We start from the raw sequence: 144,179 nt of genomic DNA, 5'->3' as shown, positions 1-144,179 counted from the left end.
AATGGGAAGGAAAAACAAAATTGGGTAAATCCTTCCACATTGTTAACGTCTGTAGCTGAAAAAAGAATCTCAATACTTGACAGTACGACCGAAATTGACCTCAACGGTAAATTGATTGGTATTTCTTGAAACTCAAGTATTTTTATAATTGTGTTATTTTTTACGAACAACTATCACATGCACTTATTATGAGCCTCTGATCGTAGTTTGACGCTTGCTATAAGCTTACTTCTTTATGAAATTCTGAAGTGTAAAAAAAAACTTACGCATGCACATTGTTATTTCGATAAAACTCGAAAAGCGTAAACACTACGTTTGGTTCATCTATCATTTTCAAAGTTCATTTTGGATGCTTTCCGAAAGTCTAAGGCCTGTTATAGGAGTACATGTCTAAATATGAGAAGTGTACTTAAGTTTTTGGAAAAATTAGAGCTTCATGCCGGATAAATCACTCTTGCCACCTCGAATATGTGACTATATATAAGAGTGACCTTTAATACAATTACATAGTACTGAAAACCTAAAACTTATAATGTTCTAAAACTTAAAATTTTTTGAAAATTTTTAATCTAGAAGACCAATTTTGTATTTTCTCAAAATGTATATTCACTTAAATCTATTTTCGATTTATGAAATATCTACTCCTTAACTTTCCTGCACAACTGTTTAATACTAGACTCAACTCAAAAGTGCCCTTTCAGCCTTATGAATACCTTCCTGTCAGTAAATTTATAAATTCAGCTTTTCAAAGCATAACAAAATGACAGCTAAAATGATAGAACATTGGCTTATTTCACCTACGCCAAAAACAAAAAAAAAAGTGATTGAACGTTGAAATGGGTAAAAGAAACAACAGCACTGCTGTATCCGCAAGACCTTGCCAATCTACACGACTATCAAGATGTATGTAGTTCAGTACCTGCCGATGCCGAGTTGATGAAATCTCTAAATGGTTTTGTTACCTCTATTGTCACTTTCGTAGGCTTAAGCTAAATGGGTAGTTTGCGTACCTTGAAAATGACACACTTAAGGCCAAAAATGCCACGCCATAACCTTTTACCCAAAAATATCTCTCCCACTCCCACCTTCCTGCCCAATGCCATCAGTCCCCATCCACATCCCCGTCCTCATCAGTAACCAGTCCCTGAACCACCATCGATGTAACATAATGAGAGTGTTCTGGATACAGCACACTCTCTTTCCTTCCCTCTTGAACGTGGAAACCAAAAAAGCTGAGGTAAAAATTGTAATAGAAAACTTTTCCATAAAAGTCATTTTCTTCTTCCGGAAAACTGACTATGCTCCTACTTATGCCTACTAAAGGTTGTGTTTTTTTTTTTGGTTTTTCGTTTGGTGTAGGCATTTTACCTTAGATGGTACTCGTGTAAGGGAACAAAATAGGGAAAAAAAACAAAGTTCTTCAGAGGTAAATTGCTTGGAAATTAGCCCCAGAAGATTCCATTCCAAACCATTTAGGCTGATGAAAGTAGTTTGGGGAGGTTAAGCCTCATAGCATTTTTGATTTTATTAAATTCTTACCAACTCCATGGAAGTATAAAGTGGGCTTCTTTAAATGAGCCAAAAGATGTGATAATTAATTTTCTCGGTCTTTTTTCTCCAGTTTTGTGTTTTAATTGAAAGAATTTTGTAATTAAATAAATACATGTCTTTTCCATTGTCCATTTACAAAGGTACCTTCGAGCTTCGATATATATTTATAAGTGCTGAATATTTCTGTTACGAGCTTATGGTTAGTATATAAGAAGTGATGGAAAGAAACAAAACTGTATGCAAGGCTACAGATTCTGAAAACATTTAGAATTCAAAATTTAAGACGGATTTGTAAACGAATGCAATCTTTTGTGAATGCGATTTTTATATATCGCATTCTGAATTCAACTGAATTCAACTTGAAGATTTTATTTTTTGCATTCACGTTGAAGCAGAAACTTTTGCAAATTTTTCAAATCAATATTTGCAGTAGTTTTAGTTATTGTTGAAGGAGTTTCATACGTTCTGGGGTTGTCGCCGATAAAGTTTCCGCAGAGCTTCGGCAATTAGTCATCTAGTAAATGAGTTGTTTGCATAGAAAATTTGGCTTTCTTGAACATCAGCTCAGTTCAGCTTGTCAGAAAAGTATATTTCAATGTTTTTGGTTGTAAATTTGTATGCTTCTTGGATGTTGTCATAGAGCTCCAATTTGGTAGAACCATGCGCTATTTATTCTCTTGGCAGTGTTTTCTGTTGAAGAAGATATTAAGGTAGATCCTACGGGCTACTTTTTTGTTCCAAGTATTGAATATCAGAAGGCCAAGTTCATATACCTGCAGCACTCCAGAGCAGATTCTTCTGGTTGATGATTCTTGATTTGCTATTTTTGTTCTATTAAAAGTCAAAGCTCTGCCAACTTGAACAAAGATGTTTTCATCCAAACATTGTCAAAAGAATTTCCCTTCTTTTTTTTAATTTTTTTGGAACGTCACCTTAAAGTTGCTGTGAAAAAGGATTGTCGGCTAGTAATATCTAATCGTCAGCATAGAGCAAAACTTTGATGAGAGTTCCCGCAAAGATAACGCCACCTGGTAGAATATCATCAATAAACAGAGTGAATATCAGAGGGCTCAAAATGCAGCCTTGTGGAACGCCTGCCGTTGTTTCGAACCACTCTGACAGTTTAGATCCATCCCATACAGCTACGTTTGAAGATTTCAGAAATTATTTGAGAGCTTATAAAGCAAAGCCTGTCTGATTACTGTGTCGAATGCAGCTTTGAAATCAACGTAACAGACATAAAGCTTTTCTGATTTCTGATTTCTAGCTAAGCTAGTCAATGCAAATATGTGATTCATAGTGGTGAACCCAGAGCGGAAGCCAGCTTGAAATATGCTGTTCTTTTAGTCCAGCTAGATAATCTTTCATAAAGAAGTCTAGCAAATATCTTTCTAAGCGAGTTAAGAATGGATATTTTCTTGTAGTTCTCAGGATGATTGGGATTTCCTTTCATAAATATTGTGAAAATGAGGGCTTTAGTAAAATTTGAAGGAACATAAACATTCTCATAGGGGCGGTTGAAGAAATCCAGTTTGTAGGTCTTTAAGCTATTGTTCGAATTTTTGAAAAACTCTACTGGTATTCCATCGCTTCCAGGTGCTTTGTTTTTTTTTCATTTTCGTGAGAGTTATTTCCAATTCTCTTAATGATATTGAGCAGTCTAGGTCGGAAACATACGTGTTCTATAACGCAAAGCTGAAAGTATGAAGATTCTCTTCAGCCAACAACAGAGGTTTAAAATGAGCTCCTAGAGTCTGAGCTTCGAGAGTTATATTCATATTTTTCCGCCACCCGCTAACTTCACGAACGTTTTGCCAAAATTCCTTTGAATTTTTACTAAGCTGTAGCTGATGTGCAAGGTTTATGTTGTAGCTTATTTTCTTATTAGCGCAAAGCTGTTTTAAATCTTAGGTACATATTTTTATAATACTCGGAATTCGTTGCTTTAAAGAGCTTTAAATATTTAAATGAGAGTTTGCGTAATTTTTTGCAATCGCTATTATACCATTTGTTTTTAGGTATAAAATGAACAAAAGTGTGGTTCCCTGCTGTTACCGAAGCATATACTAGTCTTATTATATTGTTTTCAATTTCTTCTATTGTGGCTGTTGACTGTTGTGAAAGATGAATAAAGTTGTGATTTAGAAGAGCTTTGTACCCGTCAGCTTTGTTCTGCATCCATTTTAGTTTCCGGAAATTGTCTGAAACACTTTGTTGTTCTAAATTTTCGAATTCAGTTTCAGTTTGGCAAGTGAGCCGAGAAATTGGCCAATAGCACCTTAAAATCTCTTTTTACATTGCCCCATTCTCCAAACTTTGCACATAGCTCAATAACTGATTTTCCTTGACCGCTGATAAATGTAAATTCACCAATTCATCCCCTTTTGTCACCCAAAGTTTTCGAAAAATTCAGATAGTAGTTTGCCGTTCCTATTAAGCGTTTCATCTTTGGATTTTCTGGTACTTTCGAAAATAAGTTGATTTTGTAAGAAGTGAACAGATGAATTCTGATAGTCACCAATTCGAGCATTGAAATCTTCAATTAGCATAGTGTTTTCCAAGAAAGAAATTGTCATGAAGTTACACAAGTTATCAAAATCATTTTGCCAATTATTGCAGTTTAAATATATCGGAATAATATGGTAGTTTAAATTGGTACGTAATTTCCGTCGCTGATTTGACAATAATCCTCGAGAAATTTTATAAACGAAGAGATGATTATTTATTTGTAGTTTATCACCTTTTAGGTTGGTTTTAGCTTGAGGATTAATTTGTAGAAGTTTGTTTTTCACTTTCATTTAGTATTTGCCTTTTCTTTCGGTACATCAAAGATTGTTCCCTTTGAGCTGACTAGTGTCAGCTAGAATTTCATCCGCAACTTCTAATGAGTGAAGTTTATGATTTCTCGAGTTTTATTAAAATTAACTTCTTCACCTTCTTTTAACTTGAGAATCTCTTTACAAGTTTATTGTTTATTTTGCTAGATCAACAGCACTGTCTATAGGAAGTTGTACCACCAAGCAGTTTTCGTTGTGTTTCCATGAAATTATTTCAAGTTGATACTCCAGCAAGTGACTGATGCGTTTAATATGCTTCTTTGTATACAATGGGGCATTAAAGCCCGTTTAGAGTTTAATGCTTCAAAAACTTAATGCTGTCTTCTCTCATTAAAACATAAACCACCACTGATGCCGCTATCCATAAGCAGCACTTACATGTACATCTAGGAAACTAATCAACTTTCAGTACTCGGTACATAATCGATATTGCTAGGTGCTTATGATTTCTCTGACGGTGCCAGAAATGTGTCACCCCTTCTGATCTGGCTGTAATTTACAAATCTTCATTCGTCCAAAACTTGAATATAACAAGAATATTTGATCAGATGCCACTAAAACAAATTTAAGTATTTTGGACAGGATCCAAAAAAGAGCTTTAAAAACTATAGGAAATAGAACTATAACCCAAACCATTACGTCACTCAAACACCGCCACAATGTTTCATGACTTTTGTTGTTCTACCAATATTTTACTAAACAGTTTTCTATCGAATTAGCCAGTTGCATCCCCCCTCAAACAATTGAGCCGTAATACTTGTATTTCTGGAAATCCACATCAGTTTTACCTTGAGCTCAATTTCGGACGTACTGTCACGTACAGAAATTCTTTTTTAAACCGCACATTAGGAATGTGAAATGATTTACCCAACTATCTTTTTCGTTATCATTTTGATATTCTAAATTTAATCCTTCCCTATTTTCCTAAGGATCAAACTGTGTTTAAACTTTAAACATGTTAAGGGAATTAATAATCGCTTGAGTGCCCGTTAATTATAAAAAAAAGAAAAAAAAAGATGAAGTCATTGGAGACGAGCAATGACGGTATTGGTGGCAACAGATATGTCGTCAAAGCGTAAGTCCGTAAAATGTATTTGAGATCGGTCTTCCTCAATATGTCATTTCCTTAATATGATTATTTAAAAATCATCATTCTCCATTCCAGTATCGAGTTCGCCTTTGCACAATCATGTTGATTTTTCTTAAAGGTATCACGGCCGATATTATCCGGGAACGTCTTGGAACTACATTAAAAACTAGAAAAATCAAAAAGGGGGTAACTTTATGCACTCGATTTCAAAATGTGTACATATTTACAAAGTTCAAATTTATGTTATTCCAAAGCAACCCCCGTTTACTTTACCCTGTTATTTTTGCAAGCCACAAGTTTTTATTGTTCCTAATTAGCTTTTTAAGAATATATTTAAACTAAATACAAGACTAAGAGCATTTAAAACAATGTCTCTCTAGTAGTCAGACGTGATTTTTTCTTTCATTCCCTATCTTCGTGTTGAAATCTTATAACTTACTTCGAATTCAGCAATATACAAAGGTTCAAAATGCGTACCCTTTGGGTATGCGTTTCTTACTGCTAAACTAGACCCTCAGCCTCAGTCTCAGCCACAAAGTACAACCAACTTGACTCTTTTATAAGAGCCAGGGACTTATCTTGTTTCTTTGCAAATATAACTAATTCCACAATTGCCAAGAATAACTACAACTTCCGCCTGGTTACGTTCATTGTCGAGCCCTTTGTGTGACAATCGTTTCGTTACGCACATTTACCTGGAACAACAAGAAAATTTAAAGACGTTTTTTTTCTGTTTTTTTAATTTATATTTTATTTTTCTTGTTCGGTTTATCTTTGTTGCAAGAAAAAATGAATGTTGCAATCGGTAAAATGGCAACATCATGGTAAGAAAGCAAGAGAAATTTTTCCACTGCTCCTATCTCCGATTACATTGGCATGGAATAATCCCTTCTTAGTGGTGATACTGATGGTAAGGCAGGGCTGGCGGCGTGGAGGTACGGTGGTGGTGGTGGTGGTGTGGGTCGTCGTTCGGTCGTTCCGTTCGGGTTCGGTATGGAAGGGCGAGAGAGCTGCAAGTCGTGCGCAATATCCATTTACCTGCAACACAGCTCCACCAAAGCCATCGATCTTGGTCGGTCTTCCATCGTCATCGTCGTCGTCGTCGTCTTCGTTTTCTTGGTCTTCGTCGTAGTCGTTGGTTTAGTTGGTAATACAAAAGGCCTCCTCCTTCCGCGAGCTTCTTCTACAGCTAGGTGCCACCTAGGTATTTCGGATACAGGTAGACGTATAAAGGTACACACAAAACACAACCTTATATTTGTTGCTTCAAGTGATTTTGATTTTAGTTTTTTGTGTTGCTGTTTAACTAACAATGTTGCGTTGGAAGCACAGGGATGTAATACTCTGACGTTTAGACTTCAAAGTAAAATTTACAAAATTATTTTATGTTTTTGTTCAAAAAGCTTGAAGTTAGTGCATAAACTTCTTAAAATCTTTTAAACTCGAAAGTATAGGGCATTTTTTTAGAGGCTTGAAATCTTGTTTTGTTCCCATTCAATGCATTCAGGCCCTGTTGGACCTTAATTCGTGAAATGCCAAACCATACCTTAAATAAACCAATTAAAAGCTGACAAGCTGGCCACCAGTTAAAATTGTGTTTCCAACTTAAAGTTCTTTTGAAAAACACCAGTTCATTGTTTTATGATGGTATAACAACGCTGCTTTGGGAAAATATTGGTTTTCAGACCAAACAAGCGCTCCGGTTGAGCTAGTGCTGGACGCTTTAAGGTTCCACACCACAATATGCCCAGGCTACCACGACCAGGCCTAGTGATATCCACGTACCTACAATGTAGTACCTATGTAGCTTAGGCTAGGTACACAATATGTATAGGTATGTTTTTTATGGTGTTTGGCTTTGTCCCTTATTCTTCTTCTTTTTCTTTGGTGTGATGTGTTGTTTCTTTTTTTGTTTTCATATAAATTTTTCTGTTTTCTTTCTCTAATATTATCATGACATTAAAATCATTAAATATTTACTCATTGTGTCGTTTGTTAGGAAGGACTGTGCTATGACGATGAACGACGACGAATAGATGGACAGCTAAATGATGATGACGACGAAACGAAGTCTTAAAACTACTAAAACTATCACGGAGGACAACAACAACTGCTACTATGCAGTGTAGAGCTGTGGTTGCAGTGTTGGACGTGGCCATACCTATAGGCCAGACGAGCAGTTAGCTCTGAAGACGCGGGGGAGTAAAGTGCAGAGTTATATTTGTTTTAACATTACCTTCATGGGCTCCTATAAAATGGATATGGATACAAGCCTTATGGGAAAGCTACTATATACCCACCTTACCGACTGATGTGTGTGTGCCTTTTGCAATGGCTAGGCTAAGGTCTGGAGAGCTAGAAGGCTTAGCTGTTTCGTTCGTTAGATTTACTGGCTGCATTTTCCTCTATCGCTGGTAAATAATCTCAAAAAGTTGATGTTTACATAGAGTACCTGGTTTGTTGGCGATAATAATAAACGAAATAAAAGAAAAACGAATATAGAAACGAACGAAGATTTAAAAGATTGTCATGGACTTAAAATAGGCCTATGGCACAACAAAGCTGACTCTAATAGTTTGTTAATTATCTTGCATTGAGTGTGTTTTGTGTTGACATAATAAACTTAAGAAAAAATTAATTAAAAGAAATAAGCCTTTAAAAAGTAAAATTTAACTATGTTTATAGATTGTTTTGGTAAAAACCCGTATGCCGCCAATTTGTTGATTATTTTTCTTACCCTCAAAAACAAGCAATAATTGTCATACTTACATCACATTTAATTTCATACGAACATAAGTTTCGCATCTCAGCAAATCTAATCCAAGCCTAGTGGAACTTATATTTACAATGTGGTGGGGGCTCAATTCTGCACCAAGTTTACGCAAAATTTATTTCAAATGTTTAAATTGAAACTGTTCACAAAATTGATTATTTTTTCTTCGACATTTTCTTCCAGTTGCACCCCGAATATAGACAAAGAAAACTAAAAACCCGTTAAAGAAAGCTAAAAACTCGTTAAGACTAAAGTTGTGTAAAAAGTTACATTAAATTTCTTTTTATCTTCTTTTCCATAGGTCGAATTATGTCAATATAAATAATTGAAATAGCCTTAAACGACAATCAACCACTTTCTCTATACTTTCAAAGGTTCCAGGGATAATTTGGAGAAAGTGTACAGCGCTCAGAAATTTCTTGAGAATAAATAGATTTTGAAAAAATAATTGAGACTTATTTTTGTTTAAGAATAGGTTTTTGTCTGCTAAACAAAAAAATGGGGTGGCGCAACAGTCCGTTGTGAACCAAGGCCTTACAACTCTCAACCATTCCTGTGTGCGATTACTGTTGTCAGGAATGGAAGGGACCTAAAATAGTAGGCCGAATCCGATACAGCACTTTTTCATGACAAGAATCTACTAAACAGTCCGTAGAAAACTAGGGCCTAGTGGCTTACGATTCTAAACCATTCCTTTGAGCGAGTAATATTGTCAAGGATGGAGTGGGCCTACAGATTTTAATCCCAACGGCTAACTTGACAAAGCACTTTTAATGACAAGCATTACTCTTGAAGGATTTGTCAATGCCTCGCAAGAGGCAATACACGTGAAAAAACTTTAGATGACACAGGAGGGATTGACCCCACGACCTCCTACTCACTAACGATTACAACACGGGTACTTAAAAAATAAATTAGGTTGTGCAACAGTCAGTTGAGAACTAGGGCCTATAGTGACTTACAACTTTGAACCATCACAGTGTACGAGTACTGTTATCATCAATGGAGGGGACCCACAGTTTTAAAACGAATCCGAAGTTCTGATTTAAGAAAGCAATTTTCACGAAAAGAATTACTCCTGGAGAATTTGTCAATTCCTTGCAAGAGGCAATTACCATCATTCCACGGGTACTGCGTTTACTGCGTAACAAAAGAAATAAGGCATGGAAAACGTATCTCAAAACTCTGTCTCCAATTAACTTCTCTTTTTATATAGAACTCCTTAACCAATTTAAGTCTTTTTCTAATTTTGTATATGCTTATTATGTACTGATATGGGCACCTCTTTGAAAGAGAACCCTTAGAAATTTTGGAATTTTGTAAACTCAAAGAAAAAATCAGATTGTTTCCAGTTAACTTTACTTACAAGAACCTTTCATTAAATAAAACTGTTGATATCTGTAACGCTTTCGCAACAAATTTGCGTGAGTCCTTTGTTAATAGCCCTGAAGAAGTTTATGAAGTATATTTTCATAATCGTCACTCCTTTTCGCAAACTAGTTGTCGTCACATACCTGTGCTACAGAGTACGGTCCTTGATCTTTTATCTGCGTTGAAACATGACTGTTCAGACGGTCCCGATTGTATTCTCCCGATAGTAACAAGTCGGATATAAGCAATAAAGGCCCATTGCAAAGCTTTCTTGCATTCATAAAGTGTTTGAACAAGTTGTTTGTGAAAGTGTAGCATTTTTTAGTAAGAATCTTATTTGCGAACAGCAACATGGTTTTGTGAAACAAAGATTAACCGTTACAGATCTCCTTACATTCTCAAACATATGTTCAAACGCTTTAGAACAAGGTTATGAAGTTGACTGTATACACTGACTTTTCTAAAGCTTTTGAAGTACTTAGGCACGAAATTATTTTATTTAAACTTGAAGCTCTTGGTGGTTTAACACCATTTTTCTTATCTTGGATTAAATCATACTCAGAAATTGTCATTATGAACCTTTTGTTGCTCAATCTGGTGTTTCCCAGGGAAGCAATCTTGGCCCTTTTCTGTTCATCCTGTCTATTAACGGTGTATCTTCATGTCTACGCCCAAGAGAACTTCTCATTTTTGCTGACGACATGAAGATTTTTAAAATAATGAAGTCCACCCATGGTAGTATTCTTTTACAAACCGACATTGATAGTTTCACATTTTGGTGTGGGAAAAATAGCCTTTCACTCAACCCTTTAAAATGCCAGACGATAACGTTTACTTAAAAACTAATCAGTATCGTATTTGACTACTGTATATCACAGCAAAATCTCTGTCGTCTCCAATTTTAAAGATTTAGGTGTTCATTTCTGTTCCAACTAAGAGTTTACACATCACATTAATTTTATTGTTAATAAGGCAAGTTCTATGCTTGGTTTTATAAAATGCTGGGCAAAGAAGTTCGATGAACCCTATGTTACTCTTTCTTGGTATAATTGCCATCATGTTCGTCCTCATCTTAAATATGCTTCGAAGGTCAAAACCTCTACCGTTTCTTGAGATATATCGATTATAATTGTTCATTAAATAATAGTTTTTAATAAAGCGGAACTTTTTATTCAAAATACTTCAAGCAATAAAACAACAATAGGTGAAACTAAACAAAGTTGCTGAAAACCCAATAAAACCTGAAGAGCTATTAAAATCTCAAAACCTCAAATGTCCCAATAATCCTATAAACAGTAGCTGAACAAAATTAAATGCAAGAAGGAAAAAAAACACACACCAATGATTGTTAATTCAAATAAATGTTTATGTCCTCGTGCTTCGCCAAATCTCCCGTTAAAGGCTATCTATAAAAAGCTTAAGAAAAAATTTACAACACAAAGATACAATCTTGAAGGTAAAAAAAGAAACATAAACACATAAACTGACATTGTATCTGCTACTTTTTTATTCGTTATTTCAACGATGATCATCAATATTGGCAATGCCAGAGCGTACGAGTAAGAGTACAGTGTTCGTACGAGTACAAGTCTAAATGCATTTCTCTTCAATGCCTATATCTACCTCCTAGGGATAAGTTTCCAAAGAACCGTAAAACAAATTACCATCTTGCCAGAAACCAAGAGATGATCATCCAACCAACCAACCAACCGACCATCGAAACAGCCATCCAACCAACCAACCAGGCAACCGACCATTTATTGCCCTATTAAGTGAAAACCAGAAGCAATTTTCTAACTTCCAAGCTTCGATCCGATCCGAACTCCGAGAGCTCTCTCAAAACGACACTGCTGTCATTAATTTCCACACAATACCCCTTTAGCGTCGTCGTCGATCGAGACAATCTATGCTTACGATCTACCAAAACAATAAAGTAAAAAAACAACAATGGAAGCAGAAAAAAACGGATCGTTCACCAGGTAGCAGGGAGAGCAGCACTCGCGCGCTACTTACCACAAAGATATGGACCAGATCAGCCGAAACAACTTTGAGGTGAAAATCTTTAAGAGGGCTCTTGCTTAAGCTATGTTTTTTTGGCCTGGCATGATGCTGATAGGTTCCCCTCTTGGTATTAATGAAAAGGTAATAATCATTTATTACCTCTTGCTGAGCTTGGTTCCGATCCTCATCGAACTAAAACAAAAAACTCTAAATCCAATGGCTATCATCTGAATTCTGAAGCTTCAAAATGTGACCAAAATCTGCACTGAGCCTTTCATCCGAATTAACCAAAAACATTACCTTTTCGGTCGCTCTACGTCTACGTCGTACGAGCTTGGCCGCAAGTGGCATATAAGTTTTCTTAACCTATTTGATGAGATGGCTTTGCCATCAGAGTCTCCCGCAGTTGAAGTTAAAGTCAGAGTCGTATTCGTACTCAGATTTGTTATCGTCATCGGCATCATTGTTTTTGTCTTCGTCTTTGTCGACAGCTTTGCCAACGTTTGGTGGGGCATAATTGTGTTGTTTTGGTAAAGGTACGATTATGGCCCAAAGCGTTTTGTGGTTTAAAGTTGAACTTTGTACACTCTTTCGAAAACCTAGGCCCAAGAATGGAAATAGACACGAGAGGAAGTTTATTATGGACGTACGCGATCAATAAACCCGCAACTAAAAACAACTTTTTAGAAATAGAGGTATAAGAAATAAAACACCATTTTGATGAATCGTCTCATGTCAATGTAAAACATTAGATTAATTAGTTTCGAAAATCACCTCAAGCTATGGAAATTTTAATTCGTTTTTGCCTTTTTTGTCGAGTCGAGAGTTTGGGATTAAATGGATTAGCAAATTCGTTTTAAAGGTGAATTCGTTACACGACTTTAACAACAATCACCTTTTGTTAGTTTCAGGGTCAGCGCGGTGATTGAAAATAATTTAAATTGTAACTCAAGAACTGAAGTCTTAGGGAATAAAATTCATTATAAAGCTTTTTAATAATAAGTGAACATTTAAGGGGATTTTAGTAGCCATTTTATGGCAAATACAAATTATTTTCCAGTAGTATTAGATTTAGTTACTTCTGCACAGTTCTTAGACATTGAAACTCTTTGTATGTTGCAAAGTTTGGCCATTTTGATTTTAATTACTTAAATTATCGCTTGCATTTTGCAATTTTTGTCTCCCCTCCGTAAAGGATTTATTTCTTACGAATATTGCAGTATCATCAGCAAATGTGGCTATGATAGTGTTATTAAGTCCACTGAAATATCTCTTACTTATAAAAGATACAATATTAGCCCTATGACACTTCCTTGTGTTACACCAACTTCAATTTTCTTTAGATCCGAGTAATACTGGTCGTTCGTCGTTCCCTACTCTCCAGGGTAGATCCTTTAGAATAGTCCGTTCAAAACTATAGTCTAGTGACTTAAAACTTTCAACCATTAATGTGTGCGAGTAATGTTGTCAGGAATCGAGAGGACCTACAGTTTTATGCTGAATCCGAACAACTATTGTGAGAAAGCACTTTTCTAGACAAAAGGCAGTACATATACAAACAAAACTTTAGATAGCACAGGCAGGCTTTGAACTAAAGACCTTGGCATGACAGTTCTACGCACAAACTATTACGTCACGGGTATACTATTACCGTAAAAATAATGATGGCTTGAGCAAAAGTAAATCTGAGCATTTGCCATTTCCATCAAATCTAAAGCTAAACCGAAGGTTGGGAATCTAGTCTTCTTTCTCCTATTATTTTGCTGAGTCTATTTAGTAGCAATTTTTCAAAAGCTTTTTGCTGATTAGTAATAGCAGTGTTGTTTTGGTAGATGACTTTTTTGTGGTGGTCTACCTTGATTAGGTAAACAAATTGCTATGCTGTGATTTCATTGACGGATTTTGTGTCTGCGGTAGTTGCTTCTCGATATTCAAACTTTTCTTTTAAAACTCACTGATTCTTTCTTCGTTTCGGTGTTAAGACAGTTATTAACTGCCTTATCATTTGGGAATCTCTTAGCTTGTGAATAATCTTCTTTCTTAACGATATTTCTATTCTGATTCCCTCTAGTTCGAAAAAGCACTTTGCCCGCAGCCTGTTGCATTAGTAATAAATTTACTTCAAGATCATGATTTTAATCATAAAATTCTACGATTTCATTATTTACATCTTCTTGTTGAATATTGAATATTATTTTTAAACTATTACGTTTCAAACTGTAAGGGTTCAGAAATAAAAGATAAAAATGTTCAATGCATCGATGTTGAATGCTATTCCCATCCTTCAATACATTTGAAAGAAAAATGAAAAATCCTCTTGAAAGATATAGTTGGACATAAAAACAAATGTATTAAGAAAATACGGAACTTTTAACCTGCATAATTGGCTTTTTCAGTAATTTAAGGCGCATAACAAAATGTATTCTTACCATAAGCAGAAATATTCTTGCAAGATTGTCAAGCTTTTAAAACTCGCTTTAAAGTATTGTTGTTGATATTGGTACGCCACGAGATACACAAAACTTGGTTCATCATTCTGTTTTTATCAATCTTCAAATTTGATGTCAAACAGTTAAAGATTGACAAATGCCAAAGCATTCTCCCTGATTCATTCTCTTCCCATTTCCAAAAAATCATATCTTTTTTTTACATTTTCACCATTACTTAAGTATGTGCCTTCTTCCTTATAAAAAGACTTAAAACAAATCATCATCAAATATCTATACATGTTCAAAGTATCTGTCACTGTCTCGTCCTCATCGAAAAAGTCAATCCAAAAAACCCTCAGGTGAAAGTCAGTCAAGCATCAAAAAAGAAGCAAAGAATAAAAACAAAAAACTCTGTCTCATTCTACACTTTTGGAAAATAATCCAATATCCTTAAGATATGTGTGTGCAGAAAATCGAACACCACTCAACGGTAATTATCCTTTTTGCTTCCACACACAAAAAGCTCATCATCCACACATAACACTTCCTGTCAATATAAAGTCTCCTTTTTATACCTTCTACCTTCTGTCTTTTCTGCACTTTACATTTTACAAGACTACGGTAAGGTAGAGTGGATTTTACAAAATATATGCACGTGTAAAGTTAAACGGATGGCACTACCTCGCTCCGCGTTTTGCTTGCGTTTTATACATTATAGTTCTGTGTGTCTGACGTTAAATACGCTAAATCAATTGATTTAAAATGCTCGAAGGATAACACACAACTCCCATTTCATTGCATTTCCTTGTTTTTTCTCGGGTATGTCTGTGTATCTACCCGAGAGCTTACATTCCGGCACTCATTACTTGGAGCTGAAATTCGAATAATGTATGTAGATGTAGAACCAGAACAAAAGTCTACACCTATACCTATAGGTAGTTAGATTCAGACAAAAAAGGTAGAGACAGCAAAAGGAGCCAATTTTAAGCCTGCTCTTGTTTTCTTCTTCGACTTTTTTTTTAAAGGAGCGTGTATTGTTTTTGGAGCAAAATTTTTAAAGTAAGAAAATACACAAATTAATGTTCGAAGCTTTCCTCTCAAATATAAGGATTATTATTCAATACAGCGATGTGTAACTCATGCAGTTTAGTAACGCAAGCACGTTATTAATACTCCAACATCACAAAAAATGATATTTTTCTGTTCCCTTAAGTTATATTGACTACAATCTAGCGGTTGAATTACAAAAGGATTTATATAAGTCTTCTATAATTTGATCGAAACATTGACTTGGCTTTCACTATATACTCACTATCACAATGTTTATCTTTATGTTATTTTTTATTAAAAAACGGAAATCGAAAACAATATTTTCTGTGAAATAAAATAAGTTTGAAGCCAATATTTTTAATTTTTGAAAAGCTATTTGAGTCGAAATTAAATAATTACCAAGTTTTAGTATTGTTTTTCTTAGAGTTTAATTTTTTGTAAAAAAAAACTTTCAATTCGATTTTTTTTTTAAATTTTACTGAATGTTGAAAACAATATTTCTTATAAGATAAAATTAGTTTGAAGCCAATATTTCAAATTTTTGAAAATATATTTGAGTCGAAAATCAATTTTGATCAACTTTTATTGATTTTTTTTATGTTTTTTTTTTTTTTTTTGTAAAAAAACTGTCAATTCGATTTTTCTCAAAATTTTAGTGAATGTTAAAAACAATATTTCTTATAACATAAAATAAGATTTAAGCCCAAATTTCAAGTTTTTGAAAAGATATTTGAATCGATATTTAATTTTTACCAATTTTCAGTAATGTTTTTTTTTTATTTTTATTTTTTTATAAAAAAACTGTCTATTCGATTTTTCTCAAAATTTTATCAGATGTCAAAAACATTATTCTTCGTTGCACAAAAATTGTTTTGGCGATGAAATCATATTTTAGTCTTAAATTTTTGGAGGACACATTTTTTTTTCGATTTATAAAAAAACAGTTAAATGGAATTTTTCCAAAAAATATATTTGTTTGGTATCACATTACAGTTTATTATAAAAAATTTAGCTCTAGCGTTTTTGGTTCGTAAGATATTTAAGGTAAACCAAAAAACCACCCACGCAATTGTTCTGAGAGCCCTTTCTGCATCTTTCTGCCTTATTATCTGTATAAAAAAATTTATTTGAAATCGATCTCTTCTGGTTCTTGAGCTATGGAGGACGAAAAAAACGTCGCGAACGTACGGACGTACGGACGTAAGGACGTACGGACATACGTACGTACACACCCAAGCACAGACATCTTTCTAAAAATCTTTTATTTCGACTCTAGGGACCTTGAAACGTCGAGAAATGTTAAAATTTTCAATTTGACATCTATCACATCATCCAAAAACATAACAAATATGCTAGGACCCAGAGTGCACCGCAGTCTTACACCAGAAGTAGTTTGAAACAAATTCGACAACTCCGTTGCTGTCCATGGTGTTATTCTTCGGTGTTTTTGGGTTACATAATTCAAGTGGTAGAATGTCAATGGAACTTTGTTTCTCAAATTGACATTGTTTTTTATGAACCTTCTGTCTTCCATGGACTTAATATCTGTATACACAGATTGTAAATGGGTAAGTGGGGGTGAAAAGGTAGTCTTGGGGTGTTGATACGGTAACACATATTGTATTAACCGATAAAATGTCTATTGAAACTTATTTCCTTTTCAATATAAAATATGACCAAAAGACCAAATTTTAATTTTCGTATAAATAAGGACCTTTCCAATCTTTAGTAAAAATAACCAAATGATTTATTTATTCATATGAAAATGCTTAAAACTGTCACTAGTTGACAAGAATGAAAAGTTAAACCTTATATGTACTTAATAGGTAATCAATATCTTATTCTAATTCGAAAAAACATACATATATATATACACGTACAGTGGTGGACAAGAATTTAGAACACTTGTTAAAGAGAATAAAAATCATTTAATTTTCAATTTGTTTTCTTATTATGATATGAGTTATATTTTATTTACGTTACATATACATAGCACTATGTTTTCATAGTACTTCATCAAATATGTTTAACATCTGTTAGCAGAAAAAAGTATGGAATGTAGAAACATCAATTTTTCGCCTGGACACGAATTTACCGCATTCAACAGTTTCTTGATAACATTTTGCTTACCATTATCAATTCAAAGTTTCTCTTAGTATTTGGTAGGGAACCCTTTATTTTCCAGTACAGAGGCAATTCTTCTTGGCAAACTTTCAACCAAAGCCTCACATCCTGACTTTGGAATTGCATACCAAGCACTTTGAATCTCCTGCCACAATTGTGTTAAATTGCTCAATGTGATGTTCAACATCATTTCACAAATTCTCGATCGGGTTAAGATCGGGTGATTGTGCTGGCCACTTCAAAACGTCGATTTTATTCACCACAAAGGCACACTTCAATAATTTTGAAGTGTGGTCAAGGTCGTTGTGGTGCATGAAGCGCCATAATAACGGTAAATTGTCTTCTGCGTAGGGTATAAAATGATCCAATAGGATATCTCTGCACACGTTCTGGTACATTTTGGTGTCAATTTTTACGATGAGGCCAACGACGCCGTGCCATGAAAAAGCAGCTGAGACCATAACTTTGCCTCCACCGTGTTAATGGTGTACCCACTATCATATTCCATGTTCTTTGGACGCCATACATATTTTTTCCCCTCCGATCCGAACCGGAAGAATTTGGATTCATCGCTCCAGAACACGTTTTTCCAAAAAATAATTGGTTTGTCTAGATGAGTTTTTGCATTTTTTTTGATACAAGCGGTTTTCTCTGAGCAACGTACCCACGTAGATTGTTTTCATTTAATCGAAGCCGTATGGTCCTTGAATAAACATTTACTCCATAGATCGTTGAAAGTTCGATTCGAATGGCACTGAAGGTCTTAAACGAATCCTTGGTCGATAACCTATAAATAATTCTATCTTTATTTGTAGTTGTTTTTCTGGCCCGGGGTTTAGTTTAACGTTTTCAATTACTCCAAACTTTTTAAAATACCGAAGGGTATTATAAACCAGCTTACAACATCTTAGAAATGTATGTTGCCGTCCGCCCTTTTGGACTTCATTTTCAAGATCAGATTTCTTTTTTCCTTTGAGCACCATTTTCTTTTTGCCATGACTAATTAATTGTTTTTAATATAGATCATTAAAGAAATTTTTGATTACCTCAAAAATTATTACTTTCTTTTTCAAAAAACACAAAAATTAAAAATACACTCTTTGATTGCAAAACGGACTAAATTAATGTCCAGCTAAAAACAACGCGAATCACAAACAAGCAATCATTTACACATTTTTATTACCATAGAAGGTAGTCATAGTAACAACATACAAATTAACCGTTACTTGCGAGTAATAAAGAATTGAAAGTAGAAAAATACTAGTACTCTTTTCAATGCGCTAAATTCGTGTCCAACACTGTATATAGCAATAGGTTACTCATGATTACAAATAACATCTTTTAACATGTTTACAAAAGTGATATTTATTAATTTCATTAAATGAATTATAATGGCAAAGCTCTATAAGACATTGAAAAAAAAAACGTTAGGCAATCCCTAAAAATCTCTTTCAGAAACCTTCTAGTTTATTAATATAGACTAGAATAATGAATGGTCCACATAATGCAACCATCACGCCACAGGTAAGTTCTTTTTTGTAGAAATAATGTGGGGCTAAATTTTGAGGTCTGAAAATATAGAAAGTCTTATTTCTTCAAATTTATCGTTTAACTCTTGTCAATGTTAAATAATCTTTTAATTTTAGACAACTGTCATAGTTTTTTAAAGTTGTTTTGAAGTAGTTTACAGTCAGTTAAGGATGTTATTTGTACGTAATCATAAACTGATGTAAAATGAAGGGTAGGTCACTTATAAATAAAAAAAATAACAGTGGGCCAAGATGGATTCCCTGTGGAACACCAGAATTGACTTCAATAACTCTTGAACATTTTTTTTCGTCAATTCATTAAAACGAAAAAATATTTCCTAAAAGTCAAGTCATAGATGTAAAATCATTTCTAGAGGGTCTAATAAACCGAAGTTCTGTCCCAAACTGAAGTCTTAATCAGAGTTATAATTTTTCAATAAACCGAGTTTCAGAGATTAGAAGTTTGCCAAGAAATTATTTCTAGACTAATTACGCAAACTAAAATTTCTTTAGTGATATTTAATTTTTAGCAAACAAACATCCAAAAAAAATTTGATATTCAGAAATTTGTAATCGTTTCAAACAAGTGAACCTTGATTTTGTAACTCAACTTTAATTTTAAGTTCAGTATTCCTGAACAAACCGATGTGTAAAGGTACAAATTTTCTTTTTTTTTTTCTTTTCCAGTAATTGTAACTTTTGTATAAATGGTATCCTATGAAATCGATGGAGCCCATAAACAAAATTTTTAAAAAAGTGCTCTTTTAAAAAAGGATTTTTCAAGTAAAAAACTAGATCACTTTTTCTCAATTCACATTTTAACCTACAAAAACACATAGCAGCACTATAGACCGTGAAAATAAAGGCTAAATAGAAGTAAGGCAAATAAGTTATTTCTTAAATCCATGAATTGAGAAAAGTTTTTAGATAATTTTAAATTTGCATACAACCGGATTTATTTGTTTGAGCAAACTTAAGCAACTCCTCCATCCCTTGGTGTTATTTTTTTTTCTGAACCGAAAACTTGAAGGACTTGATCCGAGAAAAAGGTGAAGTAAGTACCAACAAAAAATTGTCAGTATTTTGTAGTTACCAGATCGATTTACATTCAAGAAAAACTTCCATGCAAAATACCATTCAGCTTTCTGGGGAGGCAAAGGGAAAAAAAGGTACATCGCATGAATGAGGAGCCAAACAGGTACCCCAACCCTAACCCCAACTCCGCATACCCTTGTATGACACATGCAATATATTAAGGACTAGTGTTGGGGGCACCCATATACATTTATAATATAAAGCGAGCTATTATCGATGTTGAATGAACAGAACAAGAAGTAAAGAAAAAACGAACGAACGAACGAACGACAAATGAACATTCACTTTGAATTTTCTCTCTTTTAATTAAAATCAAAATGAATGACAAGGAAATGTAACAATTTGTTTTAATGATTATTGAAGTCCTTTTCATCGACATCAATGTATAGTATAGTGTAGTATAAAGAGGGTGGTTGGTTGGGTATGAATCTGAACATCAGAACATCAGAACAGCCTTGGCAGGCAGGAGTATATACGAATGGGCTATCTACTACCCAGACTTTGTACGTATATATATTATACAGGGTAAAGTTGATGGCTAAAATACACCTCCACCCATCATCCTTGTCTTCCTTTTGTGTTGTCGTTGTGTTACCTTTTGCATTATCGATCGTCGTCGACGTCGGTCATCCTATGACTTGTATACCGTTATATATAACAAGGGGCCTATGTATGTATAGGAGATGTAACATTTTCAGTGATAACATGTATACAAATGACATTCACGTACGCATTTGGGTTTGGCCGAACGCCACTGCCACTGCCGCTGTTGCCGCCGCCCGTCGTCGGTCGAAGGCTGAAGGCCGAAATGGGAAATGTATTCTTTACACATGGTTTGATTGTGTACAAATGTATATATGTATGTATTTATATAAAAGGGAGTTGAAGGAAGTAGTGGCAGGGCAGTAGAGCACAGAGTAATATAAGTATAGTCGGTTAGTTGGAAATCGGATGAAATTGTATGTAAATTACATTGGCTCGATGTAAATTGAATGACCTAGCCATTGCTTGATATTCATTTATATAGTTCCATTGTCACAATAACAACAACACAATACAAAACGACAACGAAAACCAAACCATCAGCATACAGAAATGGAAATGGTTGATGGTAGATGGTAAATGGTAGAGTAGCACAAAAACAGGAAAAAGGAGAAAAATATGTGAAATTAATTTGAATATCAGTTTAATGTAGATGAGTTCGAAAGGACCCTTTTTCAACCGGCCAGCTATGGCAACGGCAACCATACCTATAACCGAAACGAACTTAACCAACCTACCTATCTCACCAGCAAACCACCCACCAACTCACTAAAGCCATCGCCTCTCTACTTTCTGTTGAGTTTGCTATAAAAGTTAAAATTGGGTTTTATATTCTAGAATTAATTTAAGCTTTGAATATCGTCGTAGAGGTAGAGGCACTCGTACCTACCGTAATTATAAAAAATGTATAATATAATAACCTAAATTTTCTTGCGTTGATAAACTTGTTGTCACCAGTAGTAAAATGGACTTTAACACCAAAAGAAAGACATCGGGCGAACTAGAAGCTTTTCTGAAGAGTTTTGCTCAAAAATAAAAATTCATGGAATTTTTTAGGGGTACGAAGAGACAAAAAGTTTAATCTAAATATTCTTTAATGGTATTAATTTAAATATTATTATATTAAACTCATTTCTTTTATAGCAGTATTCAAATATTTTCTTATTACAAAACTATGTTTAAATTTCTACCTAATTAAGCATTATGGGCTCTCGAAAGAATGACTAATCTATTTTCCTTAAATGATTTACATAAAAGCAAAAAGAGAATTTAAATTGTCATTTATTATTTCATTTAAATTTATTCTATTTTAATTTATTTTATTATATTGTAATTTATAAAAAAAATCTTTAGATACATTTTATTAAATTTCTTTTGATAAAAGGGTTTAATTTAATAATTTAATTCCAACGTTTGTATCCATCTAAAAAGGACTATTCACATAAGAAATAATCGGCTTCCATCGACGTTAAAAGTCAAACATCAATGTGCTTTTATAGCAGGAAAATTGGGACCATCTCAAAACTTCCGTGTGCTGTTGTCAATTGCTGTTTCTAAATAAATAAATAGAGTGGCTCAACAGTCCGTTGAGAACTAGGGCCTAGTGACTTAAAACTTTCAACCATCCCTGTGTGCCAGTACTGTTGTTAAGAATAGAGGGCACCTACAGTTTTAAGCCGAACCATAAGGACTTATTTAAGAATGAACGTTTCATGACATGAATAAGTTTTGGAAAATTTGTCGTTTCCCCGAAAGAGGCAGTACCCGTGAAAACTCTTATAGTCCAAGTCGCTAAGTCGCATGTAACGTTTTCTTTTCATTTGTGTGCATTATATAATAAAATGTAATGTAGTTTTTAACCAATACACCATTGAAGTCTCTTACAAACAAACAAATTACTGCTAAAACTACTTAGAACTTCAAGGATTCCATTCAAAAAGGGACCTTCATATAAAAGCTAACACACTTTAAAGGTCAAACCTATGGTTCATACATACATATTGTTAGCAGTTACTGCTGCCCTGACAGACATTGATTTGATCTTTCATTTTAATTGCGATCAACGTCACAAGCGCAAGGATAAAAGAAAAGTTAACTAAAATTGAAAGTTAGAAAAAAAGAAAAAAACTACGTATACGCCGGAGTGACCCAAAATAAAACTTTTTATTATTTTGGGTGTTAAACTGGTTTTTATTAGAATCTGAAATTTCGTGCCACGAACTTAAGTTTATGCTAAGCAAACCCTTTTGAGACTTTTCGTTCCGTAAAAAAGTTTGATTTTGTGACGGCAAGTTTTGGTTTCTTGCTTCATTCGAAAAACCGAACAATGGAGCGCTTCGACAGTTCAAAAAAGTTGACAGAGAATATTTTAAGTGAAACAACTTGTCTTGATTAGTATCCAAGCGGCTTCTAGGACTACCGTGCTCCTGATAAATGACTAAAAACTTTATAAAAAAGCAGGTGTCCTTCAAACCATTGCCAACGGATTGGAAATAATTAAAAAAACAGTGAACTTCGATACCTTACATAAGAGATGTCTAGCCTTCGCTTTTTTGACAAGTATGTAGCTGCTCCAAAGGAAAGTTTTTTTTCATCACAAAGTGACTAAAAATGGATTCGTTAGAACAAAGCAGAGGTGACTTTACAGTCAGTCTTCCTGTAGTCAGCTGGGTCAAATACTCAAGGTTATGCTATGTATTTGGTATGTACAGGGGTTTTCAATAGGGACGCTACAAAAGAAGAGCGATAGGAACAGCAAAGGACTTCATATTTCTTGTCGCTCTTTTGACATTTCTCTTCAGAAAAGTTTGGTATTTAATGATTGCTACTGAAATTTGCAGTCAGTATCCTCAAAGTTAAGAGCGCTACGTCTAATTTATGGTCGTCATAATAATCTTAGCAGATCAACAATTGAGCATCTAGAGGAAAAATTTTAATCCACAACATATTACAGAATGTTACTGTGCCCGTAGTTTCAAGAATATTGTTGAATTACAAGTTTAAATCGACGCAAGCACTGAAGCCACTTGACCACCAGAAGCGTCGTAAGTGTGTAAACTGGGCTGAGCAACAATTTGAAAATGATTCGAATTTTCATTGAAAAATCATTTTCAGCGGTTAGGCTCATTTCTGGCTGAATGGCTTCGTCAATAAACAAAATATGCGGTATTGGTCAGGCACGTACTCCACGAGTCATCATTGCATCCTGGAAAAATAACGGTTTGATGTGGTTTATGGGCCAGATGCATCATTGGGCCGTTCTTCTTCCGAGACGATCTGTGACTATGAATTGGGATCGCTACCGTTCAATGGTAACCGAATATTTTTGGCCCCAATTGGATGCTAAGGACTTGAAGGACATCTGATTCCAACAGGACGGTGCTAAAAGCCAGACAGCAAATGTCAAACCAAGTTTGAAGTTTGGTCCAGTCGCTTGGCCCCCTCTATTAACTATTTTCTGTATTACGTCAAGTCAAAGGTTGATGCCAACAAACCAGATACGATTGATGAACTTCTAACGAATATCGAACGTGAAATTGCAGCAATATGGACCGATTTATGCATGAAAACTGTCGAAAATTGGGTTCAGCGTCTAGACTTCTGCAATCGTGCCCGAGGTGGCCATGAAAAACAAATCGAGTTCCATACATAATGGCATCGAACGTACTTTCAGAAGGATAAACAATTTCATTGATATCCAAAACCATTTTTGTTTTATTTAAAGAAGAAATTAAAGCCCTCTTAGTAAAAAACCCGATACCATTTGTCGTTATTATTTATTTATTATTACCTGAAAGCATCTTAGAGCACTATTGCGAATTTCTCAGATTTTGTGCCTTTGTCAGAATATTGATTGTTGATGTCACAATGTTTTTCTCATTACCAGATACATTAATATGAGGTTCTCAACAAATGGTTTCGTGGCTTGTGTCAAAAGATGAACATTTTTTACTAAAACGTGTTAAGCTTACGATGTGCTATATTTGTTACCATTTTTCATTTCAGATATAATTTTTATAGACGATTTCAATTCCTTCACCCTATTTTAACCCCCAAATATTGTGTTTTTTGAAAATTTTCAATACCAAAACTTGTTGAACTTTTTGTACCGTTTTTTTTTTTTACGGTACAAGAATCAGTGAATCAGCCATAATACTCGCGCTAGTATAAATACATATCAGTTTACCATCAACCTCAGCTTTTATCATGCTATGAAGTTCTGGGATTAGTTCTGTAGCCGTACTTAGCGAATGCTCAACTCGCTCTATCTTTCTCTGTCAGTGCAATTAAAAGCCAAAGTGAGCTGTCACCGTCCCAACACTTTCTTCGAATACTTTCACTGTGTCTTTGGAATATAAAAGGTTTAGAAAATAAATGTACTATGCTGAGTGTATTTTTTCAAAACCCCTTATGATATTCTTCACCCTGTGAAATCGTATGTTTAAGGTTTTTAGATGTCTATTCTATCGTATTGAATTAACCTACTCTAAGTATATATTTAGACTTAAATTAAAACTAAAACATGTCATTACGATTACGCATTCTGTTTTCATTCACTATGTTATTCGAATGTTTTTTATTTTTCAGAATGTATGCAAATCTGATAAATAGAATTTAATTTCGAAAACAAAAACACAAACACTTTTTTTTGAAACACGTGTGATTTATCACAACAATGTTCGCTTGATTTTGTTTTTCAAAATAAAATTCTTTTCCTTGAATTAAATGGAAATGGAAATCAATGTGGATGTGGATGTGTGTGCATATAATTCATTTGAAAATACAATTTAGAAAAAAACAATCTGAAAGATTCCTCCTCTCCTCATTGAACAAACATAAGCGTTTCATTATTCTCGTCACTTGACGTTTCTATTTGAAACTGATGGTGGATGACTAAAACGAGATAATTTCCGGTTCGGCTCGTTAGCGAAAATACAAAAAATACAAAAATAAAAACGATACGACACAACAGCTTCGCTTCATATGACTCGGGTTCGGGTATTCCTAGCCAAGCCCCCTTGTTTTTATATTATGTTGTTTTTTTGTTTTTGTGTTTCGAGTACTGACATATCGCTTTTGGTAGGCTTGGTTGTTGTTTGCGACACAATCTTTGAATACAAAAAATAAAAATAAGCTTTATAGATACGACTAAAAAGCATATACATAGATACTAATGTATCTGTAGTTCATATGCAGCGAGATTATTAAGCGAATTACGAAATCTATTAAATGCCAATTAGCAATTCGGTTCTGCAAATGCCAGTGGCTTGACTGTTTAGCTGTGGCAGACGCAGAGTGGCAGAGTGGCAGACGCAAAATGGCAGAAGGCAAAGTGGATTGTGATGTGATTAGCATAAAATGCATAAATAGTGCGCAGAATTTTTTCACATAGCTGACTGAGCCGTTGCCGTTTCGTTTGGTGCGAGATATGTATCTCGTTCTCGATGGATTTTAGTGGATGTGCCTTATCTTGCCACAAACAGTAATGGAAGAGTGCATAGAGCCAGAGCTAGAGCCCATTGCCAAGCCATAACTGCGAGAATATAAAAACATAAAAAAAAATAATTGTATTATACTTGACCCGAAGAACGAGGTGCAGAATAAATTAAATTTTATTACTGAATCTTATTAACGGCTTTGAGCACCACCAACCTCATCGTCATCATCAACAGGGAATGAAGGTGTTTCATTCACCTCTCACTCGTATATTGATGGTCTAGATGATGATGGTTTTTGCTGTTGTTGTTGTTGTTACTTTGTGAGATGCTTCTGGGTTTTCGCCTTTATTTTCTTTTATATTTTTTTGTGTAAGATAGGGGTCTTATGGGAAACGTGATTCGGCGTAATTTAGTGTATTTTCTCCTCTGTATTCAAGGAGATTGTGGGATGATGCCTTGAAACACACTTAACACTTCATTATATGACTTGTCATATGCATAGCTTGCTCTGTTCTTGGTCAAGTAATATTCAATGGTTTTATTATAGTTTTATTTTTGTTAACACTTTTTTTTGTAGATCCTTGTATCCATAAATTACCTTAAGCCATTGGGGTATGATATAAGCATGGTTGGTCTGCCATATTTTATAGCCATCGGAGTCTTTTGAGATCGTGTAAAACACACTGAAGGTGAATATGGGTATTGTTGTTAGTCAGTTTACCTTTTGCAAGAAAAGAATACGCCGTAAAAACTATCCATCCGTCGAAATAACACGTTTTTTAGTAATAATTTCTGTAATAACGCAAGGTTTAATGGTAATTCATTTGTCTGAAATGAAAATATAGTAAGCTTCATGAGATATACGTGGTTAGGTAAGTCAAATTGTAATAATACTTTTAAATGATAGCAAAGAGGGGATGTTTTGAATTAGTAAAATGTATTTGCGTCTTTATAAAAATTTTACTATAAGACTGGTTTTGAGGAGATTCAATAGGGGTACTTTTTCTTCAAGAATCGTCAGTTTTTGTGACTTGGTTTGTGTACGTATCATTAAACTGAACAACAAATATTATTTTATTCGATTTTCAATGCAAGAAGATCCTTTTTTTACTCCTATTTCTATACCAGTTCCTTCTTTCTGTATTGTGGTGGGATATTTTTGATAGAAAATAAACTGTTCTTTCCAAAATTCGACGGCTTCCACAATGGCGAATTCTTCAACCTCTTCTTTTTTCGCTCTGCATCAAAGAGCTTCTGCAGCAATATTTAAATATTTAAAAGTTGTCTCTAATATAATAATCAGATTAGGAGCAATTAATTGATGAGCCCAAATTTTGTAGCTGAGCCAAAAGCCTTGGTTTAAAAGTTACAACTCCATTTATTATTCGATAAAGTTAAGGTAAACCACAGAGAAGAGACATAATGAATTAATGTTCACTTCAAGAATATCATTCATAAATAAAAGTAGTGGTCATAAATGTCTCCCTTGAGGAACCCGAAATAATTTTAATGAAAAGCAACGCATTGACAAAATTATAATCTGTTTAAAAACTAGACTTGTTATTATTGTTTTTGTACTTAATAATCAACAAGAAATTATAGCTGCCTTAGAATGACCGACTGAAAAGCATTTTGGTATATATGTAGAAATTTAATTCTTATTTGAAACGAATTTATATTTCAAATAATTGAAAAATATAGATCTATAGTTAAAAATATCCCGATTTGATTTTGATATTATCAAAGACAATATATAACTCTCTATAAACACACCTAAAGAAAGTGACGAGCGAGGTTTTAAAATGTTAGGACTTTTATTTTTATTTGAATCTAAATTCAGCACAGCTGGCTTAAGTTCTGAAACCTGTACTGGTATTGAACCTACATATTAACAGATTCAAGATTTTTAGGATGGTTAAACGAATACACTGACTGAAAGTAGGTAGTTAATGAATCAGAAAGAAAAAAAATCAATATAACAATAAATTGAGATGAAGATGACAATATACCACGAAGTTGATGCAGCAACAAAGATAAAGCTTGTTAGACTACGGTGAGCACGATTGAGTGAAGAAGAGCGCTTCTGGGAAGTCCTTGGAGGTATGATTTATGGAAGAAGACATTGAGGAACACCAGAAATCCACGGCTTGATCGAATGCGTAGACCAGGATGCCCGTAGCCTTATGGTGCGCAAGTAAGTGAAATAGCTTTAATGCTTTATTTGTTTGAATTAATTTATTTAATTTAAATAATCTTTTACTAAACTTAGCTGGATTTGAACAAAACTCCATTTTTTTGAATAATTATGATTTAAAAGTTGTTTAATTTGTCTATAGGTTTTTAAAAGGAAAAGGTTTAAATGTATTAACTAGACAGAAAGAAAACAGCCATCCTATTTACTATTTTGGTAGTCACATTGATCGTTAAATAGTCAAAATCACAATTTTCGGTTGTCAATTTTGGGATCCGAAATTTGCTTACAACTTGGTAGTCAATGTGAGAACAAAAAAAAAAAAATGGGGTGGCGCAACAGTCCGTTGTGAACCAGGGCCTAGTGACTTACAACTCTCAACCATTCCTGTGTCCGAGTACTGTTTTTCAGGAATGGAAGGGACCTACAATTTTGGGCCGAATCCGAAAGGCTAGTTTGAGAAAGCACTTTTTCATGATAAGAATTACTCTTGAAGGATTTGTCAATTCCTCGCAAGAGGCAGTACCCGCGAAAATTATTTTTTTTTTTTAAATTAAGGTGGCACAGGCAGGGATTGAACCCAAGACCCCTTGCATGACAGTCCAACGCACTAACCATCATGCTACGGGTACTACAGTCAATGTGACAACTTTGGCTAAAAAAATTGAAACTGTAGGGTAGTCAATTCGACAACTGTGTAGTCAATTTGACATCTTATAGACTTTTTTTTAACAGAAATCCAATTTGCCTACCGGATTGTCAATATTACAATCCAGTATAATCCATTTTGGTAGTAAATATGACACATGACCAAATTGTAATATGGACTACCAAAGTTGTTCAATCGACTTCTTTTGTTTTCATATTAACTATATACCCGAAATGGACAATTGAACATTTTTTTACTGAGTATCCATTAGTAAATTTTTTTTAAATTAGGTTACCATATTGACTATTTTAGTACTACAAATTTAAAGTCGAATATCGACGATATTTTTTAATAATTTACGGGCAATCAAGGGGTTATAAATACCCTTAAGATGTTTAAAGTTTAAACGCAAAGAAAGTGGTAAAAAAATAGTTAAGGAATAAAAAGGAGATACCGATGACACTGTTCTTAAAGTTTTGAATTTAAAAATGATAGAGAAAAATAGAGTTGAGTAAAACATTCTACATTCCCGATGTGCAGTTAAAAAAAGAATCTCTATACTTGACAGTACGTCGGAAATTGAGTTCAAGGTTAAACAGATGTGCATTACTAGCCTTTAATTGTGTTATTGTCTTGCTAACAACTAACAAATACGCTTATGATGAGCCTCTGATCGTGGTTTGAAGCTTGCTATAAGATAACTACTTTTTGAAATTCTGAAGTGTATAAAAAAGAACGAGTATTACGGCTGAATTATTTAAGGGGGGGTAATGAATTCAAATAAACACTGTTTATAAAAATATCTCTAGAACAACGAAAGGCATGAAATATTGCGGCCGTGTTCGAGTGACGTAATTGTCTCGGTTATAGTTCTATCGTCTATCATTTTCAAAGCTCTGTTTTGGATCCTGTACAAAATACTTAAACTTGATTAAGGGGCACCCAAATATGCGAGTTAAGTTCAAGTTTTGGACGAATGAAGGCTTTGTAAATTACAGTTAGATCAGAAGGGGTGACAAATTTCTTGCACTGTGCGTTGGAGGAATCCTAAGCCCAAAGCAGCATTTTTGGCAATATGGAATATGTAATCATTCTATAAGATAAGATCTGTGATACACATAACGAGTACTGACAGTTGATTAGTATCCTGGATGCAAGTGTCGCTCATGGATAGTGGCGTCGGGGTTGGGTTACGCTCCAACGACGGAAGACAGCATTGAGTTTTTGAAGCATTAAATTCTACACGGTTCTTAATTCCCCATTGTACAATTCTGTCGAGATCAGATTTTAATGAGCTTATCATACGCTGCCGTTGAAGATTTACACCTGAAGAACAAGAATGTGAACCTAGGAAGAAAAATATAAACACTGAGTCTACTGTCATCAGTGAAACAGTTCAATGGATAAGAAGTGGTAGACAAGAGATCGTTTATGAATATAAGGAAGAGAGTCGGACACAAAACGGAGCTATGGGATACACTAGCATTTATTTTATGACTTTCAGACTTGAAACCATTTAATAAAACTTGTATTGAACGGTTAGGTAAGGTTAACGTGGCTGCGGATTAAAAATCCACACAAGAGAAGGCCAAGAGAAAGGCCCATTGTGATACGACATGATCTAGAGAATTACTTCTTACTAGTCGAACCATTTTGAGCTTTTTATAAAGCGAAGAAGATATTTGATATCCTTTTTAGCTAGTTCACTGGTATTATCAAAAGAGTAGTCCCCCATATGAAATTTGCGTCTGAGTGAAAGAGTAGGGCAAGTGCATAGGCGATGAGAGATTGTTTCCTCTTCTTCTTCGTCCATACAGCTCCTACAAAAGTCATTTGAGGCTACACCAAGTCGCATTTCGTGTCTGCCTATAAGACAGTGTCCCGTAAGGACACCTATTAGGGAGCTAATATGAAGTCTCCTTTGAGATAACAAGTCCTTAGAGCGCTTTAGGTCCAGTGAAGGCCATATGAATTTTGTGGCTGCGCATGTTGTTTGCTATCGCAAAAGCTGTTTCTTTTAGCATAAGTTTACATGTAGCTATCGGTATACCTATCTTCTCCTTTTCAGGTGAAATAGGTATGACGGTTCCATTTTTAGCGAGTTCATAGGCTTTACAATTACCTGTGATATCTCTTTGGCCCAGCACCCAACAGATCCAACATCTCCATAAGAGACGATCGACAATCGAGGGCCGTTAAAGATTTGGTAGAAACACCGTCAAGGGATTTGATAGCAGCCTGACTGTCAGAGAAGATGCGGATATCAGAAATTAAACAGTTAGAAAGGTAATTTCTAATCCAAAACAGAAGAGATTCATCAATACCGAAAGAAGAATTTTCGATAAGAGAGCTTGGAGCCAAACTCTATCAAATGCCTTTGAGATATCAATAATCTTACTTTTGTAAATTGTTAATATGACAACTTATTTTGTTTATCAATTGATATTTGACACGTCATGCATTTTCTGCTGCCTCCTTCTTTCCTTTTCTCAGTCTTCGAGATAAAAGAAACATCTTTATGAACCTATTTAAGTAAATATGAACTAAAACGCTATCATATTATCACCCAAAACTGATTTTTGACTCTTCTTAGACAACACTCAACTATAAGCTTTTGACGTATTGCCATAAATTTATAACTTGTGTTCTAGTTTCAACCTTAATCATAACTCATATATTTATGTAGCTTCGTACCTTCCTTATGCTCTTTGATCAGTGTATAATGTTTGCCTTGTAAATTTCTGATAAGATTATTACCCGAAATACAATGTGTGGTATCTTCAAGTTCAAACTGCATGCCCTTTTATATGATATCACAACTAGTTGGGCATCCGTAACCATTCGTTACTTTGTGTTTGATTTTAAGCGGAGATAAGAAAGGTAAATTTCGTTAGCATTCAATGTTATTTAACCCTTTTTCTAGCTTATAGCTTTGATTACAAAAGATCAATAGAAATTAGCCGCCAACTTTGAATAACACAACCTAACATCCAAAACCAACCCATTTTGTGCTGATTTCACTTTAGGTTACGTATACGCCCGAGTGTACCCCAGTTGACTCACAGCAAACAACCAAAGAGAGTGCAGCAACAGCAACAGCAACAGCAACAGCAGCAGAACACTGGTTCAAGCTATCGTTTACGTTTACTTGATGGTAGCCCCGTCTTGAAACAAAACCCAGCTTCAGCGATATTATAGGTAAAGGTGATGATTCATCAGTTCAATAGACCAGAACCAGTAATACAAAACAAATTAGAAAAAAAAGAATAATAGTTGTTCCAGCAGAACCGGCAAGTAAGCAATAAAACAAACAGAACTACTAACAGCACCAAACGTATATAAACTATACTCGCATACGTATACGTAAGTACAAGCTTATACGAGTGTATGTATGTAGGTATAGAGCAACTGAATTGATGGAGGTGGCCTCGTTCGATGCGGGCGGTTATCGACTTTTTCACCTGATTATTGTGTTTGAATGCATTTGGTTCTGCACACCTCACACCTTGCACCTGAACAACTGAGCAGCAACTGAAAACCCCATCACTCCTCATGCATATACTGCTTCGGTGTTAGCGTCAACTTAAGCTTCAGCTGCAATGCAACTTACTTCGATGCTTCGTTCATTACCTTGATCGATGGAATCGATTGATTTACTCACCTGTGCTGTTTTCTTGTTGCTGTTTTTTTCTTTTGTTTTAACTTTTCTCCATGTTTTTCTTAGTCAACCCCCCTTCCCCCCTTTCCATACTCCTTACTGCACAAACATTCTGCCATTTGATGGTCATAGCTATAAAATCATTTCGACATATGAAGGTATAGACAGCGTTAAGGGGATAGGGGTACTATCGGCAATCTTGCTACAGTTTTCTATAAAAATGTCGGCCATCACATAAACATCGGGTGATATCTATTGGACCACGTTTTTCGTCGTCGTTGTCTTCGTCTTCTACTTTTTCGTCGGTCACCGTCTTCGTTATTGACGTAGTTGTATTTATTTATTATTATGATTTTATGAAATATAAAAATAGATATGAAAAGTTGTAAAAAGGGGGTTGGTATTATTTTAATTGGCATCAGTGGCTTCACTTGCTATGTTATCAGGTAGGGAAGGTCTTTTATTGTATTTTTTCCGTTGTTGAAGTAGGTGGTGTGATTTAAAAATATATTTGCACGCTATACTACTTGTTTATGATTTATTAGATAGGTTAGTACAAGTACTTGACTTGGATTATTTTTATTTCGTTTTGTTTAAAGCAGTAGTTCCCATGAATAGAATGAAAAATTAATTAAGTTTTAGGTACTTACAAATGTGAAGATATCAATGATGATGTAACTTTAAGAGAAATATTATATTAATTTGACATTTCATTTAAATATTCTAGATATTGATGTCAAATGTAAAGTTGAAGCCAATAATTTGTGTATAAAATTTGGAAATTTAGGTAAAACAGTTAAATTTTTATTTTTTCCTGTCAAAATTTTTTGGATAATTAGTTGCAGTAAACGAGGTCCAACATTTATAACCCAAGTAGTAAAATGTTTAAACAACTTTTTTATAAATAAATTAACTTATTTATGGTACAGAGACTTTGCTTGAAACCTGTTCGTCCTCATCCAAGTTTCTGACTTCCAACGCCTAATGTTAGATGGATAAAAAGGAAAATCTCGAAATTGTTTGCGTTTTGTAATGTTTTGACAAGAGTTACAGTATTGGAAAAAATAATAGAATCAAGTGTCTTCGTCATTTTCGATGGACAATATTTTTTTAAGAAATTTAAGATATTAGGTCTTTTGTCGTTAGCCTTTCTATATTTTAATCGTACCTTTAATGCTATCAAAAAGCAAAATTGTTTTGAGGAAACAACTGTTTGTTTTCATTTAACATTAAAGAGTTTGAGGCCAATGATTATTTCGCCTAGATAGACTAATAGAAAGGACAAACTTAAACTTTTATTCTAACGTAAATTTTATTTTTTTTTGTTGTATGCATGAGTTTTTTTAAAGTTTGTCAGATGTTTTATATTCGATACCGAACAAAATTTTTAAAAGTCATCTATAATTTTTATAAACATGGGTCGTTGATTGCATTATACTTCCATTGAACGCGAAGTGATAAAAAAAAGTGGTTGATAATTGCAAAAACCTTAAACCTTAAACTATTCGAAAAAAAACAGTATTTAAACTTTACATTTACGCCTGAAGAAGAAAAAGATAAACTTCTTCGCGTTTTGACACACTATTGGTAACAAGAAACCATTTCTTTGTTTACAGGACTCAAAAATGAATTAAACGTATTGGGGACAGTTAGAACAATAAGAAACCAACTAATAGAAGCAAGTCTTTCTGGTAAAAGTTCACGAAAAGTGCTCTTCTTTAAGAAAGAATATAAAGACTTGCCTTTGCAAACAAACGCTTACACCGTTCTTATTAGAATAAAATTTTGTGGTCGTATAAAACGAATATCAATTTCAACTTTCGATGAAAAAATTTATATATTTGTATGAAGGCCAAAAAAACAAGAAGTTTAACTCAAAATACACAAAAAAGACAGTAAAACACGGTGGTGGTGCAAATACAATGATTTCAGGATACTTTTCAGCATCTGGTGTTGATCCAATATTTTGGATCAAGGACAAGACCTGCAATGTGAATTATGTCCACATCTTAAATTCAGTTATTCTTCCATTATTTGACGAGTAGGTGTCTATCAAATGGGAGTTCATGCACGATAATAACCCGAAGCATCCCTCAAAATTGGCCAAAAAATACATTCAACAAAACAAAATCAATGTTATGGAAATGGGAATGGCCATCACAATCCTCCAACCTAAACCCAATTGGGCATTCTAAAGCATAGGATCGGAGATTGTAAAATCACAGAGAAAGACGAGTTGTGGTCAAAAGTTCAAAGGAACGGTACTACATACCCGTGAAGACATGTGCCAAATTTGTGATTTCGATGGGGCGAGCAGTGGAAGTCGTTATTAATAAAAAAGATGCCACTACAAAATACTCAAATAATTTGAAATAATTTTCACGTTGAATTATTTTCTCGTTACTAATTTTTATTTTGTTTCTATTGTTTTTTCCAGGATGAAACATAACAATGATCACAACTCTTGTTCTTGTTATATTATTTCCCATTATTATATTTAAAAAAAATTGTTGTATTTAAGCAATAAATTATTAAAAATCTATCTACATATGTAGTTTTTATATTCTACTCTTTACAAATTACTTTTAATGTGTTATAAAGAATGAATACGAAGGTTGTTCCTATAATTTTTTTTTAATTGTATATGTTCTATAATTGTAAAGGCCAATTTCTTTAATATTCAAATTGGTAGGAACTTATTTCTTAACACAAGTATAAGAACCTTTAGTCCTATCAATTTGGGACGAAAAATTTGATAGGACTCGGTTCTAAGCAACAAGCTTGGACCTAGTTATTATACCAATTCTTAGTAATCGAAACGATACCAATTGATTTCTTTTTTGAAGTACTAAGCTATAGTTCTCTCAAATAAGCCGGACGTACCCAGTTAGATCTGGGTAATATCTGGTACATTAAAATACTGAAATCAAAGCAATAAATTTACCTATTTTGTTACTGTGGTTTTTTTTCGAAATACGTTCTCAATTTTTGTTAATTGTAATTCGGAGGTATTTGCTGTCCACTTCTGTTAAAAATATCGATTTTTCTACCAAAAAACTGGTAAAAATTACTAAAAAGTTTTAAAAATATCATGAACTATGAAGAAAAGGGGCTATTTGGTAGGGTTGTTCGTCGTGAAACAAAACCATGAGCTTTGAAAGCTCTACGTTATCGATTTAAAATGTACGTTTACAATTAGTTTTTGATTTAGTAGCTGATGAAATACAACTATAACAGACCTGATACTAATGGTACTACTTGAGAATAATAATAATATTATAAATCTTTCAATAAGTAGTGGAAACGTTAAGAAAAAGTTATATAGACGTAACCATAATAATAGATGATAATTGTTGAAATGGAATTTTCCGTATTTTGGCAATTTTTTTATTTAAAGTAAATGAAAGAGTTTACAATTGAAAATTTAAGTTTAATTTGTTATCGGGATATAAGCTAAAATTGTAAAGTTAAATCAATATTATAGCATTATTTTCGACTTTTAGGAACAATATAGCAAGTTTTGCATCCGTAAAAATTTGTGAACTCGGGATTTTTACCAAACATGACATTACGATGGTAAAGTGGGTCCTCCGATTCCTTCCGTCTTGCTGTCTGTCTGTGTATTTGTTTTCGACCAAACCCTTAGAACGATTGAGTTCAAACTTGTAAATAAAGTTTTTTAGCGGATTCATTTAGCGTTTTTTTTTCATTATTTTTTAAATGAAAAATTATCCCATACAAATTAAAATAAATAAATCAGGTGGTTCAACAGTCTTTTGAGAACTAGGCCAAAGTAACTTAAAATTTTCATCTATTCCTGTGTGCGGGTAATGTTGTCAGGAATGAAGGGTACCTACAATTTTTAAACCAAATCCGAACTTTTCCTGAAGAGAATTACTCTTGGAGAATTTGTCAACTCTTAGCAATAGGCAGTACCCGTGTCTGTTTCACAATATTTCCAGTATTTGAAGATTTAAAAATGTACCTGCAAAACAAGTTTGTTTCCTAAAATTGAAATAACATTTGATTTCTAACAAAAACCTTAAACTTTTTCAAAACTTTTTTTTGAAAGTCGTTAGAGAAATGACTCATCGTATTATTTACAGGATATCGAATTTCGAACAAAGAATATTGAAATCGGTTGATTAGTTCCTGAGAAAACTTAAAAACAAGAGAACAGTTCTATGGGGGGTACCCTCCTGGAGCAATAAAAACTTTTTGTTTTATATTGAAAGAAGCCACATTACAAAAAGAAATTTTTGCGAAAATAAAAAAAATTATCGGATTGGTTTTGATAAATTTCTAATTTTCGATTTTTGACCAACAATTTAGTAAGGTGACTACTGTTTTTTTAAGCTTAAAAATGTTTTTAAAAAAAATCGGCTCAAAACCTTAATTTTCGAATTCTAAGTCAATCAACCCAATGGTTTGGTCTGTAGAGGCCATGACAGACAGACGGACGTAATCGGGGGACCCACTTGTTTCGACGTCTCTACCAATGTCATTTTTTATTTCAATCTTACGAAAGCAAAACTTGCCAAGTTTTCGAATCCACACAGGAGTGCGCAGTAGAGGAAGACCGCGGATCAGGTGCCGTGCACAAATGGATAGCGACCTCACCCAACTTATACGGCAAAACTGTAAAAAAATTTGCAAGGGTCCAGGCTAGATGAAGAAGTATGTTGGGTGAGGCCCTAGTTTACACAGGACTGTAGCATCACCTTAAGTATGTAAGTAAAACTTGTCATATTAATTCCTAAGACCTCTGGCATGACAGCCCAGTTATAGAAAAATTAATGTTTTTTTGAGAAATCAAATGGCATTTAAATTTTTGAAGGCAAGCTATATTTTTAAATCTTAAGTTATAGGTACTAATTTTAAATCAGACAGGAGCAAGTTTGTGGGATCTAGGCGTGCATTTTATTTAAAAGTCCTTTCTGCATCAAAAAGAAATGTATTAAAAGTCTACAGCTTTTCATGTCCTCACCCACGCACAGAATTATCTCAAGGACTCATTCATTTTAATTTTAATTAACTTCGGGAAATACATATGAATAATGTCTTTATCCTTAAGTTTTACTTTGTACAAGTATTGAATTTTAAAAACATAATAAATATTTTTACATCTACCTGTCTTTCTGTAGTTAAATAACATAAACAAACCTAATAGACAGTGTACAGCCCACTATTAGTCACGGTAGCCCGTAAAACAAAGTTCAAACCCAATACGGCCTCCAGGACGAACAAATCCTTGTTTTGAATTGGAAAGATTATATAGATAAACAACCAAAAGGATGGAAAGGCTGCAGGCTCCGAGAAATAGGAAACTATTTGCATTCTTCGTTGATTTCAAAGCTGCTTTCGACACCGTGGATCGCAATGCCCTATTTTACAATCTTTACCAGTGTGGAAATCCATAATACTTATCAGAGTGGTTCCAAACGAAATCAGGAGTTAGACAGGGCTATGCACTCAGTGCAAGCTTGTTTGCACTCTTCATTGATGATATCGTCCAAGCATTACCAACAGGAATCGAGTACGCAAGTGTTAATTTTAAAGCTCTTCTTTTCGCTGACATTGTTCTACTCAGGTATACACCGCAGTCCTTTCAGCTAATGATAAAAAAGCTTGCTGATTATTGTAAAAGTAGGAACCTAGTGGTAAATTTAAGTGAATCCAAAGTGATGGTTTTTAATAATGGCGGAGGAAGATCGGGTGCAATGGCACTATAATGGTGAAAGAGTAGAATTGGTGAACGAATACAAATATCTAGGAGTCTGCTTTACTAAGAACTTGAGCATAGCAAAACATCTCACTGACAAACTTGTTAAGGCATAAACAGCTCTAAACGTACAATGGAATCAATGTTTTAATAATAAGGAAATTATGTATTCCAGTAAATTCAAGGTCTTCGAAGCTGTATCGGAATCAGTTATGTTTTGTGAGGTCGGAAATATGAACAAGTGGAAACATTGCTTAGATTTTACATTAAACGGACTTTACACCTTACTTCGAGTATGCCAAACTACATGATCATGTTGGAATCAGGTCTAACGCTTTTATTTATAAAAATACTCAAGCTGCAGGTCGATTACATCCTCAAAGCCCTGGATATGCCAAGTTATTGCCTCCCAAAAAAATACTTCTTTAAACAATCCAATCCCGAAGTGGATGGTTTAAAGACTGGTTAGAACTTTGCCGAGCAGGTGGATGTTGACTGAAACTACAGTAACCTCTCCTCTTGGAAACCAACTTTATACCGCCTAATAGCTCGTTTGGATGAAGCCTAGACTACGATCTCCGGGAAAGAAACTACTTTCACGACCATCGACCAAATTTCGTGCATGTTCCGGCTTAGGGGAGAACTCCTTAATCTTAACTACATTCATCACCGCGATGATGACTTATCGATTTTATGCAACCTGTGCAACTTGAATGAGCGCTAGGCTGTTTTTCATTTTGTTGGGGGATGTCCGATACTGAGAGAAATAAGAAGGCTTATCCTAAGCAGTGACTTTCTTTCAAATACTGAAATCATATGCTTCTCAGGAAATGGAAGCCACAAAGCTTCAAGCTACATACAAACTGCGCTTTATTTTTTTAATCTATATAAAGCTATACTTTTAGTTGTCAATCAGTCAGACGGTAATGCCCTCCATCATATTGTATTATTATATTGTTTTAACCAAATTATTGTTAAAAATTTATGTTCAAATAAAATCAATCTAAGCTAAATTTAAAAAATTGGGAAGATACACTTTATGCAAACATACGATAAAAACACTTTACGATTTTACGCTAATTTAATTTTTCAAGAAGCACTAAAATTTCCAAAAAAAATTTTCGCGTTATAGAGTATGTTTGTGTTGGTAGCAAAAACACCGTTATCCTAACCTTATTCCAAACTTATTTATATCTTTTTATGTAGGTATTTTAAAACACGACTTGCGTGGATTTTTAAGACACCCTTCATCGAATACGATTTTCGAGTCTGCAGTACCGTTTTTTCTGGGATTTTCAGAGTAATTAAAATCGATCAACTACAAATATCTAAGGGGAGTTTTTCTGTGTGGCCAACATTAATAAAGGTCATTTTATTCAAAAGTTAAAATTTAAACAATTAAATTTTAAGGTGGGGATTTTTTAAATATGACATGCAGTTAGTTAAATAATAAACTAACCATAATTTGTGATTAACAAATTGATAATTGCATTATAAACCAGTTCAAAAAGAAATCACTGATTCATCACTTATTCTTTGCTTGATGTATCAAGGCATCAAGAAGAGGGGTAGATGGTTGGTAATAAAGTTTAATTAAACGAGCTCTATAAAACACAGCTGATTAAATAATTTAAATATAAATAAAATAAATACAATATGTTTCTTATGGGAGCAAGTTTTTTTGTGGTGTGTTTTTGTTTCTTATTGTTTTTTTTTAATTATTTTTTAAAACAAGTCTGTCGATGAATCATGAATCTAAAACCAAGGATACTGAAGTAAGTTAACCGTAAGAGAATTAAGATTACTCAAGCAAACAATAAAAGAAATGAGTCATTATTTTGTTTGCAAAGTCATGGTTCAGCAAAAATGTATTTATTTAATTTGTTTATTTATAATAAAGATACAGGTTAAGAAGATTTATATAAAGGTTTGTAGTCTGATACCATTTAGTTATGAAACCGAATTTGACATCTTTCGTATGATTAAAAAAATACATATTCATGAACAAAGCTTGAATTATATGCAAAAAAGTTGAAGGTACTAATCAATGTTTTTAAAAATTTAACTTTTCTTTTGATTTCAATCTTTTGATCTGAAATGCATTCGTTCTCCTTTCGAACTCGATCTTCGAACTCATTCTTTTGAATATTGGTTATTTGTATGTACAATTTACAGCATATATGTACAAACTTCAAAACTGTCTCCATCCCCATACAGTTTTTTTGTTATTTTACAACTAGTTTACGGTGTTGGTTTTCTGGTTTAGTTGTACAAAAACAGGCTTTCAGTCAAGAAGAACAAGAAAACAAAATAAAAAAATGACTATGAAAAGAAAACTCCAAAAGAAAACTCCGTCTCAGTGAATTCTTGACAACTTTTCATGCTGGTTTTTAACAATACCAACTTCCTTAGCCCAACATCACCACCAGCACCACTATCATCCGTACCATCCTTTCCACCCACCACCCATTACCGCACCGGTCCCATTCTACTTCCGTGTTTTGTTTGTTGTTCAGCTTACGTCAGAATGTACCTAAGAAAGGAAAAAGGCCAAAGGTCTCTTGCTTCAATGTCCACCCACCAGAGCCACTGGCTGAGGCTGGCGCTGCTATACCATACCATACTCTATATATACCGTTGTAGGATATATTGAAAATGATTTACGACCTTAAAGCCAATTTGAGTTGCATTCCAAGGAAGCTGAGTGTATCCGTTTCCCTTTGACATCGAAAGTTATTAGGTAAGTAAAGTCTTTCGGTTCGTATATATTTAGATATTTTTATAACAAGTAATAAATTTATCTCTCGAATAACTAGATTCTAATGTTGTTTTTTTAAGGGTTGTTTTTTTTATTTTATTTTGAAAACCATTCAACAAGATATCTTTCACCACCGTTAGTGATGAAGAAGAAAACTCATCAGCATATCATCAAAGCAAAATGGCAATTTACTCGAACTCACGGTCCTTCGGCGTTTGCGTTAGCGTTTACATTCGGCATATCCCCAGAGACAAACTGTGGAAGTTTTCGATTTTGGAAAACGTTATAAGATGGCAAAAACGCTTACGTTAACGCTCCTGCAAACTAATTTGAAATTATTTCACTCCATGTTATCGTTTTTTACTTTGTATTTAGAAACAACAACAAAAAAGTCAGAGAGTTTGGCATGGGCAGTGCTGGTGCAAAGGAACCGTTTCACGCTTTTATTTATTTTTATACACGCGTTATAGAGTTCCGTTTTTTTTGGAAGTGCGTGTTTTAAATTGATTTCGGGTATCTTTTTCGCATGTTTATTGGGGAGAAAATGGGATAAACTTGCGAGTTGTTGTTTTTTTTTTTGTTTATAAGTCGAGAAATGAGAAGAAAAATAAGGACTCTGGCATTTAATTTAGCATACTTTCGGGGTTATTGAGGAGAGCGGATGAGATGATATTAAAAATGAATTTTTCGTTTTCATTTTAAATTTAACTTTTCTGAAGTGGAAAAAGTGGATATAAAAGTCGTTAAATGGAATTCGAAAAAGATGTGCCTTTAAGAACTTCAATGGGGCTTGCAAATGGTTATTTCTTGTAAATGTCCTAGAAAGCGACAACAAGGGATGTTAAACCGAAGAAGATGTCATTCAAACGAATCGTTATTTTCTCAAAGATGAAAATCCATGTTTAGAGGAAACTGTCAAAATGTCTTTAAAACCTCTGGGAAATGTTTAAAAGTTCTTGGCACGTTTAAAAGTCTTTTGAATGAAAAACAGGATTTGACGAATGAAAATATATTTATAACTATGATAGACTATAATGAAGCTGTGTTTTTAAGTATAAAATCTTAGCTGGTTTTTTGAGGGCAAAACTCAGTAAAATCAGTAAACTTTTGAATCTACGATTAAGCTTACAATATTAACATTTTTGTGCATTTAATTAATTTATGTTTTTACTCCCAACGTCTTAAATGTGTTGGGCTATAAAATGGAATTAAACCCAAAGAATTTTGTATTATAATTGACATTAAACTGGCATTTTTTGAACTAGAAGCGTGATTTGATGATGTCCATTAAAGAGCTCTAATGTTCGATCATTTCTTTCGGAATTTTGTACTTATGGTGAATTTTGTTATAATTCTTTAAAAAAAATTCAAAAAAAGTTATTTAATTTCTCAAAAAAAACTCTATTTATGTATAAATTCACTATCGGTAAGATTTTTTATAATTAATTTGTTTAAAAATAGAAAGAGAATAGGCAACATTTTGCGAGATTTATTTAGGTGTTATGGAGTGTACGAGCCTAATCAATAATTTTATAAATTCATATGTGCTGATATATTATTCAAGTATGGGAATTTAAAAAGAAGTAAAATATTGAATAGATCAAAACTTCCAAAACAAAGTCTTTTGTGGACTAATAAATAATGTACCTTGGAAAATGTATAAGAAATAGTGATCTACATTGTGACCGTCAAATTGAAATTGTTAAAAAATAGTCATAAAACTCCAAAATTAAGACCTTCTCAAATGTAAGAGGCATTGTTTGAAGTTTAAGAAGAACTAAGAGTCATGAGCGTTTAGTCTAAAAGCTATGAAAAAGTATTATAACTTACAATTCTTCTAAAACCAATTATAAATTTAATAAGAAAATCAATTGTCAATCTTGCATAGATTGGTCTTGATTATTTTGTGGTCGAAGTGCGGGAAGTCCCCAAACCACTCTGGATCGTCCAGAAACCCAATTTTTTTGAAAGTTGGTTAATATGTCTTATTACTCTTGACACCCAAGAATATAAAGAAGTGTTTTTGATTTAAATTGTTAAAGGGTATTATTTTGAAAAACTTCCACACAGGGCTGGATTTATAGGTCCAGAGGCCTTGGGCAAATAAAGAAAAGGGGGCCCTCGCCCCAAATTATTTTAAAAATCAAGTAAACCATTTTTTCCGCTCGAGTTTTTCAATAAATTATTTATTTTGAAAACAAGTAGATTCCTTTAGTATTAAACAAACACATATAAATACAAACGGAAAAAAGAATTATTTAAAATTAAATTTTAGGGTTAACGAACGGAACCTTTCGATCTCTTTTCGACGAAAAATCGTAGATGATTTCTATTTGATTTATGCTGATTTATAATTTTCATTTCTGAAAATGAGCGCTCTGCAGTGCAATTTGTTACCATCAAAACCATACACATTCTCAAAGCAATTTCGAGGTTTCGGAATGTAGTTCTGAAATTTTGATTTTCGAGAATTTGGTAGTAAAATAGTTCCGGTGATTGATCTGTTCCATAGTCCTTGTCCTTTTTGTATGAGTCAATCAAAGACACAAATTTAACCAACTCATTACCAAGACAAGGCTCTAAATTATCCGGATTAACTTTCACCAATGCCTCTGTTGCAGCGTGCAAATTTTCAGCATCCATCTCCTCGATGTGATTCAGAAATCCAATTCTCGAACGTACAGCTTCATAAGCTTGCAATCTTTCGGATTCAACCTAACATTTCTCGTTCTGTTGCGGGTGCGTGATTGTACATATTCATCAGTATGGGATTTTGTTTTTTGGCTGCTTCCTTGTATTTATCAAAATCATTTCGTTTAGATTCCACGAATAATTTGAATGATTCTAGTACACGCACTGCCGATTCAGGAATCATTTTCAGCTCTTGCAATATCTTATTTGTAGCGTTGAATCGCTCCAAGATATCGTTCAACAAAGCGGTTTCGAGACCACTCATCTTCTGTAGAAGGTGCTTTGCTTCATTCCTCACGATATCTTTTTGCTTTTTGTTGAAAGATATGCTGGTTAGAGCTTTTTAGATTTGCGAATAGCAGTTGACTAAGGCTTTCGTAGCTTCAGCTCGACAAGACCAACGAGTGTCGCTGAGCTTTTGCAAGACTAAAAACTGCCCGCTTTTCTTCACCGATAATTTCTCAATCAGAATTCTATGCCGCTCTGTACTGGCTCTGAAAAACGTGTACAAATTCTAAACGAAATCAAAGAATTAAACAGCCGATGGACAAATTACCAATTAGTCAATAATAATTGATTTTTCCAAGAATTGAAGAACACCGATTTTTCTTATTAAGCGATTGGGGTACTCCCTCAAGATGGTTAGTGAATTGGAAGTGCTTCCATTTGAGATTTTGATATTTCACTGATTGCCTGGTTGGAGTGAACAATTATAGATCAGCGATTTCTTTTATTTAAGAATAATATAATTAAATAATCATGTAGGTACAAAGTACTATCGGCTGTAGGTAAAGGTAAAAGACCAAAAAAAAAGATATCAAAGGAAAAGATGTTTACTAGTGTTTATTAGTTTCAATTTGAACCAACAATTATTCCAAGCCTCTATTATGGGACAAACAGTTCGTGGGCCCCGGGGCTTTTGCCCCGTTTGACCTCCACTAAATCCGGCTCTGCTTCCACAATTTAAAAACTTTGTGTTGTCGTCAAATGATCCATGATAAATTGTCAAACCATACACAACAATCATCAAAACTTCTCATACAGTAAAAAAAAACACCCTTTTGCTTTTGGATGTATTTTGAATAGTACTGTCAGTTACGCAAAACGAGACTAAAAAAATTGTCTAAGTTCAAATAAGTTTAAAGTCCTTCTTTGTGCTCAAGATTCTTAAGTCCAAAATCAATATTTACAGTTTATAGTTGTTTTTTCGTAAATTGTCAAACATTTTGCATATGATAATTGCAATATCATTTTTTGTCAATGAGATTTCTGTTAAATCAGTTCTTACCAATTTGTTGTAGAATTTTTTGAATACTTTTTATTAAAAAAGCGACTATTTTTTTAAAAATAATTACGTAGTGTTGATAACAATGTTTTATTCAAAATTCAATCTTAGTGGAATTGGGTAAGGGTCACGCTTTAATCATTAAATTCTACACGATTTTTGATACCCAAGATATGAATTTTATGAGCTGCCGTCAGTAGTCCATATCCGAAGTACAAGAATAAGAATCTAAAAACCAACATGAAAAGTAGGAAGTATTATCATCAGCGAAACAATTTAGTCTATTAGAAGTTTCAGTCAAAGATCATTGATGAAAATAAAGAAAAGCCTCGGAGACAAAACGGAGCCTTGGGGCACACCAGCGTTTATTTTGTAGATAACTGATTTGGACCTGGCCAATACACTTGAATTGAATGGTTCGAAACGTAATTTCTTACCCAACAAAGAAGAAATTCATCGCTACCAAAAACACGCATTTTCAATAAAAGAGCTTGATGACAAGCTCTATCAAATGTCTTTAAAATATCAAATGCAATTTGTTCCACTATTCGGTGAGATAAACCACAAGATCACCAGTGGACGTATTTCTACGAAATCCATACTGCCGGGCATTACAAAGCCCTCTTCAAGTTTTTTCTTAAGCCTTGAAAAGAAGTGACGTAAGTCCAATTGGACGATGGTTAGAGATAGGGGAGAATTCGTTTTTTTTAGGGACAGACCAAACTGTTTTCCATCAAATCGGAAAGAGGCCTGTAGAACAGGGCAGGTGGAAAAGCTGATGCATTGGTTTTGTCAGCGTTGCCAACTACCTCTTCAGAACAAACTTTGCTGAAAGCAAATTGACTTTTTAAATGGAGTTTAAAAAAGGAGTGTTATCTTAAACGATCGTACAAATAGACGATGACTTAGAGTTGCGTACGATTTTTACAAATGACCAGCCGTATTTTCCGGTTCTTCAAAAATTGAATGCACCGAATAAGTCCGTTTTAGGCCTTACTAGCTTGTCTCATTTTTATTGCGGTATTACTTAGTGGGGTTGGCTTTAAAAAACAGAATCTCATATCTCTGATCCTAATAACTTCTTTACAGCTTCTTTTGTTTTGAAAGACTTTACCCTATTCAGGATAAAAACTTGCATTACACAAAGAAATAAGTGTGTAACCATATCTGCGCTGGAATCTACGTCATTGTTGAGGGAGGACAGTGACCAATTATAGTTCCTGAAGAAATCGTTGAGATCGTCTTAGTTGGCTTTCTCATATTGCCAAACGGTTCAGGAATCCGTGTTGGCGCGTCAACTAACTGAGTTTGGTGATTTAACTCACCATGTTTGAAACTTATAATTTCCTTTCATAAGTGCGTTAGAGGTTGCTTAATTTTTTAAGCTGAAACCATCAGTTTACTTAAAAAAAGTTTTGAAATGATCGGAATTGCCAAATTTACCAAATTTAGTGAAAAACCTCTGAGAACTGACTGATACATTTTTTTTTTCTTGTGGCATATAGCCAACAATATGTTTTTCTACTCCTCTAACCAAATTGTTTTTAAGTATAAGATTAATGATTTAAAACAGTCAAAACAAAATGACGCCCTTTTTCCCATGCCTTCTGTGTTGAAAAATGAATTGTCTATTTAAATCGAAAAGAAAAGCCATTTCACTGAACCAATTTGACATACTTTGGTTCGTAATTGTTATTGATACGTACGAATACCTATATCTATAACCAAATAGTCCTTTTTTAAAATTTTTAATTATCATTTTCTTCTCATTGCCATTAATTGGCCTGCCATCCTACCACCACTCGTAGGTACACGTATAATTGCCCCATGCAGCGCACATTGCCACAAAACGAAACATTACTCAAAGCATTAATGACTTAAAATATATTTCTAAATTGATCGACGAGATTGAGTGTGTCAATTGCAATTGCCATACAGTGGACAAAAGTGACAAATGCTCACACATCCAATTAATTATCTTTTTCCATGTCCTGCTGATGCACAATTTCATCCTCTTCTCTTACTCTTGTTTGCTGTGCAAAATACTCGTACTTCAACATGCTTATAGTTCTTGTTGTTATTCTCATCGTCGTCGTCGTTGTCGTCGTCATCGTTGTTCAATTGATGCATCTTTCTCTTCTCGTTCCCGTAGCGCGCACTCAAATGTCCAATTTAAAAACCGAACTAACCATTTCTATAGATTGCATTATGATGAAGCATTATATTCCCAGCTAAGCTACATACACGAAATACGAGTATGGCTGTTGCTGTCCTGGCTGCCTGCAGCAGCAGGATTCAGATATAATATAGGACTCCCCATTGACACTCTGTCACAACTCTATCTGAACTACAGTTTGCGTTTTGTATCACTTTTTTTCCACACCCATTTTGACAAATTTATGGTGAAGTCTTCTTTTATGAAATTTATAGTCGATATTCTTTTTTTTATTTTTTCTAAGGTGTTTTTCTTTGCTCCTTCCATGTGGATTTCAAAAAGGAGACAAGAGACAACACATAGAAAATGCGAAGGCAAAGAGTAAAAGATACACAAACCCAAAACTAACCAAACAACAACAACAACAGCAACAAAAAACAAGCATGACACCACAAAGGTCCTTATAAGTCCAAAAAGATTATCATTCAAAGCAATCAATTTAATTTGATGATGTTAACTTCGGAATAAAAATATGTCAATCAAATTGATTAATGGTTATTTTTCGTCTCTCCAATGGTTCTTTCTTCCTTCTACTTCCCTATATACTTAGATACCCTCGTTTTCTTGTAGTCGTTTTGGTCTTCGACTCGACAGTCGACATTCGACGTTTCTGCTTCTTGCGCCTTGCTCCTTTTTCCAACTTCTACTTCTGCTTCTGCTGCTTATCTCGTTGTTGTCATTCGTCGTAAACGTAAAAAGAGAAGAGGGAACAAACTTTAAAATTGAACACGAAAAAGCAAAGATACATTAACATTGAAACAGATAGAAATCTCATCGATTCGAGTGCCTGAGTTTCCTTCCAAACATTTTCAATCCTTTCACTCTTTTTATTTTCTTCGATACCCATACCCACATAAGAAAAGGAAACATAACACACATAATGATATTGCTGTTCATCGAACTGAAAATAGAAGGAAAAAAAATATTCCAAAAGAAAATTCGGTGAATGGAAAACAAATATTTTAGCAGAAAAATGGAAATATCAAATAATACACAATACCGAGAATAGAGACACAACTTACACAAATGAAGGTGGATTGGGTATGTTCTGTAAGGATATTCAAGGAAAATTAGAATGACATAAAAAATAACAGCCCAAGGAAGGCTGATAAAAATATATTTGGAAAAACACTGAAATTATAAAATAGAAAACGAATTGAAAAGCTTCAATCTCAATCTGTCCAAATGGGAGAGGGTGGGCTTTGCGATACGATAACCTATCTAATTTTAACCCTACACCCTGAAGGGCAAAGTATCCTTAAAATAACAGACAGGAGAGTTCAACTTTTCTGTTTTTTTTTTTTTTTTGGTATCTTCTTATACTTTTTGTTGAAGGGTGAGAAGGGTTTTTATTTTGATCGACGGAAATTAAGTATTGAGTAAATAAGGCTTAAGGTAAAAAAATCAATAGGTATTTTAAAAAAAAAGTATAAAAATCACCTTTTTGACTTAATCTTTTGTTTTATTCTTTCACCTAGTTACCTAATTCCTTTTATAGAGCTTACACAATCAATTTTAATGCAAACATTTTTATAAGAAGGGTACCTTTTTATTTAAAGCGCACGCTTCGTAACACCTGGATACGTCAAAATTGATAACGTCAAAACTGTGACAGTTTGGATTTAGAAAACTACTAAAAGCTAAAGTGGAAAGTCTTCCCCTTTTGTAGAGTTGTTGCTGTTTTTTTTTTTTTGGTTAAATGCTCAAAACTTGATTTTGAAAATTGTTGTGTTTCGTTAAAATATTTTGACTCTATTCAAAAACTAGCCTAGTTTCGTTTTTAAACTTAAAATTTTCAATTTTGTTCAGATTTTTAAAAGGGTTCGCTGTTAGAAAAAAAAGTCGTGAAATGTAAAAACAAATGTGCAAACAAAATATTGTGTCAAAAAACTACTCTTTACGCTGATAATCGAAATTCTAAAATGCACCACAAAGGTGTTGAGATTTTTAACTTCCCATAGGAAGTTATTGTAATGGGTCCGATTTGTCAAATTGAAAATTTTGACATTTCTCGACGTTTCAAGGTCCCTAGAGTCGAAATAAAAGATTTTTAGAAAGATGTCTGTGCGTGCGTGTGTACGTACGTTCGTACGTCCGTACGTCCGTACGTCTGTACGTCCGTACGTCCGTACGTTCGCGACGTTTTTTTCGTCGTCCATAGCTCAAGAACCAGAAGAGATATCGACTTCAAATAAATTTTGTTATACAGATAATAAGGCAGAAAGATGCAGAAAGGGCTCTCAAGGAAATTGCGTGGGTGGTTTTTTTACCATAGCAGTTTAAAAAAAAGGTGAAAATTTTGGTTAACCCTTAATATCTTATGAACCAAAAACGCTAGAGACTTGAATTAAATTTTATATAATAGACTGTAGCGTGATCTCAAAGAAGTATATTTTTTGAAAAAAATCTATTTAACGGTTTCTTTTCTAAATCAAAAAAACTGAAAAAAAAATTTGTCACCTCCTAAATTTAACGACTAACATACGATTTCATCTCCAAAACAATTTTGAACAACGGAGAATAATGTTTTAAAAATGTGATAAAATTTTGAGAAAAATCGAATTGACAGTTTTTTTTATAAAAAATAAAAATCTAAAAAAAACATTACTCAAAGTTCGTAAAAATTAAATATCGATTCAAATATCTTTTCAAAAACTTGAAATTAAGGCTTCAAGCTTATTTTATTTTATAAGAAATATTGTTTTAAGCATTCTGAAAGATGTTGAGAAAAATCGAATTGACAGTTTTTTTACAAAAAATAAAAACCTTAAAAAAAATTTATAAAAGTTCGTAAAAATTGATTTTCGACTCAAATATCTTTTCAAAAATTGTAGATATTGGCTTTTAACTACTTTTATCTTTCAAAAAATATTGTTGTTAACATTTAGTAAAATTTTGAAAAAAAGCGAATTAATAGTTTTTGTACAAAAAATTAAATACCTAAAAAAAATTTAACAAAAGTTGGTAAAAATTGATTTTCGACTCAAATATCTTTTCAAATCTATAAAATATTGGCTTCAAATTAATTTTATCTTATAGAAAATATTGTTTGCAACATTCGATAGAATTTTGAAGAAAATCGAATTGACGGTTTTTTTACAAAAAATAAAACTCTAAAAAAAACAATACTAAAACTTGGTAAAAATTTACTTTCGACTCAAATAGCTTTTCAAAAATTCAAAATATTGGTTTTAAACTTATTTTATTTTACAGAAAATATTGTTTTCAATATTCAGTGATTTTTATATAAAAACCCAACAGTCCGTTTTTTCATAAAAAAATAAAATCTATAAAAAATAGTACGCAAATTTGGTAAAATCGATACTAGCACATAAAGACAAACTTTTAAGCAAGACAAATCGACAGACGGGATGGGAAGTTATCAGTGTGGGTCGCATCCCAGCCTCTTTTTTAAAATTGTTTTGGATCCGTTTTTCACAAGTCAAAACTGCAAAAGCTATTCCAATTTAACCCATACATAATTTTAATCATGGCCAGGTTTAAGGTCTTGGATGTGATCCTCAATGATACCTTATTAACGTATCATGTCAGAGTTTTGAGGTTTAAACTTTTAAAAGATTATTTTATTCATCCATATTCCTTCTAAATATTTTAAGTACCTTATTAAGTCCTTAAAAAATCAGTATCATTTTTTGCTTATAAAATTAAGTTTCCATTTTAAAGATGATGCATATCGCAATTTTTAACAATTTTTGGTAGGTTCGTTTTCTTCAAGGTTTTAATTGTTAATTAAAAAAAACTTAATTTGAATTTTAAAATATTATCAGATGAAGTCTATATCTCTACATACTGTTAAGATAACGGATTAAACTTTGATCTTTGAGTAAGCAAGACTTTTTAAGACGTGGCCTAACGCCTAAACAACAACGCTTTCAAATTGTGCAAATTTACCTTAAAAATCATGGTTGTGTTCGAAATACGTATCGAGGGAATTTTATTTAACGATGAAGGTCACTTTTCCTTGAGTGGATATGTGCCAAAACGAAACGTTTGGTTTCCGCATAGTTTCACGTTACGGGCCTGTGAATTCGCCTTAAAGATCGTATACTTTACTATTTTCAATGAAGATATGCAAAGTCGATAAAGTCCACGCTGCGGACGATAAGTCCGAAACGATTGACCACTTGATTAAAGTCTAACAATTTGTATCTTTGTTAAATAAACTTAACAACTATTACATTTTTTTCTTTTAAATAATTTATACGTGACATAGAGTTCTCAAGAACGATTTATTTATCGATTTCTGGTATACAAATGTATTAATATTTCATTTTAGTACAATCAATTATTATTTACATTCATAATGTTGTAAACTGTGTCTATGTTTTTTTTCATATAAACAAAATAGGATCTAAAAAAGCCTCTTGAAACTTAGTTCTTAAAAATACTTAAAAAGTAACTAACAGAGAAAGTGTCCTGGTATATGATCCCTAACCTAACGAGATATAAGCACGATCGACAATTGTTTTTATCTATCTAGCTTGCGTTCTCGACGGATTAGAAACCATATATCAGAAAGTAATTGTAAAAAGAATTACGCGTTTGCAACGGCCCAGTCAAGCCACCAATACGTTTTGCGATTATAACGATCGAAATTTTGTTCATCTCTTTAAGGTATGCTTCCGCAGTATCTAATGTCCGTATTTCCACTTACTAATTCAGAGGTTCACAGTATTCTTTTATCTTTAGCTCTTCTTTCCATACGGTATATTATCGGTACGTTCATTGAGTCCGAAAAATAGCTATGTGCATCCAGAAACAAGAAAGCCTTTGAAGGTATAAATCCACTAGTAAGTGTGTTTTTAAAGTATCTGGGGTTAAAATAAAAAAAAAAGATCGTTCTCAACAACGTTTTCCGATCTTTCAAAATGATTCCTCCCAAGGTTCAGAATGAAATTGTCAATTGTGGACACAGCGGAATCATTCAATAGTTTCTTGTTCGAAACGTTATGCCCAAAGTCAGAATGTGAGCTTCTTCTAGTTCTAATACATTTTCTCAAATAGTTGGAGAAGAAAAGGCGTTTAAGCGATATACAGTCTTCAGAAAAGTCTCTGATTCGATGGGGAAACCATCCGAATTTATTATTTGCAGGTTTTTCCAATTTCGTCTCAAACCTGAATTTCCGCATTTAAGTAGGCTGCGGAACAGTAGGGTTCTATACTTAGTGTTATTTTTTTTTAGCTCCCAGCAGAATGATTGCAGCTTATCAAATTTTCTTTGCAGTTCTATTTGAATATGTGCAATGGTCCATTTGCACACAAAGTGGTATCGTCAGCAAACGCCTTCGAGTCATCGATTTTAATTAATCTCAGAAATAATATCTCAGAAACCAAAAAAATAAACAAGTCAGGTGGGGACACAATGCCCTGTGGCAGACCATTGGTGATACTAGACACCTTGGTTGTAGTGTTTTGTCTATCGGTTACAACAAATTTCTTATGTTTCACCGTAGATGAAATATCTTTCACAAGATGGGGTGGAAATTCTTGCCATATGAGTTTAAATAAAAACCCGTTGATCCAAACCGTGTCGAAGACGTTTTTGATATCAACTAATCAAGCAGCTGTACCTATCTTTGCGTTCAGATTCCAATTTACATCTGAAATGAGTTTTGAAACTGCGTGATCTGCTGAGTGATTTCTATTGAACCCAAATTGGTTTTTACTCCTTTTCTCCGCACACGAACTGGATGGACTTATACAAATAACTATTTTAAAAATCTTCCCAATATTAGACACGAGACTTATTGGCTTATAGCTAGAAAGATCAGAAGGATCCTTTTTCTTTTTTACTATTGGAAGTACCTTCGAAGTTTTCCAACAACTCGGGAAGTAACAGTTATTTAGGAAGTTATTAAATATAACGCAATATTGGCGTATGATTTCGTTTGGAATATGTTTCTAGACAATGTTTGGAATGTTATCGAAACCGCTTGATTTTGTATTGTTAAGTTTACGAAATATTTGTGTAAGTTCGTCTGTGTTATGAAGAGGTGCATGGTCCGTTCAAATGTAAGTTCATTTGCCTTAAGATTATCAGTCAATCTTAGAACTGTCGGTATTTCGCTACTGTAAGATCTTAATAATTCGGTATTTACCTTGTCAGCTTTGAGGCTAGAAAGTTCTAGCATGAATTAACTCAACGTATAACAATGGAATTTAGAGGTTATTTGTTTTAACATGATTACTTTGTTTGTAACTCTGTTTTATTTTTGGAAGCATGTTTCTTCAATAAAATTTTAAAACACTTTCGGCACGTTGGTTCCAATTAATTCTATTTTCGAACTGTTGGCGTAAGAAAACTTTAACATTTCTCAAGAGGGATTTTAATCTTACTAGCTCTGCACATTGGAGATTCTTTTGAAACTGGCGACGTATTACGTACTTAAAAGCTTGTACTTTCTTTCATTAAACTTTTGGAACTGACGACCCCATAGCTTGTAATACTACCGTATTAAGATTTCCGATACAGAAATCACACTCCTTGTTCGTTGCATTCCTATTGCTAGGAATGTTAAAAGTGCAAATCCTATATTTTGTGGCCTACCTAAAATAGAATTTAGAGACTTCGTGTCGTGTTGGGAAGCCAGAAATCAAGATTTCAGCAAATCGTAATAGCATAACTATTGCCTTATGATCGCTATCATACAGCAATCGGACATTTGATTGTCGTGGACCGTTTGTATTTGCAATCGTGCGTCCGCGATGCAAAGATCTAAGGGTAACTTAGTGTTACAAGGCTATAAAGCTTCAATTTGTAATTTATTTGGTTTTCTTCAAGGAAGTTGTGTAGAAAGTTTAACTACGCTAATCAGCCCAATTTCGTATGTGTCTAGCTTTTAAAACACCGTCCTATGGCAATTGAGTAAGATGACAATTTTCAATGTCCCTAATTACATATCTGTCATTTGACTTTATGAACTTTATATGGCCCATAAATGAATTTATCAATTTTTTGAACGGAACTTAGATCTGGGTTAGTGTTACACTTTTCGGTATCATTTTCAGATACATCAATGGCATAAATATCAGGTCTTAGTGGAAATTGCCAACTCCACTAAGACCAGATCTCTGAATGGGTCCAAACTAAACTGCTTTGGGAACAGCGGAACTTTTAATCAAACTGATGGACAACTGGTATCGAAAAGAGAGACAAATGTACTACCGTGTGCAACAGAACTCTTCAGCATAAAACTTACACTTACGTTTTATTATTTCATCAATGTGAGTAGTTTCTTCGGAACTTTAAGTGTATATAAATACATTTGGCATTAGGACCAAATTCGAAATTCATCTGTTATTGCCACTTGTCGGCTTGTTGATGGTTGTTTTGGGCAATTGTTGATTACATATTGTAAGGAGCCACACCAAAAACATGATCCTCGTTCTCTTTTTCGCTCGAGACAAGATGATAAAAAATGTCCAACACCAGAATAATTGCAGTGAAGAGTCGGTTTAGGATACATATTAACATTTTGTCGAAAATTCTTTCCAATTATTGAAGACGAAGTCGCAGGTTTTAAATCATTTGAACGAGATTCATTTACGTGAGCGGAATTATTATGACCAACATTTTTAAGAAATTTGACACGGAATTCTTTATAAGTCTTGGAGTTATCGATACGAGGGAATAATTCTGCAGCGGAACCTTGTTTCATAAGACGACAGATACATTTTAATCAGAATGTAGAATCTCGATTAACTGATTCACAAGTTTGTCCAAAAACATCCAACCACATTTTAGCATCATATGAGTCATCCCCAGAATATTATGAAATAGAATATTATATGCTTTTGAAAGAAAATTGTGAAATGTTGAAATTATTTTTTTTTTTTAAAAGCGCACACTCAAAGGAATATATTACCCTTATTATGTAGACACAGTGTGAGTACTAGGAAAGGGAGAGAGGGGTTGAAAGGAGATGTCGGTGCACATTGGTTTTGAATTCCTGAATATTGCAATAGCTGGAAAAGACAGAGTGTGTCAAGGCATTCCACATTCGCATAGTACGGCTTAGAAACGAATCTCTGTACTTGACAGTACGACCGAAGTTGGGCTCGAGGGTATATTAATCAGCATTCCTAGAAGCGTGAGTATTACGGTTGAACTGTTTAAGGGGAGAAATGCAACTAGCTATTTCTCTAGCGCAAAACCATTAAAATAACGGTAAAAGAGGGTGAGACAAGAAACATTTCGACCATGTTCAAGTGACGTAAATGATCTTATGATGATAGTATCACCAATCAATCTTAATGCTCTACGTTCAATACTATCCAAGAGGCTATAGTAAGTTGCAGGAGCACCAGCCCAGATATGGGAATTATACTCAAGCTTTGGACGAATATAAGTCTTGTAAATAACAGCCAGATCAGAGGGGGAGAAAAACTTCTTGCATCGCCTTAGAAAACCCAAATATCTTGCGGCATTTTTGGCGACATCGCGTATGTGATTATTCCACAAAAAGTGGTTGGTGATACACATACTAAGAATATCGAGATGTTCAGTTTCCTAGATGCAAGTGCCATTAATGGATAATGGCTAGGGGGGTATATGTCACTTTAACAATACAAGACAGCATTGCGTTTTCGAAGCATGAAATTCCACGCGAGGTCGTAATTTAATGAGCTTATCATATTTTGTTGTTGCAGTTCCACATCCGAAGAAGAGGGTTGTGAATTTGAAAACGAATAATAAAAGCTAAGAGTACTATCGTCAGCGAAACAATGTATTAAATTAGAATTTGCAGAGATCATTAATAAAAATGAGAAGGAGTGTTGTAGATAAAACAGAGCCCTGGGGCACACCAGCATTTATTTTGATGAGCTAGCTTCTTCTTACAATCTTAATTCGATGCGTAGTGTTAGCAATTTGTTTCGTTTTTCTAATAAACGAATTTAATTCAAAACAGAAGCCTCTTCGTCATCCAATTGCGTGGTGTTACTAGGAATCAATTTATTAGGCTGAACGTCTTTTGCTCGGAATGTCTATTTCACTATTTGCAGTCCTTTCATCCTGTTCGGAAGTTGTTGACAACTCAGGAACAACCCAAGTTTTGTAATAAAGGTTTGGCACCTTAGCTATGGTTGCACTTAACGGAACTTCCACATTCTTGGCATAGACGATCGCTTTTATTCATTCTTTACATATCCGGAGAATGGTATTTTTTTTTATAACTGCAACTAATCCCACTTCTGATGTTGTAAGGGCTTCTTTATTTAAATAATAATTAAGTAACACCGTCCGTTTTAGCTCAAGAATAATAATAATAATTGAAAACATCAAAATAACAATTTCTATAAAATGGCGTTCTAAGGTTTTTCAGATTATAAGTAAGTAAGAAGTGAAGTACCTATAGATGTTCTGAATTAAGTTCTCCTGCTGAGACAAAATAATCATCCAAACTATCTTGTCTTAGTTTTTCGAATAGCTGGTGCTGCCGGAGCATATGCTGATATCAAGTAGAGTCGACCATTACCGCTTAAAGGCAGAGAGATAATGAACCTCCCCATAAGACTATGTCCGAGTCAGCAGTGGCGGCAATATGTCAGAAATCATATTTCAATTGCAATGATAGAACATTATCTCTCAAACAAAGTAAATTTTAAGTCAATTTATATGATCTTTGATTTATTCCATTTCAAAGTTATATACCTCTAAAAAACAAAGCACCCTTAAGTTACTTCTATATAAAACCCAAAACACGTATTTGTGTCCAATTGTCAGCCATCTAATATAACTCATTTTATTATATAGAAATAAAGACATCTAAGACTTGCTTAACAAATCTTTTAGGACACAATCAAGTTATAATATTTCACTTAACCAAGTCATAAAATATAATCAAAAAAATCGAGGGTTATTTCTATTTCCCAACATTTCACAAAAACAAAACAAAAATACAAAAACTCAATTTATTATGTTTCTTTTGTGAAGAACTCACAGTTGGTTTGAATTTGAATGAGTGCTTTATTAAGGACATCACTTGAACAACAAAACTCATTCACTTTACGAGATATCCTTTCTAAACAAAAAAATATAGAAAAAGTAACCAAAGTGATTAAAATCTTGAATAAAAAAGAAAGACAAATCTCCTCAAAACCATAGCAACCTACTTTTACCACTCTCTATGGTCTTTATTTTGTATAGCTTGTCCTTTTTCCACTACATACATACATACATATACATAAAACACAAACAAATAATAAATATCTAATAAAGAATAAGAATATCCTGAGGCATTGCACAGAGTAATTAATTTTCTTTTCTTGTTTTTCTGTGCTGTGTCTTTGATTGTAAAATTGTATTTAAATCACGCACAGATAACTAACTACACTCCAAGGCAACCAAACCGAAATCAACCAAAGCCAAAGAAGAACAAGGACCAAACCAGCAGAAGATCCTTTATGTTTTAGTTATGTATTTTTTTCTTCTCTTAATCTTTTCATCTTTCTCTGAAGGAAACACACTGGCAAAGGAAGAAGGCAAAGGCAACTTCAAGAAATAGAACTCGGGGTCGGAATTGGGACTGGGATTGGCATTGGATACAAAATCTACAGAGGAAAATGTATTCCAGGGCAATTTGTGAGCTGGGCACGTTTCAATCCAAGAGGGAGCCTTCACAGGCCCTACACGTGGGCTATTCGAAGATGGACTTGTTTTTCATTTTTTTTTGTTGTTTTTTCTTCCCATCTTTTTCTGTCTTTGCTTTTGCTTATGACTAGCGATTGAGGTGAAAAACTAAACAAAAGAAAAAACACCCTCAATCGTATCAGATATCCTTTTATAGTAGGTACAAGGATTTCATTGCCCTCAACAAACATCAATCGGATGAGAAACAGGACTAAAGTGAGACAGAGAGAGAGAAGGAGATGAAAATTCAAGAAAAATAGGAACCTCGTCTCCAGCCGATCAGGACAAATATACGACTGATAGCCCAATGAGCATACAAAAATGAAAGGTACCACCGATGACGATATTATGATGACGACAACGCACCGTAAACTCGTCCTGGTACTGGGAATATGGACATGGGCTGGGCTGGGCAGGGCAGGACAATAGACAAACAAACAATGGCAAGGAAAATCCTAATTAAAGTTTCAACTTCGGCCTCAATTCCACTTGGCAATATCGGTTGGTTTTTTCTTTGGTTTAAGGTTGTTGTTGTTTTTATTGTGTGTTTCCATCCAAGACAACAACAACAACATAGTGTAGTGGAGGTGCTGTACATCGGAGTATGATATCCTTGGATAAGGAAATCGTCTATTGAATTGAGATTTCCATTGAAGAAAAATCTCCTTAATTTTTTCTTCTTCCTTACAATAGAATTGCACGTGTTCTGTTATCGGTCGGAGGGGGTGGGGGAATTCTGTGTTTTATATTTTTGAAGCAAATTCTATTGTTTATTTGTGATATGAGAATTTTATAGCGATTAAGCAAACAGCAAAATGGTCAGAAGGATAAATATAAAAATAGCAAAATTACATCACAACAACAAAAAGTAAGAAAACAACAATTTAGTAGGTACTTAGAGGGATTGTTATTGCTTTCAAGATGTACCTTTAACGTTTATATATTTTCGAAAGAAATCGTTAAATTAATTCTATATCACGTTTCGGTTTCAAGTAACCTCTCTTTGACCCAAGATTATTCGAGAAAAACATGTTGTTTTTATACCTACGACCGACCGACAACGACTTGTGCTGTGTATGTCTTGTTTATGTGGGAGTAACTTCAGATGGGTTCTTGAAACAATTGAACCTAATAATTATTATCTGAGACTCATATATAGGTATATAGACACTTGCAACTGGTGATATAGAGAGCGACTTTCGAAATGATAAGCACGTGTTTCCAGGATATTGACTGTTATGGGTTATTTTTGTTTTTTATCATATTTTTTTCCTGGAACTCCCAGGCATATGGATATTGTAGAGTGTCCCACACACACACCTCAGAAGAAAATATTTACAGACAAAAATCACTAATGACGATTTTTCTTCCGGAAATAACCTTCAAGGATATTAGTTTTCCATCTGATGGATTTTTGTTTATTTAAAGTTTATGGAGTTGCGTGAATTTAATGTGGATTTGAGGTTGTTTTAGAGATCTTTAGGGCGATTCCGTTTGCATTTTGATCACAGCCATAAAAATCAAAGAAAATACATTCATAAGAAACAGTGTGCCCCGTGACAAGCGTAACTATATCAACGCATTGGCGCAAGAAGCAGAAGAGGCTGCATACAGGTGCGACAGCAGGACCATTTGCAGAATAACCAAAGAGCTGACCGGTGCACACAGCTCAAAGGAACACCAGGTAAAAGAGGTAAAAGAAGTGCTGTGATAAGTTCGGTGGATGAAAAAGTCAGAAGGTGGAAAGAGCACTTTTCCTCATTTTTAAACCGAGTGTTTGCAAACAACGTACAGCCGATGCCTTCTGAAGCGCCTGAAAAAACGAATCCCCGAATCCGCAATGCACCTCAAAGTAAAGATGATATCGTTACCGCCATTAAAGCACTTAAGAACAACAAAGCTGTAGGACTTGATGGAATTCCCGCAGAGCTTTTCGTTCTACCTGCCCATGCCAAAATAGAAGCAAAAGCCATACCGGAAACCATCAGAGATCACCTTGAGGCCACACTCGAAGCCGAACATGCAGGATTCCATGCTGGATCCTCCTGTATTTATCAAATCAACACCCTGCGTTAAATATCGATCACCTCTACCGCTTCTGTTCGTCGACTTCTAGGAGGCCTTTGATAGCATTAACAGGGAGTATATCTGGTTAGCTTTACAGAAGAGAGGCATTCCAGAAAAACTAATTGCTACTATTAAAGCAACATATTGTGGATCCAAGTGTCACGTTCTGCACGATGGTAGGTTGTCAGATGATTTTATAATTCGTAGCGGAGTCAGACAGGGCTGTGTTTTGACGCCAACATTGTTTTTGTTGGCGATAAGCGATGTACTGCGCGCAGCTTTGTCAGGTAGCGGAGGGATCCAATGGACTTTGACATTCTTTTTAAAGAACTTGGATTATGCGGACCATGTTTGCTTACTCTCTCAAAGGATCATGGATCTATATCAAACGACAACAAGTGTGGAGAGAGAAGCAGAAGTTGTGGGGCTGAAAATTAATTCCGGAAAAACAAAAATTATCAGCCTCGGAACCCGATTATCCTCTCAAATAAATATTTCCTCGCAACCGGTGGAAAAAGTGGAGAGTTTTAAGTACCTTGGAAGTATCGTCTTCATCGAAGGCGGGAAAGAACAAGACGGCATCTACCACATTGGCAAAGCAAATGCGGCCAGCGTTTGGTATGTTGTCGAAAATTTGGAGGAACAACTCTATCAGCTTAAGGACAAAGCTACGACTGTTTCGCACAAATGTCGAATCTGTGCTTCTTTATAGGTGCAGCACTTGGATGATTATTTCAGTCATTAAAAGAAAGCTGCAAACCTTCGTGAATAGATGTCTTCGTGACATTAAAAGGATTCTGTGGAAAAACCGTATAGAAGGACAGGTCAGGAACCTATAGACTCCATAATACGAAGACGTGAGTATCAATGGATTGGACATACGCTTCGAAAAGGTAACGACTGCATTGGGGGCCAAGCACTGCAGTGAAATTCGCTCACACAATAAGGAAGAAGAGCTGAATGACCGAGAAGCACATTTCGCAGGACAGTCGAGGTGGAATCAGCGGCACTAGGCACGACTTGAAGGGCGCTGAAACACATCTCTGGAAACCGTACACGATGGCGCGTAGGCGTAGTAGAGGCCCTATGCCCCATAAGGGGTTCCCAACGGATTTAACAGGTTTTAGGACCTAATTTTTTTTTATATATTAAAGCTGTCGACATCACTATATTCTTGTTTTGGGCAACGCATGAATCACTCCAGAGAGTTATTATTTCAATGAAAGGATTATCAAATATAATTGTATTCAATATTTTAAAAATCGATGCTGCGTTATCATCCCCAGAGTGACCACTTTCCTTTCATTTCAAATAGAACATTATGTTAGTTTCAGTTTTTGTTGGCAGCAAAAGAGTAGCAGTCACGTTGAAAACATTAAGCTTTCACTTTTAGAAAAAAGATGAGGTATTTGCCTTTTGAAGAAAAAAAAAAACACTTTGTAAATCAAAACAATGTATTTAAAGTCTTTTGCTTTAGAATCAGCAAAGAAAGGCTTAAGTTGTGGCCCAAGAAAAAATATGTAACGAACTTAGGAACGTACTAACTTAGATTCTTAAAATGCGAAAATGTTAGTGTTCGATTTGACAAAACTCAAAAACACTACATTTAACGATATGCGTCAAGCCTTCGCAAAATCAAGTTCTTTACGAACTAATTCGTATTTGGTTACACCAAACATGTTGTCTCTCTAAGAAAATTAAAAAGAGTTTTCGTTAAAACAATTATTTTTAAATTTAAAAAAAAATTATTGAACACTGATTTCTCAATCCACGAATTTGTCTACTTCACACCAATTAACAATAAATTAAGTGGTGATTGATTTTCTACTTCAGAATAAGCTTTAAACGCCTTCAACAAGCATTTTAAGAAGTCTTTTACGGTAGGTGGTAAAAATATAACTAAAACAATTGGTCCAAGCTTTTAAAAATCTATTAGTTTTATTGAAGAATTCATTTATTTATTTATTCACATCAATTAAAGATCGTAACATCTAGAATTAGAAGAATACAAATTTATCAACGATAAAAGGAAAGGGCATCTGATATGATGCGATAAAATGTCACTTATAAACATTACTGAAAACATTTTCCTTCTATTTTCAAGTGACTGAGTTCCAAGAAGTTTACATCTAGTCGACTACTACCAGATTTCGATGTTCCAACCAATTCCTGAATTATAAACCTTCTAAATTTTTTTGGATCATTTCATTTCTATTTGAATACATTTTTCAAATCACACAACAGTATTCTAAGTTTGATTTAACATAGGAGTTAAATAGAGATTTAAGGACAAAATCTTTTGAATTACGTTTAATAAAACCTATAGGATTGAATTGGATTTAGCTACAATATATTCTATATGCTTGCTAAAGCTTAGTTTTGAATCAAACAATACACCAAGGTCCTTTTCTCCGAAATTCTTCCAAGAACAAAGTTATTAACTTTGTAATAAAAAGAAATTTTCGAAAAATTGCGACAAAGGGAAAAAGTTTGACATTTATTAACGTTCAAGAATAATTGGTTAGTTGAACATCATTCTGTTAACTTTTGGAGATTATTTTGAAAAATAATACAATCATTTGAAGAATGCATGCATCTGAAAAACTTTTAATTATCTACAAATAAAAGTGTACTAGAATTTAAGAAGATATTAGCCAGGTCATTGATGCACATTAAAAAAAGAAGGGGACCAAGATGGCTTCCTTGCGGGACCCCCGAGGTAACAACACGATTGGACTAGAGAGCACTTGATCAATACAAACGAATTGTACACGACCCCTTAGATATGACTCCAACCATTTCAACATATTTGAGTGAAAACCAAATTGTTTCAGTTCTTCAATCAAAAGAGTATGACTTACTCTATCAAAAGCCTTCGCAAAATAAGTATAGATAACATCAATTTGGTAGCCTTCTTCGAATTTATATAAAACGACATTGGAAAAGATAGAAATATTAGTGGTAGTGGATCTTCTTGCAATAAAGCCATGTTGAAAAGGTGAAATATGCTCCTTAAGGAGAAATGTCAGCTTTTCACATATAATTTTCTCCAAGAGTTTCGGAACACTTGATAATTTACAAATAGGACGGTAGTTATTTACTTCCTGCTAGAACCATTTTTATGAATTGGAGAAAGTTATGATTTTGTCCAAACTGAAAGAAATTCACCTTTCCCAAGAGAGGCATTAAAAATGAAATAAAAGGGCTCAGATATAGCAACTGCACATTTCTTCAAAATAATTAGTTGAATTCCATCAGGGCCTTGCTTGCAATCGTTATTTAAATTTAAAAGACCTTCTTCGATTTCCGAAATATTAATTTCTAATTGTCCTATGTCAACCTTATAACTATGATTAGATAATTCGGATATTCTTAATGGATCTGAACCAGATTTCCAAAAATTTGATTCGAAGTAATGGGCAAACGAATTACAAATATTTGAAAGATCCGAAAATGTAGAACCAAGGTAGTTCATACTGCTATTAATACCATTTGGCATTTTTTTACTATTAATAAATGATCAAAAACATTTTCCATTAGTTTTAATGTTTGATTCAATCGATAAAATGTAATTTTTATTAAGAAATTTGTTAAGAACATCGAATGTAATTATTTTCTTAAATCGATATTATTTTCACAAGTGTGTATCCTTTTGTAAGCGTCTTTTTTTTTATTACTTAAGCTACAAAGCCTCTTGTTAAACCAAGGAAGCTTTGTGTTTTTATTAATTTTTACTTTTGGGTCATGCATATCAATTGCCGCTTTCAAATTATCAATGAAAAAATTATAAAAATCAAACAAATTCATGTAATTATAATTTAAGCGCCATGGAATACCCGACAAATAACTTGCAATGTCTTATTACAATTTGAGCTTTTGAAAGAATTATAGAATGAAAAATTTAGATTAAGAGCTAAATGGTGAACAGAGTAAGAAAAAATAGGATAAAGTGATTTATCAACTGATATATTTAATTCTCTATCGACAAAAATAAGATCAAGAATACCATTTAAATTATTCTTGCAACAATTAAGTTGAATCAAGTCATAAATTGCAAAAGAATCAATTACTTCACATTAAAAATCTGTGTTAGCATTAAATGATAACAGTTCTTGTTCTTCGAGATCAAAAACCCATTCAACATTCGTAAGATAAAAATTATTTAGAAAAACAAGAGAATTAATTTAAAATGAAATTTAAAAATCATTAAAAAAATAAACGTTACAAAAGTTCTGCCGCAAACTCTTCCCTATTATAACATTATGTTAATACCAATAAGATTTAAGTTCTATGATTTGGAAAATTTTATCGTTACGTCATTGCGGTATACCCAAATTGGGCCTATCTAAAAAAAGCACTTCAAACTCTTATAAAAGTCCTTATTTTATTTAACTTAAAACGCTCATCGAAGTAAGAAAATCATTTTTTTTAATTAATTTTTAACTAAATCCCAATACTCCAAGGCGGGTTTTTCAGACCGTACTTAAAAAAACTACCTACACCAAACCTACCTAACCAATCTTGAATTATTTGTGCCCCAATAATTTTTCATCTCAAAGATTCTAAAAAAAGAAAGAAAAAAAATACAAGACTACTTTTAATAGAAAATGAAATATCCTTTGATGATCCGCACAGTAGCAGTCTTACTTTGATATACCAATAGCCTTTTACTGCAATTATCCGAAAAAATATTGAAAAATTATGAAAGGACCTATAGCCTCCTTATACACCAAAACCAATGTAAGAGGAAAAAAATAAATAAAGATGAAAATAAAAAACCATAAGTATCAAGAGAACCTCTAAAGGAATCTTGAATCTTTTGAATGGAAAATCAAAGATTTGCAATTGAAAATATTGGTGATTTTGTTGGTCGAGGGTTTTTCAATTTTTACTTGCTACTCTCTACACCTCATAAATATAAAGATAGAACATGGATATAAATACGACGACGATATCGAATCCAAGTCAAAGCCCACACAGAATAAAAAATGTTTAGTAATAATGAGCTTAGCATCAGAGGGAACAAAATTTCCACTTTCTGAAGAGTGATCCTTTAAACAATTTTTGTTTGTTCTTTTTACCTTTTTCTTGTATAATGTAACGTTGGAAGCTTTAGAATTCAACTGAAAAATTCCCTGTACCATCCCCTCCTGACGTGTCGTCTGCGTTCCTGAGCCCTGAACAACACAAAGGGTATGTGTACCTTACCTACATTCAAGGCAAATAACACATGAAAATCCATCACACACGAAAAACGAAAACGAAAATCCATCCTCTCCTCACAAAAGGACCAACTCCAACAGCAACCATCAGAAGACGAAAAAAGGAATGAAAACTCAATATGTTGTGTTACTTCGTCAATGTCCCCTCCTGGATTGTTTGTTAATGGCCAAAATAAGAAAAAACAACAACACAATGGATGGAGGAAGGTATTGTATATAATTTCATATTTGAAGATGAGTTTCCTCCAACCATCCATCCATCTATCCATCCCTGAATCCTGAACGACCGACCGACGACGATGAAGATGACGAAGCCGATGATGACTCGACGCTACGACAAAGGCACTAAGGCGAAGAAGATGAGAGGATTCTTGATGTTGGAATTGGAAGATTGGAGGAACCCGCATCTCATTCCCGAAACGAACGAAACCATCATCGCTTGATGCTCTCCAACTCCAGCAACAAATAAAATAATAAATAAGAATTCAAAAAAAAAGGACCTCGAATAAATTTACAAAAATCGAAAAAGAGAGAAATAAAAGGGACAACAACAGAACAAAAAAAAAACACCTGATGAAATATATCGAATTACTAAAAGAAATATAAGATACCTTTTCTTCCTTTTTTTTTGGGTTGTGGTTCCCTTCTTGAGCTGCGCTGTGCCACGCCATGTCTGCTGGTAGCTGGTAGGGGTAGGGGTTTGTTAAAGGTTTCTGGATTTTCGGGTTGCATTTTATATTGTTAGATGAGCCGATTGTATTCCCGAGCCGAGCGAACATGAAACTTAAGAAGATGAGGAAGGGCAAGGAATATAATATAGGCAGGAGGCAAGGGAACGCCGCATTTATTTCGTAACGGGTATACCTGCCTACTCCAAGTCGAACGTCCGTCGTTGAAGGTATCCAAGATTCAGGCAAAACAAACAACCGAATACCGATCAACCCGAAGCCATACACTTTGGAACATCCACATACATCTACATGCATAAGGTATACGCCAACGCCAATAAAGTGTGGTATCACGGGACGGGACTGACTTTAGGCAAGACCGATGGGATATGGAAGGGTAAAAGAATTAAATTGACTTCTGCATTTAAAGAAATGATATCGGTCCCTGGACGGTGTATAAATAATCAAATTTACGATTCTAAAATAAGTTGGGTTTTTAGTCTTCTCAATTTTCCTTCTATACCTTCCATACATACATACATGTTTTCATTCTTCAAAGATCTTTTTAAAAAAAGGTTTGGGAGTCAGAAGGTCCGTCCCGAGGTGAAAATAAGTGTTCTCTTATTCATTTTCACGAGGAGGTTAGAAGACCCCATGCGTCTCATCGTCGTCGTTGGGTCATAGCTAGAGCTACTGAGCAACTTAAACTTGTTATGCATACTTTAAAGATTACATGACCATGACGAAGTCTCGAATTGGCTATAATGATGACAATTTACTGAAGAAGGTTCTAAATTTTAAAGCAAGCTTAACTTAAAAAAATGGTCTAAAAGCATTATTTGAGTGACAAAGTATCTTTTTATTTTCATTGAAAAAACGAAACTCTACGCCTACGTCTATTTATTTATCCTAAAATTTATTGTGTCATAAACAGAAGATTGAATATAAAGTCTTAGGGCTTATGCCGTAAATACTTTTAATGGGATATAAATATGTATAAAGCTTTATGAGCATCACTATTTTTCAATTTGTTATGGAAAATGAATTTAAATGTTTTTGAAGGTTATTCCCATTCAAGCGAATTAGAAAAAGACATTGGGATTGATTTCTGAGGAAATGATATTTTTGAACTGATTTAGTGAATATTTTCTATGAAGATATCATATGAAACGCACAAATTCTAGAACGTTGGTTGAAAATGTATGTACGACTTGAGGAGAAAAAAGTAATTCGCTTTTGTTTGCAATCAAATACAAACATTTTATTGAACGCAAAAAGAAGAATCTCAAAACTATATAACGTAAAGTTTTAACTAGTTTTAAAGTTAGATACGCAAATTTTAGGCAGAAATAGTATAAAAACAGATTAAAAATCTGTTAAAATAGAACAAGAATACTTATTAAAAATATGTATTCAAAAACGCACCTCGCTTCAAACATTGTGTAGGACTGATGTATTTGTGACCTGAAACGTGGTGATGTTATTTAATCTGATGTTTGTCTTCTTCATAGCTGCTTGCATTAGCAATAGTTTACATGTACCCAGGCCAAGGCTTCTTTTTTTGTAAAAAGTTCCGCCTAGAACACGCTTAAATGATTGCGAAGGCGGAATGAGAGACTTAATTTAAGTCATTCCTATCATAAAGATCAGACATAAAGATCTATAGGGATAGAAATCTGGAAGTTTCTATTGAATTGCAGTTGGTGAATGGTGACGTGTGTGTGCTTTAGAATTGATTCTAAATACTTAAGGATAACGGAATGGTCTATGTTGTTGTTAACCCAATGTGATGATGTTTTGAGACAAATCGATAGAGCTTGCAGCTATTTGTTTGCTAAGTATACTAAGAAGTGTTAGGTAAAGTAGGGCGTCCAGTGTCGCAGCTACCTTGTATGAAACAATTTCAAATGTTGATCAATCATGTTTTTTTAGTTAATCGAAATTTAATATTTTTAATCACGTTCATAAATGCTACAACCAATATTTCATTCAATACGTGATGTCACTTGAGATAAATTATCAAAACAATTGACCTAACTAAAAAGTTAGAAAGCCTTATTAAAATTTTAAATTTGTATATATAAAAGGGCTTCGACTATGTCACTAAGCCAAACATTTCAAAAATTTCAATGTCAAAATCTTGGCTAGAGGATATTCCATTTTCGATAAAATGATCTTTTTTAACAAAACATTTTTAACAAGAGCATTGGGAACAGAACTTTAAAGAACAACAAATACCAAGTTATGTTTTGCAAAAAAGTGGTATGGCCTAATAGTCGATGTTTCAAAAACCGGGAATTTTAATTCCAATTTTTGGTTTTTTGAATCCTTAAAAAACAGCGCTATGAAGTCAACAATGCAATAGAAAATAAAATGCACCACTCGGTCGTATGAAAATATTTCCTGTAATGTACATCCAAAAAAAGTTTGTTTTTAAAAATTAAAATGCTATTTGATTTTTCAGAAAACCCAATTTTTTTAAAATATGTATTTGCAAATTTTTTTTTCAATTAATTTTGTAAAATACAATTTTTCAGTTTCAATTTTAAAATATTTTTAGTACGCAATTATTAGGAGCTGATAAAAACGTTTACATATAAATGTCGTAAAAAAATTACAACCCTTTGTTCGAAACAAATTTTAATGGATTAATAAGTTGTTAAGAACACTTAAAAATAAAACAATGTTTATTTAAAATTGAAAGAAGTAAAATTTATTAATTAAATTAAAAGTACAAATCCCGTCTGTCGATTTGTCTTGTTTAAAAGTTTGCAGATTTTAGTGCTTTGTTAAAAAAGTTGTCAATGTTGAATTATTCTTAAAAATTTTTAAATATTTTTTATATCAAGAAATAGTTAAGTTTGAAAATTTAGTTTTGTTAAATAGATTTTAGTCGAAAACAAATGTTAACCAATTTTAGTAGCATTTCTTAAATTTTTTCAAATTGGATAAATGAAATTAATTTGAGAGATTTCAGGAACCGAACATCAGTTTTTACCAAATTTGCGTACTATTTTTTGTAGATTTTATTTTTGTATGAAAAAACGGACTGTTTAATTTTTATAAAAAAATCTACTGAATATCGAAAACAATGTGCAATAAAAAAAGTTTGAAGACAATATTTTTAATTTTTGAAAAACTTTGTGAGTCGAAAGTAAATTTTTGCTAAGTTTTATGAATTTTTTTTAGGTTTTTATTTTTTGCAAAAAAAACAGTCGACATTTTTCGGAATATATAATATAATATATTTTATTTAATAAAAGTCTCTAGCGTCATTGGTTTGTGAGATATTTACTGTTAACCAAAATGTTAACCTTTTTTTAAACTGTTTTGGTAAAAAAAAAACACCCACACAATTTTCTGACATCATCTAAAAATCTTTTATTTCGACTCTATATATTACATTAAGAATTGAGGGACCAAATTTTTTCGAATTCTTTACCATTGTATTTTCATATTTGATTAAGATCTCGAATTAAAAATTCGAATCAGAGACTTGTCATACCATTGTTTTCACTTAAAGCATCACAAACTTGACCACGTTATATAAACAAATTATGTTGCAAATAGCATTTTTGATCAAGTGTATCTCTCTAGAAGTTCAACGCATCACTTATTGGACATGTTGCAGTGATTGTATGTTTCTGGGTCAAGCTTATTTTCTAAAAAAGTTATTGACAGACTCGAATCATTAAATAAAAAACGACATGAAAACTAAACACTTGCACTAGTATTTATTAGAATTCTCTAAAACAAACCTCAACTTGCAAAGAATTTCAAAGTATTGATTGAACGTTATCTATTAAACCTTATAAATGCGTACATCCAATCCATTATATATACAATCGTTTTGAATTACAAAAGGTACTTCCTTTAAAGTCTCTAAGCTTTAACGCTTTAAACTTTAAATGCTTTTCTTCTGCTTTTATAAATAATACTTTCACAGTTTAAAATAATTGAAAAAATTGTCTAAGAGCTGAAGGCTAATATTTTACGTGAAAGGAAGCCAGTTTGTATCAAAGCTGAAGGTAGTCTTAGTAAAGGTGATAACAGAAACGTTTGTCATATTTAAACGAGGAATTTCGGATGTGTGGAATCCCAAAAGTCCATAAACTAAAAAAAAATTCTATATATCTTTTAATTTGAATAAACGCGTTTGATAAGGCTACTAAAAAGACCACCGTTGAGAATACCAAACAAATACAAAAAAGAGGATGGGATGCGACCCACACTGATAACTTCCCATCACGTCTGTCGATTTGTCTTGCTAAAAAGTTTGTCTATATGTACTCGTATCAATTTTTACCAAATTTGCGTACTATTTTTATGAAAAAACGGACTGTTGGATTTTTATATAAAAATTACTGAATATTGAAAACAATATTTTCTGTGATATAAAATAAATTTGAAGCCAATATTTTTATTTTTTGAAAAACTATTTGAGTTGAAAGTAAATTTTTACCAAGTTTTAATATTGTTTTTTAAGAGTTTTATTCTTTGTTAAAAAACTGTCAATTCGATTTTTTTCAAAATTTTACCGAATGTTGAAAACAATATTTCTTATAAGATAAAATTAGTTTGAAGCCAATATTTAAAATTTTTGAATAGAGATTTGAGTCGAAATAATTTTTACCAACTTTTATATATTTTTTTTAGGTTTTTATTTTTTGTAAAAAAAACTGTCAGTTCGATTTTTCTCAAAATTTGTCCTTATGTTAAAAACAATATTTCTTATAAGTAAAAATAAGTAAGAAGCTATTATCTCAAAGTTTTTGAAAGATATTTGAGTCGAAAATCATTTTTTACCAACTTTTGTTAATTTTTTTTCGGTTTTTAATTTTTTTGTAAAAAACTGTCAATTTGATTGTTTTTAAACTTTAACTGAATGTTGACAACAATCAATATTCAATTTTTACCAACTTTGAGTAATGTTTTATTTAGCCTTATTGTCTGTATAACAAAATTTATTTGAAGTCGATATCTCTTCTTGTTCTTGAGCTATGGACGACGAAAAATACGACACACGCACAGACATCTTTCTAAAAATCTTTTATTTTCAATTTGACAAATCGGTCCCATTACAATAACTTCCTATGGGAAGTTAAAAAAGTAGGGCAAAAGAAACATTGCTCCGAAAACTTATTCAAAATAAAGGAATAAGTTGTGCTTATGGACTTTTGTATTCTATTAAGAAGAACTTCAAAATCTTAATTTTCAATTGTCCGTTTAATCGAGATTTAAGTTTAAATTAACCTTATTTTTTCACCTGTGCTCAGTACTTATGTTTAGAATAAGCTGTGATGGCCAATTGTAACTTTTTCACTCATTTTCCCTTAAACCTATCTATACTTAAAATGAATTAGAAGGTCAAACCTTTGTTTAAAAAAAGTTATAAATTCGTTTTTTTTCAGACTTATTTGCCTTTAATTTGGGCTTTTCTTTGAGGAGATAATAATACAAAAAATATATAGCAACAGCACTCGTTTTTTATGATCTTCAAAAAACAATTTCTTATGAATCTTACCTCAGCTCAACTCCACCAAGGACTCCCAGAACCAAAACCAGAACCCAGAGCCACACCCTTATGGACATCAGAAAACAAAAACTGTAAAATGAACCTAAATTTCCGTCATCCATTTTAAGACAGAAGCAGAAAAGAGAAACAAAAGAAAATAAAATAATATAAAATAAAATAAAACCAACTCGAAAAATTATATCGGACTTGTGTGGTCGTATTTATTTAATTTTTTTTCCGCCGCTGAATTTTTATTAATACCCGCACTATACTCCTTCTCCCCCGTTTTGTCCCGTTCGTTGTTTCGTCAAGGCAAAGGCAAGGAATCGAGCAAAAGTCCATCGAAAACCGAAGCCGAAGTCGAAGCCGGATGGGATGGCATGTGGGCGTCATTGTTGGCCAACAAATTTATTAATTTGGAACAATGTTCACTTTTGGGCGAGTACACCGACACACACAAAATACATACTTTGTACCTTCACTTCACTATAAATAAATATTATACACAGCTAGCATAGAGTCCCAAGGGAGAAAGACAGGACATTCCAATTACCACACAGCGGTGTTTTATTATCCTTTTTATATAGTGGATAGTTGGAAATGGGGGTGGTGGCATAGTGGGAGGTTACACATATAAATGTCTTTTCTATATACAACCAAAAAAAAGTTCCTAGCTATAGATGTTGGATCTCATTTGCATTTCTGACAAAGTTAAACAGATTGGGCACAATGCCACTACCTTCCTTATTAAGGACTCAATTCTCATTCTCATTCTGACCTCGTATTGGCTTCAAAAGTGAGTTTGTTTGTTTTTTCTTTTGTTGGTTCATCTTTTTCTTTAAATTATAATTATAACACACACACGTGCTAATTTCCAGTCTTCGTCGTGAAGAGATAGGTAAATACCCCTTACCAACAGGACCAGCAGTTTTATTCATTCGTTTTTTTTCTTTGTTTTTTTTTTGCGAAAGGAAATTAAGAAGCAAAAAGGACTCGTTTGGGGTAAAGGACGATTAGGGCTAATCTCAACGTGTCCAAAAATGTTTTCTCTTTTTTTTTGTGTGAGTGAATAATTTTGTGTGCCCTTTATCCTTTTTAATATTCAAAACTATGAAACAAAGAAGGATTTCCTCGTCCTGCTTTACCCAAATGTATGTAAATTCACAGTGAGGTGTGAGATATTTAGGCAGAATTTATTTATAATTCAAATATATGAATATTTTTCTTTTGTTGATTTTATTTCGTGCTTAATTTGAAACAAAAATCAAGCAAAACTTATTTTCAAAAACATTCTGATAACTTTCCCGTTGGTGCCCTTAAAAATGGTTTGGTTGCGCAAAAATCCAAATTCTTGTTTAAGGAATTTTAAATAGTATGTATAGTATATATAATAACTAAAGTTATAGCTTTATTGTGACGAGATAACCAGGACTAGAATATTGATGTTATTATCTGTAAGGCTGATTTTGTTAATTTTAGTTAGATCTCCGTGTTCAAAAAATATTACGATTGAACAGACGATAGATAGAATGAAACCAAAGGCCGAACACATCTTTTTTTTTCAAGTATTGTCAAAAAATCATAATTTAGAAAAACAGTTGTATGCCTGCTTCCTGCTTTCTTGATCTGAAGTCAGCCTTCTATAAATTTTTTGAAAGTCTGAGAAACTTTTTTGACTAGATCTAGAGGGCAATTTTGAACAGCTCTAAGATATTGGACTGATGAGAAACATCTGCTGGTTATCCCTCAAAGCTGTAAACTGAGTCCAATATTCCTTGTTTTTTATCCACGAAATTAATGACTTCGTATTTGGTAATGTTCGCTGATAACCATTGTTCTCTTTAACACCTTATCAACTGCAAGATGCTACAAGGTCTTGGATGAAGATACACACTTTAGAACCTCGGTGTTTTCGAACCTCGAGAATGTAAGGGGCTAACGACGAAAGCTGATTTTTGAATGGTAAACGTAAAAAAGCAGTGCAAGAGTTTAGGTATTTTTGAGTTTTGAAGTCTTCAAAAGTAAGCTGTTTATCTGGTCAAAATGTGGACTTGCGTTCAAAGTGTTTAACAAATTCCACTCTAATATTTTTCATCTACGTTAAGTTAGTAAATTAATCCAATTTACATTACAAATTGAGGCCATTTCTAACTTTTTTTTAAGACCATGACTGACGCTATCTGAAAAAAGCAATAAAAGAACTAAATTGATAAGATAATTCTTAAAGTTAAGGACTTATTTCAATCCCTCTTGGGGACTTTTTGTCATAATTTTTTTTTTTTTTTTGACTTATTTCATGACTTTTAGGAAAATTATTTAATTTTTGAGTTTGGGGAATCATTTGTAAAGCAATAAAAGATCAATTCGGAGATTATTTCAAATTTGTTTGGGGGGTTATTTCTTAGGGAGCCTTCTTGGGTTGGACTTTTTTTAATTTCATCTAGATATCCAAAGTGAGATATTTGCAAAGGTAATATCGAAGGTTGACTAAGAAACATGCTTTCAACAACTTCATCGTATGAATCAACAAGAATTATGTACTTAGATTAAAAGTATCGACTTCAATTGCCAAATAGTATTTACAAAAAAAAACTCCTTGCGAAGACTATTCTATTAGTATAGCATTTTTTGAGCAAGATTGGAAATTCTTAGTTTAAAGATTTACCAATCATGTTTATCACTTCATTTGCTTTAATTTAAGTGTCTTCTCTAAAATAAATTGCTAGAAATTTTGACTAGATAAGCAGTGTAGATGTGGCATGGTGGTTAGTGCGTAGGTCTATCATGTCAGAGGTCTTGAGTTTAACCCTGCCTGTACCAACTTAAGTTTTTTTCAGATTCGGACTAAAGGTCCCCTTCATTCCTAAAAACATTACCTGCACACAGGTATGGTTGAGAGTTCTAAGTAACTTGGCCCTACTTCTCAACGGTTTATTGCGCCACCTAATTTATTTTGTATCTATTAAAGCATTGTAGACAAATCCGAAAATAATCTTTTCTATTTATAATAATACCATTTAACTTCCCGTCTTTTATTTTTGTGTTTCAAATCACTTTAAAATGTGTCAAGTTGCAATATTCTTTAAAATTTCTTTTTTGTGTGGCACACCGTGCTTCCGTATTTTTCTTAAACAAGAACTTATTGTAAAATGTTAAATATATACTACGTACATCCATCTCTTTTTAAACCATGAATTAACGGATTCCAATAACATTAAATGGCAGGTCAAATGTCAAATGAATTAAGATATAAAATGAACAATTTTTTTTCCACAACACTGTAAACGAACAGGTTTCTAGAATGAGTAAAACGAAAAAAAAAACAAAAAAAAAATAACAGTACCTGAGTCCCGGAAGGAAGAATGAAAAAACTCAAAAAAAGAAAAAGTAAAATCAGAATGAACGTGGAATTAAGGCCGAGAAGGATTTTTTTCTCTGTGTAAGTATAAAGTGTGGAATTAGGAGATTGAGTCCGTTTGGCTACCTTTTATCCTTTTTTTGTCAGTTTCTTTTTATTTTTGTTTTGCCGTTTGCTGTTGTTCCTGTTTTATGAAAGATTTACCAGGCTACAAAAATATACAAGAAATTTAGGAAACAAAAAAAAAACAGAATAAGAAAAATAACACAAAAGAAAGCATTTAAGGATTTTACATTTTTATTTCCTATATCCTGTTGTGAATATAGCGAGCGTAGGTAGATAAGTATAGATATAGATAGAAGGAACATTGGTCGGGATGCGAAAATCCCTTTTCGGAACCGAGAACAGATGTACTACGTGGTAAATGGAACACAGAGTGGCATAAACAAATACATCTAAGTCGCTCTCACTCCACCTCAATCTGCATAATGGACAGTCAGCCGTCAGGATATGAACAATACGAAAACGTGTGTTTCTTCTGGTAAGGAAAAGGATTCAATGATATTGCAACACACCCCCTCGGCCCGATCCCGGCACCGAATGAGGCACTTGAGTTTACAAAAATTCCAACAGTGTTAAACATTCAACAGCAGAGAGATAAAAGCTAAGAAAAGGACCAACAAAAAATCAAAAGGAACGAATAAATAGATCCTTGAAACAGGAACTATCCCAATCCTAACCACCCGCATGTTCCTTTTCCCTTTAACATTAACACTTACACCCACCGGCACGCATATAGCATATCCTTGCGCGAAACTAGAGTGCAACTTCATCATAGGGATACGTGCAGGCACAGCAGAGCACAGGCCCCAGAAAACGAACGGCAAGCATCCAAATGTAGTTCTCTGCCAAAAAGAAAAACTTTCAAAACTCTATTGTTGCACAGACAGGCAGAAAATCCTTCAAAAACTACGACGGAGGATTTCGGATCTCGAATATATGGAAGGAACTTTACCTTTGCTTGTCTGATCCCGATGCCAACAAAAAACCAAAAACAAAAAAAGGGCTAACAAAAAAAAAATAAAGAAATAAGACCAAAACGAAAACGAATGCAATCGAAGTTAGTTTGGATGCGGATGGAATTTGGATACTTGGTTCAAGGCTCGCATATCCTTTTTAGCCGTTCTCATCGTCATCGTCGTCGTCGTCGACACCACCATTGGCGGGCGTCGGAGTCATCGTCGTCGTTCGTACATATCTCCTGCGCTGGCAGCCTTCAGTAGTGCGCCACTTTGACTATTCATCTGTCCATTTTCTTGTTGGATTTGTGAATTGTGTTTGAAGGAGCACACAGCAGAGCCGAGTCGGGCCAGGCCCAGACCCAGAGCCAGAACTAGAGTCAGAGTCAGAGCGTTCTCCAGTTTATGGTTCTTTTTGCACGGAAGTTATTTATGTGCAGTCATCCATTTTAAATAGCATTCTTACGCTAGGACGGTGATTGAGTGTTGTACGTACTACGTACTCTATACTATACTACTGCTACTGCTACTGCTACTATTCTTGCTCCTGCTCTTGCTCTTATAGTCCTGAATCCTGATGTGGATCTGGGATCCTTTTCCTTTTGGTTTGGTTTGGATTTGCTTGCTCTCGTTCTGCATCCATCGTGTCGAAAGGGAAAATTACAAAGTTGCACGGAATTAAGCTTTGAGTGTGCCTCAATGGGGCGACACAAACGAAGGACGAATAAAATGAGAGAAGGAGTTCAGTTAAGTTGAGCTGAGTTGAGTTGAGTTGAGTTGTATATCGTATAGAAAACGGAGGAGTAGGTAAGGTTGGGTAAGAATATAAAAGGGGGAAGAGCGAGAGATGAGTAATGAGAGTTTAGGGAATTTGTGCGGAACAGCTTTTAACTCTTGGCAGTTTTCTGTTTTGATTGAAATTTGTTTTGGAGTAGGACGTGTCGGTTGAACATTTGCACAGTCTAGAATAGAGTGGAGTTTGAACCGGTCGGGCAGCGCGGCGGTGGATGAGAGATGTGCTCTTTTGTTGCAAGTCTACGGTCCAGACTTCCAAGGTCCAGGTAATATCTATTGTAAATGGATCTTTGCATTTATTATAGACGGTACGATGATTGGGATGAATTTTCGTCTTCTTTCACGTGCTACTTAAGTTAGCATTAGATTTGATGATTTAGCTAATTTTATCCTGGCTTAAGTATATGGAGTACACTATAAGGACTTGTAAATCACATTAGTGTTTTTGCCTCAACCCTCTTCTGCAACTATCAACACAATTTTTTGTCTGAATTTCAATTTAATTACATAATTAAATCTTGGAAAACATATTAATTGGTTAAATTGGAGCAATTTAATTGAATTATTTTATTTTGATTGATGATATAAGAGCAGTTTCTTTGAAATGGAGCTTAAGAGAAAATTGAATTCGCAGGAAAATGAAAACATTAAATAAGAACATCACTTTCGATTGATTCCGAGAAGAATAGAAAATTTAATTTTATTGCAAGTAATTCAATAAGTATTTCATAGAATTTAAAAGCTGGTTTTCGTAACACTGTATCAAGGATGGGATATGGTTGCAATAAAAAAGAGGTTGAGATGAGTGCTGGTCGAAGCAATATCTTCACATTGGTGCCCTTGAAAATAAATAGTTTTTTGCAATAAGCCAAATTGTCATGTAAAGTACTTTTAAATCTATACAATCGATAGTTGAAGTTTAAACTTTTTTGTCGGTACCTTTGAAAAGCTTGGTGTGGTGTTTTTGAGGAATTAAATTTTGTTTGTCAACAAATTTTAAATTTTTTAAATATTCCCAAAATTCAAAGACAGTATTTTATTAAAGATGAAATAAGTTTAAAGTTAATACTTTTTGTTTAAAAGCTAAAAGAGTACTTAGAAAATAGAATTTGAACCGTTTGGTATTATTTTTTGTTTTTATTTTTCAACAAAAAACTGTCAGTCGAATTTTCCTAAAAATTTTACTAAATGTTACCAAGGATAAAATAAGATTATACTCAATAGCCTTTTTCAGTATCAAAACATTGTTAACAGATTTTATTAGTATTTTGTGGGTTCTCATTTCCTGAAAGAAAATTGACAATATTTAAAACGTTTTTATTTCGATACATAATTTCACAAATTTTGGAGTTGACATATGTTTCAAAAATCCAACTTTTTTTCCAAATTCGATATCTCAAATACGGGTACACATTTTTAATTTTTAAATGTTAAACGTGTGTTTGTATGCAATTTTTAAATGAATACTTAAAATATTTTTGAAAAAAATGAAAAATTGTGCATAATTAATTTTAAAAATAATGCTCTACCGATTTTCGGAAATAAATTAAGGTTTTTTGAGAAATTAAATGACACTTATATTTTTGAAGATGAATCAATTTTTTTTAAATCAGAAAATATATATATGTATATGCACTATTTTTAAATAGACTCTTCCACTACAAGAGTGGATTCGTGCAGCATATGTTCATTTTACTTAAGTTCTTATTTGTTGGTTAATTCTATTTATCTCAAAACCATACCAGTGTCAAAAACGTTCTTTATAATAAAAATATTTAAGACTCAGGAGCGTTTTCATTTTATTTTCCAACAACTTTTGTTGTCAATTTTTGTATCTGTGCGAAATTTTGATGACCTCACTTTAAAGATCGCATTAATGGATTTTATTTTGAAACTTGGACTTCAAGCTTTGCAATTGATTTAAAGGCTTAAAGTAAATGCAAATATTTTAAAAAATTTCAATGAGTTTAGAAGGATTATTTTGTCAAAACAACAATTTAAAAAAAATCCACACAGGAAGCAACTTTTTCATTGTTAAGAGTAGTTCTATCACTAAAAATGCTCCAGTTTTTTTTTAAACTATATAAAGCTTTTGATTTTTAAATGGTTGGAGTAAAATACAACTGAACAAGTAGAACACAATTTGACCAAATCAATAATAATGTTTCTGATCATGGGGTCCCTCAAGATAGTCACATGGGTACTTTGCTGTTTTGATTTTTGTAAATAAAATATCTACATAGTGTGTTTAAAAAATTCGATGTCTCCGATGAAGAAGACCAAGACGATATCAATACTTGATTGTATTTGCTTACAAATTGACCAAAACAAACTTTCTATGTTGTGTGAAATCAATTACCTTTATCTTTAAGTGTCTAAATATCGAAACCATAGTTTTAAATTATTTCTTCTATATATCATTTTTGGCTCTAATTTTGTATGTTCCGATCTCGATTCTGGATACATTTACTGTATCGTTTTTTAAGAAAGTCAAAGTCTTGAAGGTAGAAGAGTATTCTTTGAAATTATGTTTGCCTGTTTATCAATTGCCTTTTCTTAGTCTCTTGCATACACCCTTAAAACATGAAGATGAGTTCTTGAGTACTGCTTAAAAAATGTTCTTTAATGTTTTCCAAATGAGGTTGACAATATTTGAATACTGTAATGTGTATTTAAAGTATATTTCTTTAATTTTTTAAGATTTTAAAAGTTTTTGTATAAAAAATCAATTTAAAAAAAAAACACTTTGAAATAGCCTTGCACTGTTTATGTGCGTCAAAATAAAATAAGAAAGAATTGAAGACCAGTTTCAGGCCGTCAGAGGTCACGCCAGAGGTCTTGGGATCAATCCATACCTGTGCCATCTAAAAAATATCACGTATATAGTACCTCTTGCGAGGAATTGAGTAATTCTTGTCATGAAAATTGCTTTCTCAAATTAGCCGTTCGGATTCGGCGTAAAATTGTAGGTCCCTTCCATTCCTGACAACAGTACTCTAACACAGGAATGGTTGAGAGTTGTAAGTCTCTAGGCCCTGGTTCCCAACGGACTGTTGCGCAAGCCAATTTTTTTTTTTATTTTCTAAATTTAATACCTCTAAAACGGGTAAACATTTTTAATAAAATTTTAATGTAAAACGTACATGTATTTGCCTTTACCAACTGAATACTAAAAATATTTTTAAAAAGTTGAAAAATTTTACCTATATAGCCTGCTCGATGCAATAAAATGGAACATCAAGAAACACAAAAATTAAGTCTGTTACATAGATAACTTGGAGTCTTTTTGAAAATCAATTTAAAGAGTAAAATATTTAAAGAAAGCTACCAGAAAAAAACTGACGAGCTATTGAATTTAGTTTGTGAGCTGATTGAGAATCAAGGTCAACAAAGAGCTAACACCCGTATATTAATATAGGTAAAACAAGTGCTTTTACCAGCTTTAATTTAATATGGGTAGATAGTCCGGTTTATTAACAGATAGGCCTCTAAGTGAAATCTTTGACACAACTGTATTGACATGGTTATTCCAAGTTAACCTGTTGTTAAATGCCAAACCTAAATTTCTAACTTGGGCAACATATTCAATAATACAATTATTCAACATAACGGTAGGGAAATTATCTGGGTTTGGTTTGTTTATGGAAGGTCTTTCGATTTTTCAGGATTGAGTTTAAGACCGTTCCGTGTTGACCACTCATATATTGCCTGTAAATCAATGTTCATTTAAGACATTGCATTTTTAAGCATCTTCTTGGAAACTGACAGTAAGACAAAACAGAGGGCAGATCATTAATGAACAATGCAAATAGTAAAGGTCCAAGGATTGATCCTTGAGGAATACCATTATAAACAGGGAGGAACGAGGATATTCTACCATTACAAGACACGGCTTGCATACGATTGGTCAAATATGAATAAATAATTTTTTTAGTTGTGTCAATTTATCACAGATTTGATTATGGTTTACACAGTAAAATGCCTTTGAAAAGTCAAGTTAGGTTATCACAGTTGTAAATTTATTGTCAAAAGCATGTCATCAAATACGTTGAGTAAAGCTGAAACACAACTATGTCCAGATTGCAAATGATTCAATAGTTGCTTGTCGTTAGTATAATATTTTATCTGGTTACTTATCAGACTCTCAAAAACTTTAGATAGAAAATATACGATAGTTATCAGTCTATATTCCTTCTTGAATCCTTGTTTTAGGATGGTGATAATTTTCAATGTCTTATATAGGATGGGATATGTACTCGTAGATATCATTATAAGGGTGTTGAATATGTGCGTTATGTGGGGAAGTAGGAACGATAGGAAAGTCAGGATGAATATTATCAAGACCGTCGCATTTAGATTTTATGGAGAAAATTGCTTTACCTACCTGATAATCAATCTATATAAGAACCAACATTTTCATTGTTAACGTTAATTCTATCACTAAAAATGTTGCAGTTTTTTTTAAATTATGTAAAGCTGTCTAGGACGTATTTCTCAAAGGCTTTTAACGATATTTCTTTCATTCTTAAATGGTTGGAGTAAAGTACAACCGAACAGGTAAAATACAACTAGACCTAATCAATAATGATGTTTCTAAACCTGGGGTTCCTCAAGGTAGTCACATGGGTACTCTGCTGTTTTTGATTTTTATAAATAAAATACCTAGTTTGTTCGAAAATTTCATTAGTCTGATAAAACTGACAGAGACGATAAAAACTCTTGACTATATTTGTTTACAAAATGTACTAAACGAACTTTTTATTTGGTGTGAAATCAATGGCCTTTATCTTAACGTGTCTTAATATCAATGTATGTCCTTTTATCGGAACCAGTTTCAAATCATTTTCTCACGTAATGTTGGTGGTATTAACGTTCTTAAGAAACTATCTTGAGATCATTTTTGACTCTAATTGTATATGTTTATCAATTTTTTCTAAAGGAAAATTCTAGGACCACTATTTCATCGATGTGATATTTATTTTGAACTGCTCATAATACATACAAATCATTTATTAAAAGCTGAAAGAAATTTACTAGAGTGTCTATTATTATCTTATATTATTTTTTTTTTGTTGGACAGTCAGAGTCCTCAAGGCAGAAGAGTGTTCTTTGAAATTTTGTTTGCCTGTTTATCAATTGCCTTTTCTTGGTCTCTTTGGTCTGCTTGCATACACCCTCTAAATCCAGGAATGGATCCAGACTTTCAATCAGTGGGTTTACACCCTTAACATAAAGATGAGTTTTTGAGTAATGCTTAAAAATGTTCTTTAATTTTTTTCCAAATGAGGTTGACAATATTTGAATACTGTAATGTGTATATAAAGTAAATTTCTTTAATTTTTTAATATTTTAAAAGTTTTTGTATAGACAATCAATTTTGAAAAAAAAAACACTTTGCGATAGCCCTGCCTGTGCCACCTAAAAAAAATCACGGATACTACCTCTTGCGAGGAATTGAGTAATTCTTGGCATGAAAAGTGCTTTCTCAAATTAGCCGTTCGGATTCGGCTTAAAGCTGTTGGTCCCTTACATCCCTGACAACTTTATTCGCATACAGGAATGGTTGTGAGTTGTAAGTTACTAGAGCCTAGTTCTCAATGGACTGTTGCGCCACCTAATTTATTTATTTTTTAGTATCGAATTGGCGATCATTTCTTCAAGGTTTCTTCTTAAGAACCTGATTATTTGCTCTTTCTCTGAGAAAAGATCTTATGAAAATAATTTGAAGCAATACTAAAAATTTGTCCAATTCTAAATTTTGTGAAAACAAAGATTTTAGATGTTTTTGACAGCCAAGCACTTTTTGGTGAATGTCTTTAAATTACTGGCATATCTTAAGATGAAATATTTACTTATACACTAAACTGTATAAGTTTTATGGCTCACTCTGGACCCCACCTCAATCGTTTGTTGATCAAAAGTTGATGAATTTGTGCTGCACGATTTAAACAAGGCTGCACTACCGATTCTTTGTCCAGTCCTCAATTTAGAGCAGTATTTTTAGGAACATAGTTTTAAGCACTAAAATACAAATTTAAAAAATAAATAACTAAAAATATAAGGGAAGTCATATTCATTAACAGAATACGATAAGTTTAAAATTAAAGGGAATTCCTACGAAAATTAAACAAAATAATCTGCCAAGATTTGGGCATAAATACTTAAACACCGCCCACCCCCTTCCTTGATCCAACATTACCCTCTAAGACATCCTGCTCGTTTCTTATGTATCCCGTTCCATAGATTTATTAATATGGTTACAATGAATGACTCCTTTAAGGAAGGCTAACTCAGTTTGTAGTACCTGTGGTGTGATGGTTAGTGCGCTAGACTGTCTTGCCAGAGGACTTGGGTTCAAACCCTGCTTGTGCCATCTAAAGGTTTTTTTCACGGGTACTACCTCTTGCGAGGAAATGACAAATCCTCCAACAATAATTCGGCAAAATGTAGGTCCCCTCCAAGAATAGTTGGAGTTGTAAGTCACTAGGCCCTAGTTCATAACGGGCTTTTATACCACCTAATTCATTTAGTTATCACAGTTTGTTATGTTCTTGATTTTAACATGTTTCTAAAAAGGGATAGTATATTCTTCAGACACTTTCATTTTGAAGCTCCGGTGGTAGTAATTATACGTGCAAGTTTATTTCATTTCAAATAAAATTTATTAAATTATTGTAATTTTTTACTTTAATTCAATGAAGGCGTTAAAAATTATTGCAAGTCTCTTACAAACCTTAAGCTACCTACTCCATACCAAAATTAAAATATCAAAAGTACAAAACAACAAAAAGGGAACAATAGCGACAAAAATTAATATTTCATGGGTTGCAATTTATCAATTAAGTGTAATTTCTTTTTCCGAAACTGTCTTCTAAATAAAAACTCGAACTTCTATACCCTATACCCGCATAATTACACATCTTCAGTGTTACAAATTCAAAAATAAAATAAAAGAATATTGCTTATTCCAATCACCAGGTTTAATAGGTACACATGCATACATACATACAAAGGACTGTAAGTATCCTTTATCCGTTTCAACACTAAAATCGATGATGTGGCTAATTTGATAATACCCACTCCTTCTTTTTTTGTTTGTTGTTGTTGTGTTTTTCCTTTTCTGACTAAATTACCATACAACAAATAAATAATTTTGTCCTGTGCATGATGTGGTTTTCTTTACGTACACAAAAGACCATCACTCAACCTGAAACCTTTCTTCCTTTTCGATAACATCAGAAATTACCACTCTTCCTAATCTACCTTCATATATATATATTCATTCCACAAGGACCCTTCTTCGAGTTTTCCTCATACTTTTTCATCTATAGCTTAGGTAGGTAGGTATAAGGTATAAGGTACATTATATTCAGAATATTCCTGGTTAGGAGTTTGTTTAGTTTCTCGGATGTATTTAATAATTTATGAGTAGATATCGAGACCCCAACCTTCTTTTGTCGAGTTGGTAGGTATATTAAAAGCGACCCTTCTTTCCCTTCTCCCTTTTTATTGGCCAAAGAACAATTATAATTGAACAATTGATGGACACGACAACTTGTATACCTGTGAACAATTTATTATAAATGAGGCCAAAAGCAAAAGGCCACTCAAGCGATTATTTCGATTTGGTTTTTACCTGGAAAAGTTTTCTAGTACAAACTCGAACCTAAATTATATTGATGAAATGGAAAAATCAAATTATTTTTAAAGATCATCAAATGGGATCAATTAGAGTTGCTGAGTGATCTTCTTACCCTTTGCACGTAAATGTTGTCATTAAATCATTAAATATTTCAAATATATTGATATAGTATAGCTTTGCCATGTTCTAGAAAATTGAGGTTATCCTTTTGTATAGTTTTGTCCTGGCCGTTAATTTTAATGGCTGGATATAGGAATAGTTGATGATAATGCTAAAGTTGTTTTGTTAAGGGTAAAAATATACAAAAGGAAGTGGAAATGAAAGTGGGAATATTTCTTATTTATGAGCATTTCTTTGGTTAAGGTTTTTTTTCTTTAGTCATTTTTATATTAACAAAAAGATGAATACCACTTCACCGGAACAAATTTCAATGCAACATTTGTATAAGTTATGATTTGCATCAAACAATGTCGCCAAAAAAATATACTCTGGTGGAAGTGAGTTTAGTTTTTTTTTAATTGCTAAACATATGATTTTTATAATTATTGATAAAACTTACCAAACTACGTTATCGAAAATTTTACGTCCGTGAAGTTCTTCTGACGGAATTTAAGTCATCCACTACTCGTCCATGCTATCCTGCAGGATTCCGTGAAGTTTATATCAGATGTTTTCAACCTTACTCATTCGTACTGATTTCTCTTTGACCGTTCTTAACCGAGGATTTCTAGGTCGATCCACTTTTCTGATTTCCTATGCAAGAGGGGTTCACTACATCAATCTACTAGAAATACACCTGACAATGTGTAATGCCTAATCGAAACACCACTTAGGTCTTCGTTCAATAGAGCCTATGGGTTCCTGTTTTGCTAACGCATGAAGTTCAACAAAAGAAATACACTAGGGAAAGTCCTCTAGATGTTTTGAATTAATCTATTAAATTACGTTTTCAGATTTGTTGCACCTATAAAGTAGAACAGAAGAAACATTGAAGCGTAATAGCAGTTGCTTGGTGTTTCAGCTAATAGAGCTGTTTCTTTTTATTTTGGACAGCATTCCAAACGTACTTTAAGCTTTTTTGATTCGACTTTTTACATCGAGTTCAATTCCTCCATATGTAGAGACAATACTTCAAAGGTATTAAAATTCTTCTAGCATCCCTACCAGCTGTCGAATAATATTTACTTGGTTTGATGAAAAAGTTCTAAGGCTGATGTCTTTCGTTTTTGACTAGTTACTCTTAAGCGTCTCTCTCCACATCTGTTGTCAGTATGATGAATATCGGTAAGGTGGGGAAATGTGTGTTGTAGACGTATTCAAGGATTTGAGTGGAGATTACATAATTCACCTAATTCCTCCATTGCCATTGACTAATATAAACAGTATTGGTCAGGAAATACAGCCTTAGCTTACGACACTATAGATTTCAAAATTGTCTGTCAACCTTAATTTATGAAAGAAGTGCCTATCATACGAAGGCTTGAAAACAACAATCGATTTATCTGAGAAACCTCTCCTGCGCAATTTAAGTCAAAATTCTATATTGACAGTGTGGAACACCTTTTCGATATCGGTGAAAAACAGTCGAAGTAGTGACGCACTGTGCACTGATATGCTGCAAGGTGTTGAAGTATTCCATGTTTCTGTTACCAAAGCTCTTTTTATTAAGTAGATGCAATAGATTGTTTTATGTTGTTGGGGCTGCTCGTAGGAGTTCTGCGTGTATAGCGTAAGGTCCAACCACTTTATTGTTCTTCAGTGCTTTGATGGCGGAATGATTTATTCTTCTGGAGACTGTTATATTTGATGGTTCACTGAAAAAACACGACTTAAAAGTCTAGACAATTATGCAAGTATCCGTTTGTGTATTGTACCAACTATTGATTAAAACTATGAACTAGACACAAGTGAGTTCTTTCGTAATTCTGTAGACGGTCCTATTGTCACACCTACTACGGGTTTCTTCTGATTCCATCACTTCGGACTGTCGGGCAAGAGGTTTTAGGTTCTGTTTGTTGCGAGGAATTGCCAAATCCTTCGAGACTAATTTTTGTCATGTAAAGTGCTTTCTTGATTTGGCCTTTCAGATTCGGCACAAAACTGTGACTCACACACAGGAATTGTTGGGAATTGCAAGTCGTTAGGCGCTGGTTCTCTACAAGCTGTTGCGCCAACCGATGTGTTAATCTTATTTCAAATCAATACCTAAAATAACTTTAAATATTTAGCTAGTAAAATCATAGACTCTTAACAATTGGTTATTCAAAATATTGATATTTTTAAATTAGATCGTGTCAAATTGTAAGCTCTTAATCATATCGATGCAATGAATGAGCTGTAGATGGGTTCGTGAGTGATTTTTTGACATTTACGAGGTGTGTTCAAAACGTACCGGGAATTTTCGTTTTTTTTTTCAAAAAAATATTTATTTATTCGTTTACATCAATGTGGTCCTCTTCAAAGCAGTTCCCCCCAGATATAATACACTAATGATAGCTTATTTTCAGTCTTCGAAGCACTCTTGATATTTCTTCAATCGAAGAAGAACGCCGTCCTTACATGGGTCTCTTCCACTTTGGAAACAGGAACAAGTCACAACGAGCAATATCTAATGAATATGGAGGTTGGGGCATGACTATTGTTTTTGGCCAAAAAACTACGAAAAAGCAACGACGAGTAAGCAGGTGCGTTATCGTAGTGCAAAAGCCTTGAATTGTTTTTCCATAAATCTGATTTTTCGAATTACTTACTTAAGGTGGCACTACAGTCCGGCGCGGACCTGGGCCTCAACCAACATGCGTCTCCAGCCAGCTTGGTCCCTAGCTAGCTGTCTCCAGTTTCGCATGCCAAGTTGGTTGAGGTCCTCTCCCACCTGGGTGCTCCACCTGAGTCGCGGTCTTCCTCTACTGCGCCACCGTCCCTCGGAATTGGATTCGAAGACCTTCCGGACTGGAGCGTTGATGTCCATCCGCTCAAAATGAACTAACCATCTTAGCCGTTGGACTTTTATTCTGCTAACTAGGTCAGTGTCGCTGTACAACCCGTAAAGTTCGTCGTTACATCTTCTCCACCATTCTCCAACTATGCGTACGGGACCAAAAATCATCCGAAGAATTTTTCTCTCGAAGAATCCTAAGACACTCTCATCTTTCTTTGACAGGGTCCAGGCTCCAGCACCATAAATGAGAACCGGGATGATGAGTGTCTTATAGATGGTGATTTTACATGCTCTAGAGAGGACTTTACTTCTCAATTGAATTCTAAGTCCAAAGAAGCAGTGATTTGCAAGAGTTATTCTTCGTTTGATTTCAGCGCTGGTGTCGTTGTCTGTGTTAATAGCGGTACCTAGGTAGACAAAGTCTTTAACTACCTCAAAGTTATAGCTGTCCATGGTGACGTTTTGTCCAAGACGTCACCATGATTCAGTGTCCTTTTTTGATGACGGCATATACTTGGTCTTGCCCTCATTGACCACTAAACCCATTTTCTTCGCTTCCGTCGCAATGCTCAAAAACGCTCCAAAAAAACGTCAATATCATCTGCGTATCCGAGTGATTGGATGGACCTTTGGAAGATTGTGCCTCTAGTGTTAACGATTGAGTTAACAATTCTTTTTCAGAACGATGTTGAAGAAGTCGCATGACAGCGCATCGCCTTGTCTAAAACCTTTTTTGACATCAAATAAATCGGTAAGATCTTTTCCGACCTTGATAGGGCAGCGTGCATTCTCCATCGTCATTCTGCACAAACGGATAAGTTTGACAGGGATACCAAAACTAGACATTGCTCGGTAGAGCTCTTCCCTATAGATGCTGTCATACGCGGTTTTTCGAATTGCATCACGCAAACGACGCATAACTTCAAGGTTATACTCCTCATTAACCGTACGAACATGTGGTTAAAGCTCTTGACGCACTATGCCATTATAATCGAAGAAAACAGTAAGCACATTTGATCGAACTTGACGTTCTTTTTTAGTTGGTGACGTTGGATGCTTCCAGCTGGACGATTGTGCTTTGGTTTCGATATCATAGCCGTACACCCATCTTTCATTTTTGACAATGTCGTCTATGCTCTTATTATTGTGGACGAGAGCCTGGGACCTATCTTGAAAAGCACAGCAAGTGGTATATGAACCGTCGAATTTTGGCAGATCTATTCGAAGTAGTCGAATCCCGTATGTGATGATGGTGCAGCTGCAAAAAAAGGGCGGAGCACCCGTATCTGACAAAGCGGCAATAATTGGCGAAGATTTCTCGAGTGCTTCCACTAACTCTGCACGATATTCAAGGTATTTATCATTTATTTGTTCATATACCACCTCTAACTCTTCTGTTTTTAAATTATCTTCCAGCATACCTGCCCCAATGATGGCTTCGTGCTAAGATTTTGACGTGGACAAATCATCTTCCAATTTACTGAGACAACAATTGCATAAGATTTCACCCTTCGCTCTTTTTGAGCTTTTTTAAAGTTGGTAAGATCCTTAATCATCTTACTTAAAATACCTTTCTGCAGCTCACCATATCTATAATTTTTAGTTTCAGCCGTTTTAATAATTTATTTTTCTTTTAATTTAACAGAATACAATTGTTAAATGTAGACAAGTTTACGACACTTAAAAAAGGCAAACTTACTGCTTTGTGTGTTACTGCTGTTGTAGCTGATGTGAAAGGATGATTTTTGGTGACTTCGTTGATGTCCTCAGCGTATTAATAATTTTAAGTTATTATTTAAGAAAAATTTGTATAAATCACTTAATTAACTTATTATTTTTAATCAATCGTTGATTGGATATCTTACTTAATTTTTCTTCGTAGAAGTTAATAGCACTCACTGCACACACTTCTTGTAAAGTTTATTGTTCAAATAATTGTTTAATGTTCATACAAAAATGCTTAGAAAAGGACCAAATGTTATGTCTAAGTTTTTTCTACATACAACAATTCCAATAATTTTTTGAGTTGAAGCTCATTTGTGGACTGTATTTGATATTTTTTTTAGAAAGTTTGTTTCCTTCAAATGTTGAACTGTCCTCTCTCCGTAAATTTAGTCTTATTTGTAATTGTACTTTCGTACAAGCAGTAATGTCGCTTTCAAGCAAACTTGGATCATCGGTGACGTCATTTCACAGCTCCTGAGCGATATTCATGCGATTGTTTTATTGGTCAAACATTATTTAAACAAACAAAAATCGCAGAGCTTATAAAAACACGTCGAACCTTAAAAACTACTACAGACAAAGTAAACAGTGAATATAGCTGAAAATTGAATCGTACTTTAGGGAGATGTAGCCCAACACAATACAAAACAAGTTTTGACCTTCGCACTCTCCAGACCCACGAAATTTAAAAATTCCTGGTACTTTTTGAACACAACTCGAATATTATGTATGATCAAATGTCAAAATGAATTTGATTTCCTCCAAAAACTACAAATGATCGGTTCGAACAAATTTTATGACTTGCTATTAAAATGTTTAAAAATAGTTCCGTGGGAAATTTCTATGTTCTATTTTGAGATGTACATTTACTTACAGTTTTTACTTGTAGATTTTCTTTCATTATACATATCAAATGAAATTCAAAGCAAAGAATTTCCTTTTTAAATTTTATGTGCCTACCCTTTTAAAGTACTTAATTTTACTCGTAAGAAAATTAATCCAGGTGAAATATTATACGTTCAGTAAGTTTTTAATATTTGTGTAGAATTGAAAATCATATCAAATAAAAATTGTAATTCCATTATGAATTTTCAATACATGTAACAATTCCTTTAATACCTTTAAGACGTCAAAAATCAGTATTCCTTCCTCAACCAGCTGGCTCAAGAAATACTTCTGTCAGAAATTCATCACGGTCACTGCATTCAATACTATACTTAGTTTTTTGTTCTTTCTCATAAATTTTAGGTTTTTGGTCATAAACTTTTCTTTTTGTTATCAGTTCAAGACATAAAATTAAAATCATCACAGTACTTCCCCTTTAAACGTTTTTAACACGCAAACTACTTTGCTCATAATATTCATTGTCTGTATAGTTTCGTCTTTGAGCAATTAAATTTCCTTATAAAACTATTTTATTGTTAGTTATTTTATTTGTTAATGGAACACAATATCTCTTCTATAAATGTTTGTCTGCTAGTTTATGTCTTTTAACTATTTTCTATATCCATCTTTAGGTATCTACCTATAACCTATGCAGGGATAGTGAATGAAAAATCTTTTCCAATCCAAAGTGATTGATGATCAACTACGCAATATCATAAATCTCAAAAAATGCAATCCCAATATCCAATCTACTTTGGAAGGCCATAAATCCACATTCACACATTTTTAAAGTGCGAAAAGAAAATCTATTACTATATGGTGTGAGATGGCAGCACAGTACAGCAAAGGAAGACAAAAATTTTCCCCTGAGAAGACAAAAAAAAGTATAAAAATGAAATAAAAAAGATTTTTAATGTTTTTTTTTAAAAGGTTTTAAGGTGGCAGAGAACAAAAGTCAGAAAGGAGAGAACAAAGCCAGCACAGGAGTTTGGGAAAATCTATCTGGCTGAAAGTCGATTCAATAAATTGAACGCCGTTTCCTATAAAGCGTTATAAAACGAAACAATTGAGAGAAAAGCCAGCATTTTTATGCCACCACCACCACCACATTCACTACCAGCCCTGCCTTTTTCGTTTTTGTATTGTCCTGGTCGGGTCTTTAGGGTATGGCTTAACCTAGGACGGATAAGCCGAATCTTTGATGCAGTTCAGATTCAGAAAGCGGAGGTACGGTGCTCTTCTCGATTTGAGTACAAAAGCAGTGTGACCGTACTTGCTATAGAAGAATTAACAAAAACATTCAGTCGTTTAGATTTACTCATTTTTTCAATTTTCAATGTCAGCCATGATGCATATGATACCATTAACAATTTAAGGATCAGTCCAAACTGAATTTTAAACAATTTGTCTATTTACTGCTAGACTATGTTTAATTCCTGGCAATCAAGCTGCACTTTTCTGATGCGTTTTGATAGCTAAAATTCAATTTTGACTCCAAAATAAATCTATAAAGTCAGGTTTTTGAGATCATACTATTTTTAGAATTCGAAAATAAAACACATGTTCAAAGGTTTTTTGAGACTATCTACAAATTTCCATGAAGTACTTTCTTTCAATACATAAACTTCTTAATGGTTTTCTAAATCTATAATCTATGACTGAACTGAAGAATTTTTATAAAGGGTGATTTTTTAGCTATTATCTCTTTGGCAACACTGGTTTAAACAGCTGACGCACGTTTCGTGTTTTGTTTCACTGTCAAACATCTTCAAGTTGGTCTATAATTTAACCATGAATCGTCTTTCAAACGAACAACGCTTGCAAATTATTGAATTTTACTATCAACTCTGCTCTGTTAAGAAAGTTCGTCGCACGCTTCTTTCATTTTATGGTCAGTTTAATCGATTTACTGAAGCGGCTATTTGGGCTATTGTGACTTAATTTCGCACCAAATTTACAGATTGTGTTCAACCACGAAGATCATTTTTGGCTCAATAAGCAGAATTGTCGATTTTGGAGTGAATATCAGCCAGAAGAAGCGTTATTATCCGTGGCATAATGGTTAGTGTGTTGGACTGTGCCACGTAAAGTTTTATTCACGGGTACTGCCTCTTGCGAGGAATTGACAAATTCTTTAAGAGTTATTCTTGTCATAAAAAAGTGCTTTCTCAAATTAGCCGTTCGAATTCGTCATATAAACTGTAGGTCCCCTCTATCCCTGCAGTTACTCTCACACAGGAAGTGTGAAAGTTGAGAGTTGTAAGTCACTAGGCCCTGGTTCTCTACGGACTGTTGCGCCACCTAATTTATTTATTTATTTATCAGCCAGAAGCATTGCAAGAGCTACCAATGCATCTAGAAAAAGTCACAGTTTGGTGCGGTTTATGGGCTGGTTTATTGGATGATGCGAATCATAACCTAACTGTGAATGTCGAGCGCTACCGTGAGATGATATCCATCTTTTGTTTGCCCGAAATGCAAGAACTTTGCATGACATTTGGTTTCAAAAAGGCCGTGCCAAATGCCACACAGCACGCGCAACAATGGACTTATTGAGAGGCGAGTTCGGTGAAAATTTTATTTACGTTTGGGACCGGTCAATAGACCGCCTAGATCTCCCGATTTAACGTTTATGGACTATTTATTGAGGGGATATGTCAAAGCTCATATCTATTCAGACAAGCCCGCTTCAATTGACGCATTGGAAGACAAGCATTTGTTCGTGAGATACCGGGCAAAATGTTGGAAAGAGTATGCCAAAATCGGACTAAGTGGATGGCAATTTGAAGCGCAGTCAAGGTCAACATTTGCATGAAATATCTTCAAACATTTAATTATATGGGCCGTACTATCGATTCAAATACAGATTTCATGCGTTTTTTTGAAAAACTTTCTTATAGCTTTAAAAAAATCACCCGATACAAATTTTGAAAAATCGCCAAATCACATTAATTTTAAGGAAACCCTGAACTATTTATGTTAAAACGCTTTTAAACAGAAAACGACAAAACGGTTAAATTTTAGTTGTTTTTGTATTAAACCCGTCCTTCTAATCTATCACATCAAATTTTTTGAAAAACATTAGAAAAATATGAAAACTGGCAGACAGTAAAAATTGAAATCCGAATTCGAAATCAGCACTAAAAATCAATTCCAAAATGTATTTTTAAAAAAAAACATGAGAATATTGAATTCAAGGTTTCTTAAAACTTCTTAAAAAGACACATAAAAACTCATAACTAATGAGACTTTTCAAAAAATATGCAATATATCAAAATGTATGTAGGTTTTTAGGAGATAGGCATTTGTAAATTGCGAAATCAATTTATTGGTATGAACTATGTTTTGCTTAACTTTATTATTAAAAACACCGTTTCTGGTTGTCTTTAACATTTTTCAAGAGGCAAATTTAAAAAACTTAATGAAATAGAAACAAATAATAGAAAAATTATAAAATCGAATCCGAGACAACTTAATAATTGAAAAAAAATGAATCTGTCCACCTGCATTTTTGTTTCGAAAGCAATTGAGTGGCAAAGGCCGCTATCGAAGGACTAAAGTGTCGCTTTTTAAGACCCTTATCATCCCCGTCCTGCTATACGGTGCCGAAGCATGGACTATGACAAAAGTGGATAAAAGCACCTTGGGTCGTTTCGCGAGATCTACGGTCCCGTATGCAGGAGGAGAAGAGGGAACGACGAGCTGTAGGGGCTGTACAGAGACGTAGACTTAGCTAGAAGGGTAAAAGTCCAAGCATGAAAACCAATGCTCCGGCACGGAAAGACTTCGAATCCACACCCACAACTTAGAGTTAGAAAATGGATACATCTAGCTAGTGACCGAGCTAGATGAAGAAGTTTGTTGGGTGTGTCCCTAGTTTACACAGGACTGTAGCGCCGCCTCAAGTACTCGTAAGTACACATGGTTTATGAAAAATGAAAAAAAAAACTAAATCTAGCAACTGGAAGTCATATGGATTTAGTAAATTACTAAAAGTTAAATCCATTTTGTTATTTTGACTTAAGTAAAATATTAAAATCATTTCAAACTACAAAATTATATTTTGAAGTGAGTTTCCAACTTTTACTAGATCGTTAAAAATTTTATGCCAATACCTTGAAGAATATTGTATTTTTTTATTATTTTTGAGTGAGCACTTATCAGTTTTAAGCATTTTCAGTCAACAGATGTTAAAAAATGATAAATTTAAAGAAAAAATGCTTTGATATGTACATTTTATGGCTGCAATTCGTTTATCGATTCGACAAAAACACAACCAATTTTTTTTCAATTTAATCGGAAAACCTTGACACATAAAATGTTAAAAAATATAATAAAAATCAGCAAAGGTCACACTAAAAACTCACATACAAATATTGAGCATTGTTCTGTTCTTGTCGTCGTCATCGTCGTCGTTCGGTCTCCCTGGTTCGTTGTTTTGCTATATTTCCATGATGGGGATTGGCTTGGGAGCCATAGGGAGCCCAAAATGCGTGTATTGTGTTGGTTTTTCGAACGAATGTCCTCGCAATTTTATGGTTCTCCCAAAGCTGTTGCTACTGCTACCGTGCCGATGCCGATGCCGTATAGTCAAGCCATTGAAGCTATAGCCATTCTTTTGCTGGCTGTTAACTAAAGCTGCTGCAACCATTAAAACGATTCTTTATTCAGTTTTATTATATGGTCATCGTGCTGTCATGCAAATTGCATCGTTTGCATCGTAAAAACGTTCAATGGTAACCTTGTTTGTGCGTTTAAATATTTTTTCGTTTTTATTTTTATTTTTATTTTTTGGTTTATACAGTTTATGATTCTATTTTTTGTTTTTGTATTTTCCTTAGAACTTATAGAGTTGAGAATAATTTGTGTCCATAAAAAAAGAATTGGCTATCAATTTAAGTGAATTGATATCAACACCTTGAAATTGGAACAACAATCTATATAGAATCAGATATATGCAATTTTATGATCTGGAAAAGTTTTCGTTTTTTAATTATATGCTTGATACTTGAGTTGAAGCTTATTCTAGGTAATGAGAACCTTCTGTTTTGTAGGTACTTATTTTTAAAACAGGATTCATTAAAAAGGAAAGCTCATTCGTCCTCGATATCAGAAGAAAGAGCAAATATTAACTCAAACTAAATTTTAATTTACAGATTATAAGATCCATATGAACAGAAGGCATTTTTCAAAATATTCAGTTGTTGGTATTCTCAAAACGGTTAGTCTTAAACATCGCCTTAAATTAATTTGTATTCTACAAACTGATAAAATTAATGTAATCCAACAAACTGAAAAAATAGAAAATTCTAAGAATTAAAATCAATATTAAATAAAGTCACAAAAATATATATAAACAAAATACTGTGGAAAATTTAGTTTTTCCCGATTTGAAAAAAAGAAATAAACATTAATAAACAATTAAGTTAAAGACCTATGCAAACTTTTTTATAAAATTGAATTAACAAAATTTCGCAAAAAACATTAATAATATCGATATCGAGATTCGAAAATCTCAAGTTATTCTCAATGTTGTTTGACGTTCACTTTTAAAAGATTTGTTTTTATTTTCTGTAAAATTTTACAACATCTTACAGTTTTAAAGCAAAAACCATTGTAATCTTTAAAATGTATTTGTTTTAGAACTACCATCTAGAAAAATTGGAACAAACTTTTTTCGGATTGAAGAGAAAAATTGTAAAGTGTGTCTATTATTTGTTTTACTTTGATTGCATTTTTTGACGTTTTTAATTCTTTCTTTATTTCGGCAAGTATTGCATCTCTAAAAAATCGAAACAAGAGATTTTAATCAAACATTACAATACGATCGTGATATAGACAAGTCGAAAAAGTAGGGAAAGTTCGGTTTTGGGTCAAAAATCGAAAATTGGAATGGTTTCAAAAACGGTACTATGGATTTTTATAAAGATTGTTTCAGTTTTTTTGTTGAGCGTGGCTTCTTTTTCAAATATCAAAAAATGTTTAGGAATTGCTCCGAATAGCAAAGAACAACTATTTTGTTATTGATTTTTTTCGGCAACTTATAAAGGAGTTCATATATTATCTACATTATGTAAAAATGAGGCTGGTATACGACCCACACTGATAACTGTCCGTTCCGTCTGTCGATTTGTCTTGCTTTGAAGTTGGTAGGTTTTCGTGTTTTGTCAAATAAGTTGTCAGTTGAATTATTCTTAAACATTTTTAAATTACCAACATTATTTTGCATATAATGAAATACGTAGTTTGATTTCAAAATCAATTTTCGCTAAAGTGATTTTTAGTCGAAAACCAATACCAATTTTAATACCATTTCTTAGAAGTTTTTATTTCTTAAACAAATTCAAATTGAAAGAATGAAGTTAATTTAAAGTCAATATCTTCTATTTTCCACGAGATATCGAGAAGCGAACATCAATTTTCACTAATATTGCGTATTATTTTAATTTTTTATGGATTCTTATAAAAAATTACGAATATAATATTTTCTGTGAGATAAAAATAGTTTAAAGCCAATTTAATTTTTGAAAAGATATTTGAGTCGAAAGTAAATTTTGACCAAGTTTTAGTATAATTTTGTGTAGGTGTTGTTTTTTTGTAAGAAAACTGTCAATTCGATTTTTCTCCAAATTTTACTGAATGTTGACAGCAATATTTTTTAGAAGATAAAAGAAGCTTAAAGCCAATGTCTCAAAGTTTTGAAAAGATATTTGACCCGAAAATCAATTTTTACTAACTTTTATTAATTTTTTTGTTTAGGTTTTTATTTTTTGTAAAAAAATTTCAATTCCATTTTTCTCAAAATTGTTACGAATGTTGAAAAAAATATTTCTTCTAAGTTTAAATTAGTCGACATGGAAAAAAGCAAAAATTATTCCTTTATTAAAAACCGGCAAAAGTGCTTGCGAGCCCACTCACTATAGACCAATAAGTTTATTAAGTTCACTCAGCAAATGCTTTGAATTATTGATTAAATCTAAAATGTTAATCCATATAAATCAAAATAATCTACTGATTCCAGAACAGTTTGGCTTTAGGGCTTTTCACAGTACTATTCAACAAATTAACAGAACAACTCAATATGTTAAAAATAACTTAAGCTCTGGAAAAAGTACCGGTTTGGTACTTTTAGATATTGAAAAGGCATTCGACTCCGTCTGGCATAAAGGGCTCATACATAAATTAAAAACTTTAAATTTTCCTTTATACATAACAAAAATTGTAAAGTCCTTCCCTTTCGAGAGGAAGTTTCAAGTTACTCTGAACAATGAACTTTCCGATTTATTTCACATAAATGCAGGAGTACCTCAAGGTTTTGTTCTTGGGCCAATTTTATACATGCTGTGTACATCCGATTTCCGAATTTAAGATACTGTGAAAAGGGTATTTTTGCTGATGACACTTGCATTTAAGTATCAGATTCACTAGGTTCCGTTATTGAAACCAAGCTGCAATACGATCTAAATGTAATTAATTCATATTTCAATGATTGGAAAATAAAAATCAATGGTGATAAGACTCAGGCTATCTTTTTCACAAGGAAAAGAAAGTCTTGCCTCTTATCCAATAACAACATCCATATCGATGGTAAAATAATTGAATGGGGTAATTCCGCTAAGTACCTCGGGGTATTCCTTGACTCTAAACTTACTTTTGGATTCCATGTACGTCAAGTTGTAAATAAAATCAACGTTACAATAAAAACGCTTTACCCTTTCATAAATCGAAGGTCCAAATTAAGTATTGAAAATAACTTAATAAATAAATACTTATATTTAAATCCATATTTCAAGCAATTATGTTTTTTGGCTCTCCAGTATGGAGTAAATGTGCAAAAACACATATAAAAAAATTGCAAATAGCTCAAAACAAAATTTTAAAAATGATGCTCAACTTACCTTGGCACTTCTCAACGCAGGATCTTCATTCTGTCACTAATATTGAGCTAGTCCAAGATAGAATTTCAAAGTTAAATGTACATAGTTATTCACTTATTAATTTAGTTGTTAACGTATTCATTTATTTATTTGTTTGTTCATTTATATATATACTTTGTATTTGTGAATTTAATATCTTGTTTTTATGTATTTATTAATTTATTTATTCATTTATCTATTTATTTATTTATTTATTTATTTATTTAATTACATCTTTATTTTTATTTATTTATATATAAATCTATTTTTTTATTTATTTATTTATTCATTTATTGATTTATTTATTTATTTATTTTTATTATTTATTTATTTATTTATTTATTTATTTATTTATTTATTTATTTATTTATTTATTTACTTCTATCAAAATGAAAAGACTGATTTAACTATTAATAAAAATAGTATTGTACTGTGATATTTATATACAATTGTAAGCATTATTTCTATTTATTTATTTTGTTACACAAACTGTAAAATAAATGTATTTTGCAAATAATTTGTTTAGAAAAACTACCATCTCTACTCTCGTTCCCACCTTAATTTTAACATATTTACTATGTAGTCATTGATGAAGGTTTTTACATTAGCTTATCCTTCCAATTATATTTTATCACGTTCTTTTCATTTTTTTTTTCCCAAACATATTATTGACATCACTAAGGTATTGAAACTATATCTATGTAAATTGTGCAATTGCCATTTTGTAAAAAAAAAAACATAAATTAACGCTAACAAATAAAATTACAAATTAGTTTGATGCCAATATTATTAATTTTTGAAGACATATTTGTGTCGATAATCAATTTTTACCAACTTTTATCAATTTTTCTCAAAATCTTATCGAATGTTAAAAACAATATTTTTTATAAGTTAAAATTTGTTGGAAACAATAATCTAAAATTTTTGAAAAGATATTTGAGTCCAAAACTAATTTGTACAAACTTTGGAAATACTTTTTTAGGTTTTTAATATTTATAAAAAAAAACTTTATCTTCAAAATTTTACTAGATGCTGGCAACGCTATTTTTCGTTGCACGTTTTTTTTAATAAACATCGCAAAAAACGGGCCCACATTTGCTTCTAAATTTATTTGCAAAATGAATAAGAACTATAGAGAACTGTATACTTAAATAAAAAAAATTAATAAAAACGAATTGCTGTAACGGTTTTAAATAAATATTAATATTATGAAATAAGTTTTTGTCGAACAACTATAATTAAAATTTTTCAAAATAGAATTATTTTGCAGGATATAAAACAAAGGAGCTTTGGACGTAGGAGCGACTTTAATAAAATAGTGATACTCGTAAGTTGTTAAGTGTCACCCAATAATATGAATACTAATATTCGTAACTTTAAATATCTTATTAACAAAAACTTATATTAGATCTAGAATGCGTAGAAAAATATATTTGTGACATTTGGTTGTTTTTATAGAAAAATCAATCAGTTTAAAATTATTACTGAAAAATGATAATTTAAATATCGACCAATCTTTGAAAAATAACTTGGCAACGAATATTGGCTATAATTAAAAAAAAAATCCATAGAATAACAAAAAAAGATTGTTTTATTCGAAATAAATGTTGTCAATAATATTTTTTAAATAGTTAAAGACACAAAATCTCATTCCTACTAAAAACATTAGTACATATATTTTGATTTAACTTCTCGAATATATTTCGACTAGATAGTTTAAAAACACAAAGAAAATACAATTGAATTTTGGTAGAAAATGTATGTCGACTCTTTTTTTTTTAAATGAACTTTTTGAAACAAACGGCTACGTTTTCAATATTATTTTTATAACTAATGTACTCGAAATCAACTTTTATTTTTGCGTTGAATTAGTTGAGCTATTTTGTGATTTTTAAGGATACAACCGAAAGTAAATTGGTACAAAATCACATGTTTTATAATTTTGTATATTTGTTTTTTTTTTTATATAATAAAAAGTAAGTCCATTTTTTTTAGCTTTAATGTAAAAAAGTTGTGAGGGTAAAAAAAAGTTTTCTTACCTACGATTTTGAAGATGTACGAAATATGGATGATTATAAAAAAGTTGGGTAACTTTTGAGAATATTTTGTTTACGATATTTATTAAACTGAACTTCTACAAATTTGGGTGCATATGATAGCTAATCTAATTAATATATTGTTCCAAATCAGGCCAGTCACTTTTTTGATACAATACATTGTAAGATATTTTACAAAATTCAGAATTTGACTGTCAGGGGACTGATGAGGTAACATAGTACTGATAAAATACACAGTTTTGAAAGTATAACAATAAAATTTAATAAAAATTAGTAAAAATCTCTTAGGAGTTAATAATGGCACATGTGTTTTAAAAGTATTAAAATCACTTAGTAACAATTAAAAATAATTATTCATATGTAATACTGGGAGAAAATAATATATCAGTTTTCAAAACAGACTTTTGACATTTAACGTAATGTTATTTAAAAAAAAAATCTTCAAAGTACTAATGATCATGAAATGAAGAACAATAACAATATACATACATACGTGACACATGACTGACGAAAAAGACTAAATTTTGATATTATAATCAATAATATGTTTTTTTTGTAATTTCGAATATTAACAAACTACAATTTAACAAATCAAACTCTAATATGAATAAATAAAAATAAACTTTAGATTAACAAAAAAAATAACGACTCACCATAAGACTGACATATTGATTGGCATAGCACGTGTATAGACAACAAACATAATCCAAACTCTGGCAAGAGCGGATCCAGACATTTCAGCGGAGGGTGGTCACACACTTAGATGAGTTTTAATAATTGCTAAAATGACAGCTTTAGTTACCAAATTATTTTAGAATACTGTTGTTCAGCAAGGTATGGTCTAACTATACAATTTGGATGACTCCCTACAAGCATTCCAAGATTCCAACAGTTTTCTAAATGTGCCATATTTAGGGCCTAAAACACAACAGTTTAGAGGGTTTTGGTGCATTTCGCGCAGAAATGTAGGAAATTGTTTTGAAACGTTGCTTTTTTCCAAAAACAAAATACAATTTTCTTGTTTCTATTTCCATTATTGCGAAGAAAGCTGCAAAAATTCAAAAATCCAGAAAATGAGAGAGATATGTAGAAATGTCGGGCTTTTTTTTGAAGTAGTTTTTTCGAACTCAATTTTCGGGAGTTTCTTATTACTATCGCTATCAATCTGCTTACTCGTATTTTAATCTTAAAGGCGTCAACAAACCCTAAAAATTGTAGAAACAAAAAGGTTTGGCTCCTGGATTTCAAGATATAGTTGCATTTAAGTACATAAGTTCTCTAAAAAATTAAATTAAAACAAAGTAAGGTAGGTGAGCAAATAAGTTAGAAGAAAAGTTTTTGTAGCACTCTCAAATTACATGTTTTAAAGCTTTAATATCAATAGATATGAAACGTTTTTTATCTTTTTTATTTAGCTATTAGTTAAACAATATCCTTTTTATTTAGCTATTAGTTAAACAATAGTGTCACTTTATTTTTTTGTTGGATATTTGTATTATTGAAATTCGTGTTTAAATTTCAGTTCTACAGCATCCAAAGCAAATATACTTCAAAAGTAGATTTATTTAATTTTTTAAGATCTTTTGTATTCAACAGAAAACCAATTTTGAAAGAAATAAAATTTACAACTGGGTCGTTTACTAATTTCTTCCAAAAAGTCTGTTCTTTTCCAAGGTTTCTTCTTAAGAACCTGCATATTTGGTCGTTTCCTTATAGAAACAATGTTTATGAAAATAATTTAAAGCATGACTAGTTTTTTTTGTATTCTAAATTGAGTTAAAACAAACGTTTTAGTTGTTTTTGACAGCAAACCACTTTTTGGTGAATGTCGTTAAATTACTAATAAATCTTTAGATGTATTCTTTACTTAAACAACTTAACTGCATAAGCTTTATGGCTCATATGACCTCCCTCTGGATCGTGCATTGGTCGAAAGTTGATGAATTTGTGCTGCATTTTTGGAATAAGGCTGAATATCCGATTCATATTATGTTCTTGGTCGAATCTTCAGTCAAAAGTAATACTTTTAGATAGTTAGGGAAGTAAAATAAATAATTCAAAATATATTGGGGGTCATTTCCATTAACGCAATACGATTAGTTTCGAATTGAAGGGAATTCCTACGAAAAAGCAAACAAATTATGTCATAGGGGGACATGACCCCTACGACCCCCCCCCTTCGTATCCGGCATTGAACTCTGGTACACTTATAGTGGCCGTCAAATTGTGCGAAACGCAACTAACTTCATTACCAACATTAAAATTCAAAGAGGGATTTGACGTTGATCCGGCGATATTTCGCTCGAATTTCAAATTTAAATAACACACAACCGACTGAGGAATGAAACTGAACCCAAAATTAAAACTTAAGTTATAGCATTAAAAATTTAAAAAAAATAAATAAAAAACTAAATAACTTATATTTATTTGTTTATTCTCGTAAATTCTAGTTTATATTTAACTATATACATGTAGGACCCGTGGCATGATGGTTAGTTCGTTGGACTGTCATGCAAGGGGTCTTGGGTTCAATCCCTGCCTGTGCCACCTTAATTCAAAAAAAAAAAAATTAATTTGCGCGGGTACTGCCTCTTGCGAGGAATTGACAAATCCTTCAAGAGTAAATCTTGTCATGAAAAAGTGCATTCTCAAATTAGCCGTTCGGATTCGGCCTTAAATTGTAGGTCTCTTCCATTCCTGACAACAGTACTCGCACACAGGAATGGTTGAGAGTTGTAAGTCACTAGGCCCTGGTTCACAACGGACTCTTGCGCCACCCAATGTATGTATGTATGTATATACATCGCAGATTGTAGTAAAATGATAAGTGTTCTCAAATCAATGATAATGTTTAATAGACAGTCACTTAATTGTTGATTTTCGGGTTTCTGACATGCCAAAGGACTGACTCTTTAAGAAATAATTGTGTTTTTTTAATAACTTGTACTCAAAATGAAGAACTGAAATTGGACTTGTAAATATTGGTTGATGACATCGAGTTACCCAACTTTTGCATAATCACTCACATCTATAAAATGGTCTACACCATCCTTACTACGAAATCTACTAGGTTATTTCAAAAGTAAAAGTTTCACTGTAGCTCAGTATAAATATGATTAAAAACAATAATTTATCAAAAAACTGTGTACATTGAGAGATATTAAAACTCATTATTTTATAACGAAAATTAAAAAATACTTCTTTTACACTTGAAAATTAATATTATTTAAAATATTTATATTAAATTATTTTAATTTGTTAATTTGAATTTTTAAGTTATTTTAATTTTTTTTCTCTAAAAAACCTAAATATATTCAATCACAATTAAATGAATTATTTTTAAACCACACTGTGTCCCGCCCCTCTCCCCTAAAGCTAACCTATTTTCAAGTGAATAATTTCGAGTCAATTAAAATTCCATTCCAAAATGATTCATCGGAACTGAATATAAAACTTCAATTCCAGGATTTGTTTTTTTTTTTCAACTAAAAATCGAAAATATAATTATTAATGTTAATTATTGTAGCGTGCAATTGAAAACAAACTTTATTTGCTTTACCTAAAAACTTTTTTCCCTAAAATTTGTTTTATATATTTTAAATGCAGGTTTCAATATCCGTGTACACACATTTTTTTAATAGAAACAAAATAACTTCAGTTAAGGTAATTAAATAATTTTTGTATTTGTTTCTATAGCTATTTTTCAATTCAGGGCTTTATTTTTGAAACTTTGAACAGCAAATAATACCTTTTTTCATCAATGGGCTTTTGCAAATATAAAAACAAAAAATCGTGAAATTCCAATTTTAATGCAATTCGCTTTCATTAAAATTCTATTTCAAATACTGTGTGTTTTTATTTCTTCTATTATTGTTGTTGTTTTTTTTGAATATTTGTTATTTTTTACCTAAGCCATTTGCTATGAATCATGATTTTTGATTTGTTATGGAGGATATAAGTAATTTATACACCTACCCTGTATATACAGTCATTTGTATAATTAAACTGTATATTTTTAAAAAAGTTTCAAAGTCGATGCATATTTCAATACCCAAGTGGTTAATACACGCGTATAACATTTTTGAGTCACTAAATGAATTAATTTGATTTTAAGTGAATGTTTTCATTAATTTCCAACACAGAAATCATGAGTTAAAAAATAATTATATTTGTCTACCACCTAAAGGAATTATTAAACAAATAAACCAAACAAAAAATATGGGAAAATACTGAATATTAAATTTAAAAACAAACAATCAACGAAAAAACACATGATGCAATTTAGGGACCATTTGTAATCAAATGCGAATTTTTATTTATAGGTTTGTAGAATTTAATGAGTTTTGAGGGTTAGCCTTAGGTTCTTAGGTAAGGTCTGAAACTGAACCGTTCGAAAATAATCATAATTCTATGGTTTTAAAAGTTCAACATAAAATGTTTGATTGTTTTTAATTTTCTTTCTTATTCCACTTCATTATTTCTCTGCATGAAAAAGGATCAAAATGAAAATTATCGACCAACAGCTTAACTCTCGGTAGCAATGGTCTGCGAAAAAATTAAGTCTTTATACAAAATCGATTACTGCTCCTAGCCAACATGGTTTCTCGAAGCTCTGGTCGTTTGTCACTGTTCTTATGGAATTAGCGGAATTCTGTATAGTTTCTTTCAAAAATTGAAAGCAAACGGATTGTATTTTTATATATTTCACCAAGGCACTCGATAAACTTTTACTTTTGCTACAGAAAATGGTAATTATGAGGGTTTTAGCGTGGACTTTATTGCTTCGTTCAAATCTTATTTACTTCATATATCCTATTCTGAACTTTTAATATCTACTATCCCAAGTTTTTTGTTATCTCTGGAGTTCCTCAGGGCAGCCATTTGGGTCCAGTTCTTTTTGTTTTATTTATCATTATCTTCCATCAATTGTAAAGTGTCCAAATAACCTTATCTATGCTCTTTTTAAAAAAAGTTCTTATAAACTTGCTTGTGAGAAGCTTAAAATTGATCTAAATACTTGCTTCTATACTTAGGCTACACGAAATTATTTTTTGTTGAATATCGACATAGTGTGAGATTATTTCTTTAAGAAAAAAAGTTAGCAGTTTTAGTTGTTAGTTATAGTTATAATAAGTCCATATTAAATGTAAGTGAGGTATCTTTTCTTGGTGTCTTGGTGGATAAAAAGCTTAAACTCGAGCAACTTCTTATTTTCACTGGCAATAAGGCCCAATCAATATTAGGCTGGATTAAAAGTTTATCTCATTCAAGCATTGACTCCCTATGAACAAATTCAAAAAACCTGCTTCAAATATGCCCTAAGAGGTCTAGGCTGACATATACGCTAGATATTTAGCTTGAGTCAAATAAATAAAATACATTGAACAAGCAATAAAAAGACAAACAAATTAAAGACAAAAATACAAAATTTATTTAAATTAAACAACCCAGAACTTCCATGATACTCGTATACCGCAAATCATAGAGAAATCACCTTCTATAAGATTTATGTTTGTACAATTGCTATAGCACTTAGTTCGACCTAGATGACAATTGGCATATGTCTCGCAAATCACTCTTGGTATATCTTCTATGAAGCAATCAAATAAATTACGATTATTTAGAGCAATTTGTCATATAGAACACGACGACTTTGATATCAACGCAAACAACCTTATCATTCAAAAGTTAGAAGCACTCAGTCATGGGTTTTGGATTTTGGTATGAGAGGGGGTTGGTTTGAGTTTGAACAGAAAATGACAGCACTTCATAAATTATTTTCAAAAAAAATTGTTTATCGTTGTTGATAGTTCGGTAGAAATGTACTCTAACAGTACAAGAGATACTTTATACAAATCCTATTCGTAGATAGGAAAAAGTATATAATATGAAAACCGACCGACGATACGAAGAGAGTTCATGCAATAATCGTTTTTGTAATGTTTTTATATTCTTAAATCCCCACATCACTAGAAACGAGTATACTGAAAATAAATGTTTGATATTGGATCAATAAATTATTTTTATCTTTTGAATTGCAATAATTTCGTCAAACTAAGGAAGTCGTTTGGAAAGGTTCTTAACCAACAGTTTGCTTAAAAGAAATTGTTAAGCTCTTGAGACTTTGTTTTTCAGCTGCACCTCACGAATGTGGAATTTTAAGAAATACGCTTTGATATGTACTTTTTATGACTGCAATTTATTTAATGCTTTTAAACATCGATTAGATAAGAACAAAACATTAAATCGGAAAACCTTGGCATATAAAATATAAAAAAATAAAATAAAAGGTTAGACAAGAAGCTTAAATTAGAATATTTAAAATTTTGCTGTCGCCGACATTGTTCGGTTTTCCTCATTCATTAGTCTTTTTTTCATAATAAAGATCAGTCTAGGGCCAGAAAGCCCTAAGTGCGTGTATTGTGTTAGATATTAAGTCTTCAGCTGCACTACACGGATGCTTTACCTGGCTTGATGCTAATGGCAATTCGATGGATTATACATTTTTTTCGAGCCATTCAATTCAAGTTTAATGGAATGGATTTATGTACATATATAAAACCCAAAATATAAATATTGGTGTACCCTAGGGCTTCATTTTGTCCACGGAACTTTTTTTCGTTTTTTTAGAGAATATATACGTTTTTTTGGTAACAGTATGAAGCGTTGGTCTTTGCTGCACAACGATTCATTAGTAAAATATAAAATTACCCTTATAAAGGTTTGTCCTACGAGATGGTCGTCACAAAATGATGGACTATGTGGTATAAGATCAAACTATATATTGATAATGAAAACCTTACACCAAATCAATTTGACCTACAAAAAAAAGACGAACGAGACGAATGTTAAAATGTTATAAACGAGACCTACGACTTTATTGTGTTGATGTAATTTTTTTCTTCGCTGTTTGATTTTATAAGTCCTGTTTCCAAAGCCCTTTAAGATGAGGAAAATGACTAACAAAAAGCAATTATTTTCCTCCAAAATCTTTTAGATGGTCTAGAAAAAGAAATAAATTCAGTGATTTACTTAAAAAGTCCAAGGATTTAGATAACGATTGGGGAGTGACACCTGTCTTCAAAAATAAAAGGAGAAAAATAACGAAGCGCTTTTTTGATGAGTTGGCAAAAGATCAGAAGAATTTCTGATCCGGAAATTTACTTCAATGTTAATATTTACTAGTCCTGCTTGGACATTTTGATTGGACAAACTCAGCAAAGATTTCAAAGCCTTCATAGTCTTAGTAGTAAGTATGAAGTGTAGAAACCGGATAAGCTTTTATCGGTTTCAAATGATTAGATAAATCAAGGATCAAAAAGGTAGTATAAAAGTACAATTAAGACATATCTGGTGATTTCTGCAATCAACTAATTGTTTTAAAAAAATGCCTTAAATCCGAAATCCTCAAAATTGATTCCATAAAAAAATTTGCTAAATTATTAACCATGGAATTTAATAGTCTTTATTCTAGTTTTTCTGAAGTAATAACAGCATGCTTTCTCTTTTTGACTCTTCCGGTAACCACAACAACAGCTGAAAGCCAAAACAAAATTGGATACAGAAGAACAGAATCTTCCCTTTCGTAGTTTAACCAAGATATTAGCGCTGCTTGGAATGCATATCAGTTGATCTTTGAAGCCTAACCACGGTCAAACCGTGATCAGTTCTGCAGCCGTACTTAGCGAATGTGGAATGCTCTACAGCGCTTTGTCTTTTCTAGGCTACAATGTTCAAAAATTTAAAACCAATAATTTTGGACACCCCTCCCTTTTTTCCAAATCAAATCCTCACATTGTGTCTCTGACACATTGAAGTTAGACAAAACCCTGTAAATGCTTGCTAATTACACTGATCAATAAGGTTATATAGCAGGATATCAATTTAAAATGTTTCTTACGCTTTGGATGGGCTTAGTTCAAACCTTTTTAAGGTATTCTTATGCGTGCGCCGCGAAAAAGGTTAGAGCATTGGCAAAATAATGTATGACAAAATTGACCTTCTTTAATAGTTCTAAGAAAAAGGCCGCCACTGAATATATCCATTCTTTAAAGTTGGCTTACTATAGCCTTTTTCATGCTTACTAAATTTGTTCTAAAATAAAGCATGCGAAAAACGCCGCTATAATCAATTAAGAAACTTTTATCGAATCCTGGCCTTTTTTGAAAAAAAAGTAAAGAAACAGAACTACAATAAAAGCTTTTATTTTGAGATAAGGAATTTTGAGATACAATACAGAGTTTAAGAGAAGCAGAATTTTAACAAGACAGAAGACAGTATTTTTCAGAACAATGTATTCAGACGATTCCCCTAAAAACTACAATCGTCAAAGCAAAATTACTCAAAATTAATTTAAAATTCCACAAAACTTTGTTCACAGTGTAGCCAGGTCGCGTAGTCGGTCGTAATCGCCTGAAATGAAGTATAGGGGTTGAACAAATTCGTTGCTTACTTTGTAGGGATCGGAGATTGATTGGATTAATAAATTGTATTCGTTACTTTTTGTTTGCCTTGTATTTTTTAAAAAGGGGGTTGAAAAAAGATGTGATTCAAATGAGTAGATAATATTATTGTTTATTTTCTTTGCTCTCAATTATAAACAGTTCAAGGCTGTTTCGATTATAATTTGTATTCGAATCTAGCTTCATACCTACAGGCATGCATGCATCTTGATCTCTGTAATGATGAGTTGTACAAAAAACCAGTTAAATGTGCCCGATATGGCAATAGTCAATTCAATAATATTCTTCAATAAGTCCTTATTTCAATATTTGCAAAATTGTATTGTTTATATTTTATTTTGTTCGTTTTTATTTTTCTTTTGACATTCTTGCTTTTTGTTTACTCTTGAGTCTTTTGTTTATTATAAATATATACTTAAAGCGGAATGCAGAAATCATATAAACAATCGATTGAAATAAATATATATGGAAATAATAATTTTATTGTTATTGTCGGTTATTTGCACAAGTATTTCTTTGTTCGAAAATTGTAACTTCATGTATGAAAACGAGATACCTTTATCTGTAGTCAAGCCACTTGAAGGGCTGACTCAAAGGCAGATAGGTAGGGTAACAGGTACCTACTGGGACTTAAGCATTGTTTAAGTTATTCAATCAAAGTACCTACTTGTAGGTTTGTTGCAGGGAAGCAATAAGATGACTCATAAGTCATTGCAGACATTCCATGATATGACAGCTAAGATTTTTAGTCTCTCACACTTATTTAAAGTGGTCGTCTGGTATACCTCAATTTTGATGTCCTAATAGATTATAGCCGGAAAAACGTTTAAGTACTCAATTTTTGAAGTTAAATGTCCAAGGTATTGCAAAATTACTCATGGTTTTCTACTTTTTTAAATACAAATGCGTTTACCTGTTTATCTCAATACTGCGCGTATTTAAAGTTGAAAGAACTTATAACTTACAATAAGACAATTTTAACCTAGTTGAAGTTTGAAATAAAACTTTAAAATACATTCTCCAACTAAGAAATTCACCATTTTCCAAAAACTCAATAAATCGAAAACTCCGTACGCACTTTAAAAGCAGTTATTATATACAATAAAAATGATGGAACCATTGTTTTTTCAAAACTACAGTAGCACATCATCGGCGTCATCGCAAAAACGATGCCATTTTGAAAGAAATGCCTTTTCGGTAATCTCGATTTATTTTATTGTAAAATAAATCCCCAAAAATTGGGTTGTTAATTGTTTAATATTTTCTACGCAGAACTTTAAACAGCTTTATAAGTCAGCTATTTTCTAATTGCCTAGCAATTTAGTTGCTAAAGCGTCGCTCGCAAAGCTATCCATTACTCTACTTAATACAGACTCTTTCGAAAAGTGGCCAATTCGATTACGCTTTATTCAACGCAGATTTGGGGATATAAAGAATTTAAAGGTGTTGAAAAATCTTGATATTCCTCGAAACACGTTTTCTCTCCGCCTTTAACGACCACGATATGCTGAAAATATTAAAAAAGGAGCCCTCAAGTTTTGGAATATGTGATTCCAAATCAAATTAACTTTTTCTAAATGTAGTTTTATATTTCTAATTCCATGAATGAGAACCTTAAAATAAATTAAGAAGATCACAAACCATTGAAACAGCTATTTATCAGTTGGTGGCCACATTCAACGAACAATTCCATAGAGCTTTCTAGAGTTTTTCCAACTATTATAATTCATAGCCTTAATAAAGCTAATTCTATTCTCTTTTGTTCTTTTCTGCTAGCTATTCAACAAATTTTGCTAACTACACTGCTCACAAAAATTAAGCGAGCAAGAAAATAATTCCGATTTTTAGGAAGTTTTTAACAAGATGTAACTTTATTTTCAAGTTCTTTTTTAAAAACTTTCGAATTTATTTTTTACTGTTCAATTAAAAACAAAAAAAAAGAGGCTCGGATGCGACCCACACTGATAACTTCCCATCTCGTCTGTCGATAAGTCTTCTTTAAAAGGTTTGTAGGTTTCTGTGTTTTGTTTAAAAAGTTGTTAGTTGAGTTATTCTAAAAGATTTAAAAATTACCAACAATATTTCGCATTTGATGAAATATTTTGATTTCAAAATCAATTTTTGTAAACGAAATTTTAAGTCGAAAACACATTTTTAACAATTTTACTTGCATTTTTTAATAGTTTTTATTTATTATGTAAACAAATACAAATTGGATGAATAAAGCTTATTTAAAGTCAATTTCTTCTACTGTTCAATAGATATCGAGAACCGAACATCAATTTATACCAATTTGGCGTACTATTTTTTATAGTTTTTATTTTTTTATGAAAAAACTGACTGTTGGATTTTTATAAAAACTAAATTCTCAATGTCGAAAACAATATTTTCTGTTAGAAATTTGTTTGAAGGAGCTATTTTAAAGTTTTGAAAACATATTTGATTCGAAAATAAAATTGTACTTAGTTTTAAATATGACTTTTTTTAGTTTTTTATTTTTTGTAAAAAAAAACTATCATTTCGATCGATTTTTCTCAAAATATTAAAATTGAAGCCGTAATCTGAAATTTTTGAAGAGATATTTGAGTCGAAATTCAATTTTTACCAACTTTTAGTAATGATTTTTTATAAAAAAAAAACTGTCTATTCATTTTTTTCTCAAAATTTCACCAGGTGTCAAAAACGTAATTCTGTAAATTATTTAAAATAACAAATGACGTCGAGAAATGCCAAAATTTTCAATTCGACAAATCGGTTCGATTATAATAACTTCCTATGGGAAGGTAATATCACCTTTTTGGAACAATTGTCTTCCCTTCTTCTATATTTCAAAAATTCGATCGAATCGGGGAAAAAACTATTTGGGTTTTCTCGCAGTGGCTTGAGCTGCAAGATAATTCGAAAGTCTCAGCCAGGAAGTGGTGTCGAATATATATTTGTCGAGGTAAAATGTAACGACAACAAAATTTTGCTAGGTTCAGTTTATCGTCCAAATCGTAATACCGATTTAACACCGTTGTTCGCAATATTAGATGAGTTATCTTTTGTGTCACCTTTTATCATTGTTGCGGGAGATTTTAATCATAATGTTTTAAGAAGACCTGATCTTATAGATAGAATGAGATCTTTTAATCTATTTCCTACTAATGTTTCAACCCCAACTCACTTTACCAGGGAGAGTAGTACATTACTCGATATGTTTTTTGTAAGTCATTTACAAAAAGTTCTTCTTTATGACCAAATTTCCAATCCCTGTTTCTCTCATCATGATCTAATTGACCTTACTTTTCAATGTTCACCCCTGATATCTCCATCTACTTTCAGCTTTCGTGATTTTAAAAATGACAACAGGCAGCAGTTGGAAGTTGATTTGAATTCACTTGATTTTCATCAAATATATCTTATGCCATCTGTTGATGACCAGGTTTTATTTTTACAAAATAATATAAACCTCTAGTTACAAGGCAATCTCGTTTTAAAGCTCATCCTTGGTTTAATAACCATATTAGGTCGCTTGTAACAGAACGGAATCGTGCATATAACCGCTGGAAGACTTTCAGGATTGACGAATTGCATAGTGAATACAAATCTTTGAGAAATAGAGTAGTCTTTTTAATTCGTGAAGCTAAACAACGATTTTAGGCTCCAAAGCTTGACCCTTCCCTAGCTAAACAAACACTGTGGAAGAATCTGAGAGAGATAGGTGTAGGTAAAAAAATTAACAACAAAATCGCATCTATCGATTGTGATGAGCTTAACAAAAATTTTGTTACTCTTAATTCATCTTTTTCTGAATCCCAAATTATTGAAACACAATCACAAGAAGATATTTTAAATGGCCATCTGTCTACAGCCTACAGGTGGTTTCTGTTTCTCACCTGTTAATGAGGTTGATGTTTTAAAAAGTGTTCTTTCTGTAAGATCCAACTCTGTTGGAATTGATGGTATCCATCCGTTGTTTTTAAAAGCTATACTGCCTTATGTTCTCCAACACATTACTTATGCATTCAATACTATTTTTATGACAAGCACTTTCCCCTCTGCTTGGAAGCAAGCCAAGGTTATTCCTATACCTAAAAATCGCTATGCAGATGATTTTCGACCCATAGCCATATTACCATTTCTTTCTAAAGTTTTGGAAAGACTAATGAATCATCAAATCCGCACTTTTATAAACAGAAATAAATTGCTATGTATCAACCAATCAGGATTCAGGCCTAAACATAGTTGTACTACTGCCTTAATTGACGTAACAGAAAATCTAAGAAGTGTTTTGGATGATGGAAAAATAACTGTACTTACACTTTTGGATTTCTCTAGGGCTTTTGATACCGTCAATTGCCATATACTTTGTAAAAAGCCTTAGGATCAATTTCTATTCTCAAATCCTTCAGTAAAACTGATTCTTTCCTACTTAACCAGTAGTTCTCAAGCAGTTTTTGCAAACAACTCTATGTCATGTTTTCTTCCTCTGCAGAGAGGTGTCCCTCAGGGCTCTATTTTGGGCCCTTTGCTGTTCTCTATGTATATCAATGATCTACCATCTTGCCCAATGAGTTCATCTGTACACATGTATGCAGATTATGTTCAATTGTACAATAGTTTTCCACTTGGTATGCTCGAGAACGGTGTGCATGAAGTTAATGAGGATTTAAAAGAAATCGTTATCTAGTCCCGTAAAAATGATCTTTGTTTGAATGCTAAGAAATCAAAGTGCTTCGAAATTTCCAGGACTGTAATCGACTCTTCATATTTCTCTGACATCTATTTAAATAATACAGTTATTGAATTTGTTGATACTGCGAAAAACCTTGGTCTCACGTTTAATAAAACGCTCAGTTGGAATAACCATATTCGAATTTCGATAGGGAAAGTTTATGAAAGTCTTCGAATGCTTTGGGCATCTCATCATATAACCCCATTAAAAACCCGACTAATATTGGCTAAAACCCTGATAGTACCACATATGCTTTACTGTTGTGAGATTTTTAGCAATTGTTATTGTGAACACAAACGGAAACTTAATGTTGCCTACAATAGTACTGCGCGTTATGTTTTTGGTTTAAGAAGATACCTTTACAATAAAATTAACCATACACGATCTGTAAGATCTTGCAATTTCATACCAATACGCTGTTCATTTTTAGTATCTGAACGCCAATTTTATGTGTATGCCACTCGATTATGGAATTCCCTCCCTCAATCTTTAAAAATAATAAGCAGCTCGACCTCAATGACCTCGATGCTCAAAGAATTTTTCTTCTAATTATCTTGTGGATGTTGATGGTGATGATGACAATCAAATATATTTTTTCTTTTGTTTTGAATAAAATTTTCTTTTTAAGGATAAACTCATTTTTGTTTATATAATTAAATTTCGTTTATATAATTTTTTTTTTTAATTTTTAAAAATTTCAATTTATATTTAACATTAAGAGAGCGAATGAATTAGCTTTTTCAATTTTCAATTGTATCTTAAAACCACATTAAAAAAACACAATGAATGTACAAATAGTATTACTAACTGATGTTTTCTCTAATTTATAAGGTATTGTATCTTACTGAGTAAATTTATGCAAATAAAATAAATAAATAAATAAATTTGGGTTTTCTGTGTATTTTGAACTTAAAAAAGCACACTTAACATTATTGGTTTTCCTGATATTGTTAATAAAGTGTTTAACTTTTAATCAACGTTCAAATTCATGTAATGATTGATTTTTATTTTTTTCAAAACCCTCGTGGAAAATAAGTTCAAGTTTTCGAAACCAACTATAAGCTTTTCGTGCAATTATTGGTTGCTTAGCACTTAATTTTTCTAAATTTAAAGAACTGAGTATGCCGTTTGCCTTAAATTAGCTGTGGACAAAAAAAATTTGTAGTTTGCACTATACTTAAAAAATTGTTAGAACTAAATTGAACATTATTTGTTGTAAATTAGTTGTGAAAAAAAAACAATTCCAAAAATGTTGTCTTCTTTGATTCTTTTAAAAAAGGGGTATGTATTTCCAAATTGAAACGGAGAGTCCAGGCATAAAACAACAATTATTATATATTTAATTTAATTTATTCTTTACTTATTTTCTTCTTAAACAAAACATAAAACAGTGCATCTGAACCCGTCTAAGTTCGTGAACAAACCCATGTAACTAGTCTTCTAAAAATTGAGATTGGTTCAACCAACAAATTTACCGCACTATGCATCGATTACAAAATTAATTTTGTTGGCAATTAGTTTTGTAAACATTTGAACCACCATCATTGTTTTATCAAATTGTTTTAAGTCAATTAAAATAACATACCTGAGAAAAGTTTCCATGTCTAACAAAGCTTTTCTATTCGATTGAACAAAATTAAAATTAAAAAGGAAAAAAAAAACAAAATTAAATATTTTCATAGCGTGACTTAGTTATTAAGCTGTAGAAACAATTAACACTTGTGCAACCCTCAAATACCAAGGAAAATTCTCAGCTTAGTCAGACTCGATAAAATGGATATAGTGGAAGACAAAGAAAAGCCTATAAGAAAAATGAAATTATTACCAGATATTTCTGTTCTGTTTGGGTATGAGTCTCAAGCCCCAACCAGGTTAAGTTATCAAACAAAGTGATAAAATATTAAGCAAACAATCATCTCTCTACGAGTAGATAGGCAATTTATAAGTTTATATAGGTAGGTCTAGGTATACCTTTAGTCTCTATTATATTTATTAACATTTCACACCACGTCTACGTTCATCTATATACGAGTATACATTATGAACCCCTTTTCTTGTCGGGCATTGAATTAAATATTATTATCAGTTCTACCCTCATGATAAGCCCCAGCTGCAACTTAAAACAAAATAAAAAAAAACAATACTTTCAGAAGTACATACAGGGTTATATATAAATCTAGGTATAATGTTGACATAGGACCACAGATTAAATGGGTGTAAGTTGTAATGTCTATCTTATCATATACCCTACCCTACCCTACCCCTATACTATATTTATACGTATACCTACGTTATAGCTTTTAAAAACAAACAAAATAATAACAAAAACAAATATTAAGGAGATTATTGTGAGTTTTGAAATAAAAGGAAACCAGCAAAGAGCCCGACTAAAGTTCCTTATCTAAATTGAACCGAACGCAGATAACGCAAAGCCCTCTCAACGAATGAGCGAATTAATTCAATTAAATTTGCTTTATTCATTTCATGTTGTTGGTTGTTGTTTAAGTTGTTTCCCCGAAGCCTCTGCCTCCAAATTACTCCTTGCCATCAGCCACCTTGTTTAAGTGGCTTTATCAATCATTAAAGAGATTCGGCCTCGTAGCGGCGGGTGTACACTGTACATACTTTAGACGTATATGCTGATTACACCCCACCCGAGTGTAATCAATGGAGTGCTTAAACGAAATGAAAATTGAAAACAAAAAATAACAAAACGCTAGAGCTCAATGGATAGTTTAATTAAAAACAAAATTAATAAATAAGCTTTGTGTATGCACGAGCTCCGAACCCATTATCCGCGCCACCTCCGTCACTTGGTGCCTAAACTTCTGGATTGCGGAAGATTATTGTCTTGCCTACAAAATTAGAAGATTGTAGGCTATTTGGATTCCCGTCTAGCTGTTGAGACTATAAGTAGTTCTATCTTGAAGCAGACGCCATGCATCTACCTATACAGAAAATTTAGAGTAAGTTCTAGATAAAACTATCTATTAGTCTAACATTAGAAATTTCGTTGAGTTTCAAAAATGTATTTTACAGATTAGTTTATGTTAGAAGAACAATATAGCAATACCGATAATGGAGTAATCTCAACACTGAACCAGAAAATAGATTTTGGATGATATTTTCAATCAATACCAATACTTTAACAACTCATAACTTCCCATTTCTGTCCGCCTGTCGATATTTTTTCAACAAAGGTATTAAGTTTGAAGTTAAAATCTTTCTTTTTCCTCAAGACAATAGAGCCTTAAACCATTTGTTATCAGTTCTTAGTTGTTTTTGTAGGTTTTCATTAAGAACAATATATTGCATATGATAAAATAAAATTGATTTTGATATCCTACTCGTTCCCTAGATATTTTCGGGTAAAACAATTTTTACCAATTTTGAGTAGCATTTTTCGAAGGTTTTGAAGGTTAACACATCATGTTTGGTTAAGAAAGTTGTCAGTTGAATTATTCTTAAAATGTTGAAATTACCAACAATATGTTTCATGTAAGGAAAACTAATTTTTACCAATTTTAGTAGCATTTCTTAAATTTCTACAAATTGGAGCAATTATGAAGAACCAAACATCAATTTTTACCAAATTTGCGTACTATTTTTTGTAGATTTTATTTTCTTATGAAAAAAACGGACTGTTGGATTTTTATGAAAAAAAAACAACTGAATATCGAAAACAATATTTTCTGTGAAATAAATAAACTTTGAAGTTAATATTTTTAATTTTTGAAGAGCTATTTGTGTCGAACGTAAATTTTTACAAAGTTTTAGTATTTATTTTTTTTTTGTTAGGTTTTTATTTTTTGTAAGAAAACTGTTCATTCAATTTTTCTCAAAATTTATTGAATATTGGCACCAATAGTTCTTATACGAAAAAAAAGTTTGAAGCCATAATCTCAAGTTTTGGAAAAGATATTTGAGTGGAAATTCAATTTTTACCACTTTTTATTAAATTTTTTTGTAAGTTTCGATTCGATTCGATTTTTCGAGGTGAACAAATTTTTTTTAGCTTTTTTGATTTATAAAAAAAACGTTGATTCGTTTTTTTTTTCAAAAATAAATAAGTTTGGTATCACGTTACCATATATAATATTAAATTGAATTCAAGTCTCTAGCGTCATTTGTTAGTGAGATATTTAGGGTTAACCAAAATGTTCACCTTTTATTAAAATGCTGTGCTAAAAAAACCACCCACGCAATTTTCTTGAGAGCCCTTTGTGCATCTTATAACAAAATTTATCTGAAGTCGATATCTCTTCTCGTTCTTGAGCTATGGACAACGAACAAAACGTCGCGAACGTACTTACGCACAGACATCTTTTAAAAAATCTTGTATTTCGACTCTAGGGACCTTGAAACGTCGAGAAATGTCAAAATTTTCAATTCGTCAAATCGGACCAATTACAAAACTTCCTATGCGAAGTTAATAATTGCGATAATTGGCCTTAATTTTTTTTTCCACTTTTTTTTTTTGATTGTAATTGTAAAAATTAATTCCACTTTTCTTATTTTAATCAAATATCTGTAAATGCAAATTCGTTTAAAGTCGAAATCCTTGTTATCACTTAAAATTTTACCGACATCTCTAAATTTTGAAAATCTTGCGTACCTTGAAACGTCGAGAGATGTCAAAATTGCCAATTCGACAAATGAAACCGAAAAATAGTATCGTAATCACAAAATTGTTACTAATAGCGAAGAACTACCTTGGACGTAATGAAAAACGCAGTGAAAAATACGAGTATCATCCAAATTCTTATTTCTAAGGAATTCGGTAGTCATTTTTTTTGGAGACTCTTTTTGCTATTCCCGGCAATGGAAGTTATGTTTGCTTTCTCCCACAAACTTAGTGCAATAGTTTTCACAAGAAATTGGCAAACAAAAATTGTCAAAACAAAACGTAAGCAGAACTGTCATTTATCATAAACATGACGTTTCGTAAAATAGCTCCATACACAACGTCCGAATTGGTGCGAATTACAGAAATCGGTCCTCGCCCTTTTGAGGCATAGTTATAAGTGACTAACGTCAATCTCTTTAAGATTCCGATACATAAAATTAAACAATTCGTGATTTGTTGCAATTGTAAGCAATCGTGGATACAGGGAGGGGGTGGTAGTAGTCATGACCCCCTGGGAGATATTTTTTGTATTTTTGTAGGAATTCCCTTCAATTCAAAACTATTCGTGTTGAGTTAATGGATATTTTTTTAAATGAAACAAACATTTGTATATTACTTCCATAGTTTTGTTGCCAAAAGTACCACATTTAATTGAGGACTTGACCAAGAACATAATATGAATCGGAAATTCAGCCCTATTCCAAAAATTTAGCACAAATTTATCAAATTTTGACCAATGGACGATCCAGGGGGGGTCGTATGAGCCATAAAACTATACAGTTAAGTTTTATATGTAACGAGTTGTTTTTGTTAGTAATTTGCCGACCTTCGCTAAAAAGTAGTTTGCTGACAAAAACAACCAAAATGTTTGTTACTTTAAAAATGCTTTAAATTATTTTTATAAAATTTGTTTCCAAGAAAAAGAGCAATGTTCAGGTGTTTAAGAAGAAACCTTGAAGAAGAAATTGTCAATTTTATATAAAGTTGCCTTTAAATTCCTCAAACTAACCTTCAATTCCATTTAATTTTTTTCAATACTCATAAATAGTAATCCTTTAAGTGATTTTTACTTGCGACACATAGGAACTATATGGCAAGTATTGTATTCGCAAAAAAATTCGATAAAACGTGATTTTAAGATGGTAGAAAAATGAACCGATAGATTTTTTTTTAAACTTCCTTTCATTTTTTTATTCTTAATTAGCCTTTTTCCTTCAATAAAAAACATAATTTCATATTTTTCCAGAAGGGTACCCTTCATAAAACCGTTAATTTGTTTACATGAAAAACACAATCCACGTTTCATATCTATTAATATAAAAGTATTGAATCTCTTGAGAACCAAAGTGAAAAGAAATTCTGAAACGTATAAAAAGATTCTTTTCAACTTATTTGTTTACGTTAATTTATTTTAATGTTACATTCAGAGATATTATGTACTTAAATGCACCTATTTCCTTAAATTTAATAACCAAACTTTTTTCTCTCTACAGTTTTTAAGTTTTGTTGATTCCTTTAAGATCAAAATATTCTTAGCCATCAGCTTCAATCTACGTGCAGGCAGACTGACAGTGATAGTAATAAGAGACTCCCGCAAATAGAGTCCGAAAAAACTACGTCAAAAAAAGCCAGGAAATTCTTGATATCAGATTCTCTCTCATTTCCTAGGTTTTTGAATTTTTGTAGCGTTTTTCGCATTATTAAAAAATTGAAATAAAAAGGAATATATTCTTTTTGGAAAAAGCTAAGTTTCAAAACAGTTTCCTTCACTTCTGCATGAAAGCAACAAAAACCCTCTAAGCCATTGAATATTTACAAAATTATTGGAATCTTGTTATGCTTCCATATGTAGAGAGTCGATCAAATTAAATCGTAAGACTAAACATTTCTGGACAACAGCGTTCTAAAATAATTTAATAACTGAAATTGTCACTTACGCTCTTAAAATGTGTACATTTAAGGTTAGGATACTGATTATGTTATTTAAATTTTGTTAGCCACCTTTACAGAACATTTAAGAAAATTTTCAAGCGGTGACCAAAAACTCGTCTTTATCTTAAGCGTGTAAAATACCCCCCCCCCCTTCCTTAATTAAAATTCTGGATGCCTCTAAGTTTTTCAATTTATTTTCTAATAAATATTACGAATTTCACATTGGAAGTTTTCTTTTATTTATATATAAGTACAATTTATAAAAAAAAAATTCGGTCATCTTCCAGCAATGAATTTGCATAGTTGCATCTTAGGGAAAAAGTTCCAATACCTTAAGTTTTAAAAACTCAAGTACGGGTATCGATATGTATATTTAAAATAATGCTTATCACTTACGTCTTGAAGCCTAATTCAACTTTATAGGGTTTGCACAATTGTATAGAATTTTAATCCTTCCCCATTTTAGAAATGTCTGGTACGATTTTTCGTAAACAATACAAAACACAAAACTTAATTTGTCATTGTAGACACAGCTATTTTTCTTTTGTTGTATATTGTTCTTAAGATAAATAATTTTAAGTAGCTTTATATGTGCTCATGTACTTTATGCAAAGATAATGTAAGCTAATATTGTTTTAATTCGAGAAGCAAAAATGATAACAGTTCTATTTTTAAATAAACAAAAGCAACAAAAAAAACATAAGCATTTTGAAATGATGATAACAATTTCATAAGTAGATTAAAAATGATAAGAAACAATTATTATTATTATTTGACTTGAAATCATAAACAAATATTATTTTTTTTTTAATTCTCGTAAAACAAACATTTCAAAAACGAAAAAAAAAAAAACAATTAAAATGTTTTTCATTGAAAGGAGGAAATAAAAATTATAATCAAGGAGATTAAGAATTTGAAATAGAGATTACCTATTACTTCAATTAATTGATATTTTTTAAGAAATGTTAATCTAGTTCCAAAATAGCATCATAACAAATACTTAACATATTTTAAGAGTTTTATTTTTGGGTGTCATGATACTAGAAGGTTCATACTTCAAAATGGAATCATCTTTAAAAAAAAAACAAGATTGTTATAAATTATTTTTAATCAATGCAGTGTTGTGTGTCATAAACAAATGAATCTTTCTTCTATCACAAAAACAAGTCAATCAGCAAAAACAAAACAAAAGTCTGATGCAATCTACCTTTCTAAAAACAAATAAATTAAATGCTTTCATCTTTCTAATTTTATAAAAATATAGATTACTCATCGTCAATTAAACAAAATTAATTCATGTGTTAGAAAGAAATCTTTGCTTGATAACGTAGGGAAAAACCTCCCAACCCCATATTTTGATGGTCAAGGTCATCACAGTAAAGTCCTATAAGACTTAATAAAACAAAAACATGTCTAATTTAAGTTATCATCATAAAGCACGTCAAAAGTATAAAAACACGGACACACCTACTTTCTCTTTTTTAATTCAAAAACAAAAGCATCTCTCAGTAATTTAACAACAACACGTCACAGACAAAAATGTTAAATTTATTTTGTTTATGAAGCAATAATTTCTAGCGTCACCGTCATCCACGTCAGTTGGCAACAATGAACAGGAACACTTCAGTGAAATGACGACTGGCGGGTCATTCGAAAATTAAAAGTGATTTCATCATCATCCACTTAACGTGCAAATTAATTCCACGTTCCAGAATCAACTGAACGTAAGAAAAAAAAGAAGAACAACAAAGTCTTGGGATTTTATTATTTTCACTGTGGGATTAATTTTTATGAGTGTGTGTTATTCATCCTTTAAGAGGATTTAATTTCGAAATTGTTCTAGATAAACAAGAATTTAAATCTTCAACCTTCTCCACCTCAGCTAAGAACTTTTCAGTGCAAGTTGTTTTTTTTCGAATCCTCTGTGTTCGAGATGATCCGAGAATATTTTTGGACGGTCTGGATGTTTTTGTCCCTTTGTGAAGATGTTAAAAGCACCTTGACCCCGATTTCCGGAAGAATAAGATATTTGCGGTTATAATTTTTACTTTTGATTTTCTTTCGAGATGGGAATTAATTTTAATTTTTTTTTGTCTTTTCCACATTTAGGTATTCCATTTCCCTCTCCTTTTTTTTTTGTAAAAATTCAACAAGAAATAATTATGCTGACATATTTAATTCAATAAATTGTGACGCATTTATTTTTGTCATAATTTACACCGATTTTAAATGACAATTAAAAATATAAAACTTAAGCATCTTTTTATGTTACAAGATTGATGTTTTATTAAATTAATTCTAGGCCATATGCACAAAATTATGAATATTTAGTTCAATGGGACTTGAATTAAAAGAGAAAATTCCCTTTTTTTTACTCACATTTTCCTATGATTTATGAAAATAATAAGACACTGTCAATGAAATGTCAGAAATTGATTGATTAATAAGCTTAATTAACTTTTTCTTCTAAATTGATTAGGATTTTGTATTTTTTGTTTGTTTTTCATTCATATTAATTATGAAAAAAATATTTTTTGGAAAGCTTTGTAGAAAATGATTTTATTAAGAGGTTGCATCGTTGTACATATGTGAAAAATTAAGTCGTTTTTGAGAAAATTTAATAAAACTATGTTAACTATTTTTGAACAAAAAAAAAAATAATATATTAAGGTAGAGACAAATTAGTGGATCGGAAAAATTGGAATATTCTGAATTTTGGTGCCTTTGATTTACGCACTTCTTAAAAATTACCTTACACTTGCTGTCAGTTGAATTACTCTTAAACAATTTTAAATTACCAACAATATGTTTCATATAAAGAAATAGTTAAGTTTGCAAAACTAGTTTTGTTACACATATTTTTAGTCGAAAACAAATGTTTACCAATTTTATTAGCATTTCTTAAATTTCTACAAATTGGACGAATAAAATTAATTTGAGGAATATCAAGAACCGAACATCAATTTTATTTCATTTTGTTTGATTTTATTTTTTGATAAAAAACAGACTGGTGGATTTTTATAAAAAAAACTACTGAATATCGAAAATAATATATTCTGTAAAATAAAAAAAGGTCGAATCCAATATTTTTAATTTTTGAGAAGCTATTTGAGTCGAAGTTAAATTTTTACCAACTTTGAGTAACGTTTTGTTTAGGTTTTATTTTTTATAAAAAAAAAAAACTGTCAATGTGATTTTTCTCAAAATTTACCCAGAAATCGTTGTTTTTTCGTTGCGCAAAATTGTTTTGGAGATGAAATCATTTTTATTCGTAAAATTTTTGAGGTGACATTATTTTTTTGTTCAGTTTGTTATCACGTAACAATATATTATATACAATTTAATGCAAGTCTCTAGCGTCATTTTTTTGTGAGATATTTAGGGTTAACCAAAATGTTAACCTTTATCTTTACTGCTATTGTAAAAAAACCAACCACGCAATTCTCTTGAGAGCCCTTTCTGCATTATTATTTTATTTGAAGTCGATATCTCTTCCGGTTCTTGAGCTATGGACGACGAAAAAACGTCGCGAACGGACGCACGAGAGTACGTACAATCGCACGCACAGACTTCTTTCTAAAAATTTTTTATTTCGACTTTAGGGACCTTGGAACGTGGAGAAATTCCAAAGTTTTCAATTTTACAAATCAGACCCATTACAAAACAGCATACAAATTAATTGACAAAGATCTTTTTTATTTTAACAAAAAATAAGTTTAAACTGTTGATAAAATTACATAAATAAAATAAGCTGGGATACGACCCACACTAATAACTTCCCACCCTGCCTGTCTATTAAAATTTTAACAAAATATTCATAACAATATTTTGTGTGAGATAAATAATTTTAACTCAGTTTTTTATTTATTTTTGTAGGTTTTCGCATTTTGTTGAAAAAGTTGTTAGTTGATTTTTTGTAAGAATTAACTAAAAGTTACCAAAAATATTTTGCATATGATAAAACCCGAGTTTTGTTTTAAAATTGGAAAATCTATCAATAGTATAATAGGATTTTACACGAATAATAAAGACAATATCTGAAGTATGAATACTACCAATAAAAGTTAAAGTAGAATCTTACTACGGATGGGTTTTTGACATTACTACGAGTCTCGAATGGATCTTATGTGATTTAATTCTCAAATGTTGGTATGTTTGATATTGCATTTGTATCTCGATGGCTGTGTTTGTTGAGTAGTTGTGCATTTGGAACCATGTGTTTTCCATTAGGGAAAAACATCAATCAAGAACTGACGCTTATAGGCCTCCTTGGTTCACTTCCAAAATACGATTTCTTATACAGAAACGTGATGAAGCTTATAAATGGTGGAAACGATATAGACTACTGGAACTAAGACAAGTTTACTGCTCCCTAAGGAATAAAGTAGTACCAGAGATAAAAGCTGCTAAGGCCACTTCTACACATTTAGGATCATCTTTGAACAAGCGTCAGTTGTGAAAGAATTTAAGAGAAACAGGCATTGGTAAACTTAAAGGTGACGCGGTTGACAATATCGATGGCAACGTCTTAAATCGTAAATTAGTTTCGTTACCATTCATACCCGTTTTCATCAACGTTGAAAACTCAAACGATGTAAGACTGCGCGAGAGGGCCATAACCTCAACATTAAGTTTTGGTTCACCACCATAAACGACATAAATATAGTAGAGAGCCTTTTATCTTTAAAATCTAATGTTGATGAGATTCATCCCATATTTTTAAAATATATATTTTTAATTACATTCTTACGACAAGTGAATATCCTCCTCAATGGAAACTTGCAAAATTCATCCCTATCCCAAAAAATTCAAAAATGGATGATTTTAGGCCCATATCCATTTTGCCTTACATCTCAAAAGTTTTTGAAAAAATTGGTACAAAGACAAATGATTGCGTATTTAAGTCGTACGAATCTATTAACGCCAAACCAATCTGGTTTCCGTAAGAGGCATAGCTGTATTACCTCGCTCATAAATGTGACAGAAGATTTGCGACGAAGACAAAATCTTCTTTCTAGTTTTATTAGACTTTTCCAATGCATTTGATTCAGTAGACTTCTCTGTTCTGTGCAACAAACTTCATAATGAGTTTAGTTTCTCATCCAATGCTGTAGATTTAATCAAATCTTACTCGTACTTGAGTAGAAGAAAACAAGCAGTTGATATAAATAACAATTTATCTGAGTTTTTGTCAACTACTAGGGGAGTTCCACAAGGGTCAATTTTGGGTCCACTCTTATTTTCATTGTACATTAACGCACTTCCTAGTATTGTTAAGTACTGTAAAATCTGTATGTACGCTGACGATGTGCAGTTATACCTAAGTTGCAGAGTCGGTCTCATTGAACATCATGTAGTTTGTATAAACGAAGATTTGGAGAGTATTTCATGTTGGTCTCAATCTCATGGCCTCCTATTAAACCCTTTGAAATCAAACTGTCTCGTTATTTCACGGAAACCATTAGACTTATACTACTTTCCATTGGTATTCCTTAACAATACTCCAATTATATACTCTGAGATAGCTAGAAATCTGGGTATTGTTTTTAATCGCTGCTTGACGTGGGATAATCATATAAATTCAGTCATAGGAAAAACGTATGTTGCTTTACGTTCCCTTAAAGCCTCTCAATCTTTAACCCCTATCAAAACCCTAATTTTGCTGGTGAAAACATTAATAGTACCAATTCTTATTTATGGGTGTGAAATATATTGTTCGTGCAGTTTTGAAAGCAAGTGTTAATGAAATGTAGCTTTCAACAGCGCAGTTCGTTACGAAGATATGAGCATGTTTCAGTGTTTTCAGTTAAGCTTTTCAACATGACATTTAACAGTTTCCTGGAGCTTCGTACTCTACTTTTGTTTTCTGACATGAACCCTGCTATTTGTTTGAAAGAATATACGACCACCTACTTCGAGTAGATCCGGACAACTCATTCATCCGCGGTACTCATCCTTAACATCGGAGCACCAATTTTTTATAAATAGTATTCGTCTTTGGAATAGTCTTAAACGCGATAATAGGAGTATTGAAGATCCGCGAAATATGAAGATAGAAATTAGAAATCATCTATCGTCTTTAAATGTTTGAGCATTAATTATGATTAGAGTTGATGTAATTAGTTTTCTTCTTATTTGTATTTGTTTTTCTTTGTTTAAGAATAAATTGAAACTACTTTGAATTATCTTTTATACTACTTATAAAAATACTTATTTGTAATAATAGCTTTTCAATAGTTTATAAGATATCGTATCTTACTGTGTTAAGCAGACGATAATAAATTGTTAATTGTTAATCTGTTACTGTTGATATTATTTAGTTTTGTTAATGAAAATGGACTAACTGGGCTTATTTTCCAATAGAAAACAATAGAAAAGATAATTATGTTATGCTATGTTTTCACTTCAAGCTCGCTTCAACACCACATATTAATGTAGTAGTCTACGAACAAACCCCCTTCTTGAAGTTTTTATTTTATGTCAAATTGTTTGGTTAAAACTTTGAAATCGACTATTATTTGATTTTGATAGTTAACTATAAAAAACAGCTTACACTATTTCACCCCAGCTGGTCTCAATTTCACTTTTTTTTTGGAATTTCTCGATAAATTATTCCGGAAAATATCCAATTTTATCAAATTTCAAACATAAAACCGGACAACTGCGGATCGTTTTTTTGGCAATTTCTCACTGTATTATGATTTTAAAACATGTTTTTGTTAACGAGATTTTAAGTTGAAAACCAATGTTTACCAATTTCAGTAGCGATTCCTGAAAGTTTTTATTTCGTATATAAACAACTACTCATCGCATTTTTCTAACAAAAATTAGCAAAGAATTAAATCATTTTGAAGTTAATACCTTTATTGATTCACAACATATCGAGAACAGAACATTAATTTTTACCAATTTTGCGATTTTAATTTGTTGAAATACTAACTAGCCAACTTTTGGATTTTTTTAAACATTTGACTGAATGTCAAAAAAAAATATTTTCAATAAGGTGCAATTAGTTTGAAGCCAATATTTTTAATTTTTGAAAAGATATTTGAGCCAAAAATCAATTTTTATCAAGTTTTAGTTTTTTTTTACGTTTTTATTTTTTATTAAAATAACTGTCAATTCAAATTTTCTCATAATTATACCAAATGACAAAATTATTTCTTGTTCTTAAAATATTCGAGGTGACATTTTTTTTCAGTTTTTGTGATTTTATAAAAAACCCTGAATTAATTTTTACTTTAAAATATATTTGTTAAGAATTACGTCCCAAAACATAATATGAAATTTAACTCAAGTAACAAAAATGTAATACAGTATTTATTTGAAGTTGGTATCTCCAATGGTTCTTGAGATATGGACGACGAAAAAAGCTACAATTCGACAAACTGGACCGATTACAATTTTTCAATTCGAAAAATAGGACCGATAACAATAATTTTTATGTTTAGTTAAAACAAAAACAAAACAATTCTCTGTTATTTTTTACAAAACAAACAAAAATCGTACCAAAACTGGAAAACCAAATTTGTCAGTATCTTGAATTTCTAAATAAAACCAACTAAAGTTTAAATTTTATAATTGAGAAGAATTATTGCAAAAAACAAATACTTTAAAGAGCGCCCATAAGAATAAGAGACTCGGTACAAAGTTTTATAAATTCCGGACGAAAAAAATGTCAGGCCAAATACTTTCCGGGAAAATTAACGAAGAGAGTAATATTTTTCAGTTTAAACTCTATTATATTTTTCAAAGCGAATTTTTTTCATAATATGTTTTAAAATTTCCGACGAAAATAGGTGTGTCATGAAATATGAAATCTAATTTTACTCTTATTCGAAGTGAAATTTCTTTAAGGTTTTAGAATTTCCGGCGAAAAAACAAATCCATTGAAATACTTTCCGAATAAAACTCATAATTTCTGATGGAAAATTTCGTAAAGATTTAGAACTTATCACAGGTTTGAAAACTTCGGGAGAAAAAAATGTCTCCGGCAAAATATTTTAAGATTAAAACTCATGAAAGAACTAATTAAAAAATATATACAAATCTAAATTATTTAGAACGAAGTTCATTGAACTTTTAGCTTCCCGGAAAAAACCGCAGTTATCTATTATGTGTGTAAAATTCTTTTTGCTGTTTTTACGCGCATACTTCAGAATACATCTCGAAGGAGTCCATTTTCCTCGGGATGAGATATTTGCCATTCCTCAATTTGCATTATGAATTTGTTAACAGCTTGATATTTCTTTTATTATTACGTTAAAAAAAAAGAAAAACAAACAACAAATAAATTTATCTTGAAATATTGCACACCTATTGCCATTTTGTGTTTATATCCCTGTGGGGTGGTGGAGGGACGGCAACGGACGGAGTCATTGTCTCCTCTGACTTCTCTCTACTTAAAGAACCGCACACTACACTACCGACTGACGAACGACTGAACCTATATTTTTAGCCAAAGATAATATTGCAACTTAAAGATACGAACAAAACAATATACCTGCGAGTATGTATCTTTATATCGTACGTACCTAGTGTTGTCGGAGCCTAAAAATAGATGTGACAGATAGCATTAAGAAGTCATTGACCGATTGTCACTAAATTAATGCAATTTCACAAAAGTTTACTCGAAAGGTGTTTGTTTTTTTTTAAGTATTTTCGAATGCAATTTGTTTTCACAGCTTTCTTATTCTAGACGAGAGTTTTTCACAACTCTGTTGGTATAATCTATATTTTCCCGGTGATGTGTTTACCAAGCAGTTATATTTTTTTCAAATCAAACAAAACAAAAACATACCAATTTAATTTATTGTTTGTAGAATATTGAGGAGCTTTTAGAAATTTTGAGATGTTTTTATTTTGTGTGTTATTATTTTGAATTCAAAAACGCCATTTGAGAGGGAAAAACCAAAATATTGTTTTTTAGATGTTTTTATTCCCCGAATGTTTTCTGTTTTGTTTTGTATTTCTTCGTATTCTTCTTAAACTTTGGGGTAGGTAAATATTTTGCTTAAATGTTGTTGATCCGATTAAAATTTTAGGTATTTGATTAAGTTATTTTGCAACGGTTTTAAATTTAAGTCCAGTATATTGAACGATTTATATCTCAAGGACATTGGTTTTATCATATAAAAATAGTAGGTACTTCAATCTAACCTTGGTGGTGCTTTTTTGTTTTTAATGAGTTCAACTTGAAAACAGGAAAACAAGAAAACTCTTTGTAAATATTTTTAAAAACAGTGAGTTAAGAGCTTGAAAAACATGTGACAGTTATCTCGATCTAAGGAAACAAAATATGACAGTTTATACAGACATTTTTTTCGTATTACGTTAGTTCGATATTCGTAAAGATATTTGAACCACAGAAAAAGTGCAAGTCTTCTAAACTGGAATAAGCCAATTTGTCATTTAAAATTAAGCTCTTTTCTGCGGAGTATTAGTACGTCTAAGTTATATACTACTATATTGTAGAACCCGTAGCATGATGGTTAGTGCGTTGGATTGTCATGCCAGAAGTCTTCGATCCCTGTCTGGGCGATTTGGAATCGGTTTTAAACTGTAGGTCCATTTCATCCCTGACAACATTACTCGGACGCAGAAATGGTTGAAAGTTATACGTCACTAGGCCTTAGTTCTCAACGGATTGTTGGGCCACCTAATTAATTTTTGTAAGTTATATACTAATATTAAAAGGCTAAACAGTTTGCTTGTTTGTTTGTTTGCTTGTTTGTTAGAATCCCAGGAACTACTGGTGCGATTTTTTTTATAATAAACAGGTTAAACCGATGTGCATTCCTAGAAATACTAGTATTACGGCTGAATTGTTTAAGGGGGGGAATGCATCTGTCTAATTCGATAGAACAAAAACCAAAAATCAAATGGGGTGGCGCAACAGTCCGTTGTGAACCAGGGCCTAGTGACTTACAACTCTCAACCATTCCTGTGTGCGAGTACTGTTGTCAGGAATGGAAGGGACCTACAATTTAAGGCCGAATCCGAACGGCTAGTTTTGAGAAAGCACTTTTTCATGACAAGAATTACTCTTGAAGGAATTGTCAATTCCTCGCAAGAGGCAGTACCCGCGAAAATTATTTTTTTTTAAATTATGGTGGCAGGCAGGGATTGAACCCAAGACCTCTTGCATGACAGTCCAACGCACTAACCATCATGCTACGGGTACTACTTCGATAGAACACTGTTTATAAAAATATCGGTAGAACAACAAAAGCATGAAACATTTCGGCGGTGTTCAAGTGACGTAATTACTACTGAAATTTGATTAGTTTCCTGGATAGCGGCATCGGGGGTGGGTTACGCTCTAACGACAGGAGACAGCATTGAGTTTTCGATGCGTTTATTTTGTGAATATCAGATTTGAACCCGTCCAAAACTACTTGAATTGAACGGTCCGAAAGGTAATTTCTAACCCAACGAAAAAGGAATTCATCTATACCCAAAGGGCGCATTTTCGATAAGAGAGCTTGGTGCCAAACTCTATCAAATGCTTTTGAAATATCAAGTGCAATAATCTTACTTTCTCCAAAACGATGTAAAGATTTGTTCCACTGTTCGGTGAGATGAACTATTAGATCTCCAGTGGACCTATTGCTACCAAAGCTGTATTGTCGGTTATTAAGAAGTTTCTGTTCTTCAAGATATTTCTTAAGCCGATAATTAATGAGGGTTTCCATGCCCTCAGAAAGAAGAGACGTGAGTGTTATTGGACGATAGTTAGAGGGGAGGATGATTCGCCTTTTTTAGGGACAGGCTGGACAAATGCAGTTTTCCATCCTATCGGGAAGAGACCTGTAGAATAGGACAGATGAAAAAGCTTACGCAGTGGTCTCGGCCAGCGGATTTGTGTAAGTCAAGGTCTCTCAGTACTCTTGCAACTGCACGAGTGTAAAAGAAGATTCGTCCCATAGAATCATTTACGCTCTTAAGAACAGGAGTACTCAGAAAACTCTCTGGTAGCGTCGAATTAATAGCAAAGTGTGTTGCAAGCAAATTGCCTTTATCAATGGAGCCTTCATAGGGAATGTCATTGAGGACAAGCGTTGGAACCGAGGATGACGTGGTGTTCCGTACATTTTTTACAAATGACAAGAAATTTTTACTACCTTTGGGACATTGTAGTATTTTTTGCCCTAATTTCTGGTCATGCGAAAATTTGGTTTGTCGAATGTGGCCGTTACAAGTCTTTCTAGCTTGTTTGAACTTATTCCGGTTTTCCTCAGTCGGGTTGGCTTTATAAATCCGGAAACTTACAGCTTACAGCTCGAATCAAACCATGAGTTCTCTTTAGGTTTTAATAAATTTTACCCTATTCGGGATAAAATTCCTAATTTCACAGAGAATTAAATTTGTAACCATATCTGCGCTGGAATCTACGTCACTATCGAGGAAGCAAGTGACCAGTTAAAGTTCCTGAAGAATTCATTGCCACTGTCCCAGTTGAATTTCTCATATTGCCAAACGGTTCTCATAGGAGTTTTTTCCTTAACTGGGTTTTTTACACATGAGAAATTTGCAGATACATAACAATGGTCTGATGTGCCTAGAGGCGGTAACACACTGATTGTGTATTTATTAGGATCAGAAGTAAGAAACAAGTCTAGGGTGTTGGCAGATTGACCTGCAACGTCAGGGACTCGCGTTGGCTCATCGACAAGCTGAGTAAATTGATTTATCTCAGCAAAGACTTTAACATATCTTCCTTTCGGTATTGATTTGCCAAAATAACGAAGCCAAGACGAATTGTGTACATTCAAATCGCCCGCAATGACGATTTCAGCGTGAGGATAATGGGCAACAATTCTTTGAATGGAGTCGGAGATTTTTTATGCTTTACACTGCGTAGGCTGTTTAAATGTTGCTAAAAGTCCGATACTATCTATTATAGCCTTTTGTAAGCTAACCCAATTTATTCTTTCAAGTAACGTTTCAAGCAGCTATATGTAAGTGATATTTTATATTTTTTGTAAGAAAACTGTCAATTGATTTACGTGTTTCAATTTTTTTTTTTAAATGATGTTAAAAACGGTGTTTTTCGTTGCATTACCATTGTTGCGGTGTTAAAATCATGTTTTTGGCAGTGAAATATTCAAATTGTAAAACATTTTTTTTCAGTTTATTCGATTTTTAAACAAACCGGGATTTAAGAACTTTTCCTTTTTATTCAACTTTGTAATCACGTTAAAATGCATTATATTAAATTTAAGTAAAGTCGCTAATATTCTTATTCCGTAAAATGTTCTTTAGATTCGACAGACGAAAAAAGGTTTTTGGTTACCAGACACTGTAATCGCATAGAAAATCGAAGATATTTTTGTTAAATGTCATTTATTGAGCTAGACAAAATTATAATTGTATCAAATTATTCTATAAAATTTAACATCTGGTCTAATATTGGTGTAGTCTACATCATGAGTAACCATTACCGTGGGTTTCGGAAAATCCTGACCCGAATTTCAAATTTCATATATCTCATCTATCTTAAAACCATGTGTTAAAGATTGACAGTGACTCAGCTTAAATTTAAAAGATACTTATTTATAAAAAGGTAAACTTCCAAATGCGGCCTAATTTAGAGGTAAATAAAGCAGGTTTGTTGGCTTCAAGGAAAAAAAATAAGATAGATATATTTTTTTAATTGTTCAAAACATTTGTACCGATGGGTGGTGCAAAACACTCTCTGGGTTCAAAAGTATACAAAAAGTATAGAAAATTCAAAACAAAACGTTTCTCAGCTTACACTTCTTGATAATAATATTTTTATTATTTTTTTATTATGTACTCCAGATACAGATATAGGGAAAATCCATCAAGTGTTTGTCTGTACAAAACTCCAGAAATAGCAAAACAATGAGTACCTCTAGCTTCAATCTAGTACAAAAGTAGGCTTATATAAATATGTGGTTTCTGGTGCTTAAATATATGTACGTACGTTTAAAAGTTCGTCTAGCTATTGCTAAGTACAGGAGTACCTATAGGTACTTTTATAAGTATGTATGTAGATACTTCATACTTTATACATAGCAGAGGAGTCAATTTAAATTAATTAAATATTTGCACGCAAAATTCCACTTCAAAGTGTTTTGCTGAACTAAATTCACCTCCACATACCTATATAATATATCTTCATATATAAAATACCACCCAAAGATACAAGATACATATGTATCTATATTATGTTTATATATACAGATAGATATATATGGAGAAAATATATTTCGAGTGAAAACAGATGTTTGTTTTGCCAGCAACAGCAGCAGTAGCAGAGGCAAAAGCAGGTGAAAAGTTGGAATGAAGTTACGCCTTACGGGTGGGTTTTTACATTAAGTTGAAACATTTTGCAAATACTCGAGTTATTAGAATGCCAAATGAAAATAATTTCGAAGTTTTCATATTAACTTACATTCCTATATATGTATGTATCTATACGATTCTATATACATTACATTCGTTAAACGGATACGCATATTAAAACGAAATGAAATTAGATAAATTTTATGAAAATACCAGAATATTTCAGGAGCTCTGTATACGAATGAACATTAAAAAATTATTTAAAAATAAAATTATTGAATTTAACAGTGGGCTTGAGGAGTATTGTAGAAAAACCACTATTAAAAGTTATGTGTAAATCTTGGAAAACAAAGATGGACCTATTTAGTTATTTCATTCTTCGAGGGGTTGTGGCTTTTCTATCAAAGAATATTATTTAAGGGAACTTTTAAACGCATCCAATAAATAAAATTTTACCATGATTTTTTGGTTATTTTTGTGATCCGAAATTTCAATGGAAAAAAAGTAGAAGCGAAAGTTACAATTTGAGTTAGTTAAAAACTTGATATGGTTTATGATACTGATACTTAACTGTTTGATATTTTCGAATTTTAAAACACTATTTTGAACATTTTGATGTTCTTCCATTTTCAGAAGAGAAATAAATTTATTTAACAGTGGCTCTTAATAGTGTGAGGTGTTTGTCAAAGGTTGCTGTCTGTTTCCTTTAAATCGAATGATAATTAAAAAAGTATTCTGTTTTAAAAATTCTGCACTTCCCACTGTTGGAAATATGTGCATAACATTATTGAAACAGATAGAATATTTTGTTCTGTCATTAAAAGAACTAATACCAAATCGTACCCAAGAACACATTTTGACATTTTCCACTGTAAACACCTTAATTTCCAAAATTCGCTAAACAAAACGGTTTGATATTTGATAGTTATCAACTTTAAATTGGCTAGCGGAATAGATCCAAGTTGACATTTTGTTAATATATTGAGATATTGAGCATAACGCGATTCTGTGAATATTTTGTATTGCATGCATTTGATTTATATTCATGTATTTTTGAACATGTATTTGTAGTACCCGTAGCATGATGGTTAGTGCGTTGGACTGTATAAATAAATAAAAAAAGGATATTGATATTAGTTTTTTGTTCCAATTTTCTAATAAATACAAAAATAAATGAAATTAAATTTAAATGAAGTAAAATAGATCTTAGGGCCGAAAGGCATTAGTTTTAAGTGTTATATTTTAAATTAGAGTGTCCGTATGGGACCATTAAGTTAGTTGTAAGTTATGGATAATTAGGCTAGTTTTATGAATTTTTGTCTAGATTTAAGATAGGTTTAAGAATGAATTAATAAAAATGAATTATAAAAAAAAAAAAAAAAAAAAAAAGTGCGTTGGACTGTGATGCCAGGGGTCTTGGGTTCAATCCCTGCCTGTGCCATCTTAATTTAAAAAAATTAATTTTCGCGGGTACTGCCTCTTGCGAGGAATTGACAAATCCTTCAAGAGTAATTCTTGTCATGAAAGAGTGCTTTCTCAAACTAGCCGTTCGGATTCGGCCTTAAATTGTAGGTCCCTTCCATTCCTGACAACATTACTCGCACACAGGAATGGTTGAGAGTTGTTAGTCACTAGGCCCTGGTTCACAACGGACTGTTGCGCCACCCCATTTGATTTGATTTTTGAACATGATTCAGTAACTGATTCTTTCCCCTTATTTGATATTTATAAATCTTTAAATCATATTTACATCACACCTATACTTTGAAACAGAATATTATCCTGAAACTATTACTTGAAGCAGTCTAATAAACTATTACATTATTTTGAATAAAGGAAAAACAAAATCATTAACTATTTCCATCATTCTTTGGCTTTTTTTCGAAGCCAAAAGTAACGAAATTTCAAAACACTTAAAGGTCTCGGAATTAAGTTTTCAATGATGAAAACCAATGAAAACTGTAACTTGACAATGATTCAATAAATGTTGTATTAACTTCCTATTGGAAATTATTGTAATCTGTACGATTTGTCGAACTTTGGAAAATCAAAGTCAGGTTTATTTTACGTTTACTTTTAAATACCAGACAACACCCGAAGGAAAGTATGTTGAGGTCTTTGCTGAGTAAAATCAATTAACTCACCTTGTCGCTGAGCCAACTAGGATCCCTGACGTTGTAGGTCAATCCGCCAACACCCTAGACTTGGTTCTTACTTCAGACCCTAATAAATACACAATCAGTGTATTTCCGTCTCTATATGCACATCAGACCATTATATCGTATCTGCAAATTTCTCATGCCAAAATCCCAGTTAAAAATTAAAACCCCTAAGAATACCGTTTAGCAATATGAGAAACTCAACTGGGACGATCTCAATGAATTCTTCAGAAACTTTAACTGGTCACTTAATAGCACTCACGTACCTTTTTTCTGAGGGCATGGAAACGCTCATTAATTATCTGCTTAAGAAATATCTTGAAGAATAGACGCTTCTTCATGACAGACAATACAGCTTTGGTAGCAATAGGTCCACTGGAGATCTTATAGTTTATCTCACAGAACAGTTGAACGAACCTTTACATCGTTTTGGAGAAAGTAAGATTATTGCACATGATATTTCAAAAGCATTTGAAAGAGTTTGGCGCCAAGCTCTCTTATCGAAAATGCGTGCTTTTGGTATTGATGAATCTCTTCTTCTTAGGATTAGAAACTACCTTTCAAACCGTTCAATGCAAGTTGTATTAGATGGTTTCAAGTCTGAAATCCATAAAATAAATGCTGATATCCCCCAGCGCTCGGTTTTGTCTCCGACTATCTTCCTCATATTCATAAACGATCTCTTGTCTGGCACTTCTAATCCATTAAAGTGTTTCGCTGACAACAGTACCCTCAGTTTTTCATATTCGTTTCTAGATTCACATCCTTGTCCTTCGGATGCGGAACTTCAACGTTAGGGTATGAGAAACTCATTAAATTCTGATCTCTACAGCATTGTTCAATGGGGAATTAAGAACCGTGTAGAATTTAATGTTTAAAAAACTCAATGTTGTCCCCTGTCGTTAAAGCGTAACCCATCCTGATGCCATATCCATGAGCGGCACTTATATCAAGGAAACTAGTCAACTTTCAGCGCTTGGTATGTGAATCACAGAAAACATCACATATTCGATATTGCCAAAAATGCTGCTAGGTGCTTAGAATTTCTACGTCATTGCAAGAAATTAGTCCCCCTGATCCGGCTGTAATTTACAAAGCTATCATTCGTCCAAGACTTGAATATAACTCGAATATTTAGGCAGATGCCCCTAAACCAAGTTTACGTATTTTGAACCGGATCTAAAAAAGAGCTTTCAAAATGATAGGCGATAGAATTATAACCGTAACAATTTTGTCACTCGAACACCGCCGCAAATGTCTCATGACTTTCGTTGTTCTACTGAAATTTGTATAAACATACTCTGTCGAATTAGCCATTTCACCCCCCCCCCCCCTTCAAACAATTCAGCCATAATACTCGTGCTTTTAGGAATGCGCATCAGTTTAACCTTGAGCTCAATTTCGGAAGTACTGCGAAATATGGAGATTTTCTTTTTAACCGCACATGGGGAATGTGGAATGCTTTACCCCACTCTGTTTTTCCCTATCATTTTGATATTCAAAACTTTAAGACCAATGTCCATCGGTATCTCTTCTTTAATCCTTCCCTTTTTTTCTAAAGCTCGCGGTATGTTAACTTTAAACAGCCCCTTGAGTGCCCGTTGATTATACAAAAAAAAAACTGAGCTAAATTGATAAAAATTGATGTTCTATTCGAACATTTAACGAAAAGATGAAGGTATTGTCTTAAGAATTTTATTTTATGCATAATTGTGTTCTTAACGTAAGAAAATATTGTTAAAAAATCCAAAATGTTGGGAACAAAAACCAGATATTGAAATCAAGCTATTTTACATAGAAAGTTATTGTAATGGGTCCGATTTGTCATATTGAAAATGCTGACATTTTCGAAGTTTCAAGGTCCCTAGAGTCGAAATAAAATATTTGTATAAAGATATCTGTGCGTGTGTGTGTACGTACGTTCGTCAGTACGTAATTTTATCTCTAGAACAATTTTGTGCTGCGAAAAATAACGTTTTGAACATCTGGTAAAATTTTGATTAAAAAATTGACAGTTTTTTTTATAAAAAATAAAAACCTAAACAAAAGATTACTCAAAGTTGGTAAAAATTGATTTTTGACTTAAATATCTTTTCAAAACTTTGAGATATTGGCTTTCTACTAATTTTATTTTATTTTTAGAAATATTATTTTCCACATTCAGTTACATTTTGAGAAAAATTGAATTGACAGTTTTTTTTTACAAAAAATAAAAACCTTAAAAAATTAATAAAAGTTGGTAAAAATTGATTTTCGACACAAATATCTTTTCAAAACTTTGAGATATTGGCTTGAAACTACTTCTACCTTTTAAAAATATTATTTCAACACTCAGTTAAATTTTGAGGAAAATCTATTCTTTATAAAAAAAATAAAAACCTAACAAAAAAAAAACAATACTAAAACTTGGTAAAAATTAATTATGACTCAAAAAGCTTTTAACCATTAAAAATATTGTCTTCAAACTCTTTTTATTTCCCACAAAATATTGTTTTCGATATTCAGTAGTTTATATTATAAAAATCCAACAGTTCGTTTTTTTTCATAAAAAAGTAAAATCTACAAAAAATAGTACGTAAAATTGGTAAATAAAACTTAGTTTCTTTCATCCAATTTGTAAAAATTTAAAAAAATTGGTAAAAATTTGATTTCGACTGAAAATGTATTTTAAAAAATTAGAGTTTAAACAAATATTTTATATGAAAATATTGTTGGTAATTTTAAAATTTGTAAAAATAGTTTTTTAAATAATTCAACTTACAACTTATTTGACACAACAAGTTATCAGTGCGGGTCGCATCCCAGCCTCTTTTTTCAACATCCAATATACCTATGGTAGGTACAATTGTGGCAATATTGCCATTAGCAACGTCTTGATTTTATTTTTGGTATATCATTAAAAAAAAGAGGCTGGGATGCGACCCACAATGATAACTTCCCATCCCGTCTGTCGATTCGTCTTGCTTAAAAGTTTGTCTATATTTACTCGTATCAATTTTTACCAAATATGCGTACTATTTTTTGTAAAAACAATATTTTCTGTTAAATAAAATAAGTTTGAAGCCAATATTTTAAATTTTTGAAAAGCTATTTGAGTCGAAAGTAAATTTTTACCAACTTTTATACAGTTTTTTAGTGTTCTTAATTTTTGTAAACAAACTGTCAATTCGATTTTTCTCAAAATTTGTCCTAATGTTGAAAACAATATTTATTATAAGTAACATTAGTTACAAGCTATTATCTGAAATTTTTAAAAAGATATTTGAGTCGAAAATCATTTTTTACCAAATTCGGTAATTTTTTTTTCGGTTTTTAATTTTTTGTAAAAAAACTGTCTATTCCATTTTTTTCAAAATTTTACTGAATGTTGACAACAATAAGTTTTGAAAGATAAAAGTAAATTAAAGCCGATATCTCAAAGTTTTGAAAAGATATTTGAGTCGAAAAACAATTTTTAACAACTTTTATTAATTTTTTTTTAAAGTTTTTATTTTTTGTAAAAAAACTATGTATTCGATTTTTCTCAAAATTTTATCAGATGTCAAAAACATTATTCATCGTTGCATAAAATTGTTTTGGAGATGAAATCACATTTTAGTCGTAAAATTTTGGAGGTGACAAGTTTTCTTGTTCAGTTTTTTTGGTTTATAAAATAAACCGTTAAATGGATTCTTTTAAAAAAAAATATATACTTCTTTGATATCACGTTACAGTTTATTATATAAAATTTAATTCAAGTCTCTAGCGCTTTTGGTTCGTAAGATATTTAGGGTTAACCAAAATTTTCAACTTTTTTTCAAATTGCTATGGTAAAAAACCACCAACGCAATTTTCTTGAGAGCCCTTTCTGCATCTTTCTGCCTTACTATCTGTATAACAAAATTTATTTGAAATCGATATCTCTTCTGGTTCTTGAGCTATTGACGACGAAAAAACGCACAGACATCTTTCTAAAAATCTTCTATTTCGACTCTAGGGACCTTGAAACTAGAAATTTCAAAATTTTCAATTTGACAAATCGGACCCATTACAATAACTTCCTATGGGAAGTTAATAAGACTTATCATTGATTAAATTTATCGAAAACACTTGATGTATCTATACTTTTAAAACAAAAGTATCATCAAAATGTTCACAATGCTTCCGATATATTATTCCTTCGTCTCCATTTCCATCTTCATGTTCATCTTCATCTCCAGACCAAAGTGTTTCTTCTGGGCTTGGCAAATATTCAATTTATTTATTTCATTTTTAATTTTCTCCTTACGTCTGACATTAAAAAAAAAAGAAGAAAAATTAAGAACAAACATAGCCAGGCCCGAGCAACAAAAAGAAAAATAATAAAATTTAATTAATTTTCACTCCAAGAAGAGGAAGAAAATTCAGATCATCAGTATGCAGCACACCAACACTCACACAACACACAAACACAATACAACAGAAAACAGAAATGCCAATGGACAAAGTAAAGAAGACGAACAGTAAAGAGTTGTTGTTCTTTATTTTTCGCTATAATTATTATTATTATAATTTTTTCTTTCTTTTACAATTTCCATATTTCTGTTATCGATTATTTATCAGCGATATGATACATGTTCGTATAATATTGGAACAATACCTACAACAACAAAAATGGAAAAATGAACTGAAACTGAAATAAAAATGGGAGCAATGTGCTCAGCAAACCGTGCGTGGGAAACCATGATAATTATTTCGAATAAAGGGTAATTAATTTATAAAAAAAATATGTATTTATATGGATATAATCATGTATGCATAGGTACTTTCAGTTGAGCGAAATAAAAAAAGAAAAAGAATCAGTACACTTTTACAACAATGCAATTAAAGTTGTCATGTCAGCCAAACAGCCCAATTAAATCAGTTCGTTCGATAAAAAAATGTTTAAAAAAATAGTGGCTACTACATATTTATTATTTGTATTCATTGGCAGAGCACAATATTGTTGTAATAACAAAGTCGAGATGAATATGTTTAAATCATGATATATGTATATGTAGGTTCTGTACATAAAAACAAACATAAACTCAAAGCTGATTTTCAATACAAACAAAAAGTTCGATTGTGAAAAAAGCGTTTTCCGATTAATTTATTGCAAAATTTATAACGTTACATATACCAGAAGGACGACGCGACGCACGCACGAGTAGGATTATTTAATATCCTTTAATTTAAATTAAGTGCATTTTGGGCAATGAATCAAATTTCAGAATTTAAAATAAGGAAATTCAACCAAAAAATGATTTAATGGTTTGAAAATGTTTTAGGTAGGGAATGGAGAATTAAAACTTTTATTGAATACATATTTTGGAATCTAAAGCTGCTTGAAAAAATAATTGTTTTTGTTTCAAAAAAAAGATTTCAATTTTTGATATTTCATATTCAGAGATTTCGAAATACGAGAATTTGTAATTGGAGATTTCAATTTGATAAAAAAAAAATCAGTCCTTCGTCCATGTAAATATACAAAGAAATATTTTTATTAAATATTTTAGGTGAAATTTGAAAGTTGAGGATAACAGAATAAAAAAGATGCTGGGATGCGACCCACACTGAAAACTTTCTATCAGTTCCCTTCTGCCCATTTTAATATTTTGATTAAGATAAAAATAATTTGAAAAAGTTATAACTTGAATTTTTCTAAAAAATTAGCTTATTTTGCACATGATAAAAAAGTTTGATTTCAATCTTGTTCAAAACATTTTTTATTAACAGCAAATTTATATCAATGGTAGCAACATTATTCTTTGATTTTTTTATAAAAAAAATACTAATTGGATTGTTCTCAAAACCCACCCTGTCTATCAACTCCTACTCTCACCTCCCCGTGATGATCATCGAGTGCCTAGTATCTCAACTGGAGATTGGGTAAAACCCCTGTGGAAAGTTGTTGGGAGGCAGCAAACAAGAGAGGGCTGAAAGGTGTTTTATTAAGGCACCTCTCATTATCCAGACGGCAGCGGAAGAATTCCCGAGATGGAATCAACGGTGGAGTCTTCAGTTCACCTTATAGAGCTTCTACGACTTATTTGGAGCGGTTTCTCCGGCTCCCCATCCTTGGAGTTATACTTAGAATCTGTCCCTTCAGGTTGGGGGCTGTGCCGTCGGGATGACTTTCTGGCCACGTACAAACATCATAGTTGCCAAGCACCAACAAGCCTCGGATACGAACGGATTTATTGTTGATAGCCTACGAAAACAACGAACTTTGGATATCCACGTGGAATGTTAGGTCCCTTAACCACGTGCGGCCAAAGAATTAGCGGAGGCCCAAAACTGCTATAAAGCAGACATCACCGCCATCCAGGAAATACGATGGGATGATCCGGGCAAAAAGAGGATGAAAAACTGCGACATTTGCTATGGTGACTGCTACCGAGAAAAAAAACAGCGCCTATTTGGATGCAGCTTTGTCATTGGAGCCAGACTTAGGCAACAAGTCTTGAGCTATAGGTGACCATACGCATCAAGGCTAAATTCGGCATCATTAGCCTGATATGCGCGCACGCCAACACAAAAGAGAAAGATGACAACACAAAGATATGTTCTTCGAGCTCCTGGGCGATTTTAATGCCAAGCTTGGAAGTATAGACATCTTTGGTATTCCGATTATTCCAATCGGGAAAAAAAGCCTGCACGACAACACTTCCGACAACGGATTCAGGCTCATAGATTTTGGTGCGGGGTGAAACTTCATGGTAGCCAGTACGTGTTTCGCCACACCTCAACATACACAAAGGAACTTGGAGTTTCCCAGATCAATCTACAGTCAACCAGATTGACCATATTGCGATCAACGCCAAACACGCTTCCAGCATCATGGATATCCAAACTTTCCGAGGAGCTAACTCGGACCAGTAATAGTAGTACCCGTGGCTTGATGGTTAGTGCGTTCGACTGTCATGCAAGGGGTCTTGGGTTTAATCCCTGCCTGTGCCACCTTAATTAACAAAATTAATTTTCGCGGGTACTGCCTCTTGCGAGAAATTGACAAATCCTTCAAGAGTAATTCTTGTCATGAAAAAGTGTTTTCTCAAATTCACCGTTCGAATTCGGCCCAAAATTGGAGGTCCCTTCCATTCCTGACAAAAGTACTCGCACACAGGAATGGTTGAGAGTTGTAAGTCACTAGGCTATGGTTCACAACTGACTGTTGTGCCACCTAATTTTTAACTCGGACCACTACCTCGTTGTAGCCGATCTTCTTTGGATTTCCAGGCCCAAGGCAAAATAGGGAGAAGAACGGCTACAATCGCAAGAGATCACCAAATCCTTCTCCGACCGAGTTACAAGTAACCTCTTTCAAAGTTCTCTGCCACCAACACAATGTTTTGAAAACCAGGGGCAACAGTGCCAAGATGCAATCAGAGAAGCCGCCTCTGATGTGCTGGGTTTCAAAGAGCCACCAACAAGGAAGGAACCCCTGGGTTGATGAGGAATGCTGGCAGGTAAATGCAGACAAACAACAGGCACGCAAAGCGGCGCTGCATAAAAGGACGAGAGCTGCTCATGAGCTCTATGAGCAGAAGAGGCGAGAGCAACGCCGACTTCTCAGAAGGAAAGAGAGAGGGCATAAGAAGCGTGCGGTCGAAGATGTTGAGAGGTTCAAAAGCAGGAATGAAGTTAGAAAGTTTTATGAACAGGTGAAACGAGATTCACAGGCACATAAACCTAGAATCGATGGTTGCAAAGACGCAAGTGGAAACATCATAGTGGAACCGCAGTCAATACTGAGGATATGGAAGGACCACTTCTGAAGACTGTATAACGGTGACGACGAACTGGATGATCCATTTAATATAGACGACGAAAGCCAATAATCCCGTCCTCCCGACTTAGACGATGTAAAGAATGTCATATCTAAGCTGAAGTCCAATAAAGCCGCTGGAGCGGATGACTTAAATGCCGAGCTCCTTAAAGCAGCTGGAGATAAGTTGGTTAGGAGCATGCACCAACTAATCTGTAAGATATGGTCGGAAGAAAGCATGCCTCAGTATTGTTTCTCCAATCCTGAAAAAAGGAGACCCTCTAAACTGCAACAACTATAGATGCATCAGTCTACTTAACATCGCCTACAAAATTTTCTCTGCCGTAATATGTGAACGTCTAAAGCCAATCGTCAACAGTTTGGTTTTAGACCAGGAAAGTCCACAGTTGATCAAATATTCACATTATGGCAGATCCTGGAAAAAACCCAAGAACACCAATTCGACACCCACCATTTTTTCATCGATTTCAAAGCCGCATATGACAGCATCTACACGGACGAGCTATATAGAGCCATGTCTAGTTTTGGCATCCCTGCCAAACTCGTCTTTTTGTGCAGGATGACCATGGAGAAAGGTTGGAAACAACTTAACAGAACCTTTCGATGTCAAAAAAGGTTTAAGACAAGGTGATGTGATTTTTTTAACTTCGTACTTGAAAGAATAGGCAGAGCTCAAACGTCAAAACAAGAAACACGATCTTTTAAAAGTCAGTCCAATTATTAGCATATACTGATGACATTGACATAATCAGAAGAACTCAGCGTGATGTCAATAGGGCTTGTGTGAGTATTGAGGAAGAGGCTACACAAATATGGTTTTAACGGTTAATAAGGGCAATACAAAGTACATGCTGTCGTCAAGAAAGCACCTAAAACTGGTCAAAACAATCAATTTTGAAGGATGTAACTATGAGGTAGTCAAGGCTTTGTCTACCTAGGCTCCGCTGTAATCGGAGAAAACAACACCACCGCTGATATCAAACGAATAATAACCGCTGTTTCTTTGGGCTAAGAAAGCAATTGAGTGGAAAAGTCCTCTCTAGATGAACCGAAGTGTCACTATATAAGACCCTTATCATCCCCATTATGCTATACGGTGCAGAAGCATGGTCTATGACAAAAGCGGATGAAAGCACCTTGGGTCGATCTACGGTCCCGTATGCATTGAAGGTGAGTGGAGAAGTAGATGGAAAGACGATCTGTACGGGCTGTACAGCGACGTAGACTTAGCCAGTAGGGTAGAAGTCCGACTAAGATGGATGGGTCACGTAGAGCGCATGGAAACCAATGCTCCGACCCGGAAAGCCTTCGAATCCACACCCACATGACAGCGCAGTAGAGGAAGGCCCTGAATCAGGTAGCGCGCTCAAGTGAAAGGTGACCTCATTCAACTTGGAACGCGAAACTGGAGACATCTAGCTAGGAACCGAACTATATGGATAAGTTTTTTGGGTAAGGCATAGTTCACACAGGACTGTAGCGCCACCTTAGGCAAGTTAGTAAGTAAGTACATGGATTTTTCTAAGATTATTATCTTACGTGAACAACAAAATTACGCAGAGAATGAAATGATTAATAATATTTGAAGCGAAAATAAGTTTTTACCAATTTTGGACCAATTTTTATTCAAACAAAAATACATGATTCCAAATGCACAACTACTCAACGAACACAGCCATCGAGATACAAATGCAACAACATTGGAGAACGAAATCACATAAGATCTA

This window comes from Eupeodes corollae, chromosome 1 (genome assembly GCF_945859685.1).
Source record: "Eupeodes corollae chromosome 1, idEupCoro1.1, whole genome shotgun sequence".
Lineage (NCBI taxonomy): Eukaryota > Metazoa > Arthropoda > Insecta > Diptera > Syrphidae > Eupeodes > Eupeodes corollae.
This window is presented reverse-complemented; position numbering follows the sequence as displayed.